At 31.7% G+C, this 130,899-nt stretch overlaps 4 protein-coding genes across 15 annotated transcripts in view; 2 read left to right on the top strand and 2 right to left on the bottom strand.

Annotated features, from left to right (window-relative positions):
- The first annotated feature begins 12,894 nt into the window (after positions 1 to 12,894).
- On the top strand, positions 12,895 to 65,797 carry LOC134711825 (phospholipid-transporting ATPase IF-like). 11 transcript variants are annotated; one of them, XM_063572734.1, is made up of 29 exons: positions 12,895 to 13,060; positions 15,286 to 15,414; positions 20,257 to 20,346; positions 21,030 to 21,110; positions 22,949 to 23,056; positions 26,345 to 26,473; positions 27,446 to 27,662; positions 29,196 to 29,277; positions 29,749 to 29,896; positions 31,160 to 31,241; positions 32,121 to 32,236; positions 33,698 to 33,856; positions 35,269 to 35,438; positions 36,558 to 36,700; positions 37,798 to 37,901; positions 38,480 to 38,716; positions 40,019 to 40,167; positions 41,217 to 41,376; positions 42,349 to 42,451; positions 43,403 to 43,548; positions 44,761 to 44,820; positions 45,670 to 45,797; positions 46,474 to 46,532; positions 51,633 to 51,712; positions 52,141 to 52,206; positions 52,774 to 52,880; positions 53,509 to 53,674; positions 55,984 to 56,014; positions 62,535 to 65,797. In XM_063572734.1, exons 1-29 carry the CDS (start codon positions 13,046 to 13,048, stop codon positions 62,603 to 62,605), a joined length of 3,336 nt encoding a protein of 1,111 aa, XP_063428804.1. In that variant the 5' UTR covers positions 12,895 to 13,045; the 3' UTR covers positions 62,606 to 65,797. The 11 variants fall into 11 exon arrangements, with proteins under 11 accessions (XP_063428804.1, XP_063428805.1, XP_063428810.1 ...); XM_063572735.1 differs by lacking the exon at positions 55,984 to 56,014 and adding an exon at positions 56,243 to 56,341; XM_063572740.1 differs by lacking the exon at positions 55,984 to 56,014 and adding an exon at positions 54,325 to 54,369 and having other exon boundaries at positions 62,535 to 62,648.
- Positions 65,798 to 71,451: 5,654 nt separating this feature from the next.
- On the bottom strand, positions 71,452 to 78,122 carry LOC134711826 (protein toll-like). Its single transcript, XM_063572745.1, has 2 exons — positions 78,002 to 78,122; positions 71,452 to 75,704 (listed from the first exon to the last, which is right to left on the bottom strand). Exon 2 carries the CDS (start codon positions 75,663 to 75,665, stop codon positions 71,517 to 71,519), a length of 4,149 nt encoding a protein of 1,382 aa, XP_063428815.1. The 5' UTR covers positions 75,666 to 75,704; positions 78,002 to 78,122; the 3' UTR covers positions 71,452 to 71,516.
- Positions 78,123 to 103,726: 25,604 nt separating this feature from the next.
- On the bottom strand, positions 103,727 to 107,692 carry LOC134711827 (uncharacterized). The gene is made up of 2 exons (XM_063572746.1): positions 107,393 to 107,692; positions 103,727 to 106,141 (listed from the first exon to the last, which is right to left on the bottom strand). Exons 1-2 carry the CDS (start codon positions 107,466 to 107,468, stop codon positions 104,295 to 104,297), a joined length of 1,923 nt encoding a protein of 640 aa, XP_063428816.1. The 5' UTR covers positions 107,469 to 107,692; the 3' UTR covers positions 103,727 to 104,294.
- Positions 107,693 to 117,189: 9,497 nt separating this feature from the next.
- Positions 117,190 to 130,899, top strand: part of LOC134711828 (uncharacterized) — a 17,104-nt gene continuing 3,394 nt past the window's right edge. The window contains exons 1-2 of one of the 2 annotated variants that reach the window (XM_063572748.1): positions 117,190 to 117,218; positions 120,913 to 121,096. In XM_063572748.1, the coding sequence (XP_063428818.1) occupies positions 120,931 to 121,096 (166 nt within the window). In that variant the 5' untranslated portion in view covers positions 117,190 to 117,218; positions 120,913 to 120,930. Of the gene's footprint in view, positions 117,219 to 117,311; positions 117,407 to 120,912; positions 121,097 to 130,899 lie in introns of those variants that run through there. The other variant, XM_063572747.1, reaches the window with a different exon arrangement.

The following is a 130,899-nucleotide window of genomic DNA, read 5'->3' on the forward strand; positions in this document are numbered from 1 at the left end:
GATACGGAATAATATTAAGAGCTGAACAGAGTGATATAGACGGACAAACTCCGGACAGTGATCGTTTCCGTTCCGGAACTTTTTTCCCTTACTCCATTAGTGTAGAGTAGTATTCGGGCCCGTATGCGGATCGGAACTGGAACTGCCGGGGAGTTTGATAGACGGAGGGACGACCGATAAGACGTCTTAAATGTGTCTTGTACAAGTTATATTTGTCTGATATGAAGTCTTGAATGTGTCTTGTACAAGTTATATTTGTCTGATATGAAGTCTTGAATGTGTCTTGTACAAGTTATATTTGTCTGATATGAAGTCTTGAATGTGTCTTGTACAATTTATATTTGTGGTCTCTTGTTGTTGAATCTTCTCTAGTTCTTAACATAACTTGGATAAGTCTTCCTTATACTTACCGGTAGGGATGGAGCTCAATTGTATATCCTTTTGATTTTCTCAGTGTATGCTTAAGCTGTAGTTTTAACACATATGACCTCGGGCGATATTTTCTTTTTTCGGTTTGATAACTTTATATTTTCAATTTAATTTTTTTACTTTTCACTTATTTTGCTATTTTTTATTTTCTATTTTCTGATTTACAGTAAATATTAATGTTCCGCCTGTGTCACTTTCAAAATCAAATGAAAATATCAGCATAAAAACGGTACTGAGAAAAAGCGTAAGTAATAAGAATGCGATGTCATGAGATTTTAGGTAAACTTGGTACTTTTATTATTCGTTATTGCTGTTCATATGTTATATGTGAAATCTCTAAGTATTTGTTTACTTCTTAGTTTTGATTTTTTTTCATGATAAAATGATTATATAGATATAGGGAGATGTATTCGACTTGAATACAGTTTTTGTCGTCTATTTCCGTTAGACACTTCATCGAAGCTCAGAATTCTATATTTCATAACTGGAATTTAATTGCATCTTTATAAAAAAAAAAAAGCGCTTACCTCAGAAAAAAAAATACTAAGCCAAACTTTTGCAATACGATTATATCACATTTAGAAGAAGTTAGCTACATGTATATCCTTTAACTTTACTTCCCTCTATATAGTTGATATTCTCTCACTAAATAATTCAAAATTTGGTGATTATGTTGAATGCATCTATCCAATCGAACTAGTCTAAGAGATAAAGGATACAACAGATACAATTAAGTCGGCCTCATATCTTGACTTACATATAGAAATTGAAAATGAGGGTCAGTTGAAAACAAAACTTTACGACAAATGAGATGATTTCAGCTTTCAAATTGTGAACTTTCCATTTCTAAGTAGTAACACACTAGCAGCGTCTGCAAACAGGCTTTATATCTTTCAATTGATACGATATTCCCGTTCTTGAATTTCTTATCATGATTTTCTTGATAGAGAGTTGCTGCTCACAAGGATGCTATTAAACTAAGAGTTCCAAAAGGTGAAGTTGAAATCATCCCTTCGTAAAATTTACGGACGCCATCACGAGTTGGTTGACCGTTATGTAATAACCGTTTTACAGATGATATCGGATATGTTCCTTATACGTCATTTATAAATACAATCCCCTTCACTTTCATTAATGTGACCTACCGAATAAGACTTTTTACCGGATTAGTTGTAACATGAGCAACACGACGGTTGCCACATGTGAAGCAGGATCTGCTTACCCTTCCGGAGCACCTGAGATCATGATCCCCAGTTTTTGGTAGGGGTCGTGATGCTTATTCTTTAGTTTTCTATGTTGTCTCATGTGTGACTATTGTTTGTCTTTTTTATTTTTAGCCATGGCGTTGTCAGTTTATTTTCGATTTATGAGTTTGACTGTCCCTCTGATATCTTTCGTCCCTCTTCTAGTTTATGCTTATATACACATGCAGAAAAAAACTAGTTTAAATTGAAAATTTGTATGACAAGTTTCCAGACTACAGACAATTTGAGAGCATTTTTGTTACTTTTTAAAAATTAACGAGATTGCACATGATCATCTCATCTACATTTTGCGTGTATTAATTTTTCTGATGATCAGAAAACATAATTACGTATATATCAAAGCCTCGAAACCTAAATTTTGTATTAGAAAATTTATATTTTCTAAAGATAATTCATGAAATCATAATATTACAGGAAACTTTTGAACCAAATTGTGTGTGTATGCTAAACTACATATATGCATTTTATATACTGAGTGCCAATGAAAACGCAACACTTTTGTTTTTCAAAAAAATCTTATAATTTTTATTTCATTTATATGAGAACTTTGTACAGTTGGTTTAAAATGACTTTTAAGACAATTGACGACAACTTTACGGTTGAGTGATTTTTGGAAAAAATGCGAAGTAAGGATTATTTTGAACGGACATAAACCGAGTTCACCGCTTTTCAACATACGCACCATTTTCACGATTTTGTCATTTAAAGCTTGGCTAATGTCATGAATTTTCCCGCCCTTATTTTAAGGAAACTGCAATCAACATCTGAGTAAATCCCAGGACTGTCTGACAACCAGCGACATGCAGTTTTGGGCATGATCCAATGAAGCCTTTCACTGCATACAATTACGAGAGGACTGAAGTTGTAGCCTCTACAATAACCCAAATCATCCACAAATTCAACCAAAATGGATCATTTATTGATAAGCGACATCCCGGGTACAAAAAGCAAGAAACGCTCAGCCAGACCGATACATTTGGTCTTAAACATATTCGATATTGACTCTGATGGGTGTACAAAGGTCACGAGAGTTCAATGGTGGTCACAGTAGATCCTTTCGAGCAATTTCAGTAAAGCACCATTTGCGTAGAAATTGTTAAAGAGCACCAAAGTCTTTCCTTGGTGACATCTAAACGGCTGTAAGACGTAAATATCGAATTCTGTAGACCAAAAATCATTCAATGTGTACCAAAAACCGTCGGTGGCGGTAACATAGACATTTGGCACCCATCTTGGCCAAAAGTCATGTGTTTCGCCCGATTTTGGTCCGACCGAGCAAATTTCGCATCAGGTTGGACATGGTTTAGACGATGAAAACCACCACCAATATCATAAAGTCAGATTGAGTTTGATATGCGGGACAAGTGGAACAAAATTCCTCGAGATCACATTAAACGTCCGGGATGATTAATTCCACGGCGCTGTCGAGATTGCGAGCGCTGACGTTACGCTCGATGTTGGTGTCACTTTTGGTAACGTCGTATGTTAACGTCAAAATCATATTATATAGACGTTTTGTAATATTGACGTCCAGTATATTCGTTAAACACTTGGTTTTCTGCAAATGAAAGGAGATATGGATGTGTGCCAGGTGACCTCTAGACAAAGGAAATATAAGATAAATGCGTATGGTGATTTGTGAAAAGGACTGAAATTGTGGGATTTACGCTACATTCAAATCCACGCGAATGCATTCATGCACAATTTGTTTTAAAATAATGCTTACCGGTTGAAAAAAACAAGATTTTTGTTTATTATGAAAATCGTACTGAAGGAGAGAAACGCTTTACAATTTAAGATTTTTTAAATACTTAAGATCTTTTTGTTTTAACTTTAAATATGGTTGGAGGGAGGCCCGGTATTTTTTATTTTTATATCAACCTTATTAGTAGTTTAACAAATTTTAAACTTTTCAATGATTGTAAGACTTTAATGTCTGTCAAAATTCTACGATGACAATATTTGATTGTCAAGTTTGATTTTTCGGGGAATGTATTGGTTATAAAAGGCTCCGGGTGCATTAATTTCTCGCTGCATCGGTGGCCTTCGGCTGCTGTCTGCTCTTTAATTTGGTCGGGCTGTTCTCTCTTTGACATATTCCCCGTTTCCATTCTCAATTTTATATTTTATGTTTTACTTTGTTCTGTATTTGTTTTGCCGTTATTGTGTTTTCTCTCTCATTTACCTGTTTTGGTTGATGGTATCTCAACGAAATGATTTTCTGTTCCTTATATATATAGAATACAATTTAAGAAAAGATGTAGGCTTTAGTGTCATGTGATTTTCTCCAGAGTAAAGTTTTTCAACTTTGCATTTCTCTAAAATATCACAAACAAAGTACTCATTGTTTAATACAAAATTTATCTAACGCGAGAAAAAGATAAATTACGCGTCATACATTTCTAAATCAATTCTTTTAATATCAATTGGAGAAATAAAATAAAATAAAATAAATTCGTCAATGTAATGGATATTATTGCTTTGGACAATATTGTATCAAAATTGAGAAAGTTCTATATGTAGTACTCTCATCCTGTGACGGTCGGTGACACATTACGATGCCGTGACACACTATAAATGTCAAATGAAAATCAATGAAGTAGTTAACATAAATTAACACATTCTAAAATATTTGTATTCTCTTCTTCGGTTAAAACGAGCGTATTTCTTTTCAAAATATTGTCTTGGCATACATACAATACGGAAGCGCTTGGGACAATTGATTTTTGATTTTTCAAAAGACTGTTCTGTAAACCATGATGTTTTTTCTTTATGAAATAATGTCCATTAATTACAGATGTTCCTTCAGGGAAAGTTTGGCCTTCTTTTACTTTAAGGGTCCCTATACTTTAGAGGTAGGGTTCATTCATGGTAATTGTTAGGTTAGAGGATGTTTTAGGTTAGGGTTAGGTTTTATGGTTAGGGGGGTGTTACGATTTGGTATGGGTTAAGGAAAGATTTGGAGTTTAAAATAGTTTAGTAATGCTTTATAAGTGTTGGGACCCCTAAAGTAAAAGAAGGCCTTTAGTTGACCTCCACTCATCAGTTTCTTCTCCTGATGACATAATTATGACTCCCCGATGTAGCTTTAAGGAGGAAGAGACAATTTTCCTCATCATCACACAAAACTGCAGGAATTTGACCGGTCTACTTTGACTTCTAACGAAATGCCAACTAGACTCCGTAAAAAAACAATATAGTCACCCTCAAGGCACCCGTCGCAATAACACGACACGGTTCGAACTAGTACCGTTTGTAGATATTTTGCCAGTTTCTACTCGATGTATGATGTATGCCCTAAATTGGTTTAAACGATTTTCTATCTCTAGGAATTTCTTCTACATATTTAGAAATTCTTCGTTTGCAAGCATATAACCATGGTTTTGTTAATCTTGACTGCGTGAATTGAAACAGTTATATATATACAGCCGAACATATCTGAAATTGTCCGCGTATAACGGCAATATCTGCTTGTTTTTTTCAAAAGTCCACCTGCGGCATACTGTGGACCCTTTCTATGAATACTTTCAAAATAATTCATAATTATTTGTTTATATCTAAATTCAGCCACAGATTACTACTAGGGTACCATTGCAATGACCTATAACTACATTTGTCTTCGTCATTAGAACTTTTAAGTCTTACTAGTGGACAGATGTCTCATTGGAAACCACACTACATCTCCTTATTTATATATTTCTAGTAGTATTTTGTTCTACTATTATATTAAGTATATGGCGTTAAAGAGCTTGCGTGTTGAGGTGAATAATTGACATGCCAACCTAAATATCCAACATGTTGATTTTATGTCCAAAACTTTCTTCGTCTATATCTATGTAAGGCAATATAAAGTATCGATGATTTTTATTTGATACATATATGCTATTAAAATATTAATCATATTAAAAACGGAAAAATTTCCACCTATGTATGGAAATATTAATATCCAATTAGCTGTATGTAAAACATATCTCCGTATTTGATTGTTTACATATCGATATGTGTCCGTGTGTCCGTAATCGTATACATGTATGTAATAACACAATGATGTATACGAATATCCATTGTGTACGATATGCTAGTTATATTTGAGGCGATAATAATGTTCTCCACTGAAGATATTAATTTTGTATATACATGTATAATTTTTGTTCCTGTTGGGTTTCTGTTTCATTAGTTTTAACAAAAAACTACATGAAAAAAAACTTTTTAAAGAAAAAGTATATTGAATTCCGAATTTAAAAGTTTTAGATGTTTTTATAACAAAATAAATACGTTTCAAAAACGCCATAACGCAAAAAACGGGTACATGTAATGGTGAACGTCAAAAACGTCAAATAAGCGACGCTGTGACATTTTGGTAGACCACCATGTGACCACTGTATTTTGATAATTTGTACATTAATCTTTATCCTATTTATATCGAAATTTTCTTTCGGTTTGAGAATTTCCGATTATCACTTAAATTTTCTTCTTAATTATGCAGTTTTCACTTATTTTTTAAAGATTTGTAACAGCTTGTTTTTAGTATTTTAGAAAAAAATGAAGATGCCATTTTTGTGACATTTTGGTAGACACCCTTCCAACGCATAAGTAATCGAAATAAATTGACAGAAATATAAACGAATGCATACTACCGTTTCTCTTTTATTAGGAATTTATCATATTGGCTTCATTTCTCCGTTTTAAAATGCACAAACCTTTTTTTTTCTTCGTTTTCTTTAAAAACCATCGAAATTACTAACGTTAAACGTTACTTTAAAGTTTTGTGACAGGAGCCCATGCGGGAACTCATATACAAAATATGATTTTATGTAATGCTAAAAAAGAGACTGTGATATGAATAAATGCCGCTCAGATGTTCTAGATTACCGGACATGTAGTATTTTCTGACTATAGATAACATGCTTTACATATTTTTACTCGGTATTGATAATGTCAAGAAGGGCATATTTGTTCAAACGTTGTTGTGACAGTGTATTTCGGGGCTTTATTTTTGATTACGATGTCGAAGTTCTCATTGAATTCGTTCTTTTAAATTGGGAATGAAGGTTTTTAAAGCATTTTCGAAGTTTGTTTTACATAATGATATTTGATATAAAGAGTTTGATGACAAATAATCTCGCTATTGATCGATTCTCACTTGTTATGCCGCAAAGGGCTTATATTTTTTCTTAAGTGTCTACAAGCTGAAATGGTTTTTCCAAGGTCTACTCGATTCGAAAATGGCGTCGATTGCGTCATACAAATATGACATAACAAAGCCCTAACGTTCCTCTTCCAAATGGTATACAACTTTTATATTTTATTTACTTGTGGGTATACGAATTTGGAGGAACCCTCAAAAACAATATTAGTATGTTACCCGTCTACACGCAAAAACATATGATTTGTCTCGTTTGTGTTTGGAAATCTTATTGACAAAAGTTAATAAAAACTAATAAGCCACCGTAAAAATAATGTTTTAAGTGCTCCGAAGATTTTAACACAAAAAAACATTTGATATTCCCGGTATTTTTCTTATTTTAAGCCGATTATTGGTCAGTGGTGCATGAAATCAGAAAACGTCACCAACATCGAGCGTAACGTCGCTGCACAACGGTGTTGTAACTTGTTTTGTTAGCACTGTAAGTTGATGATTCGACATTGAATGTTTCGTTTACCTATGGCGTCAAAAAGATGACAATGCAACATTTTTGTTTGATATCGATCTATTGTTAGGATAGTTAATTTTCAAAAACAATTTATTTTGAAAGATTATCATTACTAATATAAATTTTATTTTTGAAAAACCAAGTGTTGCGTTTTCATTGGCACTCAGTATATATTACAACTCGTCTAAACATCAACCCAACAATGTTAGATCTGTAAATTTGCTTTCGCAAATTTTTTGTTGTTCCCTCGCCGGGATTGGAACCCATTCTACTGAGATATCGAGACACAAAATAGGTTGCAATTCAGCCGCGTCCCGCTAGACCACACGACCGCCTGGGCTTCACAAAAGTAAAGCTTTCGGTGGCCGTGTGATACCTTTCCTCGTCAGTTTTTATCTAGCGGCGTACTACAGTACATGATATATAAGGCATGGAGATGTTATTGGTACAGATCCGAGCTCAATTATCTATAGTAAAGGATCTTACAAATTAATGTAAGATACAGTCACAGAAAATAATTAAATTTATAAGTACGTCTGAGTCGGTGACAACTCTACAACAGATTTATCCATCGGATCGCCATCAATGATGGTGATACATGGCTGTGTACATTATGTATATACAACTAGTCTAAACATCAACCCAACAATGTTAGATTTGTAAATATATATATATGTTCCGGACCATATGAGTATTTGGACCATACGCGTATGGTCAAGACCATATGCGTATACTCATATGGTCCGACCATACGCGTATGGTCCGACCGTACGCGTATGGTCGGACCATATGCGTATAATACTCGTTTGGTTATTAACGGGCCGGCGATATGAGTATTTGGACCATATAGGTATTTTTCTTCAAATTACATTATAAACGTATCAATACAAACACTATCTAAAAAGCAAGATGGTTACATGATAATGTATTAATTTTATAATTCAAAGACTACGTAAAAATTAAATATTGATGTGACAGTTACTTCCACACCGTATCATAGCTTTTTTTTGCATTTACTAGTCCGTGCTGTGCACGATCCTTTTCATTTACATCTTTTGTTTGCGAATGAAAAGTTAGCCTTTTTGCAGCTGCGTACAGTGATACCGAGGTCTTGGGCCATGCCGATATATCTACGATGTTTTAAGAAGCTCTAGATCTCAAATATCGTAACACGACTGCAATACACCATATTCACAAGACAACTTAAATAAAATGTGTTACTTTCAATTGACTTCTTGTATAACAGTTCATTAAGACATTTGTTGAAATATTTTTTTAAGTCGACATATTGCCATTCACTCGTTGTAACAAATCGGTAAATTAACCATCGGTAATGACAATCGGCAATGACCATTGGTATAAAATGTGTTTATGATAGTTTTGACAAGTAAATAAAATTAACTATTTGAAACTTCTAAATTATTTTAGTTAATCTTTTTGTTATGATTATATAAATTAATATAAAATCACCTATATGATAGCGTCTTTTTATTGAACAGTCATACCATATGAAGAGTTGAGACGTATTTAAAGTAAACTGTAACATAGTGTTAATTACCCGGACCATACGCGTACGGTCGGACCATACGCGTATGGTCGGACCATATGAGTATATACCAATATGGTCATGACCATACGCGTATGGTCCAAATACTCATATGGTCCGGAACATATATATATATAAATATTGTTGTAGAGTTGTCACCGACTCAGACGTACTTATGTAACGGAGGGGGTCGGTGACGACACCTCCCGGGACGTGTAGCGGCCAGTACTTCGCCCCTATTCGACCACTGGGATACCTGATATCAGATTATGGCTGAACAACAGACAATGAATCAAACGAAACTATATTTTATTCACAAAAGTACAATAATTGCATGTATTAAACAAAATCGGATCTAAACAGGAGTCAGAAAACTTTCTAAACTGAAGTTCAAAAATAGAGTAATTTCAAACGTAAAATAAAAATGATGTGTTCCCAGAGTTAGTCTTAAAAGTAGAGTAAATTTGCTTCGCGTTGTGTTTTAAAGTAGTGAAATTTGCACCATAAAGGGGTGACTAACTCTGGCGAACTGCACCGAAGTGGTGGCTAACTCTAACTCAAGTGAACTGATACAGTCCGGCGAGTATTTGGAGGCCTGTGCAAGGCCGACTCCGACTGAATATCAAATGATATCCTAAACTTGTCATTAAACAGGAGAACTTTAACATAAAAGGTACTGAAGAAAAGTTAAATAAATGAATATTCTTAAAACATTATAAAAACATCAAAAGTTAAATACTAAAACAGTTAAATTAACATTCATTACTTTTATCCTACTATATTTAAATCAAATTTAACTTAAAATAAACATTTAAATACTAAATAATTAATCTGTCCAAATTAAGGGGAATTAACCTAGGCAAATCAAGGCACATCTATTACATTCCTCCCCCCTTAGGACAAATATTAAAGAAATTAATATTTGGGAAAAAAAATATTTAAAATAGATGTGTTGAAAACAATAAACAATATAAAACAATACAAACAAAATGTCAATTAATGTCACAAAAATGTCAAATTAACACACGGCCCAACCATCGGGAAAGTTCCAAACGGTATAAACGTCCAGGAATAGGCGGTAAACACAGTTTATAAAGTACAATAATCCATAGCATATATATCCAACGGTAAATGGCCACAGCATATGTACAGCATTCCACAAATAGTCTTTCAAATGGAAACGGAATGTAAATACGGCTAATCTGCATGGTTCAAGTTGTACCAGGTGTAGTCCACCAATTGTTGATCTCACAAAAAACACTCTTAACATGTGTTTTCGGGTTCTTTAAGTCCATCGTTGTACCAGGTTTAGTCCACCATTGTAGATCTCACAGAATCACGTTAAACATGTGATTCCGGGTTCAAGATGATCAAACGTTGTACCAAAAGTAAGAAAGGTGTTCTCGATACAAGAACGGCTTACTATATCAGCTGGTTGTCTTCGCACATAAACTAACTGCCACTCAATAGATTTCTGCCATGACTTTAAAAAGTCACAAAAGGAATACCATAACCCAATGAAACAAATTTAAAACAATAAAACTTGTTCAGAGAGGTTAAAAATCCAAATAAATGAGCAAACTCATAAATAAAACTATTCCAACAAGAAACTAAGCTACAATCTAAACAAACCAACATCTAAAGAAAACACAATCTAATCAAACAACGTTTTTGAGGGTGGTTTCGATAACAAAACCGGCTCATTAACGTGACCAAGAAAAACAACAAATCCAAAAACTTTGAAACCATACCTTCTAAACAATAATATAAACTGACAAAATAAGTAAAATACTAAATATACAAATTAAAACAAATAAAACATATTATATGAAAACTTTAACTGGCTTATCCTTCCAACAAGAAAAATCATCCATGCTAGAAATCAAATAATCAGATAAAGAACTATGCAAATCAGTTGGAAATAAACTTTGAACTCTTTTGACAACTCTACATGATTTTTTCACATTCTTATTACATGTATTAACTGAAGTAGAAACTGTTTTTTCTGGTTCAACAACATGAACAGAATTGACACTTTTACAAACTTTATTGGGACACTTAGCTCTGATATGTCCAACTACCGAACAATTAAAACATTTTCTAACTTTAAACTTCCTACAAACCAGCTTCTTAAGAACTTTGACAATTTGATCAAAACCAGACTTCAAACAACTTAAATCTAAACTTTCTTCCCTTTCCTCAATTTCACATTCAACAGGTTCAACTGTCAACTTAAAAGACTCAAACTCTGTAGCCAAAAATATAGCATCATCAAAAGTTGCAGGATGCTTAAAACGAACAAACTCTCCCATTTCCTTCTCTAATTTGTCAATGAAAATGTCCATACCATAAGGTTCCATACTATGGAAATTATCTGGATATGCACGATGGCATAAAAGTTTTAATCTATGTCCAAAACCAAACACAGATTCATCTGGCAAAATTGTACAATTTTTCAGTTGAAATTTATAAAAAAGTATCCTTTCCTTAGGATTAAAACGTTGCATTAACAACCTTTTCAAAAAACTGTAGCTTTGCAACTGAACAGGAGTAAGAAGACGTAAAATAGTTCGTGCTTCTTCTCTTAAATTTATTACTAACTGAAGAGCCATTTCAGAAAAATTCCAGTTATTCCAAAAACTAACTGCTTCAAATTGAATAAAATAATCTTGTACATCAGCACTAACACCGTCAAAAGTACAAGGTTTCTGTTCAAACTTTATCATTTTGAAAATCAAAAAATTACATAATTTGAAAATCAAAAGAAATTATATTCAAAATAATGTTCAAACCAAAACCTGAGGGATCAGATATCCTGGTCACGGCACCATTTGTAACGGAGGGGGTCGGTGACGACACCTCCCGGGACGTGTAGCGGCCAGTACTTCGCCCCTATTCGACCACTGGGATACCTGATATCAGATTATGGCTGAACAACAGACAATGAATCAAACGAAACTATATTTTATTCACAAAAGTACAATAATTGCATGTATTAAACAAAATCGGATCTAAACAGGAGTCAGAAAACTTTCTAAACTGAAGTTCAAAAATAGAGTAATTTCAAACGTAAAATAAAAATGATGTGTTCCCAGAGTTAGTCTTAAAAGTAGAGTAAATTTGCTTCGCGTTGTGTTTTAAAGTAGTGAAATTTGCACCATAAAGGGGTGACTAACTCTGGCGAACTGCACCGAAGTGGTGGCTAACTCTAACTCAAGTGAACTGATACAGTCCGGCGAGTATTTGGAGGCCTGTGCAAGGCCGACTCCGACTGAATATCAAATGATATCCTAAACTTGTCATTAAACAGGAGAACTTTAACATAAAAGGTACTGAAGAAAAGTTAAATAAATGAATATTCTTAAAACATTATAAAAACATCAAAAGTTAAATACTAAAACAGTTAAATTAACATTCATTACTTTTATCCTACTATATTTAAATCAAATTTAACTTAAAATAAACATTTAAATACTAAATAATTAATCTGTCCAAATTAAGGGGAATTAACCTAGGCAAATCAAGGCACATCTATTACACTTATAAATATAATTGTAGAAAAGTAAATGCATAACAATACGCACATTAAAATTCAGTTCAAGAGAAGTCCGAGTCCAATGTCCGAAGATGTAACATGTCTGCTGACTAACCGTCCTTTCAAACTTATTTTAAAGATCATCCTTTGTCATATCTAATAATGAGGGATGGATGGTTTTGATTTCTCTCCCTATGATATTTTCCTCTTTCATATAATGTCTATAATGGTATCTGGTAGGTTTTTTTTTGTTTTTTTTGTGTGTGTAATCATGCATCTCAGTATTCAGTCCTTTTTTCTTTTTTTTTATACTGAATACTGATTTTGAGTATAATTATAATATGATAATATAAAAGGAATTGTATATCTAAATGTGCAATTCCTGGATAGGATACTGCACACTAGGTGTTTTGAAACGGTCCCTAATGCAGACGTCTCTGTTCGTTCGGAAGTTCTCTAGATACTTCTAATTAATTGTACACGAAGTGAAAGCAAAACAGGACGTAACACAAATGTGTTGTTTACCTTTAGAAGAGGAAAGCCCAAAGTAGGCTTGAGGTGTATTTGAAATTTGAACAGTGAAGTATTTACATGGGTGCGGGTGTTACGTGAAAGAATGAATGATTGCTTTGTAAGTATCACACTATTTATATTAATGAACATTTATCTGCTTATAGTAATGTGGAACAGTTGGAAAAATCACAAAAATATGACTAACTGAAAAAGTCCACCTGATAAGTTACATTTTGTACTGCCGGTATCTCTTTCAGTGTAATATTTTGATTCATATGTTTTGATTTTGAAGCAATAGATAATATTGCTAGTTGTGAATCAGGTCTAGTTTACATTTCGCAATACCATATAATCAGTTGTTTTGCAAGGATTCCAATTTTCCCTGGTGTTCCATGAGAAGATTGACTATCGATACATAATAAAACTTCCCATCATGGCCATGACTAGAAACAAGTGCCTGTGAAATTACAAATGTATATGATGAGCAATTGGAACATGTATGTGTGTCACTGTGTATGACATGTTACAATGTACGGTATATATTAAGGCATGTTTTGTTACCAAGACATAATTAAAATATATGCTGTTGCTGTGGTACTGCTAACTTATCAACATGCATCAATAGATGAGTTAATTATAGTTATCCTGTACCAAAATTTCAAACTTGCACCAATGTCAACTCATACCACTGAAAGCAAACTCATACCTCTTTAAACTTGTACCGCAGTAAATTCATATCATTCGATTCATTGCAAGCTTGTATCAACTTATTTACTACACTGAAAATCCTCATCAGTGATGTCAAAGGATGAATATATATATATTTTGATTTAACTGAATTTATTAAAATGATTAAAAGTACACTTATGATTTGAAAGTCACAATAACCAATTTATGGATGATTGTTCCGGCTTGACTTATAATCAGATGACGAAGAGAAAATTTGATTTGATTTTTTTTTTTTTTTTTTTGTGTTTTGTGTAAGGCACTGGCTTTGATAACCCACCAAAAGATTAATTGTACATGTATCTCAACTAGTTAGGCTTTTAATAATATCTTTACAAAGTCAAAGAATGAGTTTAATATTGCCGCAATTTCATCAACATACATGTTTAAAAATCAACAAAATTTGTACATATATATATCATGCATATAACTGTAATTTTTTACAACACATGTACATACAAAGGATATTTATTTATCAATTTCATCAACATTTAATTTAATTTTGGATGTTACTAAAGATACATTTAACACACAGGTCAATTTACTCTATTCTGTAAATTGTTTATAAAGCTTTGCAAAAAACTGTTCATTAAAAATTTGTATGTTGTACATGTATATATTTTTAAGAAAAAGGAATCAGTAATATAAATTATGTTTTGTAAAGATTTGCAAAAACAAGTCATAAAACACATTTATATTGTATATTTTTAATGGTACAAGTTTGCAGCGGTATAAGTTAACGTTTGTACAATTTGACTTTCAGTGATCTATGTGCATGTGTCATCATGGTCATGCCATGGTGATCCAGTTTTGTATGGACCTCTGATTTATAATTTCCATCTTCACCTTAAAGAATTTGAGTAAGCTTCAACAAAAAAAACTTTTTTGAAGTCTTTTATCAGAATAAAATTAGAATTTGAGAAATAAAATCATGAACATGATGGATAAACACCCAAAACTGATTTTGAAAAAAATTGAATAAACTGAACGCAAGTGGTCTTTTGCTTTGCTTTCTGAAAGCATTGAAGAAACTGGTTTTAAAGATGAAAAGCGATGAAATTGTTTTCCTTTAGATATGATACTTGATTTTTCATTGCATGAATAATATTCATTGATGTTAATGAATATGAAGAAAGAGATTGATACCAAACCTCAGTCCTGTAAGAAAGTCAAGGTTGTGTTTAACTCACTTTTTTGTACAAGTGAGCATGATGAAGAAAAAAAAGTTTTCATACCTGCCAACTGTCACTATTTGCGGGGGGATTTTCCCCATGGAGGCTCCCAAATTGAAATTTTGTCCACAATTTAAACAAAGCAATTAATTTTATAATGACTTTAGGCTTAATAAAGTACAAAGGAGCCAAAAACAAAACAAAAAATATTTGTAGACAACAGTAACCTTGAAGGTTTTTTAAGACTATGACAGCCATCTTGCACGCAAAACCCCCATGGGCATTTTGAAAAGTTGGCAGGTATGAGATTCTATTGAATCATCAGATTGATGTCATAAAAACAGAGATGTTCAAGCAAGTGAAAAGATGTCTAACAAACAAAATCTCATTTTAACATGTTTAGTGATATTTCTGATGTTACAAATTATTCATATTTATTTTGTAGAGTAAATGTAAGAAGAAAGCAATACAAGGTGATAGGACTGTGTACGTAGGAAGCAAACGTCTGCCTGGAGAACATGTTGAAGTAGTTGTTCCTCACAAATATCCTGACAATAGAGTTATATCTTCAAAGGTAACACAATTTATGCTTCATCTACAATATTGTCAATACAGAATATATATTTATTTCAATGAAAAATGTCATAGATGTGCTTCAATATCACAGATGTATTGTTTAAATTTTCAGTCTGATTGATATACAGAACCTGAATCTATGCTTCCTTACAAGTAATTGACAATGACCTTTTTACTTTTTCTTCTGCTAATTGTTACTACTAGCTTGCCTAGTAAGTGCTACCAATGAAATTTCTGAATTCCAATTTTGAAGCTACAGTCATTTCAACTGATTATGAGTATCTGAATAAGGTCTTCAGATCAGACAGCACATAAAATTGTTTTCGCTGGTTTATTAGTAATATAAAATTTGCACAGGATCTATATTTTTCTTTAAAACTTTATCAAAATTCAGTTTTCTATACTAATCTTCTATACACATCATTACATTTTACCTAACTGGTAATCTTAATTAGTGCTAGTTCATGGATCATTGTTTATATTAATCTTGTGGCTGGGACTATATAAGTTAAGGAGAATGTTGGTTTTATCCCTTGAAGACCCAACCAAAAAAAACATGAAACCAAACTTGGCCATAACTTTTAAGGTTCCTAGTTTAAATAAAAATGTCCAATGACCTCACCCATTAAACCAAAATGGCCTTCATGGCTAAAAATAGAACATACTGGTAAATTCCAAGTTAATTAAAAAAAACCAATATAAATAGAGAAAATCTTACATGGCAAAAATATTTAAAATGATGAGCTCTACAGATTTCGCATTTAAGTAAAAACTGTTGGACGACTTCTTGAAGTCTTGGCCTTGAAAAATATTTTGTGTGCATTATATTGAAAAGTATAATAAATAGACATAAACTTTAAAAAGCTAAATTTATCAGTAAGACAAGATTTACATAAAAGTCTCATGACCAAATCATCCAATAAGAGTTGATGATTTTTACCTATTTTTTTTGGTGTTAGATTTATACATTTAGCCAAGTATTAAACTTAAGAAAATTTTAATAGATAGATAGAACAATTTAAAAGCAAACAGGAACGGGATCCTCATATACATATAAGTCAATATTGCCAAATTGTTCTGTTGACTTTTCAGTGTTTTTCCTGTTAAATGACCATTTTTACCAATTCTTTTATTTTGTCTGATATCATGTATATCTTTAAAATTATAATAATTACATGCTTTGATATAGTAAAAATGATCAGCAAGACAAGATCTTCAAATTAGTCAACATAGGATTGAAATTGTTAGTCGACTCCTTATAAACATTATTGCCCTTTAATGACAATTTTCCCGTTTTTGCCTGTTATCTTTGAAACTGTTATACAACACATGTAGATACATGCAGATAGAAACTTTAAATAGCACAAATGATCTACAAATAAGCTGGATAACAGATATCTTCAGTTAACTCTTTATTTTGATAACTATATTAGATAAATAGAAACTTTGAAAAGGAAACAAAAATATCAGCCGAACATCTACAGACATGACAGATATATGTCAACAGCACTGAAATAGCCAGTTTACTCTTTAAATAAAAGAGTTATATATTCTCCTTTAATGGTGTTCTTTCAACAAGAAAAAGTGGCCATTGTCGATGATGCAGGTATACATAACACAGGCTCTTCATAGCTTCTATTTTAAACCTGTAATTAGATAGCTACTGAGTATTGCCCCTAAACCACAATTTTGGAATCTTGATCTTTATAATTTCCATATATATAGTTCAGTAATTGCTCAAGCCATGAAATTAGTTTGTTTCTTATTTTCATCTTTTCCCTTTCCTTATGAGCTTTCCTGCTTTCATTTACCAATCAGATTTATTTTAACTCTTACCACATCCTGACCTTACATTGTTTTTTTATCCTTGAGTTTCCATATTTACTTTCCTGTTTTATTCATTTTTCAATTGTATTTGACAAAACTTTAAAACATCTTGAAAGATAATGATAAAAAAGAAGATGTGGTATGATTGCCAAGAGCTTGTTTCCTTTTTATAACAATGCTTTAAATAGCAAATTTCGGTTTCAAGTTTTTACTATGTATATACATGCTTTTGAAAATATAATTTAATAAATATGTTTTGTTTTCATTTGTGAAACTTTTGTCCTATTTTAGTTACTTGCAATTTATGATTGGAAATGGAAATGTTAGGCAAATACTTTACCAAATCAAATAATTCAGCACCCATTTACAGTCATTGTTCTCCAGGTTAAAGAAATTATTGTTGTGAGCAGAGCATAAAAGCTGGATTATTCATGTTATTGGTTTTCTAGTTTACTTGTATCACATTTTGTCATGTTGGGTAGAGCCTTTTATGGCAGACAATGCATATGGGTTTTGTTCATTGTTGAAGGATGTATAGTGACCTATATGTAGATGACAAAATGCTCCTTATTATGGCTATGGTTGATAGTGGTATAATATTTGCAATCATACATGTACCACATCTTATTATTATTATAGACAAGAAATGCTGAATTAAAAAAAATATGTAATTCAGCATTTCTTGCCTATAATAATAATAAGATGTGGTACATGTATCATTGCAAATATTATATACATGTATTGAATGAATGAAAGAAAGAAAGTTAATTGATCTAATGTCAGAAATACTTGATAAACTTTCTTGATTACAGTAGTTTTGCCTGACAAGTCAAAAACTGTGAATATTTCTAACTTTGTACATACTTTGTGTCAGCTGTTAATATTTACAAAAAAAATAACACACAGCATGGAACTTCTTTGTTTTTAAGTTCTTTGAATATCTCCTCAACATTATCTTAATTATGTTTCTTATAAATCTTTCAACAAAAGTTTGTTTCATTCAAATGTAGAACTATTTGATAATGCTCCAATGAAAGTAGTCATATACTATTGAAAGAAAGTTTTGCAAAAATTACATTGATATTAATGGTGGTCTTAATGAAAGGGCTCATATCTAATTCTTTATAGAAAATTTAAAGCAATCCTGTTTTAAAGGATTTTGAATTGACTAATAAGAAAATTGAAATAAATATTAAAATTTGGGGTAGGAAAGAAGTGCCTTTCCCAATTTTTTTCTCTCCTTTTTTTTTTTTAGTTGTACATGTTGTAATGTCAGCTTCTGTTCATATATAATCAATTATGCCATCAAGTTTACTATATTGACAATTTTATGCTATATGTATGCATTTTCAACTAGACCATGTGTAAATTTGTTAAAGTTGTGATGTTCTCAATTTTGACCCATTCCTCCAAAGTTTGAGAATGAAGTAGCTGTCTAAAAAGAGTAGGTCCGGTAAGACCCCTATTTGGCCCCAAAATATAGTAGTTTTACAAAATTGTTAAACAGTTAACTCTAAGTTATTTATTGGACAGTAGAATGCTTCTGCTATATAAATATGGGCTGTTTTTGACAATACAATGCACATATATCGGGTACTAGCACCATTAAGTCATGCTAAATCGATGAAATCTTCACATTTTTCTAGCATTTTAGTTAAATTTTGGACGGTATTCATATAAAGCGAGAGTGGCCGCATTCGTGTTCATCCTTTATATTAAAATGTAAGTTGTATTTGATGATAATACATAACATATATAAAGTTTGAGGATGAACACGGATTCGACCACTTTCATTTTTGACAAAAAACATCTGAAAAGTGACATTTTTCGGCATATTTTGTAGATTTTCTATATTTGAGCTTGAAACGGATCGTTTTTAATGACAAAATCAGTTAAAATGTTTAAAATAAACTAATAGAAGCAAATAAAATAGACACTTACGTGTTTAAAAAGTGGTCAAAATCTTTCGTCAGATGAACCTGAAATTTGAGGCCAAAATCGGTCCTTACCGGACTTACTCCTTTCACCAACATAACTTAGTACTTCAGAAGATTAAGAAAACACCATCTTGAAAGATCAATCAAGATTTTGTTTTACTTTTTTCTGATTTTCAGTCAGAAGGTGTGTTGCTAAATGTTAGGTATTACAATGAAATACCACGTCCCAGTTGCCAATGGTTGCTTTAATGAGAGTAGAGGTTATCAGTGAGAGAAAAATTGTGCCTCCTCTCTGACCAATCAAATTAATCATGGATTAGTGATTTAAAGATGTTGCTTATTGCTGAACGAACTGAACGAAAAAAATTGACTGGAAAAAAGTTGTATTTTAATCTGTAGTAATCTTTGTTCAAAAAGTTATGTTATTCTTGCGATGGATTACTCTTTCAGTGATGTTTATTCAATGTAGGTTGAATTAGTTCATTATATAATAAAAGTAGTAAGAACCACTGTGTTATGTTTATAAACAAGATCTAATACATTTAAGATTATTTGAATGAAGTTCTTAAGTGAAATAATGATTTTGATTAGATTCTGATTCTTTGTTATTTATATTTTATTGGCTGATAAACAAAATGTTTACAAGTGGTTCTCTTGATTGCATAGTGTGCTTTATACTAAATTGATAGTTAGAAACAAATTGCTTAATTGCAGTTGATGGTTCTGGGACATTTTACTAGTATTGCAATAAAAAAAGTAATCAGAGTTTATTGTTAAAAGGTTTGGCACTGTTGTTTGTTTGAATGTCTAGTTTAAACATACTTTTGTTTGCTAAAATATGCAAAACAGATGAGACACAAGTTAATCAAACTTATAAAGTCTACTCCAAAATCACTAAATGACGGTGGCAATGCTTCAAACACACATATTTTTTTTCATTACAAAAACAATATTTGAATGTTAGAATCTTGGCTCCTTGTAACCCACATCTGATATGTACATGTAGGTAAAATTGATGAGATAAAATTTTCATCTAATAATCATATCAGATAAAAGAAAACAATTTTATTTTACAGTATACATCATGGAATTTCATACCTAAGAATCTGTTTGAACAGTTCAGAAGATTAGCTAATTTCTATTTCCTATGTGTAGGATTCATTCAGGTAATTTATATATATCAGCATTCCCAGTCATTTTAGACACACATGCCAGTCGCATACTTATGGCTATAGACTGATGAAGAAATGACAGAATTTTAATTACCTTACACATCCTTTGCCAGAGGGTTTTCATGATAGATTATTTATATAAAAAAGAAGATGTGGTGTGACTGCTGATAACACAACTCTTTACAAGAGACAAAACAACATAAAAATTAACAACTCTAGGTCACTGTATGGCCTTCAACAATGAGCAAAGCCCATAACGAATAGTCAGCTATAGAAGTCCATGAGAAAAAAAAATGTAAATCAATTTAATATGAGAAAACTAACGGCCAAATTAATGTACAAAAACATGATCTCCCAACAAAAAGTCACTAAGTAACGTCACATGCTTCAGTCAATCTGTGTCAATTTAGCAATGGTACATGTAAAAGTAGTTAATTTTTATACTTACTATTTCATTTAACTTCATATTCTCAAAAAGAAATACATTTAAGAAAAATTGCAGATAAACAGAATCGGGGCCCTAGCAGGCTTGCTCAATATTCTTGCTGATAAAGTCAGTATAAAAAACAAAAATGCCATTATTCTATATGTATTATTTTAATATCCGTAATATAACACGAGGTATATACAGTTGTGGTGTACTTTAAATGACCTTGCATGTACATTGTTTATTACAGTTGATTATTGACAGTCCAGTTAGTCCAGCTACAAGTATTACACCATTGGTATTTGTAGTGGTGGTTACAGCAATTAAACAGGTATAAACTTATACATGTAACTAAAAAATGTACTTCAAGCTAAATAGGAAAAGTGTTAATGGTTCAAGGTAGATTCCTTGAGAAATTAGTAGTTGTAAAAGTAAAAGGGGATTTACTGTTGTATACTGTGGATTCATTATTATTCGTTGGATACTAATTTTCGTGGATTTCGTGGGTACAGCTAAACCACGAAATTTAATGTTCAACGAATGACAACTGTTCTACAGGAGTGTATGCACACCTCGGCAAAACAACTAAATTAAATATCCACGAACATACACCTTTTCCTTTATCCACGAATATTGGTACCAAGGAAAATAAATGAATCCACAGTAGTTGAATCATACTTATTTTGTAAAAATGTTTCACTTTATCCTTTTTCTAGAAGAGACAAATGGATGTCTGCTTTGGCCAATACATCTGTATTATAGGGAATAGAATATTAGGTACTTTTGATATTAAAAGTTTCGTCACACCACAAAACTTTAAATTAATATTTGAATTATGTACATAAAAATATGAATAATAATATATGACAGAGCGACTGAACCCTGACTTATAAGACAGTGTAATTAAAAACAGAATGGTTTAAAATATACCATAATGATTGACACCAGATTCACTTTTTTTTCAAGAAAATGTTTAATCATGTGATTCATTACTTTTAACTAGGTCAGTTTTTACATACATATTTGTCAATAGAGCAACATCATAGTTATGAATATGAAAACATCAGTTTTGAACGTAAAGGTTGCAAAAATATGAAAAGTACCCATTAAATAAATGCCATAAACAGTTCTCTACCAAAATGAAGTTTTCTCGTTACATATTTTTTTTTAAACATATTAAATTAAATGAAATGTACGCTAAATATATATATTATACTTATAAAAACAGTTTGACTTGATCAAGGGTTTTTGTTTGTGCTATTTCTGAAAAGAATACATATATATGGAAAATATTGGCTATGAAATCATCTGATAATTTTCTTATTAAATATTATTATAAAATAGTGTGTGTCAAACAATATTATAAAAAACAATGCATAGCTGAAGGGGTGATAGAGCAGATTGTTACCCTGAGAAATTACATTTTCAAGGGAGTAGAATTCAGGGTTGACAATGTTTTTTAAGGGGAAACAATCTGCTCTATCACCCTCTTTGCTGTGTGTTATCTGATTTATTATACTGAATGTTCTTTGGTTATTGTCATTATCATCTTTTAAAATTTTGAATTGATATATCTTTACTATGACATAATGAACAGAACAAAGTTATAGTTGTTAGAAAAACAACAAAAGTAAAGCAATACTTATTTATCATTTTAACAGTCTAGGAGAGAGTTCTAAGAGCATAATGTAGAACTCTGACATTGTCTTGAAAACTATGGACAATTTGTTATCATTTTCATATATGTCTTCACAATAGTGTGACCTTCAATAAATTGTCTCCGGCTGAACCATGCTAAAGAGTAAATTAGCTCCCGCCTATTAGCCAATCAAAATCTGCCATTTTAAAGTGAAACACACAAAATATTAATATAATCTTCAAATTAAAGAAATTTCTATGAGAGGTCATTGAAATTTCTGTTAGATTTTGTTTAACAATTTCTATATGTTACTTAAATGTTTTGAAGCTTGAAATAATGTAAAGGTTTTAGTTGATTGTTGAACTCATGATATTGTTTTTTTTTGTCATTGGGTTGCTTCTACATCTTTTATTGAAAGGAATTGTTTCGTAATACCAATGCGTTAAAAAAATATACTGATCAATGAAATGCAGGAAAATCCTTTGAAACATGTCAACCATAAGAGACTTATAAAATTGTATTATTTGTAGGGTTATGAGGATCGGCTGAGACATAAAGCTGACAATGAAGTAAATAACAGAGAGGCATATGTTGTCAGAGATGGCAAGGTGGCACAAGTTAAATCCATGGATATCACGGTAATTTAACTCAATCAATCAATAGAAAAGGAATTATTTTGGTTGCAGTCATTTAATCCTTGTCTTAGGATAAAACATGTATTTTTAGGAGATTTGTTGTTTTGAAATGCCTGGTTACAAAATATTTCTTGAAAAGGGTATAATCACTGAGTAAAAGCTTACAGTATACGTCTAGTTTAATTTTAAAACTTGTATCTTTAAATGGGAATATTTCAAATTTTCATTACATTCTTCTCAGCCCCTTCAAAAAGTTTACTTCTAAATGACAGTTATAAAAATTAGTGAGAAATAGCCTGTTGTGTTTGTTTTATTGTTTGACATTGTGTTCAATGGACTATGTAATTGTCTTTTAATTAAATTGGGATGGTTTTAACATGTCATATAAATAAAACACAATTATTTTAAAGTTTATGATTTTATCATTAGGAAATAACCTTAATTTAATCTGATTTTAAAGTCTTCCTTGTAATTTTAAAGTTAAAAACAATATGTAAATAAGGGGAATATTTATTAAACACTTCATTAAACATTTGCTTACTTATAAAAAGATTGGTAGTTTTTAGTTAAGTATGATATCTTGACATTTCATGATGCATTTTATTTTTGTGAGATCATAAAAGTTCATCACCTATATCAGGCCTGCCTATATAATTGTCATACCAACCTTTTTGACAAATCACCTGGTTATTAATCTACCTGTAATCTACCTGTGTGGGTTTTACTTATCATATCTGTTATCTTCATATAATTTCAAAGGTACAAATGTCATCTACATATGATTGCCGACAGTGCAATGGCTGTATAGCCAGTCAAGGTCGTTAAAAATTTCCATTTGTTGTAAATATGATTTCTCTGTCTTAACATATTTATTCAGAGACATGACACCCCATGAGGTTGACAAAGATTGTGTACAATCTAGAGCATAATTACCCATTTGTCTATCACTTACGATAAACTTATCAATTCTATTCAATTCCATCCAATTGATTTATCTTAATATACCTAGAAATGTTTTTTTTTACCAAAAAAGTTGTAATTAACAACCATTGCTTTGATAAAGAGAAGGGAAAAAGAAAACAATTTTCCGTGTTTTCTTCCTTTAATTTTATCTATTTGTATTTGAAAAATTGTTATTCAGATTTATTGGTTGATTGTTCTGATTATTATTAACAAACGTAATCCTGTACCCAAGGCTTCATGCCTGTTCTTACATTTTTTCTGTGCTTAGGAAGAAGTCTCAAACATAATGGCATTTGAAGAGAAAAGTGTGGAGAGACCCTGTCTTATATTTACTTAAATATCAATAGTTTTAATGATAAAAATATAAAATAAGAAACAATTATGTAAATCTTAATGATTACTGTGTAACATAGCAAACAAATACATTGCACAAACCAACCAGGCAAATAACTTGAATTAATTTGTTTTGAAAAATATGGTAAGATTACAGGGAGGAAAGCTATACGAGTGTTTCAGTGACTTTGAATTAATTAGGAAATTTTAATGTTAGGTTATTTTCATAGGAACTACTCTTGATAGATCAATGAAATTTTGTATGAAGTTGTATTACAATCAGTTCATCTCAGTTTGATGAATATTTCGAGGCTCTGCCCTCTAGGTCATGATACAGTGACTTTGAATTAATTTATATATTTTTTTTAAATAATGGGGAAATACATTTACAGGAGCTGCAAACATACTTTTTGTAATACATGCCCTATTAAGAAATAATAAAGTAGTAAAAACAGCAAATATGCAAATATTTCTTTCTTATAATATCATGTGCAATTATTTATATGTTATACTTTACTTATTTTTCCATAATCCAGAGCCATTAACAGTTAGGACACATCTGTTTTATGATCAATATATATATATATGTATAGAGAGCCATGAAGGGTCATGTTTGTTACTGCTGAGATACATTGTATAGGTCATTAAGACTTTTTAATAACTTTGATATTTGATATCTTCCTTTTTCTTCACTTTAAAATAGACTTTCTTCAAAATTACCAGAAATTTCTGGTGAAATAAAGATTGCTTTTTGTTTTTGTGAGTTGAATTTTCATTTAATGATTCAGAAACTGGATCTAGTGCAGTTTAAAGCGTAAAATTGGTATTTCCAAAATTCTACCTGAACCCGAGTATCACTTAGAAGATTTTTACCATTAATTGCATCAAAGTAGAAAAGTTTTAACAATGTAAGAATATAAGAATGAGCTTAAGGACGCCTTCTTTCTTTATTTTTTACTTATCTAAACTTGTTCAAAATAGATGGGGGTTGTTAATCATTTGTTAACCCCTTAAATCTGTAATAAATCACCTGTTGGAATAATCTGTTTCAGCACAAACCACCTGTTGCTGTAGATTACTATAGACAGGTGTAAATAGTTGCCAAGTACTGAACAAATCTGAAATGATCATCAAACATGATATTTATCTTAAACTGTTTGTTTTATCAATCTTCATGATAGACATCAAGTGTATTGGGTAATCAAGAGAATATGTATCCCTGTAATATATCAATGATTAGAAAATTAAATAACATAGAGTAATCCTTTATTTGATTAATTGATTTCATCATAGATCTATAGGTATTGATGACTTGAATCATAGATGTTTGGGACAAGTAAATTAAGTAAGGATCAAGAAATAATTGCTTATAAAATTTGCAAATTGAGGATCTAGAAATGATAAATGGGTTGGGTCTTGAAATTACATTTTTAAAAGTATATTATATAATATTTAACTGTACCTTATAGATGTAGTCATCATCTAGTGACAAAGGTTTGTCTGTTTTTATTGAAATGATATAGGACTGTTCCCTTGTCCCTTGGTATGTTCTTTATCTTTTAAATCCATCTAATTTTTTTAGTAGAATCTAATCTGTAAAGATAGAAAATAGTTTCTAATTTTTTGCAGAATGTTTCAAATTGACTAGGAAATTAATTATACAATAGGCCAAACTGTCTAATTGTGTCCATAGCAGTCAAGAAGTATCGTTGAAATGTTTTTTTACAACTTGTATATTATTTAAAAAAATTAAAGTGGTCACTGATAATAACTTGACCAGTCAACTAGGAACACTAATAAGTTGAATTAGATACATTTAGTTTTAAAAATACACACATTTGATACCTTTAATTGAAAAGTAACTTTTACAATGTATTGATATTTCCTTTGTTATCATCACTGTTCAAAGGGAAGTAATAGAGATTACTGTTCAAAGGGAAGTAAAAGAGATTACTGTTCAAAGGGAAGTAATAGAGATTAAATATTAATTTTTAGGTTGGTGATATAGTTAAAGTCAAGTTGAACCACAGCTTTCCATGTGATCTGGTATTGTTATCATCACATGATCCAGAAGGAAAATGTTATGTTACGACAGCAAATCTGGATGGAGAAACCAATCTAAAGGTAGACAACTCTGGACCTAACTTGATATTACAAATCAATTTCAGGATGATGTCTGAAAAATGTACACCTCAATGAACTCTTTTCCTTTATGTACTAGGCATGCCCATTAACATTCCTAAAACTACATGATAAATGTACCCTAAAGAAACCAGTATAGTTCTACATACAGATGTTGAAGGGTTGTGAATTATTTGCCTACACAACATTATTTCTGACTGTGTCTACATTGCAAAATCATAAGCCTATTGATATATATCCTTAAGGTCGTTAGTTAACTTCTGTTTTATGCAAATCATAAGTCAAGAGCAAAGTTGTGATTATTTAATTGGAATATTAAGGCCAAAGCATATAATGAATGGAAAAAGTAAAAACACAAAAATACTGAACTCTGAGGAAAATTTCAAAAAGGAAAGTCCAAAATCAAAAGGCAAAATCAAAAGTTCAAACAGATCAAACAAATGGATAACAACTGTCATATTCCTGACTTGGTACAGGCATTTTCTAATGTAGAAAATGGTGGATTGAACCTGGTTTTATAGCTAGCTAAACCTCTCACTTGTATGACAGTCGCATTAAATTCCATTACATTGTCAACTATGCATGAACAAAACAAACATACTCAAAGAGTAAAAATGTCAAAAATAAGGGTGCAGCAGTCAATATTGTGTTCTCATCTTAATCACTATAAAAACAACAAATGAAACGAAGAAGTTTTATTGTACCATTCACTTTATAAAAGATGCTGAAATTGCACTGGAGGAAAGATTGTTTATGCCAAAAGAGAATATTTCCTCCACAACCACATGTATTTGAAGATTAACCTCAAGACTCTGAAAGTGAACACTAAATTCTAACTTCTATGAAAGATGTATAGATTTTATAGGTTTAGTAGATAGGTAATGAATTATCTTTGGAATATGAACTATTGATTAAATATTTAAAAATTTAATATTTTATATATTTTGTATTTAGACTCATTTCAGTATACCAGATACCAAACACTACCAGACAGATGCAGATTTTGGTTCTTTACATGCTATGATAGAATGTCAACAGCCAATTCCAGATCTCTACAAGTTTGTAGGCAGAATGACAGTACACAAAAATAATGAAAATGTTATGAAACCACTGGGACCAGAAAATGTTTTACTCAGGGGTGCCAGACTTAAAAATACACCTTATGTTTATGGTGAGAATATTGATGTTTATACTGCAGCTGTTCTATTTAAGCAGTCAAATTGCATTTACTGTATATTTATGGGCATTTGCGCCGATTTTGAAAATATTTATTCTTTCATTTGCGCCAATTTCATTTTTTCATTTGCGCCGATTTTATAATTGCTCCTAATTAGATTTACAGGTAAGTTAATACTTGTAAATGTACTGTACTATACCATTGGTAAAATCTGGTTATAAATGTTGTTCAGTTATGTTAATTCTGATTCATATTGTTCTGGAACTTCGTTATAACACGATGGACATATTGCACACTGAAACGAGCCGAGGAGTCAAGTCTTTAATCATCAAGGGCCATACATATCGGAATGTCAGTGTCCTGAAACATAACAACATATCTTACTAATGTACCAAAAAATCGCGTAAAGCCAGAGTCACCACGGATTCTATTGTCAAAACACAGAACGAGCATAACCATGTGGCAGATGTCCGACAAACCAATGCCAAAGAACTACGGGTACGGCCAAGGAAAAGTCTGGGGATGTATCTTGTGAGCAGGGGACATCATTGTATACATGTTATGATTGATAATTCATTAAATTTGTACAAGTGGCTAACGGAAGAGGTCTATAATGAATGAAAAATAACATGACTTGGATGGAGAGTTGTCTCATTAGCACTCATACCACATCTTGTTATATCTGTTCACCTGTAATTTACCTGTAAAAAAATTGGCGCAAATGAAAATAAAAATCGGCGCAAATGAAAGAAAAAATCGGCGCAAATGAAATGCAGATCGGCGCAAATGCAAAACGCCGATATTTATATGTCATATACAGTCCCTGACCGTATATCACCTTGTTTATGACGTTGACAATGTGTTTCCGTAGAGTTTTATTTATGACGTCAATAAAACATACAGGTTCGCTGAAATTTTACGTCGTTCGCTCCAAATTAAAAAATGATGATTTTTACCCTAAAAACTTCATTTAGAACACTTATAAGAGTTGCAGTATATAAGGTATAACCATACATTGTCTCGAAATATCAATTGGTTATTTGTACTCAGTTCGAAACAGGTAGAAATGCTCAGCACAGCCTTGCTTTCTACCTGTTTCTAAGCCTCGTACAAATATCATTGATATTTCGAGACAATGTATTGTTATTCTATATTTAAAGTACATACAAATGTATTTTAAGACTGAAATAGTTGTATTATGTAGTACATCATTTAAGTTGTATTCATTGGTCTCTTTTAATCAACATTTTGTAATTCAAATTGTCAGTAATGATAATAAACCATTTCAAAAAGGTCATTATGAAACCAAATTTAATTACAATATTATAAATCTAATAAGCCTCTGAAGATATGAAGCAGTTATGTGCAAAAATCTGTTCATCCACAACCAACCCTTAGAAGGCAGTAATGCTGAAAATATATTCTAGTGACATAAACAAGACCAGAGGCCATTTATACTGATTATTACTTCCTGTAAATGTGAAACAGAAGGGGAGAAAAATACAGTTTCTAGAGTTTTATTTTCAGGTTGTGCAGTGTATACGGGTTCACAGACAAAGATGGCCTTAAATTCCAAAGCTAAATCTACCAAGTTCTCTAGAGTTGAAAGGTAAATAAGAATTTAGAGATAACAGAGCAGCATTTGAGTATTTTACTGTGACATGGAACTTTTTCTTTATTGTACCATTCACTTCATAAAAGATGCTGAAATTGCACCGGAGGAAAGATTGTTTATGCCAAATTATTCCATGTGGTACATTGTAAACTAATAAAAAGCAAATTTGACCATTTTTTGTGACTTATATCAAAAACCATCAGATCTAGATGTGCCTTAAAAATTCTAGCAAATTAATTGAACAGAAACTATCATCACTGTTTGTTATTTTTGGAATAAATTAACCTTACATCATGTCATTGTTGAATCCACACCTGATAGGGTGAAATAAATAATTAAAAAAAATGAAGTTGATTTGTTTTGGGTTCAAGACTTACCATGATACTAGTAGAACACTCATTCAAATGATGAGCATGTTGCCTTCTATCCACCCCTTATCTAAATATTGTTTTCTTGCTGTTACAGGGGACTCAACACATTCCTATTAGCTTTCATTGGGATTTTATTAACTGAAGCTTTAATATCAACAATTCTAAAGTATTGGTATGTCAGACAGGACTTCATGCAGAACTCATGGTACCTCCCTTCTGTTAAGGAGGAGAAAAAGTTAACAGTAAGTACAGCCAATACTAAACTCATGCAGAACTCATGCTACCTCCCTACCATACAGGAGGAGAAAAGTTAACACTAAATACTGCCAATAATGATCTCATACTGAACTCATGGTACCTCCCTACTATACAGGAGGAGAAAAAGTTAACAGTAAGTACAGCCAATACTGAACTCATGGTAGCTCCCTACTATACAGGAGGAGAAAAAAATAACAGGAAGTACAGCCAATATAGAATTCATGGTACCTCCCTACTATACAGGAGGGGGAAAAGTTAACAATAAGTACTGCTAATACTGAACTCATGCAGAACTCATGGTAGCTCCCTACTATACAGGAGGAGAAAAAGTTAACAGTTAGTACTGCTAATACTGAACTCATGCAGAACTCATGGTAGCTCCCTACTATACAGGAGGGGAAAAGTTAACAATAAGTACTGCTAATACTGAACTCATGGTACCTCTCTACTATACAGGAGGGGAATAAGTTAACAATAAGTACTGCTAATACTGAACTCATGCAGAACTAATGGTAGCTCCCTACTATACAGGAGGAGAAAAAGTTAACAGTTAGTACTGCTAATACTGAACTCATGCAGAACTCATGGTACCTCCCTACTATACAGGAGGGGGAAAAGTTAACAATAAGTACTGCTAATACAGAACTCATGGTAGCTCCCTACTATACAGGAGGGGGAAAAGTTAACAATAAGTACTGCAAATACAGAACTCATGGTACCTCCCTATTATACAGGAGGAGAAAAAGTTTACAGAAAGTTCAACCAATACTGAGGTCATGGTACCTCAGTTTGGCTCCCTACTATACAGGTCGAGAAAAAGTTAAAAAAAAAAAGAACAACCAATACTAAACTACAGGAATGTATCCAGCTATTTTTTACAGGGTAGGGATTCACAATCCAGAAGAGAGAGGTTCCAACTATATGCCACCATTCAAATGCTTTGATTGTCCCCAAAAGAGGGGTGATTCAAACTGCAGAAACCCCTCCTGAATCTTCCACTGAACCCCTTCTAACTAGGGAACCTGACACTGTAATAATGTTCCATATTAGTTTACGGTTAATTCAAATTTTCATCAAAGTGATAATGGAAAAAACACTGACAAATAAATCTTATTATAAATAAAAACTTGCTTAAATTAACTTGTTGCATTATACATATTTTATAAGCTATTATAACTAAAACTCCATTAAATCAACAATATTTCATATTAGAACAATGTCGTAGCTTCTTTCTTTGTTTATTTCAGGTAAAATCAGCTTTACAAGATTTCCTGGCTTTTATGGTGCTATATAACTATATCATACCTATCTCATTATATGTGACTGTGGGTAAGTTCTGTGTATTGTAGAATACTTACACCATTGGAAAGTGGATATTTTTCTTGACTGTAGCATTCTTTTATCATTGTCCCTTTTGGGATGTAATCTCATTTCACAGCAAAAACATAGTTTTCTAAAATTGAAAATTTAAGTGCAAAGTCTTATACTAATTCTCAAACCAATATTTTTTACACAAATCACTGTTGGTTTTCCCTTTGAAATTGTTTCGCATTTTATAATACCAAAGCATTTTCTACAGTATGATGCTTGCTCATTGTTGAAGTTTGTATAGTGTTCATTATAACTTTACATCCTCATCCATTGGTCTATGGTAGATAATTGTCCTATTGGTAATGATACAGAATTTTGTTATCTTCTTAAAGATTATGGGATGAGATAAAGAGATTTATGTGGCTGTGAAGAATCAGGGTTTAAGTGTTTATTATTCACTTACAACAATTGGTGTTTTGATTAAATAATAGGCTTGTCCACCACATTGTTCATGTACCTACATCAAGTCAAGAGCCAGAAATTCAGGGGTTGTAGTTGGTACAGGTCTATCATGTTTTTTTTGTTGTTGATAAAATGTTTTGTTTGTTAAATTTCAGCTGTGAAAGTTTCTCAATTAAATTGTATCATATTTATTATGTCATGGCCTTTTATAGCAGAGCACACAAAATATCCATCTGTAACACACCTTAAGAAATGAAAAACCATGAATCGCCACTAAAGTAAAATACTGTGGATTCATTTTCAAGGATTTCTTTCAAAGAAGTGCAAATTTATTACAGGTTTCAGAATATTGTATGATTATTTTATGAGATCTTATAAAAATGTGTGATGTAGAGTATATTGATGTTGAAGTATTTTAATTGTTTTTATCAACAGAGGTACAGAAGTTTGTAGGCTCCATGTTTATAGGATGGGACCTTGAGATGTATGACGAGGAGAATGACCAGCCTGCTAAAGCTAATACTTCTGATCTTAATGAAGAACTTGGTCAGGTTAGAATTAAAATATTGAATTGAATTGAATTATTATCACAAAACTCAGATCTATTGTTGTCCGTGCATTTACTCATGAACCGTTCAACCAAAGCTTTTAGAATTTTAATATGTTGTTACTGACAACAAAATGGAGGTCAAGTTCAATAATGACAATTTTGACTTTTACCGTTCAGGTGTAATGGTTCTTGAAAGATTGAAAAATGGTGTTTCCAGTTGTGTCTGTGCATTTACTCATGAACCATTCAACCAAAGGTTTTAAACTTTTAATATGTTGTTACTGATAAAAAAAAATGGAGGTCAAGTTCAATAATGATGATTCTGACTTTTACCATTCAGGACACAAATAAATGTTAATAAATCTGGTTTGCTGTCGCTCTGACAGCCTCTTGAATTTTATCGAATGCATTTTACTATCAGACTTACAGAAAGGTGAGCCATTTCTCTGTATTAACAGTTAAAGAATGATAGACCAAAATGCCATAGTAAGGTTATTACAGAGTTTTTACTTACTGAACATTGAAATGTAATGGTGCAAAATTAACACAGTTGTATGATAAAATTTTGGTTTCAGTTGTTTGCCATGAAGTTTTGCTAGCCTTAACTTTAAACTTAGTACACATAGGAACTTTGAATAAAGGACTCATAAGAACTTAGGAACTTGGTGGGGGAGGGGAGTAGGGAGCTTGACTTTATTTTTATGCCCCACCTACAATAGTAGGGGGGCATTATGTTTTCTGGTCTGTGCGTCCGTTCGTCCGTTCGTCGTCCGTCTGTCCATCTGTCCTGCTTCAGGTTAAAGTTTTTGGTCAAGGTAGTTTTTGATGAAGTTGAAGTCCAATCGACTTCAAACTTGGTACACATGCATGTTCCCTATGATATGATCTTTCTAATTTTAATGCCAAATTAGAGATTTTACCCCAATTTCATGGTCCACTGAACATAGAAAATGATAGTGGGAGTGGGGCATGCGTGTACTTAGGACACATTCTTGTTTTACATTATTGAGCAGAAATATGAGCAAATCTAAACAGATCAGTTTTGAGAATGCAAAATTCAATGCATTGTTTTCGAATTCCTTTAATAATTCATTCAGACAAAAAGACAATAAATAAGTAGTGTCATAAAAAGGCTTTTTAAAGGTTATGAGAATTTGTAATATTGGCAAAATATCGCATGAAAGGCATAATTGTGATTTATCAATTCTTTCTAAACTCTCCTTGTTGGGTCTTCACTTCTCCCTGTTTAGTTGGAAGAAGAAACTACTTCCCTCTTTAATTAAGAAGTGTGGTAACCCCTGTTGACTACCTATGCACATATTTTTATTGGACCCAGTAGTCTTGTCTTTATACATTGACATATAGTACAGCATGTTGCATTGTCATGTTTCTTTTATAGTCACCCATTAAAAAAGGTCATTTTTTGTTAAATTTAAAGAAATGATGTATCTGTCAATTTTAGGTAGAGTATCTGTTTACTGATAAGACTGGTACCTTGACAGAGAATGATATGCAGTTTAGGCAGTGCTCTATACATGGCCAGAAATATGAAGAGGTGGGAGGAATGCTGTGTAAAATGTCCTTGACAGGAGGACAGAGTATGCCTGTACATAAACTAACAGTAAGGACTTAAGTAGTTTAGATTCATTGAAAAAGGTTGATTCAATAGAAGAAAAAAAGTAGTCTTAAAGTTTGTGAGAAAAAAGCTTATTTGGAAAAATATATATAAAAAAACTCATGGTTATGAATATAACAATGAAATTTAAAGAAAATAATTTGCATACAAAATTCTAGATACTGTTGTAGTATGCATTGCACAGTTTGTGAATAAAAGAAGGGTTATAGGTCAAACAGAATGGGTGATAATATTCATACTAAATTTGCTACCATATTAGTAAGACTATTCAGACAGAAGGATTTGACAGCTGATATATGTATAAGAACTTATAAAAATAATGTGTTCTGCATGGTAGGAAAATGGAAGCTGGACGGTAATTATTATCCTTATAGCATCGGCAATCCTAAATAGCTTCAATGCTTTACACATTAAATAATTAAATAAGATAATTCATACAATATTCCAACACACTTCTTTTATTTGTTAGATATCAGTAGGAAGGTAAACAAATGTTGTATTTTGTATTTCAGATCTCTAATACATTTACATTGAGTTTCTCAACAAAATAGATTCAATTATAGATTAATATATAATTTATAAAAACTTCATTTTGATTTCTTATTGAATGCTCTAAGCATGCTTTTTTAACAACATTTGTCTTTGCACATGGTTTTATTGTCTCTTCTTCAGTTTCTAAAAAGTTAACATAGTAAATAGTCAAATTCAGGTATAATTTTGATATGAATATATAAAATTGAGAATGGAAATGTATATTTGAGCCTAAACATTTCATTATGGTCAGTATATTAATGTTTATCATCAGAAAATGATTATGCCTGTGGTTGATATTGTATTTTTTGAGCAATACTCCCATAATTATTGATGATTTGATTTTCATGTTGTAAATTTAAGTTGAATCAGTTTCAGTTTTTGTTTTTTTATTTGTCATTTAATGATATGTTATAAATGAAGTATTGCGATTACATTGAATATCAAGTACCATTGTAAATAAATCAGAAACATAGCATTGTGTTAAAATGTGTCCTCATCTCACCTCAACTTTACTATCACCTTCTCAGTTCTCTCCCTTCACACAGTACAAGTTTACATCTATTCCTACCTCTTTGTTCTGAAAAAGCAGTTAAAACAATAGTGCAGAAATAACAAATTTTCCTATTTTATGATACAACGTTTTATGAGATAAACCAAAAAACAAACTTTTTGAATAATATTAGAAACCTGAATAGGTGTGAGCAATTATATGCTATATCCTATTAATTCAAATATTTTCCAAATTTGATTACTTAATAGAATCCAGAGTTTGAAGATGAAAATGGAAAAGCTATGAATTTTAGAATATTGCTGATAAATCCTAGCTACCATTTAAAATATGAATAAAATGATTTTTTTGACAGCCAGAAATAGAAGAATTTTTTGCGTTACTTGCCTTATGTCATACAGTGCGTGTGGATCACCCTGAGATGCACCAGACAGGAGCAGCCTATGTTTATAGTCACACTGGTATGGAGTATGAGTACCAGTCGTCGTCACCTGATGAAAAGGCTTTTGTAGAGGCTTGTAGAAGGTAAATAGATTTTATTTACCATATGGACTATTTTCTGTGTTGAAAACCGTACTTTGACCTATAATGGTTTACTTTTACAAATTATGACTTGGATGGAGAGTTGTCTCATTATGACATCTTCTTATATTTATTTGAAAACCAGATATATCTTATAATTTAATTGGATTTGAAATATATTTAGGACAATCATGATTTATTGTATTTGAACATGATATTAGTTATTTATTGATAAGGGGAATAGACTTATAGTTTTTTCATTGAAACAAAACTGACACATATTTTGAGATGGAATCTGGTTCATATACCATAAACAGTTGGTACTATTTGAATTGTGCTTATTTTCATGTGTGTCCTTCTTAGGTTACGTAAATTCAAGGTAATGCAACCAGCTGATTCAATGTGAGATGCTTTGTTAAATCTTCTATTGGATCAAATTTACTGTGTAAAGTAAAGGGAAAGAACTGGTTAGAAAAAGTGTTCACATGTTCAGATACTGTGGATTTATATACTGTGGATTCATTTTTTTCGTGGGTATTAATTTATCGTGGATTAAGAAAAACTTGCATGTTCATGGTTTTGTCTATCTTTGCATACAACATGTACAAAGCCTACTTATATTTGTAATTCCAACAAAATCCACCAAAATTGGTATCCAAGGAATATTAATGAACTCATAGTGCAGCTTGTCCTACACAGCTAAACTGATATTAATGATACTGCATACAGTTGTAGAACACTATATGAGGATTGAGGATATGCATATGGAAATGTAATCCTGGTCAGTCATGTTAAAGGGGGGATAATCAAGTTCACTTACTTCAATATGCTTATAACATGCAGTACAGAGGTACCTTTTGGTAAATTCACTCACAGTTCTACTGTGGATTCATTTATTTTCGTGGGTACCAATTTTCGTGGATTATAGAAATTTTACATGTTCGTGGATATTTAATTTTGTGGTGTGGACAATTTGTTATTCATTGAACATTTAGTTTCGTGGTTCGCCTTTACCCACGAAATCCACAAAAATTGGTATCCACGGAATAATACTGAATCCACAGTATTTTTAACTGTTTTGTAACATACTGTACTATAATAATGATTTTGTTTTCAATACAGGTATGCAATAATATTCCATGGTCTGAAGGATGGCATGCTAGAGATTACATTTAAAGGTAAAATGAAGAGATACCAACAGCTACATGTGCTAGAATTTGACCCAACCAGGAAGAGGATGAGTGTCATTATCAAGAATGAAGAAGGTATGTTCAAAATTTTCTTGTCAGTTAAAACTAACCAGACATCCTGGTTAGATCTTTTCACCAATTTTAAGTGCTGGTCCATTAAGAACAGGAATCCTTTATTGATGAAAATGAAGGTGAAAGGTTATAGGTTTATTTATATTTTATGATGTACGGGTAGTGTCATTTGATTACAGATTGTTTATTGATATAACAGACTTGAACTAATGTCAAAATTAAAAGGTGTCCTCTATCATGAGGTGTTAAGGGGGTTTGCGGGTCTAAATCATTTATATAGGATTTCTCTATATTTTTCTATAAATGTACTTCATCTTATAGTTAATAGAAAAATAGAATAAAAGAGTGGGGTCACCGTTCATTTGCGCTCACAATCTGCCTTCGAAAGAAGCATACATTTTTGTAAAAGTGTTTTTTTTCTGTTGAAGTAATAGGAGAAATAAAGTTAATATCGAAATAAAAAAAGAAATTTAGTACAGAAATCGCTCAAATTTTACAATAATTTAGTTTAAGTACAGCTTTTATGGAAATTATATTAAAAAACATAGGTCACCGATGAGTTGAAAAATATATTTCTATTTTAAAGCCAAAAAATGGCATTTTTCTACCAAAGGGAGATAATTTGGAACTGTTTCAATGATGTATACATTTTAAAAGTAATCTGGGGCCAACACGAATTGATTGTTTTGAATGATTTTTGTACCATATTATAAAGTAACAAATACAAAAGGTAACAAATAAAATTTGTAATGAAAAACAAATGTTTATTTTTTTCATAAATTTTTATACCCTCGAGCCTCCTTAAATGATGTTTTAAGGAAATACAATACAGTTATACGGGAGGATGATAAATTTTCGTAAAAAAAACCTACTGTGGATCAAATCTGTATTGTATGCCCTTAAATTTAAGTGTCTCTCACAGTCTCACTTCCAAAGGCATGTTTGTGTTCAGTTAATTGATCATAAAAAAAAAAATACAAATTCAGCAATAAAAGTGCTGAGTATTGATGTATCATTTCTCCAAGACTGAGTTTAACTTTAAACTGCAGTGATTGTTGTCATTTTTGATTTTATGTACATTCCAATATCTTAATTTGTAGGAGAAGTATATCTTTTATGTAAGGGTGCTGAGTCAGCTATATTAGACCGAGTGATTGATGGAGAGAAACAGATAACTTTACAACATGTCAATGAGTTTGCTACAGTAAGTGAAGTATCAAGTTAGGTGTCATCAGAAGAAGATCTAACAAAACAGATGGTGGACAACCCTTTTTTTCATATTTATGTTCCAAGAGTACACAGTTCAGTAAGGGCAGAAGAAAAATAAGGTGTGTTTTTTACCGTCACCTGTCCATTTATCATAGTCCATTATAAGAAAGAAGATGTGTTATGATTGCCAATGAGACAACTCTCCTCAAGAGACCAAGTGACTCAGAAATTTACAACTATAGGTCAATGTGCAGCCTTCAACAATGAGTAAAATGGACACCACATATTTCGCAATAGTCTGTATTTCAATTAGTCCATTAGTCCGTTTGGTAGTCCTATTCTTGTCATCATAACTTCTTTGAAATCTCAACAGAATTTCATGAAACTTTGTAGATGCTTAAGACATACTATTGTGCATATCAATGGGAAATTATGATTCAAATTTTTCTAGAAGTTATGGCTCTTATAAACCAAGATTTTAGACGAAATATACTTCCACAACAGTGACTAAGAGGGGACATGAGGTATGTGATCTTGCTCACAAAGGTTATTTCATTTTTGTATTGCTTACAGTTTGGATTAAGAACACTAGTGCTTGCTCAAAGAAAATTATCTGAGAAAGACATAGCATTGTTCGATGATAAGCTACAGGAGGCAAGAACGTCCCTACAAAATAGAGAGGAGAAGCTAGATGAGGTGTTTGACTTTATGGAGAATGAACTACATGTCCTAGGTGCCACTGCAATAGAAGACAAACTACAGGAAGACGTTCCTAAGACTATTGAGTCCTTAAGGATGGCTGGTATTAAGGTTAGTTCAAGGTGATTTGTTGCTTCAAAAGTAGTTCAGACAAATTACAGTAAGATATTCCTATGACTATAGATACCTTAAGAATGGCTGGTATTAAGGTTAGTTCAAGGGGGTTTGTCTGTCCGTCAGTCTGTCCGTCCGTCAGTCAGTCCGTCCCATGAAACTTTCGTCACATTTTTCTCAGGAACTACACATCCACCCTTTCTGTAATTTGGTATCAACATTTATATATGTCAGCCATACCGTGTGATGCGTTTTCAGATTCATCATTCATCGACTTCCTGTTTACCGAACACTTAAATGATTTTACACATGATAGCCAAGTTGAAAATTTTCGTCACATTTTTCTCAGGAACTACAATACAAGGATTTCTAAAATTTGGATTCAGGGTTTATCTAAGTCAGCTATACAGTGTGATGGGTTTTCAGATTGATCACTTGACAACTTCCTGTTTACCGAACACTTGTATGATTTTACACTTGATAGCCAAGTTGAAAATTTGCGTCACATTTTTCTCAGGAACTACAATACAAGGATTTCTGAAATTTGGTTTCAGGGTTTATCTAAGTCAGCTATACCGTGTGATGTGTTTTCAGATTGATCACTTGACAACTTCATGTTTACCGAACACTTGTATGATGTTACACATGATAGCCAAGTTGAAAATTTTCGTCACATTTTTCTCAGGAACTACAATACAAGGATTTCTGAAATTTGGTTTCAGGATTTATATAAGTCAGCTATACCGTGTGATGTGTTTTCAGATTCATCACTCGACAACTTCCTGTTTAACGAACACTTGCATATTTTTACACTATTAATATTATCCACTTGCGGCGGGGGTATCATCAGTGAGCAGAAGCTCACAGTTTCACTTGTTTTAGACTAAAATGAGATTTTAATTTTAATGATTTTGAGAAAAATCCTGATTTTAAATTCTTATAAAATATTTCAAAATGCGAGTTTAAATTATTGCATTTACAACTCAGTCGCATTTTTCGCAATAATTAAAACCTCGCATTAATTTCTGAATTTACAGTAGTTCAGGCATACTCCAGGAAGACATTCCTAAGAGTATAGATACCTTAAGAATTGCTGGTATTATATTTGTATGATGATGAAGCATTGCGTATAATAATAAATAGTTGTTGAATCATTAGTGTTTCCAGTCATGTATATAAATATTGACCAGAAAGCATTTCATATGATTGCAAGGTCTAAAAAGACTAAATTTAAGAAATTCAAATTAACAGAGAACATTATGTTATCCCCTAGAAGTATGAAACTCGATTTTTTTTCAGGTCTGGGTGTTAACAGGAGACAAAGAAGAAACAGCAGTGAATATAAGTCACTCTGCTGGTCATTTTAAACAAGGAATGACCAAGCTAAAGCTGACTAGAATAACTGATTCAATAGAATGTGCCGAAGCTGTCAGGAAACACATGATAAGGTAAGAACATATATTTTGAACTTTTTTTCTGAAAATTAATAAGGAATGAAGCAAGTGCGCTTATGTGCTTCATGCAAACTGTGATGTTCACTTATATCATTATCTATATATAGAAAAAAACAAAAACATAAAGTTCTTTAGTAAACTTTAAAGAATGCCAAACTAAGATTTTAATTGAGATATTGTACTTTATTCAACCTTTTTATTCAGAAATCAGTAAATTCTAAGTTTTAGTTTCATGTAGTTTATTACAAAGTCGTGACAATTTTGACTTGAAACTTACAACATGTGCTCATCAGGATTTGAATTTTCTTATGTATATTCCAAATGAAGGTTTTGATACAGAGCAAATCATGGTGTCAAATGGACACATATGACATAGTCTTGTTTTTTTCTTCACTTTGCTTTAGTGTGATCTTGTCAATGAGAAAGGACTATATGCAAGTAAAGAAATTCAAAATTAATTATAATTGCTTATTTGTTATTAACTTCTTACAGTTTTTAAAAGCTGCTTATTTTTATTATTCCTTTGAAAAATGTATTAGATGCTCGTTGATAATAATCCTAAAACTTAAGTAACTTAAAATACAAAATGTTCTCCTGACAAAGATAAAAGTCTGTAACTTTAGATGCATACAGGTATGGGGAGGGTTGAGATCTCATTAACATGTTTAACCCCACCACAATTTTGTGCCTGTCCCAAGTCAGGAGCCTCTGGCCTTTGTTAGTCTTGTATGATTTTTAATTTTAGTTTGTTGTGTATAATTCGGAGTTTAGTATGACATCCTTTATCATTGTACTAGTATACATTTTTTAAGGGGCCAGCTGAAGGACGCTTCCAGTTGTGGGAGTTTCTCTTTACATTGAAGACCCATTGTTGGCCTTCAGCTGTTGTCTGCTCTATGGTCGGTTTGTTGTTGCATCGACACATTCCCCATTTTCTTTCTCAATTTTATACAGACACTGTTACTCAATATAACTTGTTGTCAGTACCAGTATGACTTATCATTATTAATAGAAATGCCAGGATATATTATTCTATTTTTCAGTGCAGAGAACAATTTCTCTCAAGGAAAACAGAATGCATTGATCATAGATGGCACCACTTTATCACATGCTCTATATGACCATGGTGATATCCTACGAGATCTTTGTCATTTATGTGTAGCTGTGTTGTGTTGTAGAATGTCTCCATTACAGAAAGCTGAGGTAGGTAGACATTTATATTATATCCATTAAGCTCTCATAATATGTAATAACCAAAAAAATCCAAGATCTGTACCGCCATGGGGATGTTTCTTTCTTGTCTTGTAGGATGTCTTCATTACTTAAAGTATATGTATGGCATGTTGATGAGCCATACATCATGTATCACCATAGTGAGAATTTTACTCTTTTTATTAATTTGTATACAAAGTTAACATCTTTTACAGAATGATAGGTACTTTATGTTTTACAAATACTTAGATTGATTAATTGATCAAAACCACCTGTCATGAATGTCAATTTATTTTCCTTCCCCTTAAAAAAGTTTGTTCCTCAGGAAACTTTGATGTAAACAATGCTGTATAATATGTTTATAGAACACATATTCTATATCTTTATTATTTCTATCAGGAACAAATACTGAAGTATTTTTTCCCTGAGGGGTTCATCATTTCAAGCTTTGATACATTAAATTTTATGCCCCACCTAGAAGCATCATGATTATTGATCTGTGCGTCTGTTGTTCTCCTTCTGTCCCTCTTCAGGTCAAAATTTTCAGTCAAGATAGATTTTGATTCCAATCAACTTGAAACTATGTTCACATGTTCCCTATTATATGATCTTTCTAATTTTGAATCAAAATTAGTGTTTTGACCCCCAATTTCACAGTCCACTAAACATAAAAAAACTGTAATGCAAGTTGGACATCTATGTACTATGAAAACATTCTTGTTGTACATAGAATATGTGAAATGTATGTGAATTGTAAATATGAACATTGCCAAGCAAATAAAATACCCCGATCTTGATATATATCACAAGGAAATTGCAAAACAGCAAAAATGTGTCCACAGCAAAGATGGGTCCACAGCAAAGATGTATTATCTTGTATTACAATTTTGTTGACGTAGGAACAAATCTTGAGCTGAAATATTTTTATAGTATAAATTGTTATCTGGACACTATATATTACAGGTTGTGAAACTGATAAAGACAGGTAAAGATGCTCCTGTAACAGCTGCAATAGGGGATGGAGCTAATGATGTCAGTATGATACAAGAGGCCCATGTTGGCTTAGGTTAGTATTTAAAATGCTGTTTTTTATGCCCCTTTTATGGGCATTATGTTTTCTGCTCTGTGCCTCCGTTTGTTCATCCGTCCATCCATTCGCTCGTTTGTTTGTCCTTCTGTCTGTCCGTCCCTTCCTTCATTCCTTCGTCCATCCCCCTTCAGGTTAAAGTTCATGGTCCAGGTAGTTTTTGATGAAGTTGAAGTCCAATCAACTTGAAAGTTATTAAACATGTTCCTTATACAACAAATGGAAGTGTTTAACAACCTTGACTGGCTATACAGCCCTCACACGGTTAGCTCGGTGCCCAAAGGCGATTGGTGAGTGTTTAGATAATTTTTGCTGGCATCAGTCAGGAACATGTGGTCGCCATTTTGTAGGTTGCCATCTTGGTTTTGTGAGCTGTTTTGATTTTGTATGTTGACTATTTTGATGTTATATTATTCACAACAGATTCTTTCAGGGCCAGTTTGGTCAGCTTGGCAGCCCACTAACCTCGATGTTCCTTATGATATGATCTTTCTAATTTTAATGCCAAATTAGAGATTTTATTCCATTTTCACGGTCCACTAAACATAAAAAATGAAAGTGGGGATGAGGCATCCTTGTACTTGGGACACACTTTTGTTTTTATCAGAATTATTTTCAACAAATCAAACTTGAATTAAATATTGTCATTTACATATCTGAATAAAATAAAGAAAATCCTTGCTAGAAAAAAGGAGTTTTATAATATCCCTTGTTTCAAAATAGAATAGTTCAAAATGATAATGGGAATGATTTTTACAGTTCTCAATAAAACAGGAGTTAATAGGAGAAAAATAATTTTAAACAAAAAAGAAATTTGCACTGCTTATATAAAAACCCCACCTACAAATGTAACACAATTTGATTTTATACTTACATTGAAACTGACTATCTTCATAAAACTGTAAAGATTTAAATGAATTTATTTTCTAGGTATAATGGGGAAGGAGGGTCGACAAGCAGTGAGGAACAGTGACTATGCATTCTCTAAGTTTAAATTTCTTAATAGAATGTTATTGTTACATGGTCATTTCTTTTACCACAGAATATCTACTCTAGTCAACTACTTCTTTTATAAGGTAGGTTATATTACGGTCATTTATAAGGTATGTTATATTACGGTTGTTTATAAGGTATGTTATATTACGGTTGTTTATAAGGTAGGTTATATTACGGTTGTTTATAAGGTATGTTATATTACGGTTGTTTATAAGGTATGTTATATTACGGTTGTTTATAAGGTAGGTTATATTACGGTTGTTTATAAGGTAGGTTATATTACGGTTGTTTATAAGGTAGGTTATATTACGGTTGTTTATAAGGTAGGTTATATTACGGTTGTTTATAAGGTATGTTATATTACGGTTGTTTATAAGGTATGTTATATTACGGTTGTTTATAAGGTAGGTTATATTACGGTTGTTTATAAGGTAGGTTATATTACGGTTGTTTATAAGGTATGTTATATTACGGTTGTTTATAAGGTATGTTATATTATGATAATTTTTTATACATCAGAACATCTACTCTTGTTTAGTATTTTGTTACTGTAAACTCAGAAGTTTTTTTTTTTTTTTTTTTTTATTATTGTGAATAGTGTAACAAAGTGAGTATTGCAATAGTAAGAACTCGCTTTCAGATATCTGATATGTCGTTTTTGTTTTGATATAAATTAGGCTGTAAGGAAATTTTCTAATTTGAAGTATTTTACAAATATTATGTCTGTACATTGTATAGCTGGCCATTTGGTATGGGTTTTTCACATTGTTGAAGCTGGTACAGTTGCCTGTAATTGCTTACATTCACTTCATTTGAAATGAAGTAGATATATGTTTCACTGGCAATCGGACATCATCTCCTTATTTTGATATTACAAGGCTTTATTGATTCAAAGTTTTGAACTAACTATTTAAAAAAGAAATTACATTTTTAAAAATAACGAATCATGATATTGCATTAAAATAAGCATGAATAATCAGTGCGATAGTAAATTTTCATATATATATTTTACAAAAGTCCCCTGAGTCTAAAGGCTTCTAGTTGATTCAGGACTTTGAAACAATTTAAATCCAATGCTTACATACATGTCCTTTTCAAGAATTCAGTGTGTAAATGTAGATAATATTTGTATGGTAAAGAAAATGTAACAGCAAAAATTATACTAATGCTATTTGTCATAAATGCAAGCTTGTTAATAGTTAAAATTGTAAAATTCTATCTAACCAATACTATATCATTGAAAGTAAGTTTTCAGATGGTGTAACTCCCAATTTTTTTTCCTTATTTTTCAGAATGTGGCTTTTATCACCGCTCAATTTTTTTACATGTTTTTCTCTGCATTTTCACAACAGGTAAGTTAATCTTTTTTGTTAAAAAATAAATAAACATAATCTCTTGTTAAGAAAAGTATAAAAACTGCTTGAATGAACTATGAGATGTTTTTTATGTACATATTGCCACATATTGGTAATTGTGTTAAAATTCTAATTCTGAATATCAAACAATAAACACAAGACCAAGCAGTTAGTTCTATAATTACATTAGATGTATGTTTCATTATAATACTTTATTTTAATTGGCTGAATGGACATCACATGTTATTCCGTAAGCAATTGCATCACTCAATAAAACTTTTCATTCATGATAACATGTGGTCCCACAATAAAGTGCACAGGTGAATAAAATACAAAAATTATAAAATTCGTGTTTTCATGATCATAGCTAAAAAATGCAATTATAAGTATTGAATGCTTTTTTGTATATATATGAGTTCTGCTCTGCATTTAAGAATTGAATGCTTCTTTTTGTAAATTTATTGGGGTGTAAAACCGTTGACTGTGCGCACATTTTTAGTATGAAGCGCTTCCACGCTTCATACAAAATGTACTTCGGTCAATGCTTTTACACCCCAATAAATTTACAAAAAGAAGCATTCAATTCTTAAATGCAGAGCAGAACTCATATATATACTTTAGCACTCCATAGACCTTTGGAAACAGTAAAAGATATCAGTACCAAATGTTTGATAAACACATATTACAAAGAACATTAAAATTCATCATATATTTTGTGAAGATGAAAAAAATACTGTTAGGAAATGATTTCACAGAAATTAATAAACAATAAAATTAATGTAAAATGTATTTATAGAAAAAATTATCTATTATTATTAATTATTTTAAAAATATTATCCTTTTCAGTCGATATTTGATTCATTCTACCTGATGTTTTACAACATAACATTCACATCATTACCCATATTTCTGTATAGTTTGTTTGAGCAGCATACAAAACAGTCAACATTATTAGAACAACCGCAGCTTTACAAGTAGGTCACATTTTACTAGATTTATGTTTTCATGTTTTTGTTTGTGTGCAGTTGTGTTCTGTCCATCTCATTGTTACCCAAATGTGGTGTTGTATCTGTAGTAAATGTGCCCTAAATGTTGATTAAGTTTTATGATACAATTTTCATGTGTCGCTTCTTCATGTTAGGGCTGTTATGGATTTAAATGCATGGGGGGAATGAGAGACACTATTAAAGAACCCACCACCATATAATAAAATTCTTACACAATTCATAAGAATATGAAGCCTCCCACGAACTACTAATGTGAGTGCCTACCATCCCATCACTGCATTTTACTCTGGAACAACTCTAAATTGAAATGCTTTTGGATCAATACAAGTAAAACTTATGTAAAAAAAATCTGCTTTAAAATAGATTTCATGTGAATGTAGTCAACAGTTTTAAGGCAGCTTTATACATCTAAATAATTAAATTATTTTATGTGAAAAAATGCAAATTTATTTAAAATAATGTTAGTGTCAATTGCTCATTAGCAATGTAAAGATTTAAAACTGATAATGAACTGTTTCTAGTTCATTCTATACTCAGAATTTTAGAGAAAACTTATATATTTACAGTTTATCAACAGTCATTTCAGTTAATTTCTTGTTGTTGTACTTAGCCTTTAGAATTGCATGATCCTTTTATCTTTCAGAAAAATAACAAGAAATTGCAAATTAAGTAAAAAATATTTCATACAGTGGAATGCCTTAGGTAAGAAGATCATTCATGTAATATTAGTCATTCCATTCATCAAAATCTGGATCAGATATATAAGAAATGTTACTTTATGTTAACATGTTAAATGCAAGATTCTTTGGTTTTGTATAACCTGAAACAACATTTAAGGGATAACAATCCTCCAGGCTGCAGTTGCGAAAGGAGCTTTTATATTTTTAAAGGTTGAATGCTTCATACCTGTTTATATATTTCTCATGTTATTATGTTTGCATCTATCATATGTCCATGTCCTAGACCTCAATTTCATGGTTCAGTGACTGCTTTAAAAGAGCAACAATATTTTTTTGTTTAGTGAAATACTCATATATTAGTAAAAGGATAACTTTATTTTGATGGATCCCTGGTTACATACACAACTTTCTCAGCTAGAGTTCATTTAAGTTATGTGGTCAATTCCCTGTCTCAGGAAATATAAGCATTTACAGGTCAAGTATATTTGGTGTATGGAATGATTGTAAGGTGTACATGTCCGCCTGGCAGGTTTCATCTTTCCTTGACCTCAATTTCATTGTTCATTAGACAATGCTTAGGTTTTGTTGTTTGGTCTATGTCTTAGATAATATTAGCAAATTGGTGTATAGAGTGCTTGTAAGGTGTACAGGTCTGTCCTGTAGGTTCATATAACCTTAACATGATTTTTATGGTTCATATTTCAATGTAACAATTTTTAGGTTCGATCTGTTTCTCAGGTACTATAAGCAATAGGTCAACTGTATTTAGTGTTTGGAATGATTGTTAGGTGTACATGTCTATCTGACATTGTTCATCTGACTGTGACCTCATTTTCATATAACATTTATAATGTTTAGTTTATGTGAAAATTGTAATAAAATATCAATATTTTCAACTTACATTTGTAAACTCAACCCCATAAGTAAAGCAGGCAACCCAAATCAGCACGAGCACTCGGTATTAGTATTTTTGAAGGAGTTATTACCCTTGAAAAAACAAATTTTATTGAAATTGCATCGTCAGCCGATATTTTTTGTAAGATTGTTAGGAAATTTATATTGCAACATCTTTTGTGAGTCTGAAAATCAGTGTGCACTGATATTTTATTTTAACTGGAGTTATGACCTTATGAAATGTAATTTATATTGAACATTACATATATGGACCATAATTTGGTATTCGGCCTTTGGTTTCTTTTTGTATCCTTTTTTATAAGTTCTAAAATTTTAACTTTTATTTTGTGGGTTGTGTTGGTGTTAGAATAGTATGAATGGAACAATTGAGTTTTTCGAGAAAAAATTAATACATTTTGATTCACCGTTTACGTGACATGAAACCAAACAGGAAACCAATCTTTATTTTCTTTATTTTGCAGAATATAATTCAAAAGGCATAAATAAACACCATTACTAGTGTTACTTGCTTCATGTTAATATTTAAAATCTATTTTCAATGTTATATTAAAGTTTTTTTTAAACCTGACAGGAAACCAAAAGAAACCGAAAGCATTTTTTTAGTTTTATTTTATTGCAAAATCTGCTTAAAATAATCTGAACAGTATACTTTTTCTTAAAATCCATCTTAAATGTAACAGTATTATAAAACTCCTAAATATGTGCTTGTTTTGAAAACAATTAGTACAATTTATTCAGAATTTTCCATATTTTCTCCATTGATACAGGATACCATAATCGTTGTATCTTGATGTTTAAGCAAAAAAAATGTATTTATATTTGGTTTTGATATTCCAGTTATATACAATTTATTCCAAATCATTGGCAATGTAACATTCTTTAAATCGAGTAAAGAAAAAAACTTTTAACTTGGAATTAAAATCTTTAAAATAGTCACAATGTGATACTTTTGACCTGTACACCATCTACATGGTTTCCACATTTTAACCTACTTTAGTGGGCTAAAATCAATAAAGTACTTCCTTTCAAGTCATGCATGGTAAAAGTTTACTTCTCCTTTGACAAGTTTATTGCATTTCTGATAAGTGTTTGCAGAACATGAAAAAAAAATATTAATTAAAAACTGTGACAGGATTCCAACTTTGTACATTCTAAGTGTAACGGTATATAAACATGTATTTGTTATTAAATTATATTTATTCACCTAAAATATCCAGTAATATTTACTGCTGAAGTTAAATCAATCCAACGAGCATTGGTACAATGATAAGAGACGTAATTTCGATTGATTTTTCCAAGGACTCTTCACGTCATTTCTCGGGAAACGAAGTGTGTTCTAACGCCTGTCAAATATGAAATCGATTTTGTCAAGTCATTGGGCTTTTTTTTTCACACAGGATTGTATGTAACATTATGCACATAGGAAAAATAACAGACCACCGGCGCAATCTCTTTGACAATTGTATTTTTAGCTCACCTGGCCTGAAGGGCCAAGTGAGCTTTTCTCATCACTTGGCGTCCGTCATCTGTCGTCGTCAGTCGTCGTCGTCCTGCGTCCGGCGTTAACTTTTACAAAAATCTTCTCCACTGAAACTACTGGGCCAAATTTAACCAAACTTGGCCACAATCATCATTGAGGTATCTAGTTTGAAAATTGTGTCCGGTGACCTTGCCAACCAACCAAGATGGCCGCCATGGCTAAAAATAGAACATAGGGGTAAAATGCAGTTTTTGGCTTATAACTCAAAAACCAAAGCATTTAGAGCAAATCTGACATGGGGTAAAATTGTTTATCAGGTTAAGATCTATCTGCTTTGAAATTTTCAGATGAATCTGACATTCCGTTGTTAGGTTGCTGCCCCTGAATCAGTAATTTTAAGGAAATTTTGCTGTTTTTGGTTATTATCTTGAATATTATTATAGATAGAGATAAACTGTAAATAGCAATAATGTTTAGCAAAGTAGGATTTACAAATAAGTCAACATGACCGAAATGGTCAGTTGACCCCTTTAGGAGTTATTGCCCTTTATAGTCAATTTTTAACCATTTTTCGTAAATCTTAGTTATCTTTTACAAAAATCTTCTCCTATGAAACTACTAGGCCAAATTAATCAAGACTTGGCAACAATCATCTTTGGGGTATCTAGTTTTAAAAATGTGTCTGGTGACCCGACTATCAAATCAAGATGGCCGCCACAGCTAAAAATAGAACATAGGGGTAAAATGCAGTTTTTGGCTTATAACTCAAAAACCCAAGCATTTAGAGCAAATTCGACAGGGGTAAAATTGTTTATCAGATGAAGATCTATCTGCCCCTATAATTTTCAGATAAATCTGACAACCCATTGTTGGGTTGCTGCCCCTTTTAAGGTAGTTTTAAGGAAATTTTGCTGTTTTTGGTTATTATCTTGAATATTATTATAGAAAGAGATAAACTGTAAACAGCAATTATGTTCAGCAAAGTAAGATTTACAATTAAGTCAACATGACCGAAATGGTCAATTGACCCCCTAAGGAGTTATTGTCCTTTATAGTCAATTTTTAACAATTTTCATAAAATTTGTAAATTTTTATTAACATTTTCCACTGAAACTACTGGGCCAAGTTCATTATAGATAGAGATAAATGTTAGCAGCAAGACTGTTTAGTAAAGTAAGATTTACAAACACATCACCATCACCAAAACACAATTTTGTCATGAATCCATCTGCTTCCTTTGTTTAATATTCACATAGACCAAGGTGAGCGACACAGGCTCTTTGGAGCCTCTAGTTTTGTTATTATCTTGAATATTATTATAGATAGAGATAAACTGTAAACAGCAATAATGTACAGTAAAGTAAGAACTAAAAATGAGTCAACATGACCAAAATAGTCAATTGACCCCCTGAGGAGTTATTGCCCTTCATAGTCATTTTTTAACAATTTTCACAAAATTTGTAGATTTTCACTAACATTTTCCACAGAAACTACTGTTATAGATAGAGATAATTGTAAGCAGCAAAAATGTTTAGTAAAGTAAGATCTTCAAACACATCACCATCACCAAAACACAATTTTGTCATGAATTCATTTGTGTACAATGTTTAATATTAACATAGACCAAGGTGAGCGACACAGGCTCTTTAGAGCCTCTAGTTCTCTTTTAAACAAGACGAAACAAGTCTACAGATTATGTTTGCTAACATCCCGTTGGAAACAAAAACAATGTTTAGACCTAGTATTTCGTACATCCGGCCGTAATGGCGTTATCACATGTTAGTCACGTGTTTCACGTATGACCGGAAATGGTTAGAACTTAAGGACAAAAACAATTTTAATAAATAACTGGACTTCTGTTTCGTGTGAAATGTAACGCATAACGACAACGTAATTTTCTTACTTAATTATTACAAAGATCAAAACAAGAATGTAAATCATCTCGGATTTACCTGTTTGAACATCTCGCGAGAGTTCATATTTGCATATTGTTTAAAAGAATTCTATTACAACAAAGCAGATTACATCATCTAAAAATTGCATTACGAAATCGGACACAAAAATCACGCCACTGTTCTTATATCTGCTACATAAATACTTATAGTTCTAGGCATTTTCTTCTCACTATTTTTATTGGTCGATGTTCTTTGTTATTTGAAAGCAAAAGTTACGAATTTGCCGGTGACGATTATCTATAAATCAGTCAGCGTTATGCTCTTCGGAAGCAATAAGTAACGCGAGAAACGACCCAAAAATACGGTTGTAGAATCTTTGAAATTCGTATATTTTAAAAAAATTTCTAGGGAGGAGTAGCATACACTTGTATGTTGATAAAAATAATGGCATCTTTAGATGTAGTTGCAACTTTTCTTACAGTAATTCACATTTTATCACTTTTCTATAGTTATAGGAAACGGAGCCCAATAGCAAATTATGGTCCATATAGTAAGCATCATTGCACCAACTCTTCTTGTCAAATTTTTGAAAAGTTTTTTTTATCAAAGGCTGATATCAGAAATGTCTTGGAACCGGGCAGACAGAATATTTAACAAGATTTTTGCCCCTTGAAAATAAAAACATTGTTATCGATTTTCTTGTCTACAATTGGATGGTACTGTTTGAAATATGAAAAGGAAACTTAAATTGGAATTAAAATAAGACATCTTTTACAATTGAATTCACTGGATCATACTTATAGTACATTCTATATTCGTTTTTATCTTTCAGGTTTATGGCACGCTGTCATATTTTTCTTTGGTGTGTTTCTGATGTTTGACGGCGACATTACATTTTATAAAAATGGAAAGGTAGGACTATGCATATGAATGTATATAAAACAGAGATTGAATATGAATGTTGTTAGCATTATTACCTATTGTTATTGGTTTTTTTCATCTATGTAGTTATATTGCAAAAGGTTTTGCCTTTCAGTTTTAGGAATTATTAGCATTTTTCAGGATTTAATACATCTACTTTGTTGTACCATTCAATGAGTTTTTAACAATTGATTATATTTATTGATCAAACAGTTCTTTAAAGACTAGAGGAAATGTGATAATAATACCTTATTTTAATGAAAATTAATATTCACTGAGAATTTATCAAAGAGTAGCTTATGTAACAGAGGTTTAAAAAGAAGTTGAGCAACAGAATTTTAACCATGGTAATGTTACCAGTGGTTAAATAATTTTTTTGAATTATAAAATTGATTTGAAAAATTATAAACTATTTTCAGATGATGGACAATTGGATGCTTGGCTCAGTAGTGTATATTACATGTGTATTAGCTGTGAATATAAAGGTAATGAATGCTCATCTTCTGAAAAAGAAATACATGAACATACAATGAGCATAATCAAACAGACTTTTTTTGTAGGTCAACAATATGTAGTGTATTGCAGGCTGGTGTACATGTATTTCTTGTTTGGTTTATATGACCTTGACCTCATTTTCTTGGATCATGTTAAGTTAATGTGATAGTTATAGTAAGGCATTATATTTAGGACTATCAATTTTTAGTAAAGAAGACTAGACATTTCAGTGTGTGCAGTCACTGTGCACTCTTGGTTATTGAAATAGACCTTTATGTGTGATAGTGGATAATGCATGTGCTCATTAACAGCATCTCTTTTTTCCCTTGAAACTGATATTATGAATCTGTAAACTGCAAATATTAAGCTATTAAAAAATTGTTATAAAATATAAGAATCGAATTTAACTTTTTTTTAGATGTGAAGGAATTGTTTTACTTGAACTAAATAAAAATAGTGTCTAATGGGAAATAAATATTATACAGACAACTTTATCATAAATGGAACATTTCATATTTTAGAAATATAAATGACTACTTTTCATTTTATCTTTTCAGCTTGGATTAGAAACATATTACTGGAGTGCACCAATTTTCTTCTCTTATATTTTTGCCTTTGTGGGGAATGTTGCAATGACATCACTTTATACTGGCTTGTTATGGCCGTAAGTAGTCTTGTTACACTAGATTCAGCTTTATCTCTCATTTCTAGATGTATTTTGACACTAATAGGTAGTTGTTTTGGATTATTAAAACCACATATCAAGTTATTCATTTCCTAAAAATACTGATGCTGAATATTGATTTGTTTCTAGTTACAAATGTATTGTGTCAAAATTTTGAAAGCTTAATTAGAAAAACAGTTACTGAAGTCTCAGTTTGTCAACCACTGTATCACTCAATGATTTTTAATCAATCAAAAAGTTTTTTAACAAAAATATTGAAAATTCAAAACAAAAATCCCTATCAAATTGCAAAATCAAAAACTCCGACACCTCAAAGGAATGGATAACAACTGTCATATTCCTGACTTATTGCAGGCATTTCCTTGTGTAGAAAACAGTGGATTAAACCTGGTTTTATAGCTACCTAATCTCACTTGTGTGACAGTTGCATACAATCAATCAATACAGTAGGATTTCTTAAAACAAAAGGGAGGTAAACACCATCATAACATTGGAATGGTGATATAATTGATGATAAAATATCTACTTTAACCCATTCTTATTATAAGAAGGTTGATGTCTAGTACTTTGGATAAAAAAATGATTGAAACTATTATTATTTTTTCAGAGACTTGATCATCACCCATCAAGACTTTTATCATTTATTTTTTGTACATGTGTCGTGTGGACCAATATGGTTGTGTATGATCATATTGATTGTGATTGCCTTGTTACCTGATATTCTAATACGTTGTATTACTGATATACAGAGGGCAAAAAATGACAGCAGAAGGGTAGGTACCTAAACATATTCATGTAAAGATTTTGTCTTGTGCATCCAAAAATTAATTAGATATCTTATATGGGTACATATATATTACTAAGTTTCTAAAAGGACTCCTTTGCCATTCAAGCAGTTTCCACTTTAATATTTTGCTCATTACTTGTACATTTTTGTGGTTGTTAAAGTTACATGCAATTGTACTACATGGTATTCAATAGCCAAGACAGTAACTCACAACTCCAATCCTTTTAAATGAAATTAATTTGACCATTTTTAATAATGGGTATCCAAATGGGTTCATACCTTCCTTTTCTTAAATTACAGGATATCACTTCCTGAATGGCAAAGGATTCTGGATGCATTTTGTACTGAATGAAATGTAAAAGGTAATTTTCAATTTGATTACAAGGGTTAACCCTTTCAATTTTCAACACGATAGTTTTTTTTTCATTCGTCTTGAGATATTTTTGGAATTGACACTTTAAATTTATATAAACTTATGCATATATCAATTTTAAAATAATATGTCTTGTGGAACGGTGTTTTCTTGTGGCAAAAATAGTGCAATTTTAGAAGCGCCAAGATTAATATAAATGATAGGCAGTATGAAAAAGTATTCTAATTGTTTTTCAATGGTATTTTTAAAAGTTTGAATTTTAGGCAGATGGTTTTAACAGACTGATATGATTGTCTATAGAATCATATGTAAGTGCTTTTTCTTAAAAAAAGTTTTGCCCTCAACTGCTTTAATAATGCTTTTCAGCAGCAAAATGCATTTTCCCCCAACTCCTGGGATAATAGTTTTAAAAAAAGTTCTGCTAAGTATTTAAAACTTTTGTCAAACAATACGTCTGACAGAAGGTTTAATATTAGACACATGAAATATTTGGTTAACCTTTAAAAAAAATTATTAGTAAAAAATTGACTCATTGTGTCTGTTCTTTTTATTAAGATAAGCCAGGAACTGACAGGTTTTAACATTAACTGAATGAAGCATCAGAAATCTATCAAAACATATAAGCCTCCATCCCATATGTAAATCTACCTACCAACATATACTGAAATAACAGACCTTAATGACAACCACTTACTTCCCCCTACACTTGATAAAGGCAGACATTTTTTATTTAAGGACAGAAAGTTCAAATTATTTTCCCTCCAAATCTTCAGTGAATTATCTCAGCCTTGTTCTTCAATATTGTATTTTAATCTATTCAGTTATTGATGGCAGTTCAAACAGTAATTTTTTTTTATAACATGTTGCTAGAATGCTGAGAAGTTCTATATATGATCAGACAACTATAAACAGCAGCCCCCCCCCCCCCTTTTTTTCGTGGGAAAAATTTGGTTGATTATATAGGGAATCATTGAAGCATGACTGGAGTCAGTCCCCCCTTTTTTTTAGGAAAAGTTCTGGATCTGCCACTGATTGAATCCTTGCCATATCAAATTACAAAGTGTTTTTGACAAATTTATTTGGAAGATAAGTTACATGGACAGGGTAAACAATTGCTTCTTAACCAGCATAGACAGGGTTTCCTTATCTAATAGACATAAATATTTCTGTGGGTCAGGTAATTAAAGGTAACAGCTTTCAAACTTCTAGTTTAGTTATTATGCAATTAGAATAATTGCTTGATAGAGAACATTTGGCTCCAATGTTTTGAATTGTTTTTGACAGGAATCTCTAATGCATAATGAAAGCTTATTTTTTTTAAAGTTTTATTCATTCCCTTTACTTGTAAAGAATATTTGCAAAGCATAGAAGTGTATGCAGCACAATAAACAATTAGCTTTTGAGTATATATTTAGCACATTAAATAACTTAAATTTTGAACTTTAATGGACAGGTATGTTTTGCCCTAAAATTGCACTATTTGCTTTTCACTATTTTGTACTGATAATTTCTGATTAAATCATATAGACAAGACAAATGCAAGTAAAACCCCAACACAGAGAATAGTAAGTCAACATCATATTGTTATTAGTTGATCTGTTTTTATTAGGGATGTTTGTTTCTCGTTTTAAAGTTATTTTTACTTAATATTCATGAAGTTAAACCAATTATGTTGAGTGAAGGAGGATTTTAAAAAAAGTAGAATATGCATTTTATCCACATAGTTGTATTCAAAATTTGATGTTGCATATAATAGCAAAAGCTTTTAAAATCTAAACTCAATTAGTTTATTTTCTTAAAAAAAATGTAATATTACTATCTTCTGTATAGTTTAAATATGGCCAGCAAAAAACTAATTAATTGGCTTATTGTGTTCCAGTTTTATTTTCAGATTTTTTTTACAAATATTTTACATTTCATAGATTGATTGCCAAGTATATTGCTATGAAAATGGTAAAGCATTGAATGATTTGAGAGACAACAATTCAGGGTATTAATTCTAAGATGAAATACAAAATCTGTAAATTATTACCTAAAGAATGAAAAATTGCAGCATGGATTAAGCCTTCATGTGTAATGTGATGCATTGTTTTCCAGCATGGAATTGTACCCTGATTTGTTACCTCTGAAATGTTAATGTATTTTGTGTATTTTGTTATTTGTGTCCTGTTTTGCTTGAAGGCTTACCAATCTAATGAAGATAAATATTCGGTTTCATTTACGAAGCGTGCAGGGAAACTTACATTGTCTACCGTTAACATTATGGATAATGAATATTAGGTAACGTGTGTCACTTGTTTGGTTACTAACACTAATAACACTGTAGTTCCTCTAGGTTTGTTTGTCATTTACAGTTTTCACACAAGTGTTTATATTTATCTCAATCACATCAACTGGGAAACAAGTTTGCAGGTTGTTGGCAGTAAACTGTTTAATTCCTAAATTGACATAAAATAGTGATCTTTAACTCTTTTAATATTTTTTGCTTCCAATATTAATGTTTTGTCAGTTTCTAAATTGGAATTGGGCATATGATCATCAGATACAAAAAAAAAAAAAAAAAAATCTGTTCTTTACATTCAATTAGCAATCACAAAAGATGCTCCTAACTTTGAAACGATTGATTAATTGCTGGTGTTTAACACACTTTCAGCAATCTTGTCAGCCAGTTTTTTATTGGTGGAGGAAGTCTATGTTCATGGTTCAGAACCACCTATGTTTGACAAGAAAACAAGTTTATATGTAAAGATTAGATTCAACACATCATTCAATTTGTGGGATTCAAACTCAGTGTTGACAGACTAGGGATAATGAAGGTGAAATATGTTGTCCACTGGACCACCAAGGCCCTGAATATTTCAATTTATTAAATGTATAATATTGAAATATTATTTGATAAAATAGGACATCCATTCTCTTCTCGATTTGTTTTGTTTTTTAGGCTAAGTCATATCTTTAAGAATTTTTGGAGTATTTATTTCATAGATGGGAGGTTGTCTTCCTATTTTCTTATATGAAGTTAAATGTGGACACGAACCTGGATTGGGTCAGTTTTTATACGCCCGGGACGGGACGTATTATGGTATACCGTTGTCCGTCCGTCTGTCCGTCCGTTCATCGTCCACACTTCGGACAATAACTCAAAAACGCTTTCACCAATTTCCATGCAACTTAAGTGAATTGTTTATATCTATTGACGTAAGCTCCCTTTCGTTTTTTTTTAATTTTAGATTTTAAGTTTTGGATTTATGGGCCTTTCTTCATAAAAAGGGGGGGATTTTCAACACTTCGGACAATAACTCAAAAAGGCTTTGACCAATGTCCCTGAAACTTTGGTAAATTGTTTATATCTATTGACGTAAGCTCCCTTTCGTTTTTTTTAAATTTCAGATTTTAAGTTTGGATTTATGGGGCTTTATTCATAAAAAAGGGGGGATTTTCAACACTTCGGACAATAACTCAAAAAGGCTTCCACCAATGTCCATGAAACTTTGGTGAATTGTTTATATCTATTGACGTAAGCTCCCTTTCGTTTTTTTTTAATTTCAGATTTTAAGTTTTGGATTTATGGGGCTTTATTCATAAAAAAGGGGGGATTTTCAACACTTCGGACAATAACTCAAAAAGGCTTCCACCAATGTCCATTAAACTTTGGTGAATTGTTTATATCTATTGATGTAAACTCCCTTTAAATTTTTATAAATTTCAGATTTTAAGTTTTGGATTTATGGGGCTTTTTTCATAAAAAAAGGGGGATTTTTAACACTTCGGACAATAACTCAAAAAGGCTTTCACCAATGTCCATGAAACTTTGGTGAATTGTTTATATCTATTGATGTAAACTCCCTTTCAATTTTTATAAATTTCAGATTTCACATTTTCTTGTTATGAATTTTTATGCTTAAAAAAGGGGGAATTTTCCAATAAAAGACAAGTTAAAAGAGCAACGGGCGTATTATGCACTAAAGCGCAGCCCTTTATTCTCAATATATGATTATCAATTAGGTGTAAGATTAAATAACAATGGGTAGAAATTGATATGGAAATGGGTCATAAATGTTCCTTTAGATCTCCTGCTTTGATATTTGTTCAAACTTTGTACTGATCTTTGTATGTAATTAAGATGTAAAATGATAGCTCCTGTTTGAATAATCTCTAATTAAGGTGTCACTAACTAGTTGAAAACTGGGAAATATATAATATGTTCGTGAACATCATTATTTGAATGAAGTTTGTACTAAACTTCAGCTTGAATCTGTTCCCAAATTTGTTTGTTGTGACCCCCTTCCTCCCTCTCATGTAAGGGAATACTGCTGGTTCTGGCTGATTCTTAAGTGTTTTTATTATGTTATTCTAATATCTAAGAGTGACTTCAGTAACACTTAAGATTGTAAACATCTGTCATTCTACTCCTCAATGTGTCATATAAATTTTCAAATCTTTTAAACTCAATACAATAAAAAAACATTGAATAAGATTCTATATAACACTGTGAAAACTGAACTTGACATTTCCTTTTGTTCATATGGAAACAGAGTTGCTTTACATTTCCAAAAAGATTGCTTTAGGGTTCAGCTTTTTCTGTAGTCAGTTTTTTTTTCATGTTGTCTGTGTTGAATGTTGTACTTTTTTTTTTACATGTTAGAATTATATAATTTCAGTATTTCATGTTGAAGTTATGAAATTTTTGTCTTTCATGTTGAAGATATTACATTTCTGTATTTCATGTTCTGTAGTACATTTTGACGTTTTCAAACATATAGATTTTGTGCTATTGCAAATACAAAGTGTTCAATAGATCGGGATTATGAGACCAGTGAAGGGTGGTAGCGTAGTTAATATATAAGAGTGTTTTATTACTTTATATTATAGATAGTAAGAACTGATAGTAGAGTATCGTATATAAGGTTGATCAGTTGATTCAAGGATTTGTGTAGTAAGGATCTGACTGGTTGATTCAATTTTGGAAGCTGTTTCTATTCTTGAAATCTTTTTTTCTGTTCAAAGACAACTAATTTTTTGTTGTTGTTAAATGCTCCCACAACTACAATTCATAAGAGAAATAATATTTCCAATATCCTTTTTTTATTAATTTTCTTTTCTAATTGTTAACTTTCCCATCTTTTGAGGGCTGACACCTACCTTAATAAACCATTTATAAACATGTAGCTTTTAAACTTACATAAAATTATGAATTTATATATACATGTAGCTTTTGAACTAACATAAAGTTATGAATCTATATATACAGGTAGCTTTTGAACTAACATAAAATTATGACTATATATATTTCTCATTAACATGATAAACAGGATAAAAGGTAAATTTTTAGTGATTTATATCCTGTGTATGTTAACCATTTCATATTTTACCTAATTAACATGCACATGTTCTAGTTATGTAGTATTATATGTATGTTTATATACATGACATATTTATTGTTTGTAATTGGCATGTTTGAATGTCATTTCGTTATTAATTCTGTTTACATGTATTCGTGATGAAGATGTCTTTCTGTATTTTTTTTCGTATGTAGATGATTTTTAAAGAGTAAAAAAGATCCAATGTTATCAATGTTTTTTTTTATTATAATTTTATGGATGTTTACTGTCATTTTAAATCAAAGTGGAAGGGCAATATATATTAAGCTAAGTTGCAACAAACTCTTTTAATATGTATTACAGGTCATCCTATTCAAAGGCGGATTTAGGGGGAGGGTGGCCAAGGAAACCTTGTACCCCCTTTTTTAGAAATCACTGAAGCATGACTAGAGCAGGCCCCCTCTTAGGAAGTCAGTTGGCCCTCACTTATGATATTTTTGGATCCACCACTGCCACTGTCTATATCACCCTGCTTAGGTCTTAATAAAATTGCATTTATTGGCTTTGTGACTTTTAATATGCTGAAAACACTTCCAAAATACCCAAATACATCCTAATAAATTTATTATCAGTTAATCAAAATATCAATATGCATCAATATGTCTGGGAGTCAAGATTCAGTTTCTATGCAAATTCTTATGTGCCATCAAATTTGGTTTGATTATTTTCTTTGGAATTAGGAAAACCCTTATAAAATACATTTTGGGATCATTAGGTCTAAGGTTAAGGTCACAGCAGTTTTTAATAGACTAAAATTGTGGTCAAATTTGGTTTTCCAAATGTTATCTTTTGAAACATACATGTATTTCCAACATTTACCAAACTTTATGTGATAGTGCCTTATTAAATAAGGGAAGACATATATTTATTTTGAGGTCAATTACTTAAAAGTCAAGGTCATATAATTAATAAATAGACAGAATTGGGACAAATTTTGGTTTCTTGGTTATATCTTTTTAACAATTTGTCTAAAATTTATCTCAGTTTGAGGATGCCCAGTGTCAATTTCTTTAAAAATAAAAAATGTTATTTTGATTTTACTTATCATTAACAGTTTATAAATTTGAAAATTTTCAGCATTTCAAAATGTATTACATAATCTACATTGAATGATATGCATGTTTAAACACCTGACTGCAATTGAATTTGATTCATAATATATACAGCCAATCACTGATCTTACCACAAGTTCCAATACACAGATATATATCAACATTTATGCATTTTAGATGTTTACATATCAATGCAAGAGTACAATACTATATGTTAGATATCATGGTTTGTTACAAATTCATAGGGGATGAGGCAGAAGTCTGAATCTCTTATGGTTTTCACTAATATTCTATGAATCTGTAAGGAGTCGGTAGAAAACCAAATAACTAATGAGGGGCCTGATGGGTAACTTTTGTTTTTCGTGATCGGTACATTTTTGCTATTGAGATCATGAAAATTTATTTTCTGTGAATCATGATTGACAAAAAAATCAACTCGTGAATCGTGAAGAGACATCCCCCCCCCCCCCCCCCCCTCCCCATCATCATGCCCTTCACTAAAAATGATGATGGAGGATTTTACATGCAAGATAGCTCTTATAGTCCTACAAAATAGTTATCAAATGCACCAGATTAAATTTAATACGCCAGATGCGGGTTTCGTCTACATAAGACTCAAGTTTTCAAGGGGGACCTGCACGTTCACTTTAATGTTGTTTTAATGCTTCTTCATACTTTTACGAGCCTATAGCCATTGTAAAATTAATTGTTTTGTTTAAAATTGTGGACAACATTGCTCTTTCAAAATTTTTATTTGGGAGCCTCCATGTGGGAAATTTCCCACAAATAGTGACAGTTGGCAGGTATGCAAGCTATGAACTACAATAACATTATTAAAAATTAAAAATTCCATAGAGTAAATGTGGACTCTAAAATTTAAAAAAAAAACCAACAGCCATCAAAATTCAAAAACTAATGAAGCAGATTGGTAAAGGTTAACTATGATCTAATAAAAAAGTATTTCCTCATTACAAATATTGGTTTTTCAATATACTATTTTTAGCACTACAAAAAAATTCTTTACATGGTTTATATTAAGGTATAAGATTTGTAATCTATGTAATATATAGTTGATTGTTACTATATGATTAATGATACATGTGTTTAGTTTAATAAACTTAATTTGCATAAACACAAATTTAAACTTTTGAGGTCTTCATTTAACATATTTTAAAACACAATGTATAAGAGCATACATACATTACATAGTATTTAACATTTGTATAAATTAGACAGAAGATTAAAGTGGTACAAAATAAGAATAAAAAGAAATAGAACACAAAAACAACTTTGAAATAAATAATAAAAAAAGAGTAACAGCCCAACTTAAGTTATGATGTGTGTGTAGTCATGTATTAATATGTAAAAAATAGGAAATCTATTTGACCTTCCATAAAACTCAAACTCATTTTTGAAGATATTTTCCTTTTGCTCCTTAGTTTGTAGACAACCACCCAAGGTTAATTGTTCTGTAGCTAACAGACAGTACATTGTGAGCCAGATGGTGAGCACGCTGAGATCTCTTTGTTTTTTTCTGAATATGATATACATTTAAAAAAGGAAGTGATGTAAATCTTTGTGATACATGTGTTAATGTCAATATACATATAAACAGTCGATTTTTCTGATGAAGAATTGAAGTCACAATAATAGAATTACCTGTCTAGAAAATGTACAGATTTATACAGACACTTTGAATAACGACTATTTAAACAGAACTCAAACAGGATAAGTGATACAAACAATCTATACAACTGTTTTAGGGATAGCATGGACTTTCCTGGAATATTAGTTCTCGTATGTCAGCATTGTAGTGTGATGTTTTGGTTTCTGTGTTCTCACCAGAATACTTGGAAATTGAGATCAAAAGCTTATACATTTAACTTGTAGAATGTTTGATTTGAAGTGTACAATTGCATTCAAATTTTTAGCTTTGTATCACGATCACATGAGGGACTTTCGATAAAATTCTTTATATTTTTCAAGGCATTCAGTAGTTTGTGTTGTTCATTATGATGATAGCTTTATTTTCTTTTTCAGCCACATTCGGAATCGATGATTCCATTGAAGGAGTTATCTCCCCTAGAGACAGAGAAATTTGTCACAAATAGTGGTGATGCTCTACAGTTGAAATCCTTTGTACAGAAAACAAACTTGTGATATATCTTTTATTGTTGTTGATAATCATATCATTTCATTTGTTAATTCAGTTTTATTTATAAAAGATTGCAAAATATTGCATTGTCCTATGTAAAGGAATGTACTTATATATTTGATATATTTTTGTTGGAGAACTAAACCTTAAATATCTAAAGTATATCATTTTCACTGGAGTTGATTGTTTTATTATCACTTCAATTTTCTAAACAAAGAAAAAGGGATCAATAAGTGATTTGGACCATTTAATAAATTACTGATGCTAATTATTAAAAATGGCAGGTTGACTTTAGTTTGTTTTTTCTGTCATATTGATATTTACCTTACCTACCTTATAGGAAATAGTATAAATAATATTTTTTTCATTAAGATCCTTTTTTCCTACCCAATTGTCATATCAATTTTTCTATATCCTGAATTACCTCATATCTGATGTCTGTTGTCATAATTTTAAAAAACTTTTATGGAAACAAATCTTAAGAAATTTTAAGAACCATGAATACCAAATTTGTATGAAATCATACAATGCTTTGCCACAAAATGAGCTTTAAACCAATGAAATAGGTTCAGGGTTAGAATGTCAAATTAGAGTTGTAAGCTTTAAGGCACTGTAGAACTATAGTAACCATCTATCAAACAATACACTAATAACACACACACACAAAATAAATACAGATTTACTTTTATTGCCATAGGGTCAGGGTCTTTATAAAAATAGGCTTTCAATTTATGAGTTATTGATGACTGGATAACTTCTTGAATTTTCATTATAAAGTTACCTTTTAGCAAATTATATGAACTATTTTTCTGACGGTTTAAATTGAAAATAGGAAAACAAATTTGAAATTTACCAGAAATAAAAAATCTTACATATGTATGAGAAAAGGAGGTTTCCAGGTTTAACATATAAAAACATGAGATGTTGAAAACAAAGAAGTCTAAAATAAGATCAATAGATTTTTTTTAAATCAAAATATAAAACTTAGTTTAAAGTTGATAGAGTTATCTTTCTTCCAAGGCAGCAAGCATTGGAGTAAATTAGTTGACATGTATATGCCTCATTAGATTGTTAAGTTGTAATCTTCTGCTTACCTCAGTTTATGTGACAAGATGGAAGTATCATGACAAAAAAATTGTTACAAGCTTTGCCTCTATGTATATATGAACATATGTTTTGTTGATTCATTTATTGTTATGTTATATTTTGATAAATGTGTTGTTAAATTGTGATGTAAGAAGGTCAGGGATTGTTACATATTTAACTATATTGTTTTTAGTACTTATACCCCCTATGGTGGAGGTGTATAATATTTTGCTTATTAAATTTTTTCATCTCTCTGCCTTTGATAATGATTACTACTTCAAATCCATAGACGGGGTAATGAATCCTTTTACACCTACAATAAACTTTTTTTTATCAAATAATATTTTTATTTATCAATATTTCAAAACATAGAAATGGTCATATCTTTGAAAAAATGAAATCTTTTTTGACAATAATTCATCTTGACTACCAGTATATTTCAACAAAATTTTGATTGAATCTTTAGATGATAAATTCAGTCTCACTTTGTCTATCCATGTGGCATATACGAGATTGACATACCCTCAAGTCTGGTAATTTCATTTGTCTGATAAACCTGTTCATTTTAAAACATGGGGAGGAATGAAAGCAAATGACAGACAAACAAATTTACTGACCAGCATAATATAATTTGTAAATTAGGACACTTTTCTATTGTAAATATTGTAAACTGACTTCTAAATGTCTTTTAATTTTATGTTTTATGTTAAGGGATTTCTGTCTGGTTGATTTATAATGCATATTTTATTTTGGTAGGTATCACCCTATAGACAAACAAACGAATTTTACATATCTATTTAATTATGGTAAAACGAGGTATAAACTTTTGAACTTTGAGCAAATGATTTTCTCTGGTGACATGTTGTGAAGAAGCCAGCAATAGAAATACTTTTCTAACAGCAGTATACTACTGTTGCCTTTATTTTTCTAAATGTTTAGAGCAGAGATACCAGTAGTCTTAATACCTGAAGTTATGTCTGTTGATGAAAACTATTTCATAATAAGTACTTTAAATGATGCATATTTGACATTTGATAGATTTTTGTATACATTAATTTAGCTTTATGTATCTTAACTAAAACTAAATATGAGGTCTTGTCCCTCAGTTCAGATGTTGAGTATTGCAATGATAATAAATCACATTCTGATATCTGATACATATATCTGTATGCAGAATAAATGCACACATTAAGTAATTTCTTAATTAAAAGTAGTACTGTTTGACAAAGCAGGGAAGACATATCATTGTGTTGACAGTTTTACAATATATTCAGAAGTTGTAAATACATATGGATCCATTTATTTTTGTTAAACTAAAAGAGAGAAATATATGTTCATGAAAGTTATCTTTGCATTTGTGTTTAATGCAGATAATCAAAGTGCCATATCAATGTGAATACTTCCTTTTGTTTTAGTACTTTTTTCTTACTTTTGTTTATAACATTAACTGCATTTATTTTACTGCAATATATCATCCAAATTAATGTCTCTTTAGTGAAGTTTGAGGCCAAAATTAAAAAAAATACAAGACTTAATACACATATTGAAGAGCTGAAAAGATAACTAATAAATATAAAATAATAGGTAGTTGAGGTTTTGATACTGACTATATCATGTGGAATATCTAGACGAGCCCGTTAGGGTGAGTTAAGATGTTCCACATGATATAGTCAGTATCAAAAACGAAACTACCTATTATTCTGTTTATCGGTAATTATGACGTCACACAATGTCATGACGTCACACAATGTATTGCCTAATATTTTCAGTGATGCAGCCAGTACGTTGATACTTGAAAATATTAGGCAGTAAGATCAAAGGAAAAATATACGAATTACCGATAAATGAGTAATCTAAAGCAGATAAAACGTCTTTAAATTTGATATTGTAAGTGATATTTTTAGTTGTTGAAGTATCTTATTATATTTGTATATTTTGATTGCATTTTAATTTTTCATGATTTTGATTATGATTTATTTTCTATTAATATATAATATGTTTATTTTTGTACTAATTGAAACAGCAATGCAACTGAATCTTAACTATGCAAATAAAAAATGAATTATACAATCTTCATAATTGACCATTAAAATTAAATCCATGTTAATATATAAATAAGAAGTATATATAGTATGATTGCCAATGAGACAAATTTCCACCACAGTTCAAATTATATAGACAAAAGCAACTATATGTAACTGTACAACCTTCAACAACAAAAAGAACTCGAAACACAAGCTATGATTTGCATCAACATGACAAATGTGTTTATTCCTAGATAATATTTGTCCTGATTGATGAAAAATCCAATAAAATCAAACAAAATATACAGCAATGAACGACAACCATTTAATAAAAGGATCTGACTTGTGATCAGCACATACAGAATGCGGCTTGGTTTAATATGTTTGCTGTCTCCCCCCTTCCACAAACCTGGGACACGTGTTTAACAGCATACTACAGGAACGAACTTCAACGATCAGTTGAAAAATGCTTGACTCATCAGATTAAAGCACACAGAAAACCAATCGAATGGATACAAAGCACATAAAGTAAAAGTCTGAGGGTGTTCACAGTTACTGAAAGCTTGTTCAAAGTCAATAACAACTATTAAAAAAGTGTATATATTGAAGACTATAAACATATCAATCATTTCACAATTAATTTTTCATCATATTAAAGCAGTCGAGAAAATCATGATTTTGATCATTTCCAAAAGGCACCAACTATGTTGAAAAGTAACATCAAAGAAACATTATTGTTTTGTTTATATGCTTAAATACAAGATGGGGTGAGGGTTTTTGTTTTTGAGGTTCTGATTGGTTGGTTGATTATAATTGGTGTAATTACTACCACAATTTGATATTAATAATTATTGTAATTTTCATAGTTATTGATAAAAGTTTTATCAGTCGTACACATCTTGAATTCTATCCTAATTCTGTGTTATTTTTTGGAAATCTTTTTAGAAATTCAAATGTGACGTCACAAAGTGCGTTGATGACCTTGGCTAACTCGGCTGATGTGCTGTTTTAACTTGTTTCATGTAATATATCTGTTTTTATTCTGTAGTTAGTCACCACTTCAGTTTTATCATGTGTATCTATAGTATAGTCTTTGTATAAAATTTACTGTTTGTAAAAGTATAATTTATTCCAAATAACAAGGATTTTCTTATCCAAGGTAGAAAATCTTAGCCGTATAGGTCACAACTTTTTGGTCTCCAGTGCTCTTCAACTTTTTATTTGTTTTGGTTTTCGAACTTTTTTCATCTGAGCGTCACTGGTTAGTCTTGTGTGGACGAAACGCACGTCTGGCGTATTAAAAATTTAAACCTGATACCTGTTGTTGTCTGTTATTCCTGTGTTTCTCTGTCTTATATTTTCTCCCATTTATTTGTATTGTAATCCTGTCATTCATGTAATGTAATCATTTTAATGTTATTATATTTAACATAACCATTGAAGCGGGAGGTTTGGCATGCCACAAATAATTATCAAAAGTACCAGGATTATAATTAAGTACGCCAGACGCGCCTTTCGTCTACATAAGACTCATCAGTGACGCTCATATAAAAATATTTATAAAGCCAAACAAGTAAAAGTTGAAGAGCATTAAGGATCCAAAATTCCAAACAGTTCTGCCAAATACGGATAAGGTAATCTATTCCTGGGACATGAAAATCCTTATTTTTTTGAAAATTTAAAGTTTGGTAAACGGGAAATTTATAAAAATGACCACATAATTGATATTCATGTCAACACCGAAGTGCTGACTACTATGCTGGTGATTCATAATTGATATCACAAAACCAGGTTCAACCAAACATTTTTTATACGACCGCAAATTTTGAAAAAATTTTCGTCGTATATTGCTATCACGTTGGTGTCATCGTCTGCGTCGTCGTCGTCGTCGTCGTCCGAATACTTTTAGTTTTCGCACTCTAACTTTAGTAAAAGTGAATAGAAATCTATGAAATTTTAACACAAGGTTTATGACCATAAAAGGAAGGTTGGTAATGATTTTGGGAGTTTTGGTCCCAACATTTTAGGAATTAGGGGCCAAAAAGGGCCCAAATAAGCTTTTTCTAGGTTTTCGCACTATAACTTTAGTTTAAGTTAATAGAAATCTATGAAATGTTGACACAAGGTTTATGACCACAAAAGAAAGGTTGGGATCGATTTTGGGAGTTTTGGTTTCAACAGTTAAGGAATTAGGGGCCAAAAAAGGGCCCAAATAAGCATTATTCTTGGTTTTCGCACAATAACTTTAGTTTAAGTAAATAGAAATCAATGAAATTTAAACACAATGTTTATGACCACAAAAGGGAAGGTTGGTATTGATTTTGGGAGTTTAGGTCCCAACAGTTTAGGGATAAGGGGCCAAAAAGGGACCCAAATAAGCATTTTTTTTGGTTTTCGCACCATAACGTTAGTATAAGTAAATAGAAATCTATGAAATTTAAACACAAGGTTTATGACCATAAAAGGAAGGTTGGTATTGATTTTGGGAGTTTTAGTCCCAACAGTTTAGGAAAAAGGGGCCCAAAGGGTCCAAAATTAAACTTTGTTTGATTTTATCAAAATTGAATAATTGGGGTTCTTTGATATGCCGAATCTAACTGTGTATGTAGATTCTTAACTTTTGGTCCCGTTTTCAAATTGGTCTACATTAAGGTCCAAAGAGTCCAAAATTAAACTTATTTTGATTTTGACAAAAAATGAATTGGTTGGGTTCTTTGATATGTTGAATCTAAAAATGTACTTAGATTCTTGATTATTGGCCCAGTTTTCAAGTTGGTCCAAATCGGGGTCCAAAATTAAACTTTGTTTGATTTCATCAAAAATTGAATAAATGGGGTTCTTTGATATGCCAAATCTAACTGTGTATGTAGATTCTTCATTTTTGGTCCTGTTTTCAAATTGGTTTACATTAAAGTCCAAAGGGTCCAAAATTAAACTAAGTTTGATTTTAACAAAAATTGAATTCTTGGGCCTCTTTGATATGCTGAATCTTAACATGTACTTAGATTTTTGATTATGGGCCCAGTTTTCAAGTTGGTCCAAATTAGGATCTAAAATTATTTTATTAAGTATTGGGCAATAGCAAGTCTTTTCAATTGCACAGTATTGCGCAATGGCAAGAAATATCTAATTGCAAAATATTGTGAAATAGAAAGATTTTTTTTTAATTGGAGTTATCTTTCTTTGTCCAGAATCAACTTAAATCTTTGTTATATACAATATACAATGTATATTCACTTTTTACTACCAACTGATAAATTTAAATAATCTTAACCATTCAGTGATAACAAGCTGTTTTTTTACATCTTAATATTTTATAATGTACTTAAATGAGTAGTTATTGTTGCAAACTCCATTAGAATATTTTAATTGAGATTAGTTTTGGAATAAGGGAAAGGGGGATGTGATTAAAAAATTGGGTTCAATTTTTCTCATTTGAAATTTCATAAATAAAAAGAAAATTTCTTCAAACATTTTTTTGAGAGGATTAATATTCAACAGCATAGTGAATTGCTCTAAGAGAAAACAAAAATTTTAAGTTCATTAGAACACATTCATTCTGTGTCAGAAACCTATGCTGTGTCAACTATTTAATCACAATCCAAATTTAGAGCTGAATCCAGCTTCAATGTTGTGTCCATACTTGCCCCTACCGTTCAGGGTTCAACCTCTGCGGTCGTATAAAGCTACGCCCTGCGGAGCATCTGGTTTTTCTTAAAATGTTCTGTACCAAGTCAGGAAAATGGCCATTGTTGTATTATAGTTCTATTCTGTGTGTGTTACATTTTAACGTTGTGTTTCTGTTGTGTCGTAGTTTCCTCTTATATTTGATTCGTTTCCCTCAGTTTTATTTTGTTACCCAGATTTGGTTTTTTTTCAATCGATTATGAATTTCGAACAGCGGTATACTACTGTTTGTATATGCCTTTATGTATGCCCTTTGAAATGCATATCATTTAGTGAAAGTTATACTTGTCATTGTAGTTAGTAAAATATATGTCAAAGTTAACCGTGAGTAGTAATATCTCAGATGGTTTCAGAAAGAAGCTCAAATGGAAACATCTTTGTGTAGACCCTACCCCTCCAAACAAATAAATAAAATAACACTCTAAGCCAAGACCAAAAGAGAATACAGGTTGATTTTTTGTTTAGACATTCCAACTTAATGTAGTTATTGATACTTGAAAGGGATCTGGTCGCGCAATATTTCTGTTAGAAACCCGTCGATATAAGTGAACATATTTGTTAAATAAGAGTAAAATGACAAATTTCAAATTTGGCATTTATGTGAGGTTCGTGAGGCTATTTAATTGATTTTTTAAACTCATTGCTCTTATTATACTTTCTCTTGTATTCAGTTCTCTCCTTCAACAAATGCATAAACGAAATTTTCTCTATTTACAAAACGAGAAAGAGCTAATTGTGTCCTTCTACATTTAATCTGTTGCAGGTAAACTGTTTAAGATTATGGTATGGATAACATGATTTATTTATGAGTTGAAATTGAGCTTTGGGAAGTAGTAAACAGGGTACATAAAGGCATAAGTACCACTCATACATTAAAATCAGTAAGAGTTGCATAGTTTCCATCCTTATGGAAATAGAAGTAAACGTTTTCTTTTTGCATATTCATCAGCTTGATAAACAGCTTCGTCCTAGAAGCTTATAAAAGTGTACGCGACCGACCATTGCGATCGTTTGAGGTTTTTTATTCTTGTGCATGAAATCTTATGAAACATCTCTCATTAAAAGTGAGATAAATAATGTAAATTTTAATCAAATCTGTAGACGAATTAGGTTTTTGGTATGTTCATTACACAATAAACAACTATTTTTTTCCAAAATTTGTTGATATAAGTTCTCCCAATTTTTTATCCTTTTAATTAGTTCTTATACCTCACATAAGGTTTTGTCTATATGGGTTACATTTGATATCGTTTTCCGGATATATCTGCAGTACAGAATGTTTTACATGCCGGCTTGAATAGTTTAGACACATTTACATGTAAAACGTGTCTCAATTATGTCCGATACGTCTATCTTACTTATTATAAGTTCAATAATTACAATTCAGAAAACTTGTACTTTTGTAGTTTAAACTTCGTTAGAATCTTTCTTTGTATTATTAATCGTTCATTAATTCTCTGTTAACCATTGTGTGTTTGCATTGCCTGTGTTTCTTATCATGATTCAAATTTCAGTCATTATTAATGATGAACATGATTCTAGATGGAAGAGTTTGGTTCAAAACAGTGTGTCGTCTAAGAATCTAATGTAACTAATCCGATGATTTTGTCAAATTAGCTGAAATACATGTGAATCATTGTATAAAATTGAGAATGGAAATGGGGAATGTGTCAAAGAGACAACCTTATTTGATTAAACATAGGAACAATATATCCAGTCAATATATATGTTGCTGTATGTGTATATATATATCATTTGAAAATTATCTAATGAAATATTAGTCAATATAGTATATCGTTATCAAACCATTGCAAGTGCATGTTGCTTGAAAAAACTTATTTTGATTGTGATAGTGTGAATTCAGTCAACATGTTATTGAAATAAGAAATTTACACTTTGGCCAAGTTTGAGCGTTAAAATATGATCAATAACGGGAACACATATCTGCAATATTTTTTTTATAAATTTACAACAGTGTAAAAAAAATACCATAAAACATCTTGACATCACGAATGTTTCTATACAATAAAGTGTGTCTACAATGTTCATATGAACGTGACATGTTTATGACTAACACCTTGTTTCTAAGGCGCCATCCTCTTGTTTGTTTTCATTGTTATTTTCTTGGATTTCATTTATATTTTGAATAGGGAGACAATTCATTATTATATTTCTTCCATTTTCTTCCAATTGTCTATTATCAAAAGAGTTTTGTCGGATTATATTTCTTCCATTTTCTTCCAATTGTCTATTATCTAAAGAGTTTTGTCGGATTATATTTATTCCATTCTCTTCCAATTGTCTATTATCTAAAGAGTTTTGTCGGATTATATTTCTTCCATTCTCTTCCAATTGTCTATTATCTAAAGAGTTTTGTCGGTTTATATTTCTTCCATTCTCTTCCAATTGTCTATTATCTAAAGAGTTTTGTCGGTTTATATTTCTTCCATTCTCTTCCAATTGTCTATTATCTAAAGAGTTTTGTCGGTTTATATTTCTTCCATTCTCTTCCAATTGTCTATTATCTAAAGAGTTTTGTCGGTTTATATTTCTTCCATTCTCTTCCAATTGTCTATTATCTAAAGAGTTTTGTCGGTTTATATTTCTTCCATTCTCTTCCAATTGTCTATTATCTAAAGAGTTTTGTCGGTTTATATTTCTTCCATTCTCTTCCAATTGTCTATTATCTAAAGAGTTTTGTCGGTATATATTTCTTCCATTTTCTTCTAAAGGTCTATCATCGACCGAGTTTTGTCGGTAAATTTGATCATTTATTCGGTTATTTAAATTTTCTAGCTGAACTTTATTGTCCTGATTGCTTGGCAATGCTTTTGTCAATTTCTCCCAAAACCAGGGATCAGTAACATGAAGCGTCACATGTGTTTTTATATAATACTTAACTTCTTCGTCCATATATACATCTTCTTGGACATCAATTATTATTACGATCATGTGATTACATTTCTGTCTGATCGACTTTTCGGACGCAGTTCGAAACGTAAATAATGACCATTCATCTTCTAAATAAGGTCCTGATAAAAGGAAAATTGTATGTCTACATATATCGATAGCGTTTAAAATATTCTCTTCTTTAGAAGCACCAGGAATAAAATCTCGATCAGGAATATGAAGAATATATCTTTGTTCCTGTAAAATAGGTGTAAGCGTCTTTACTGCAATATTAATATCTCTGTCTGAATAAGACAAAAAAGCATGCACTTCTTCAGTATCTAAACCATCTTCATTCTCGTAAGTTTCAAGAACAATTTTTCTTAGATTTGGAAACCTTCTTTGAATAATGTTAGTGTACTGGGGCATTAGATAAAGAATTTTTTCAAAAAATAATTTGTCGCTTGTATTTATATATCTTCCCCTTTTTATATATCTTTTAAGGTCTTTGTTATCTATTGATTTCATCGATATTTCATGACAAACTATAATAGCATAATTTGTTCGCATATCTTTTATCTTATCCTGTGCTTCATTCCATGCTATTTTGACAATATCAGAATCGACCAAGAAGTCTTCCGATAGCACTAAAATCATTCTTTTACTTCGCCTTACAATGCTACAGATATTTTCTTGGTATGAAAAACCGACTACAAAATCACGTGATATTTCACAAACCATGTAAGCTTTGTCTTCTGATTCTAACGGAGCAACCACATGTTCCATTACCCAGTCCGTTAACGGTTTAGAATGTATAATAATACAATCTATATCTTCATCTTCATCTTTTTCATCTTTGTCAAAGGGATGAAGACCGAAGTATATGAAAATTAAAACTTTCAGTTCTAATCTGAAGACGAAACCACATGCTAACATAACTATAAACAGAAGAACACACAGCGATGACGAAACACTCGGGGCAATTACATGCTTTATAGTATCAAAGGCTTCAAGACATATGAACTTGTCATCCTCCACGGATATCAACTGATGTCCTCCTTCATTACCATAAGCACATGCGACATCCATCCAATCGGACACCATATGATGATGTTTTAAGATCCACGATTTCATCCACAGTGTGTTACAATCACATACAAAAGGATTATCTTTTATGTGAAATTGAACTCCTGATAGTCGTTGTATCAACTTTGGCAAATGTATCAAATAATTAGAATCTAAATAAAGTTTCCTTACAGCGTCTCCCAAATTATTGATAATGTCATCACTTACATCGCTTATAGAATTATGACTTAAAATGACATCTCTAGCGCGAGCAAAATAATTCATTGTTTTAATATGTGAAATGTTATTATTTTGAAACCATAAATCTAAGGTTCCTGCAGGTAGTTTTTCTGGGAAATTTGTTAGACTTTTATTTCGACAGTCAACTATTATAATATCACTAACAGACCACCGGAAACATTTGCATTCGGATGGACAGAATTCTACATCGACCTCGCAGTATGTTTCCTCTTCTGTCACACTAAGCAAAGGTCTCTCGTTTAACCCGATTGGTCGTTTACATTTCCAGTCAGAAAAGAAATATTCCTCTCCACTAAATGCACCCATCTGAACTTGAGATTTTATCCATTTCGAAAAAGGAATTATTCTGCAGTCACACAATATGTCGTTCTTGTCTAAGATAATGTTAAAATTTTGCAGAATCACTCTAAAGTATGTGTCCTTGTCTTTCATATCATATCCTGATCTGGTAACATTACTACCCATGTCCATTTCATTTGGTATATCGTATCCTATTCCAGTAACATTACTACCAGTAAGGTCTATGATTCTTTTCCTGGTTTTAGTGAGTCTGTGATTAATGTCGACATTGTTTGTTGCTGTTGATTCAACAGTACTTTCTAATAAAAATGTATAATCGACATTCTCAAGAAGAGCTCTGACATTATCAAAGTTAATATAGGTGTACCCTAAATTTACTCTCCTCAGTTGCCGTAAATAAAAAACGACTACAGGAAATTCAGAAATTGGATTATACTGTAAACCAATCTCTTCAAGATGTAAACTTAGAACAGGAAATGATTCTGTTGGAACAGACGTCAGCTTGTTGAATTCAAGATGTAAACTCTTCAGCTTTTCAAGTCTTGAAAATAAATCGTGAGGAAGTGATGTAAGAGCATTCGAAGACAAATCCAAATTAATGAGGTTCCTCTGATCACGGAATGTGTCCTTGTCCAGATTTGATAATGAACAGTTCCTCAAATTCAAATTCCTTAAATCGTTTAATCCGTAGAAAGAACTAGCCGGAATTTTTTCTAATAAATTTTCACTTAAATCTAAACTTTGTAAACCAATGAGTTTTGTAAATGTAAATTCGTTTATATATCTTAGGTTGTTATGTTTAATTGATATCATATCTAATCTTCCTGAAAATTCGAAGGTTCGTAAGTCGATGATTTCATTAAAGTTAAGGTTTAAATAGCGTCTGAAAACATTACTAGGAACTTGTAAATGATAAGGTACTGTGTAATGATTATCTTGGTAAACTGATCGCGATAAATTGTAACCTATGATTTCTGGTTCATCATTCCATGGAAATTCTGGAGGAATTGATAATTTGTTCTTTTCCAATTCTAATGTTTGGATATTCGGAAATTTTCTTTTGAATTCGTTTGGAAATACTGTTAAACCTTGAGATGATAATGATAATTCTGAAATTCTTGGAAAAACATTAGTGCAGTTGAATATTTCAATCATATTAGATGTTGTGGAATTAGGTGGCGTAGTTAATGCTATAGCTTTTACACGTTCCAGACCCGCACAGCTTGACATATTTCTAGAATAAGATAAACATGCTTCCTTCCTAGGATCATACTTATTTTGATGCATGGTAATGACCAACAAAGTTGTAGCACTGGTAAATTGTTGAATGTCATATTGCCCTATAGTACACCTTGTAACCTGTATATAAGCAAGAATATTTGAATATTTTTTGCCCTCATATTCTGTCAGAAATATCGGATGAACTTGACCACATCGAAAGATGAAAACGACTATATTTTCCGTGTCTTCGCTTAAGTTGAACTCATTGAAGTATTCTGTTGTGTTAACATAACAACCTTCAAGAAGATTGTCTGGAACTTTGATATGATACAGTATTGCTGTCGTAGATAAACTTTTGCCTTTTCTATTTAATATATTCATTGGAGGTAGTTGCTTTTTCCGAATGAAGCATTTTGGTTTCTGACAAGCAAATCCTGTTGTTACAATTGTCATTAACAGCATGCAATGGATGATATAGTTCATCTTTTTTCAAATACGCCGTTCCATGTTGCAGTTAGAAATCTGTAATTAAAATCAATGTTTTTATATACAGTATAATGTGATAATAATAATAATAATAATAATAATAATAATAATAATAATAATAATAATAATAATAATAATAATAATAATAATAATAATAATAATAATAATAATAATAATAATAATAATAATAATAATAATAATAATAATAAATCTTCAAAGGGGTCTCTTCGTATAATGTTAACAATATGAATAAAACATAATTGATCTACTATTACAGACATGTAAACAACAGAAGTATATAAAGTAATAAAACAACAACAACAAAAACAAAAACACCCATGGTATACATTGGGGCTTAACTTATAAACTTCACACTTTTAAAAATATAATGTGATGATCAACTTAGACAAAGTAAACGTACCAATTTCCCTACAATGTTTTGTAAACCTTGACTATAAATAAAATCATAATAGATACCAGGACTAAATTTGGTATATACGCCAAACGCCCGTTTCGTCTTCAATCTTATTTGTTTGCCTTTCATATTTACTAATAATCATAGTTAACCAATTTCTCTGTTTTCTGAGGTTATATAAACATTATTTATATGTTATATGTAAAAATAATCCTTAATGCACATTATGTCAGCTGTAGTGCTTTTAAAAAAACGTATTCGATATTATCATATATATACTTCGTCTAATATTAATCCACAAAATGATAGAGTGGAACCCTTGTAACAACATGCAGTGGCAGCTCTTCAAGGATTGTGTCTAGAGAAATATAACTATGAGTACATGTCGTAAATACTCACCTGAATCAATATCAAATAATGAATTGAATTTACATTTATTCGTGTAATGAGGGACTATTTTATATATTTCTATCATATTCAAATGTATTGTGACATTTCTGTTAATGACATCTATCATTTACATGTCAAATAAAAACATAATAAGTGTAGGACGATCCAATGTGCTTTAAGTATCCGTCTATAAGAAATTGAATTGATACGGAAGTCTTAAAATAATCACGATTATAGTTCTACACTATATAGATTACAACAAGATAAATGTGAATGATAAACGAACTACAAATTAGGGGCTTTTTGTAAACATATAAAAGAGAAATTAAGTAAAACTCGTGCATATTTGTTTATTTATTGATTTTATAAAATGAAGTATGAGCATTGTTAACGCATTTTTTTGTTTAATATTCAACATTTTTATATTTTTGATGTATGCCTGTAATTAATACTTCAAATGATATACAAACATTTCAGTTTAGACTTGTTTTTCTTATTTATGTTATTAAACATAAACATTTAAATGTTTTTGAAACAACATTATTAGCAGAAAATAGATCTAAAGCGTTGTTTATAAAAGAAAAACATCTGACATGAAACTTACAACTCATTGTGTATATGAATGGAAAAAAACGATCGGGAAATAAAAAAAAAAACAATCGGGAAATAAAACTTTGACAGATTATAAAAACAAACCTAATACGATTAGGCGTCAATCTGTTATACTTAATCACTACAAAGACAGTGAGTTATGTTGCTTTCGTCGTGTTTTGGTAATTAATATCTTTGTCACAAGAATTGTACATTATAGCGTGGTTGTTGTTTTAACAAAGAAACATCTCCCTACAAAGATTTTTGTCGTCTCCTAACTATCGACATTCGATGTAAATATAAGTTAATATAAGAATATAACATTGCAAGGTCATGTTATAAAATCATTTGTTTTAGTGTAATCATATCTTATTGTAGAATTCATTATGCATAGCTACAAGTGTAAAGAAATACGATAAAAACTAGTAAGTCAAAATGAGGAAGCGAGATTTATTCCGTCAAAAACTGTATATACAACTGCAAGACACACAAATGAACAGCATAATGCAGTCATTCTAATAGAAAGTGTCGTATATTTGTATTTTATTCTGATATGAAGGTAATTAAACAAATGTTTGTTAACAATAAAATTATCCTAAAGAAAATCCTTTCAAACAACACCTTCAAATAATATAAAACCGAGTAAACCAGTTGGTATTCTTCCCGTTAAAGTCTAACACTATGGGTTTAAATCATTTGCATCATTCCTCTAATACGTCAGCTCACTTATTTTTAAAGATACTTTTGATTTATTAAGTTATTACATTGCAATTTTGACAGCTTTTATTTATTTAATGCCTTGAATTGTTTTTAAAAAGAAATACGAAAAATACGACAAGGATGTCCATTACTTCGTTTGGTTTAAAATATATTTGTTATGGCAATCTATTTGAATGCATTGTGTTATTTGTCTCTGTTTAATTCAGTGTTTACATACCTCTTATTGAATATCGCTATTGATTTCCTATCTTTTTATATTTGAATCAGGTTTTACGAGTCGCATTTCCTGTGTTAACCTCACAATTTATTGTATACATGAAAGTATAGCTACCTCATCTCTTGTCATATAAGTTCATGATAAATTGTTTTATGCTTGTATACATGTATATATACAATGTGGGTTATGTACAATAATATGTTATATAAGTTTTTCTAGCACTTCTTAGTTGTAAAAGTTTGTCAGTATTAAAATAAAATAATTTTTGTATGTTTGATTAATTAAATTGTCCTTCGAATTTTTTCTTCTTCTTTAATACCGTGTTATTGAATTAGTATTTTAGCTGTTAGCAATTTTTAAAGTGGAGACTGTTTCGAGATTACACCAACGAGCTGAACCCATATTACAAATTGTTTTTGACAAATTGTTTTTCTATTTTTAGTGAAGAATAAATTTCATAAGATGTGATACATACTTAAATGATGTATTTTCACTTGTTCAAATCGACTAGATTAGCACACAATTCAAGATTCGTGTGAAAGAAAGGAAAATAATTATGGTTATGTCCAGTCAGTAATATTTATATAGATATGACTACGAGACATACCCACTACCTTCCACCAAACAAGGTCGAGGCTTCATATGTATACATATGATGTTTAGACGAGTTGCATATGTATATGATATATACTATTATATTTGAGAAAACTGAAAAATAGTCACATAAAGACGTAGCAAATATCAATTACTTTATAAAGGCATTTTAATTGTCCCTCCACTACTGTGATCTCATATCGGCAAACTATGATTTAATATCGACCAACAAAAGTAGCTCATAGCTTTATGGTTAACGCCAAAATACTATTTTGATTTATAAATTAAGGAAATTAGATAAGTCGTTACAATATCGTTTTTAGCATATCTCTAGAGTCCAATATTGATTTAAAGTTCTAAGAAGGTCAAAAAGTGTTGTTTTTTTCAGGCGAAAGTAATACTGGCATATGTTCTGTATGGTATATGTAATATTTCCAAATGGAAAGATCATTAGCAAGAACCATGAATATCTGACCTTGCAATTAACAAACAATTAAAATATTTGCACCTGATGTCAACCACATTCTAAATAGTACTCCCTGTTACGTTTTCGGAAACTTTTTTTCAATGAAACAGGTGTTTTTAAAAGTCCACAATACAGCTATTAATATCTTCAATATAATAAAGAAAAAGGTCCATATTTGTAAACATATATCCTGTAACATATTCTTAAGGCTGAAAGATAAATTAGATACTTACCTTATTATCTTCACCTTTAATTATGTATGATATTATAAGTAGATAAATCATCTGCGGTCTACTTACTTAAGGTGCTGTGTCAAATGTGAAGTCATTAAGCGTAACATCTTTCATATACATATATACATATAAGCGAAACGTTTCTAGAGAGAGAAAAAAAATGTTTTTATCTTCTACCAGTATGTTATACAATACTTTTTTTTCTTTAATGTATTTTATGTTTTGGTTGCTCATCTCAATTTGTAAATATAACAACAAGATCCTGACTTAGGACAGGTGCATACATTTTTTGTACTTTTATATATATATTATTTTTACATTTTGTAATTGATGTTGCTACTGCACAGGCATTATAGAGTTTTTAGTATTGTTCGTACTTTTTTTTTATATCAACTGTCTTGTTTAATGTGTTGTCAAGATCTTACAACTTCCTCTTAGTTTCGTGTCTCTAAAATTGCATTTTCAAGATGTTTTATCAACTTTTTTTGAAGAAAGTTGCACTCATCCTAGACTACTTTGAAACACACGGAGGACAATAAACTACAATAAAAATCAATTGACACTATCTTTTGAATTGCATTACAATTCAATGTAGAGCCTAGGTTGTCGAAAGGTCTAGCGCGGCGGGCAAAGTGCAAGGTGAGTTAGAGCCACAATATCTCAGTAGCATGAGTTCTAATTCCAGCAAAGGAAGAACAAAAATTTGCTTCTGCAAATTTACAGATCTTACATTGTTGGGCTGATATTTAGACAAATTGTATATTAATATCTAACTTCATTGATTTTCAGATAGTTGATCCAATATGTTCTTTGTATCCGGTTCTTCAGTCTGACGACAACCATGATGGAGACTATGAAAAAAGTAAAATCACAAACATACTGAACTCAAAGGAAAACCAATTCGGAAAGTCCATAATCACATGGCAAAATCAAATAACAAAACACATAAAAAACGAATGGACAAGAACTGTCATATTCCTTATTTGGTACAGGCATTTTCAAATGTAGAAAATGGTGAATTAAACCTGGTTTTATAGCTCTAACCCTCTCACTTTGATGACAGTCTCACCAAATTCCGATTTATTTACAATGAAATAGAGGTTGAAGATACCAAGATAAAAAATAAATCAAAAGAAACTGGCAGTTCATTGCAAAATACAAAAGGTAATGAAAAAAGAAGAAAAAAAAAGTAAAAATACTAAACGATCTTTACCAAATAATGGCTTGATATCATGTGTTCTGGAAAGGTAAGCAGGTCTTCTTTACTAGAGACACCGTAAAACTTCTGAACGGACGGTTTCTAAACAAAAATCAGAGGTATAATTTAAACTACTAGTATATGTATAGAAATAATTGTCGAATGACAGTCCTAGTTATTCAATTTTGGCTAAAAATGGTGGGTTGAACCAAGTTGTTTTGGAACGGTTGTATGCCCTAACACTGTTGGAGCTAATGTTGACCTTATAATAATATCACAATTGATTGAGAATTAGATTTAGGGGGGGGGGGACATCGCCTTTTTATATACATTATATAAAAAATTATAACAAAACCTGACCAAAACTAATACAAAGCAATACATACTACTGACAAATTTTCAACTAATATAAATCTTTACAAATGTTTAAATTCGATCTTGTGAGAGCGAAGTTCCCGTCTGGTAACTAAATCATTATACTGTTATCTATGCTTTGGTTAATTTTAAATTATTGTCTTTTACTTTTGCTTATTAACTTTGTCTATATGCCATTTTGTGTTTTTTGTTGAAACAGTCACTTTTTCATATTGATTTAGAACATATTACGATTATGACTGTTGTACCCATTTTGTTACGTTTTTACATACTATGACTGTTTGGTATGTTCACACACTTTTGTCAATATAATCAAATTCAATGTGACTGTTTTACCGGTGAGAGGTTAAGCTACATAAAATCAGGTTTAGTTCATAATTGTCAGCATAAGGCTATACCTGTACTAAGTCAGGCAGAAATCCTTGATATAGAGAGAAAAAAGAAGAGACCATCAAAAACAGAGGCAAAACAGATCAGATTCGTTAGAGAGGGAGATACTGGACATGCAACAAAGTCTCAACAGAACTTCATCTTGGACAAGGGCAGTGAATGGAACATGAGAGCTGACATTGGAAAGAAGCTTGTGTTTCCAGAATGCGTACAGACAACCCTACGCCCAGACATTGTAGTGTGGTCACAGCCGTCAAAGATGATAGTTGCAATAGAACTGACAGTTCCTTGGGAAGAGAGATGTGAAGAGGCATACCAGCGGAAGAAGGAAAAGTATACAGAGCTGATGACAACATGTAGAGAGAGAGGTTGGAAAGCATGGCTGTTCCCAGTAGAAGTAGGCTGCAGAGGTTTTCCTGCACAGTCAGTATGAAGGATGCTACAGGCAATGGGAATAGTTGGAAAGGCAAGAAAGACAACAGTAAGACAGCTAGGGGAAGCAGCAGAGCGTTCATCTTGATGGTTATGGCATCGCCGAGATGATCTGAGCTGGAAGCCGAGTGCTGATGAGTAGAGGTTTGGCCACCTCTACTGACCCGCCAACCGGAGGATGTAATGGTACAGGGTCGAAACATCTGGTGAAGGTTGGAACCATCTGAAGACATCAAAGCACCCGGCAGAGAGCGACAGGGATTCAAATATGAAGAAAGATGAGCAGTCAAGAGAATATGACAGCAGAAAAGCAGAATACCACCATCTGTAAGTAATAATCAATGATAGTTGTTTCGATTCGTCAGATATGTTTGAGGTTTTGATTTTGTCATTTTACAAAGGAATTTCCCTCGGAGTTCTGTATTTGTTATTTTACTTTTTAAATGTACATGACTTGGGACAGGTACATACAGATTGGAACAGATATGATGCTTTAGTTATTGAATATTGGAATTTAAAAAAGGAACATGTGGTACAAATGCGTATGAGACAATTTTCCATTACAGACCAAAGAACATAGAATTTACCAACCATAACACCGTAGGACATACACCAATTAGCAACATCTATTGCACATTGCAAGTTGTATCAGACCCATTTAAACGTTCAGACAAGAAAACTAACAACCAGATTTATGTAAATAAACAACAAAACCCCCAGTCCTCCCTTTAACCTGGGACATTGAGGTAACAGCACAACAAGCTATAAAATCAGTTGAACTTATTTATAGATTGACACAAAGCACACAACTGGACTTAATTGTTACAAAACACCGATCTGAGAGTAATTGAAGTTACAAAAAGCTAGTAGAAAGTCAATAACAACTACTAGTAACAGTATAATCATGTACCGAAGACTAGTTTGTCCACCATTACGCATCGAACGGATTTTGTGCGATGACGCCATAAACAGTCAGAAAAAAACACGATCTTGCGCAATGCCAGAATAAGCAGGTAAAGATTATTTCTGTTGTCTGTTATCTAGTTTGTAGTCCTTGTTAAAATAATATGTATTACAGTGTACTCATGGTTATCGGACAACGGTTTAAAGGAATTATAACTTTCACTTGATAATATTCGACCCGAACTGAACGATACTTGAATCTTTGCAATTGAAAAAGTTATCCGACCTATTACTTGATCAGTCTGAAACAGTATTAACATATTCGCGACCTATTTTTTTTTTCTCTCAGTCAGAACCATACTCTTCCAAAAGTCTAAATCAAACGCGATCAAAGTCTGAACAATACTCGATCAATCTGAGCAATACTTTAACAAATAACCTCTGCTTTTTTGTTACATTGAACTGTTTACTAATATAAATTCTAAAATACTGCAACTATTTTTAATTTCCGTTATTAAAAAACTCAATTTATTTCACTTGACTGGGCGGAGTTTAACCGGTTCGCTCATAATAAACCAGTCCATCTGTAGATAGGTATTTTAGTATAAACTCATCAATGAAGTGTCCAGTCATTCTTTTGTAAATTCCTTTGATGACACTGATAGGTGATTAGAAATCAGTCATAGTTATAACGGTAATCATCCTTATCACACACATCTTCAAATAGACTGTCCTTATGCAAATTAAAACGTAAGCTCCGCCCGATCAGTTGAAATAACATTGGTAATACTTTCCTATTCATCAAATATGTTACATCTTCAACTGAGATTATAATTATAGACAAAACATTTAATTGTACATTAGACATTAGACATTATTAGACATTAGACATTATTTTATTTTTCCAATCATGGGCCCTTGTCAGGCAAGATACAGAAACATCATAATACAATGATTATATAAACATTAGTGAAATACACAATAAGTAATACACAAATAATAAATTAATAATATGAGCAATGTAGGATATGATTATAGTAAGAGACATTGAGTGTAATGAGGCCGATTTAATATTAAAAGGATATGATATTAAGTTTATTTAAAAATACGGAAACTAAAAAATAGTAAAAATAGAACCGGGAATATAGTATCTCAATCTGCAGTAGTTCTCCTCATGACCAGTGCACAGTAGTGAGGGACTGTTACATCACAACAATGCAAAGGTCATCAAGGGGAGATCCTTCAGAACTAGCTACAGATACATGAGATTACTCCAATAGTGATTCTCCTCATGACTAATGCACAACAGCAAGGGTTAACATTGCTACTGGACAATATTCATCAAGGGACGGTGCTCTAGAACTCACTATGGAGAAAATATAAAGTTCAAATTACAAGTAGTAGAGGGAAATAAATCCCATTAAAACTTTTCATATTTCTTAATGAACATGCATAATTCTGATAATAAATTCTCATCTTCATTATTCATTAACCATATCAGTTTTTGGTTAGGGTCAAGATTTTGAAAATTCTTGCAGCAATTATTTATCATTGTTATCATGTTTTTCCTTTGATCTGATAAACTATCACAGTTAAAAAGAAAATGTGTTTCATCTTCGACCTCATTACTACAACATCTGTCACATATTCTATTGTGTCGGGGAGTATTACTATATCTACCCCTCTCTATAAGTAAATGGTGAGCAGATATGCGAAATCTTGTTAGACTTCGTCTATCTTCAAATTTTTTAACAAGATGTACAAGATGTTTCAACAAAAATACATGTACACGTATGTTATACAACAATAAAGATGTCATTTATATTTAGGATTGGATCAAATACAAATTTATACATATATATATATATATGTTTGTTGGTCCCTACTATCCTAAAATTCAAAAAAGTAAAATTTCAGCAGAAACATATTTATTTTAGTTATTCACACATGCCAGTAAATGTCTTTTAAAAATAAAATGAATTCACTCTTATTGATTTTAAATTCATTTGATGTTATAATTTGTAGAAAAGGGAAATAACTGTTGTTAAAATAGTTCATAAATTAATGAAATACAATAGATAGAAACAGAAATACGTCTAGGTTGGTGAAGACTAAGTCGAATATGATTCAGAATAGGTTGAGTATGGTTGAAACAAGGTTAAATGTGGTTCAGACTAGGTCGAGTATGTTTCTTACTTGGGCTAGAATGGTTATTATTTGTTGAGTATGGTTCAAACACATATAAAATTGATCTGGTCGAATAAAGTCGAGTGCAAGTTCAGACTGTTAATCATAGTTCAGAATATAGTCGAGAAGTGTCGAGTTAATTCCAGACCAATTCAGATGTACATAACTTTGTAGGAGTGTAGCATTTAGTTATATTCTTTAATTAAATAGTGAAAAATCGGTTAGCTTATAGAGTTGCATAGAAAAGTACATCTTCTCTAGAGCGGGAGTTGATCGTAACCCATGGCTAGCGAAGATGAGAAAAGTATGGTTTTATCAGAGTGTTATAAAGGAGTATAAGTTTTTTTTTCATATAGATTTATTCAAGTGTAAAATTTGATATCTAACAGCATATAGTTATAGTTATCTCTTCTGTTGAATTATTCATAAGACACTGTTTCGTATTACAATATCAGTTTTACGGTTGCTTCTGTAAAATTCGATACAATTAAATGGTCACAACAATTTATAAATGGAATATGTTCACAGCGCTATGTCTGAATTTACATGCATCAGGAACGCTCAAAGCAACACAAACATGTTATAATAAACGAAACAGTTGCAAAGCTGTATAACCAAAAAGGCCTGAAATGGTAACTAAATCCATTTAATGTTGCCTTTGGTAGTTGAAACTATAATTTCTTAATTCTTTATAATATTATAATCTGACAATTTATCATAGGTTTGTCATATATGATGTTAGAAGCGAAATATTGACTACTGATCTGATGATACAATTGAGGAATTATGATGTAACTGGCTAGAGATTATTATCTCGTGGAATTGACAGAGCCAGTGAGTGTTCGGGGAGTTGGTACTTCAACTCTTTTCGATTTTTATAAATTTCGTTAACGATTCATGGTGTTCCTAGGGAGGGAACAAACCCTTTCAAAATGTCTGGTTCACCACTGCGGTGTGCTTAAGTAAGTTAGTTGTTCAATATCACTATATTTATTCAAATCAAGGAAGTAGTTGTAATTAACTCATGTCTTATATCAAAGTAAGTATAGCAATAAAAAAAAACAGCTTCTCGTCTGATTTTGGTATTTCTCACAAAGCAAAACCTATATGCAATACTGGAGAGATTGTACTGGTCTACCAAATTAAACAATTTAAACTCAATTCATAATGAGCAAGCTCTGTTGATTTTTGTTAAACTGTTACCAATTAAAACTGATATGATAACACAACCTGATACCAAAATTCGTTGACAACATTTTTGGTTGTCCCCAAAATTTACTTTAAAACATTTCAATGTTATGACTAATTTTATTTTCGACTGATTGTCCCCGAGGGTATCACAAAATAAAATATAGTTGGCGATTCGGCACTGATACAATTTTTAACAAAGTTTTTATAATTATTCGTCAATAAATTAGAAATTAATAAAAACTAAGGTTCAAACGTCAAAGTTTATCTTAGATGTATTTGATTATTCTTCTTATACTCCAACATATACTTGGGTTTCATTTTTGTTGTTGCTTTGGACTTTTGAAACATTTCAATCAAAAGGCAGACATTTTGATATTAGGGAGAAAATATAACTTAAAATGCAGAGCAAAATTGTCTGCAGGAGTAAAAGCTAAAACTGAGAATGGAAATAGGTAATGTGTCAAAGAGACAACAACCCGACCATAGAAAAAAACAACAGCAGAAGGTCACCAACAGGTCTTCAATTTAGCGAGAAATTCCTGCACCCTGAGGCGTCCATCAGCTGGCCCCTAAACCAATATATACTAGTTAAGTGATAGTGAACGCCATACTAACTTCCAAATTGTACACAAGAAACTAAAATTTAAATAATACAAGACTAATAAAGGCCACAGGCTCCTGACTTAGGACAGGTGCAAAAATGCGGCAGCGTAAAGCAATATGAGATCCCAACCCTCTCCCTATACCTATAGCCAATGTAGAAAAGTAAATGCATAACAATACGCACCTTTTAAATTCAGTTCAAGAGAAGTCCGAGTCTGATATCAGAAGATGTAACCAAAGAAAATAAACAAAATGACAATAAAACATAAATAACAACAGACTACTAGCAGTTAATTGACATGCCAGCTCCAGGCTTCAATAAAACTCATTGAAAGATTATGATTTCATCATATGAACATCAGGCACAATCCTTCCGGTTAGGGGTTTAGTAGCATACCATCATAACATATATGAGAAGAACATAACCCGTGTCATGCCAACAACTGGTATTTGAATAAATGTGTTTAGTTCCGATGCAAAGACTCTAAAAGTGAATCAATATTAACGCCAAAATATGCAATCTTTAATGACCTGACAACAGTATCGTAACTATATCCCTTCTTAATAAGACTATTTAAAGGTTTTGTTAGTTTCTGAGGTGAATACTGACATTTTTTAGCTTTATAAAGAATATTTCTATAAAAAAATGGATGTGAAATAACTGAACGTATAAGAAGTCTGCACGTTGAGCTATATTTGCGAATGGTGTCCTTGTACCGATGATAAAATTTAGTAAATGTTTTGATTAGTTTGTGATATCGAAAACCCTGGTGTAATAATTTTTCAGTAATACATAAATTTCTCTCGTTAAAATATAAAACATTGTTACATACACGAGCGAATCGTACAAGTTGAGATATATAAACACCGTAAGATGGTGACAAGGCAACGTCACCATCTAAAAATGGATAATTAACGATAGGAAATGAAAAATCATTTCTTTTATCATAAATTTTAGTATTAAGTTTTCCGTTATCGATATAGTAACATTAACGGTACCAATTTTTCTGCACCAGATGCGCATTTCGACAATACATGTCTCTTCAGTGATGCTTGTGGCCAAAATATGTAAAATCCAAAGTTTATATAAAAGTTGAAGAGCTATAATCCAAAAGTTCCAAAAAGTATAGCCAAATCCGTGAAAGGAATCAGAGCTTTGCATGAGGGAGATACATTCCTTAATTAATAATATTTTTTCACATTTTGTAACAGCAAATAAATTTAACAACACATAAAATCCGTATTTTCATGCCAGTACCGGAGTACTGGCTACTGGGCTAGTGATACCCTCGGGGACTAACAGTCCACCAGCAGAGGCATCGACCCAGTGGAAGTAATAACATTAACGGTACCAATTTTTCTGCACCAGATGCGCATTTCGACAATACATGTCTCTTCAGTGATGCTCGTGGCCAAAATATGTAAAATCCAAAGTTTATATAAAAGTTGAAGAGCTATAATCCAAAAGTTCCAAAAAGTCAAAAAGTATAGCCAAATCAAAAACAGTATATCAAGATCGAGGAAAGGGCAGTGGTCATTGTTAGTATTAACTTTATTAAAAGTAAGTTCAACAGGATAAATTTCTTTAGTATACATACTAAAGTCGTCATTATTGAGAGCCAAAATATCATCCAAATATCTAAAAGTATTATATGATTTGTTTATCTCTGCCTTGTTCACTTTTGTACGTTTTATAAAATCCATGCCATAGGGTCGTTCATAATTTGGAAAAACAAACACGATTGTCTCTCTTTATCCAATTCAACTGAATGTTGTTGAAATTACCGTCGTCACAAATAGTGACTAGATATTTATTTCGTGTTTCCATTTCCAATACTAAATGTTGGTATTTATTATTTTTCCTGAGGTTTTACAAACACCAAACATGTTAAAAAGGGAAACATTCAAGCCTTTTTTCCTATCCTCGATATACAATTTTTTTAATTTTGTTAATTTCTAAATCATTGTAATAATAATATAGTAAATTGACGTCAATCTTCCGCATTTCAAAGCTACTTTCTATTTACTAGATTTCGCTTTCATTAGTTTCTGCTTTTGTGAAAATGATGCTGCAATATCAATACTTTTGCACTTTTGTTACCTTTGGGAGTTAACCTTTTGGCTTAAGTTATTTTGGAACCGTTTCCTAATGGCATGTTAACGTTGTTATCAATAGCAGTTCATTCAATTATGTGATTGTCTCCCAAATGAGGACTACGTTTTAACAACTATGTTGCCTTACCGGTCATCTCAACTGGATGTACTACGCCTGCAAATGTTTTCAATGGTTTATCTTAATCATATTTTATGTTGCTTCTGTCATGATTTCTTTCATTATTTGAATATTGTGTTTATCGAATTCATTGTGTTCTACGTAACGGTCAGAGTAAGTTATCCTTTCTGGAAATTTGTTCTCAATTTTTTTTACAACATTATCGAAAATGTTGCCTAGAGAATTTAACACTGAATTCACTTGTCTGTAAGAGTGCTAATGTCATATCAATCAAAGTGTTAAGATCATCATGTCCAATTATTTCGGTTTCAGTTTTTTGTCTTGTTAGTGCTTTGTGTATTTGCGTTTAATTTTTTTGTAATCCATTTTTACATTGGAAACATTTTGCTGACGTTCTCAATTAAACACTAGGAATTATAAAGTCCAGTATAGTGTAATACCATTTTCCAAATCCACGTCAAAAGCGAGACAACTCTGAAATTTATAAATTAAGAAACTATTTAGAAATTAAGGTTTCAACTCCTTCAGGCAAAGTTGACCTTAGATGGTTTGGACTATTTTTATATCCTCTGTAGTCGTATAGATCTTCAACTATTTTGGTTCTTATACATCCTTGGCTTACAAATATTCGGTTTTGAGCCTTCCTGATGAAGGCCGCGCGTCTGGCGTATGTACAAAATTTAGTCCTGGTATCTATGATGAGTTTATTTATGTTATTTCTGTAAATGAATTGAAATAAATATAGTCAGTTATCAATCTTATTGAGAAATAGTTATCCGCATAGTGATTAAATCAAGAATACAAAGATAATTTGCGAGTGAAATGCGTTTCACAAGATTTCACAAATAAAATAAAGAATCCAATTCACTAAAACAATGTAACCATATCCTCCAACAAAAGGAAAAAGAATAAGTCATGTAATTTAAGTCTTAAACTAATACAATGCTAATGATAAATTGCCAAACAATTACAGAACGAATGGAACGCTTGCTTGATGACAGTTCCCGGCCAGCGAACAGTTACCGTCACCGGACATTTTTGTATCAGTTCCATGTTCTTCGTAAATAGTGTATATTACAGTTCAGACACTATTTGTTTTATCATTCGAAAAAAAAATCACCATTTCTTTACATATCTATGCACGAAAATGGCAAGTTTTCTATTTTGTAGACGTGTCCATGAAAGTAAAAAGTGCAGGTACATTGCATTAAGACGCTGTCAATTTTATTAAACTCACGTGTTCATATTTGGAAATATCTAAGTGTGCTTTTACACTAAAACTTTTATTATCAAAATAAACAATCGGCCCCGTAAATGACAACACATCATGCCGTTTACTATTAAAGTCATGTTCATTAATTTAACTCAAAGTATCATATTATATTTATAACATACTAAATGTTTATCCAAATTATAAAAAGGTCTAAACTAGTCAATGTTCAAGGCATGGGCTCGATTATATGTATCATCGTTTCGTGTGTATTTTCGTTTCAAATGAACATGAATTCAATGAGGCCAAATAATTCACTTGCAAGAGAACAATTCCTCATCGATGTTTCTTTTGACAAAATTAAACCATGCTGACTGCTAAAAGTATTATTTCACTATTTCACTTTGATCAATCATTGAACAAAAGAACATCATATTTCATTTTTTTTGTATATCGTAACAAGTGCCCCTTTAAGTGTTTAATCTACTAAATATTCAGTTTGCGAGAAAGGAAAATTGCCAGTGTGGTTGTCCGACAAGCAATTTAACCAATTGTGTCCTATTCCCGATTGTTATATTTTGACTGTGTGTGAATTCGCATTGCGGTTGATATGCGCGTAGCCTGTCTGTCGACGCACTCAATTTTGCTCTTTTTATGAGTTCGTTCGATTTCATGGGGTTTTAAATTTTTCATTGTTTGTCTCTTCTTAGTCTTGACTTTAACATCGGTGAACTTCTGTCGCCTTAATGTATTTTTTTCTCATCTGAAGCACTCCTCTCTGTTTGGTATAGCATAGCAAGATCTGTCATTTAAGATTTATCCAGTAAATATTTATTTTAAGTTATGAGTAGAAGAAAACCTCCCAAGTGACCGTAACTGTTTTTCATATCCATAACATTTATGTAGAACTTTCATTATAAAAAATGACACTATTTAACGGGTTTTCGTTCATACGTTACAAGTTATAATCTTTAAGTATACATTTATTACATTGTATATCATTACTGTTATCACCAAAAAGGACTAATGTGTTGGGAGATCATTTTTGTTTTATATTTATCTATACTTTGTCAAATTCTCAACTCAGAACATGAGTATGTAGCTACTTTTTTGGCGGTACGGTGGTCACTTTTCTGACTATCATTTATTTAGTTTGTCCTACGAACATCGAACTACCCAATAGGTGATGTAATAACAAGTTGCTGTTTGCCGTTACCCATCGTTATAATTATGGATTCGCATTCTTGGTTATGAATGCATAATTATAAGGATACACTTTCTTGTGATGAAGAAGTTTAACCACTTAAAACAAACATTCAAAAGTAATATTGGCATTTGTCTCTTACAACCTTAAGTATTATTTTTTTTACTTTATTAATATCTTTAAAGATTGCCTTTAACAGAGAACCGAGAATGAAAAAGGAATGTGTTAAAGAACAACTACCCGACCAATGAGGAGAAAAGCGCCCAAGGCCAAAAATAGGTTTTCAATACTGCGAGGAAATCCCGCTCCGTGAGGCGGACATCAGCTGGCACCTACACAATACTATATATTAGTTCTGTGAAAAAGACGACACACTAACACCAGAAATATAAAAATTAACCAACATTTGTTTTAAAACCAACACAAAACTTACGAAGACAAATGCAAAAAAAGTGGCCTGATCAACGTGCCTTCGTCACCTTAACTCTCCCCTATATCTCCAGTCAATGCGGAAAAATCAAACGCAAATTGCAAAACGAATAGTTAGACAAAAGAGTCCGATTTCAAAAAAGTAAACTAGAGGAACTCAGCAAAATGACATTGACATACATAAATAAACAAAGGATTGCTGTCAGTTACTGACTTGTCAGCTCCAGACTACAATTGAACTGTTTGATCAAACTTGTCCTTCTCATATGAAAATCAATCACAAATACCTCATGTTAGGTGTTAAACTCTTGTATCATGAACATCACCCGTATCCTGCCAACAACTGGTTTAAGAAGAAAAAAAGGTTTTTTCCTATGAAAAATATCCAATTTGTGAAAAGTAAAAGCACAAATATACTCCGAAGAAAATTCAAAACGGAGAGTCCCTAATAAAATTGAAAAATAAAAAACTCAAACACATTAAAACAAATGGTCAACTATCATAATCCTGACTTGGTACAAACATTTTCTGATGTGAAAAAATGTGGAGCTAGCTAAACCTCTCACTTGTATGACAGTCGCATAAAATTTCATTATATTTATAACAATGTGTGAACAAAACAAAAAGACAAAAAAGGTAAAAATGTAAAATATAGGACTACAGCAGTGAACATTGTGTTATTATCTTAATCACTATAAAAAGAAATTATATATAAACAAACATTAACCATGACACTATACATACTAATTCCCCAAAAGTGCCATCTTAAATGACTTGACTGGCAACAGTATCGATAATGTATCCCTTGTGAATAAATAATTTTAAGATTTTAAAAGCTTTTTAGGTGAATGATGATATGTTTGTTTTTAGTATAGAATATTACCATAACAGATGTGATGTGAAATACCTGAACGTATAAGGTGTCTCTGTGCTGATTTATTATAACGAAAGACGTTCTTGCAGCTATGAACATTTTTTGGAAATAGTTGGTGACATCGAAAACCCTGATATAAGAATTTTGCAGAAGAACAGGGATTTTTTTCATTAAATTCAAATACTTACATAAGCTTTTAATTTGCGTATTGGTGAGTTTGTTTTTCAACATTGGCTAGATGTATTTTGGAGGGTTAATATCTAACAAAACATGTTTAACCCCGCCGCTTGTATGCGCCTGTCCTAAGTCAGGAGCCTTTTGGCCTTTGTTTGTCTTGTAAGATTTATAATTTTAGATTATTTTTATATTTCGGAGGTAAGTATGGCGTACATTATCACTGAACAAATACACATTTTTGTTTGGGGCCAGCTGAAGCACGCCTCTAGGTACGGGATTTCCCCGCAGTGTTGAAGACCTATTGGTGGCCATGGGCTGTTTGTGTTTTTCTCTGTGGTCGAATTGTTGTCTCTTTGACACATTCCCGATTTCTATTCTCAATTTCAATCTAAAAAAATATAAAAATACAAAACGTTGTTGAATCAATTACACAAGCGGATTTATGTGAATTTAGCGAGCGAAACTACTTTATTCTATTATTCATTTTAACTGTAAGTGAGAGAAAACTCTTCCGTCAAGAAAATAAGCCAGCTGCAAACCCAGATTTAATTCAACGTTTTCATTGGAAAATGTGTGTTCCTTGTCAAGAATATGACAGTTGTTTTCCACTCGTTCCGCTAGTTCATAAAGTTGAATTTTGTCAGTTTTTATGGACTACCCTATAGTTTGGTATTTTTCTTGAACTTTTTTAATTCTGACTCTGTATATCTGCTTTGATATAAAAATATATGAGCTAATTAATAACATTTCTTTATTGAATAATATTGAAATTCTACTAGAAAATTTTGCATGACTAGCTTGAAATGCACGTAATAGACATTATTCGAGCTTTGGCATTAAAGATTTTCTCAGTTTTTTTTCGATAAACTCTTAACTCTTCCTTTTATATTAGTACTACTACTCTTTGGAGACATTTGAAGAAAAAAAAAGGAAAAAACTCTAACCACACTGCAATTTTTAAGACGGCCCGTAGCACCTGTTTGAGCGGATTTCTTTGCAAAGATAATATGAATTGACATTGTAAGACGTGGTATCTACTAATCGTACCCGGAAAGTAGTATATATTTAAAACAAAATACTTCCCACGCATAAGGGTTAGTTTATAACTTTGTAGCATATGTGATAAGAAACATGTAAAACAGACCAAAATTTATCTTTTATTTCGTGCTTGAATTTTCAAAATCAATCCAAGTAGTGTACATCATTATACATGAATACGTGCACGGTGTCTTCTCATTTATCCAACTTTTTAAAATAAGGCATTCTCATTTAGCCAACTTCTTATTTTTGTTAATTATTCGGTTGTTTATTTAGTAATAATAAGGTGTCTTTCTCAAGTTTGACAGTAAATTTGTTCCTGTATGTTTTTATATTATCTAAAAAATAATATATAAAAATGGCGATAGTAAACTTGTTACATTTTATTTTTAAGTAAAATTTAGTATATATTAAATAATCAATAGATGTTTCATCAATTCTACAGAAGAAACCCACAAATCAGTAATATTTTTATATTAACACAAACGGAATAATCATAAGAAAGGATGTTAGTGCGACTATATGTGGTACTTTTAAAACGTTTAATAGTATAGATATATATTGTTTGAATTTTGTTCTGTTCAGTCTATTTGGATCATTTGGTCAGAGAAACAGAAAAAAAAGAATAAAGTGGATCTATTACACACAGAAAAACTCCATCTCATTGACAAATCTCTTCATGAATAAAAGTGCAACTGATATTTTTCTATCCAGTTCACATTTTAATTAACGGTTAAAAAACACTTTCATATGATTAAAATTACATTAACTTAATGTCAGTTGCACATTTTAACATGCAATGCTAAATAATACTTCAGAAAAATTAATCCGGGTATAATTTTCAGTCTTATTTTTCACCTGTCATTCAACCCAAACTCTAATTGAAAAACCCTTTGTTCTTCATTGCCTTTGATCTCATCTATCCAACTTTTTTTTTACCTTTACAACCTAAAATTTTAAAAAGTTGGATAAATGAGAATGAACCCAATACACTGGCATTTCTCGTCTTATATCCGACACAGCGCATTTCTTTCTAAAAAAAAACAGCCAATCATAACAACTCAATTAGTTACCCAAAATACCACTATCTGCAAACTGAGTGCTTAAATTTTACCGACCGTGCAAAGGCTGTATAGCCAGTCAATGTCGTTAAACATTTATATTTGTTGTGCTTAATTTTATATTGCGGCGATTGGTTTGTGCTATTTGCATTAGACATCCGGTTTGAAATATGTACACTCCCAATAAATAAATGGAATAGCCGAGCCTTAAAATGTAAATTGAACTAGTAGCTGTATACTAGTATATATGTTTCGGACCATATGAGTATTTGGACCATACGCGTATGGCCATGACCATATGGGTATATACTCATATGGTCCGACCATACGCGTATGGTCGGACCGTACGCGTATGGTCGGGGTAATTAACAGGTACATTTATATGCTTAACTCTTCATATCACCCTTTTAGATGTCACGTCATTAAAAAGACACCACCAAAAGTTATTTTATCATAGATCTATTAAAAATTAATAATAACAAGATTAACAAAATAAAATAAGCAGTTTCACACAGTATTTCATCACTAGTCAAAACTATAGTAAACACATTTTTTTCAATACCGATAATTAATTATGTTTGATATTACGAGTGAATGGCAAAATGTTACGGAGGCCGATAAGGGCCATTCAAAAAAAAAAAATTATGTCGTAATTACGACATAGCATGTCGTAATTTCGACATATTATGTCGTTATAACGACATCGCTATGTCGTAATTTCGACATAACATGTCGTTTTAACGACATCGCTATGTCGTAATTTCGACATAACATGTCGTTATAACGACATAGCTATGTCGTAATTTCGACATAACATGTCGTTATAACGACAAAGCTATGTCGTAATTTCGACATATCATGTCGTAATAACGACATCGCTATATATAAAAGAATATGTATTATGATTGACAAGAGACTAAATGACACAGAAATTAACAACTTTAGGTCATCATAATGCCCCAAAGAATTAGAATTGCCCCCGCATAGTCAGCTATAAAAGAGGGAGGAAAGATACCGGAGGGAGAGTCCTCGAAGTGCTGTGTGGCGGACAGTGTTATTATTTAATTATTAGCTCCCTTGGTTAAACTCCAAATTTCTTATTTAATGTATTTTTTGTTAAATAATTTACATGAAGTTTAATAAGTATATATTTGTTAATTACATAGCTTTTGCTATTTTAATTCATTGGTTAAAGATTTTTATTTATATTGTAAAGTTTGATATTTGCATCGTCGCAAAATTTTTGATTACCCTCTCTGGATACCTTAAGTGAGAAACTTATATATTTTATAGATTCTGTAAAAATTGAAACATGGAGTGAAGCAAAGGGCTACACAGCCAGACAAGATAAAGATTAAAAAAAACACAGCCAGACAAGATTATAATTAACCACAAAATCATAGATAACCTCTACTGCATGCTAAGCATTCCATCTCCCTTTTAATATGCGCAAACTAAATGGCTTTTTGTAATTAGGGTAAATTCGAAATATTGATTGATTTACTTTCAAACGTTGGGCACCATATACCTACAATACGTTACACTTAAAATGCGGTGTCGAAGAGGGTATTACATTGTTGGTTAATTCTGGTTCTGTTCGTTTTGTGATGTCATTTTATCAAAAAATACCTCGAGTTGTGGAAATCGATTTGATAATGTTTACGCTTTACGTTTTTTGAACTAAAAATGCAGTGCTGTCGCAATTAATGCAGGAAGGAAAGATGGGACGGAAGTACATGTGTACGGTTTTCCATATTTTTTTTATCATAGGATGTTTAACTTTCAAGGTGCATAGCATCCAGTGTGATATCATCTGTCATTGTAAATTTTCTATATCTTAATTCAACCCTAATACAAATATATCTGACACTGCAAATAAATCGAACATTTTTACCCTTGGTTAAATTTGAATAGAATTATATTTCCCTGGCACATATGTTGTCTATATACACCCCTTCAATTACTTAAACCTTAGCTTGAGATTTATTTCCCAAGTTAGTCATCTTGACTTCAGATATGATACATTTTAAAATATAGTAATCAACTCTTGGATCGTCCGCGAAAACGGCAAATATAATCCTGGGTTTTTATTAATTTGATGAAACGGTTTTCGTCGCTGTTTTGGATTTGTCTTTCAATTACCTCCATTTCATGCACAAGTTTATATTCGGACGAAAAGTTCCGGCTTGCGCTAGTACAGGAATTGCTTTCTTCACGACAGTTATACCATGAATAGCAGGACAAATCGCGAAGTAAAACATTCCGTTGACTGGTATTAAGTCTTTTAATACTGGTGATTGCACCTTCCTGAAGTGACGAATGTAAATGATCTATTTCGGTGTACTTCCGTAACATAAATTTCCTTTCGCTTTTTACATTTAGAGGACTGTCTTGAAAAGTTGGACGAAGTTCATGTAATGGGATTTTTTCCCAATTTCATTTTTTTTTAATAACTCGTAAAAAGCTTTATAGCTTTTCGATTAATAAAAAATGCAAAATTTAACCTGTGTCTAACCTATGTTCTCGGGCGGAGTCTATAGCAACATGCACTTTTTTTTCCGGCAGCAATCATCAACCTCTTTTTCCAAATTTCATAAACGATTTGTTTTAATTATCATGAACATTTAACTGAAACTTAAGCACATGTAACGTCGGAAATTAGCGTCTTTAGGATCTTAGACGTTTTTAGATGTTTGGACGAATTGGCTACCGTTTAGTAATGTATGGAAGCATTTTATTCCTTTAAGACCCAAACATGCAGTTGATAACCTGGCATTTTTTACTCCTCGTGTATCAAACTATTGTTTTGATCAATTATAAAAAAATACGCGTTATTTGCTTTGAAAAATGAAATATCAACTTGGACAAAATGACTACCGTTTGAAAAACGACTGTGTAGAGAAGATTTTATTGAATCAGCAATATTTGAACTCAAATGAGGCAAATATTTGTACTTTTGTTAGTTATTATTATTGTCTTACTCTTTTTTCATTTTCTGCTATATCTACTTTTAGTCGTTGAGTTAACGAAAAACGTCGGACATTTTTTTTTTATTCCAGCTTAATATGCAGCCAGCGAGTCAAATGAAATTAGGTAAAATAACGACTTTAACGCCAAAAAGAATCGACACATGTCGTTGATCCTGACAAGAATCAAAAAGATCGGAGAATAAGAAATAGGATCACAATACATGCGAGTTAAAACAGTTTTTCATAAATGTACCGTTGGACATCCGGTTTTTTCACAATTTCTTTCTTATTTTAATCCTCAAATATACTAGATATTACTTAGAATATGATCAAGAGCTGTAAAAACATAATTCAAAACATATATTAAATTTGTTTTAATATTGGTTCGTGTTTTCTAACATTTTTATTTTGTTTTTGCGAACGAAATTGCGAAGATTCTGTTTTAAAACCTAGGGGTTGCAGAATCATCGTGCCCTACGTTTGAAAATAGAAATAGAGCAAACAATAGTTCATTTCACCCTCATTACAAGAAGCCATGTAGTTTACGATTTTTTATAAGGAGATAGAAAGAAAGGCTTGCCTTGGAAGGACAAGTCCACTTCTCTATTAAAATTTCAATTTCGACAACTTGGCAATGTTTGTATCTATCATTATTTTTATCTTTATTCAAGTCTTCAACATTTATTCATAACAGATATTTTACATATTACACGGCAGTGTTTTAAGTATAATTACATATATATCTACCTTTATATTTATCCTTATATCTATCATGTCTTGCAGTATATATTTTATACGACCGATACTGGGATCTATAAAATATATATGCTTCTCACTAAAAGAGGGACGAAAGACACCAAAGGGACAGTCAAACTCGTAAATCTAAAACAAACTGACAACGCCATGGCTAAAAATGAAAAAGACAAACAGAAAAACAATAGTACACATGACACAACATAGAAAACTAAAGAATAAACAACACGAACCCCACCAAAAACTAGGGGTGATCTCAGGTGCTCCGGAAGGGTAAGCAGATCCTGCTCCACATGCGGCACCCGTCGTGTTGCTTATGTGATTACAAATCCGGTAAATAGTCTAATTCGGTAGGTCAAATTCATGAAAGGGAAGGGGATTGTAGTTACGACGTAAGGAACATATCCGATATCATTTGTGAAACGGTTATTCCATAACGGTCAACTAACTCGTGATGGCGTCCGTAAATTTTACGAAGGGATGATTTCAACTTCACCATTTGGAACTCTTGGTCTAATAGCTTCCTTGTGAGCAGTAACCCTCTATCAAGAAAATCATGATAGGAAATGCAAGCACGGGAATATCGTATCAATTGGGAGATATATACCACTAAATGTATCCAAAGAAAGTAGGCAAAGATTTTGCGACGATGCAAATATCAAACTTTAAAATATAAATAGAAATATTTAACCAATGAATTCAAATAGCAAAAGCTATACAATTAACAAATATATAATTATTAAGATTCATGTAAATCATTTAACAATAACATACATTAAATATGAAATTTGGAGTTTTACCAAGGGAGCTAATAATTAAATAATAACACTGTCTGCCACACAGCATTTCGGGGACTCTCCCTCTGGTATCCTTCCTCCCTCTTTTATAGCTGACAATGCGGGCTTTTCTAATTATTGGGGGCATTATGATGACCTATAGTTGTTAATTTTTGTGTCATTTAGTTTTTTGCCAATCATAATATATATTCTTTTATATATAGCGATGTCGTTATTACGACAATGCTATGTCGTTAAAACGACATAGGGATGTCGTTATTACGACATGATATGTCGAAATTACGACAAAGCTATGTCGTTATAACGACATGTTATGTCGAAATTACGACATAGCGATGTCGTAATAACGACATAGCATGTCGTAATTACGACATAAAATATTTTTTTTGAATGGCCCTTATCGGCTTCCGTAAAATGTCGACCTGGGTAGATAACTTCCAAAAATATTTTAATGAACTGTTACACAAGAAGTCAACTGTTTTACTATAACCTGACGTAAAAGTCGACAGAATAAAGAGTCTAATAATTTGCTCATTTTTTGCAGTGGCGGATCCAGAGGGGGGTTCCGGGAGTGCGCACCCCCCTTTATTTTTGCCGATCAATGCATTTGTATCGGGACATATGTTTTGCACCCCCCCCCCTCTTTTGCCCTGGGTTAGCACCCCCCCTTTCGAAAATTCCTGCATCCGCCCCTGCTTTTGAAACTTAATATAATAAGCATTAGAAGTGCAATATTCCGAATTTTTATACTTATACGTGTTTTGTTTTTAAAAAAATGAATGTCGTCAACGGCAAGAACACTAGTTTATTTTTTTATGTTGTCTGGTGATATGATGTACTTCAGGCATGTTACGATATTGGAGATCTAGAGATTTGTAGACACATCGGAATGACCCAGGCCCCAAGAAAAGCTATGGTAAATGTACCGTGTGGAAGTAAATGTCACCCTACGCATACATGAAAGAATACAACTTAGCCATGAAAACTAACTTTACATCGATATTTAATGTTATCTGAATTGTAAATAATACAATTGCATGCGTTAATCTTTTTTTTTTTATAAAGTTTTCTAATGCATATTATTGAAAAAAATACCTGTATGGTCCAAATACTCATATGGTCCGGCCCGTTTATAACCAAACGAGTATTTACTCATATGGTCCGACCATACGCGTACGGTCGGACCCGGTTGGACCATACGCGTATGGTCGAACCATATGAGTATACGCATATGGTCATGACCATACGCGTATGGTCCAGATACTCATATGGTCCGGAACATACACTTTTCTTTCCACAACTATCCAATATTAATTTCAACTGACTTGTGCATGAATCTACACACAATTTCATATTTTGAATAAAGGTGTTTTAACATCATTATTATCTTATTATATTCACAGTCAATTATTTCAATTCAAAAGCAAAACAAAAATTCAGCTAAAAATGTTTTGGTGGCCTTGGTGTCAGCTTTTTTTTTTTTAAAGAAATCAACTTGTATTATTGGATTGATGTCTCGTAGATATGTACTTTACACGTATTCACACACAACAAGGAAGTTATAAAGAACTTACACATTTATAAAGAACAATGAGACAAACAAAGAACAATGAGCAATCTTTGACCTTTATTACATGTAACGTTATGTAACTTAAAAGTACCACGATTACGGAAAACTATTGATGATAATACTAAGACATGAACATTCATCACCTCATTATCAGATGACAGAATAACATGTATATTGCATAGATATCATGTCACACTAAAACTGCTTGACCTTCCCGTACTATAACTAGGGAATAATCAGTGTATATGTACAAAGGATTTTTTGACTGGAGTATCATTGAATATTGTTTTATTGGTATTAAAAATTGATTTAATATACAAAATAATCGGCGGCGTTCAGTCGGCAAATAAACGAAACCAATTTCAATGTGTATAAACACATATATATGTGGACTTCAAAACAATTACTAAAGTCGTATATTGTCTTCAGATCTATTCAGTTTTATTTGAGTGTATTGAAAAAAAGGCATGACTTTGGTAGACCATGCTTATCTCTCGACTGTTTACTCTTTAAATATTATTCAATGAAATAACTACAAAATCTGAAATGAAAGATAATCACAAGAAATTTCATAAAATTCATAATGTATTCAATGGAGGATATACTGCGACTTTACGATGTGTACATTATAATACAATCAGATCAGAATGTTGTTGATAAAATATTGCAGGACGTGTATTGTTAAATACGCCACGTGCGCCGACTACATTAATTTCTAGCATGTTGTATAAGGAGTCTTTATTCTAACTAATTTTAAACAACATCCGACTCCTCTGAAAAATGTTTTTAGATCTCCAAACGAACAATAACGAACAAAACCGATTCCAGATAGTCCGGTTTGGTATAATTATGAACATAATAAACCTATTCCGTTGTATATACCCGTTGTATATACCAAGACCAAACACAACGTAGAATTAAATACGCAATTAAAAAGCATGCATATCGATATCACAAACTTGTCAAAACATTCACTAAATTTTATACAAGGACATCATTCATGAAAATTAATCAATTCTACAGGTATTTCACATCCCATTTTTCATAGTAATATTCTATGCAATACACAAAAACGTCCTCATGTGATGTAATATCAAAATTTGAAATTAGCATTGATACACTCATAGGTCCTTTGCATCAGAAATACACACATTTATTCTAGTAGCATCTTCGCTAGCCAAGGGTTACGATACACTCCCGCTCTGTGAAGAGAGCGGGAGTGGATCGTAACCCTTGGCTAGCGAAGATGTTCTAGTAGTTGCTAGTAATTCTTCTTAAATTTATGTTGATCGTTGTCATTTTGCTCAGTGCTATCTTTTACCTAATCTAGCATCGGACTTATATTTCCTTAAGACTAAGTTGTACTATGCGTATTGATGGGAGTTTGATTATTCCAAAGTGGTTAGAGGTATAGCGGGAGGGTAAACAAAACATGTTAAACCCCGCCGCATTTTTTGCGCTTGTCCCAAGTCATGAACCTCTGACTTTTGTTAGTTTTGTAATTTTTTTTTATTATTTTAGTTCATTTGTGTGTTTCGTAGTTGATGGTGACGTCCATTTTCTAGTATACAATAGTGTCAAGGGCCTCGCCGCCATGTGTGGGATGTTCTCACTTTCTAGAATACCCATTGATGGTATCATGCTTTTTTTCTGCTCTCTTTGATCGAGATGTTATCTCTGGGGCCCATTTCACATTTTCATTCTCAATCTATAGACCGAGTTCCAACAGGGTGGCCAGTAACGTGAAAAATGATGTTCATGTATTTGGGAGGATGGATCAAAATATGCACGCTACTACATGAAACTAGCTTGTGTATCCGATACTACACTCGTATCCGGTTTCATGGAGTTTAATCATAAATTTATTAGGAATCGGCTGTATTGGTAGGTATCTAAAATCATGACATCAGACTCTCGGAAGAAAAATCATTTTAACCATTCTTAATAAGTAAGTATTCTAAATAAGTAAATATGTCACGGCTGTAGCCCTTGCTGTGCACAGAAAGGTGCAAGAATATTCCTAAAAAAATCCTTAAATAGTTCCATTTAGAGAAATACATTAATGTCTACAAATGAACAATATTGAATTTTGTCAACAGCCTCCTTACGAAGCTGTATAATATACTCTGGACGATCAACACACATGTACAGTACGGTATCAGCATGAATTTTTAAAAAAAGTATTACGAAATTTGACAGGTTTTTTAAAAACATTATTTTCACTTTTATTTTTCTCTCCATTTTTCCATGACAAAAGATTCATAAAAGTATAAAAAAAAAACATCGGCAAAGAAATACACACTGTTAGAACCCGAACTCCGATAATTTGACTGAAACATTATATATTTGTCATGAAAATATGTTGCTAGTAAAGAAGTTTAAAGTCTTAATCATGCCTGTCCATGTCTATGGGTAATGGATTTTATATCGGTTATGATCAAAGAAAGACACGATATATCACAATATGAAAATATGAAAATGTGTTATGATTACCACCAGAGGACAAAGGCGGCGGACGACTATTCAATTAGTATACTAGGTTCTTACTGATCAGGTTACGTGGAAAATTAGTTATTACAGTAGAACAGTCATAAAATGTCACTGAACAAATATTTTATGATAAAACACGTCAAATGACGAGTAGATTGTGATATGATTGTGCCATCATTTGTTTTATGTTAACACATTATGGTTAAACTCAAACCCGTAAAACAGAACTTCGGTCAATTAAACAAAACTGGCTTGCATGTACATGGATCATCAAGGCATCAAACTACTTTTTATAATTCAGGTTTGAGAAATATTTCAGCATTTTGGATGATAAACAGATATTTTTTTTAAACTCTGAATAACCCAGTCTTGTTTCGACAATAGATGTATAGTGGTGCTCGAGACCAAATTTTTTGAAACCGAACAATTTTAAAGTAATGAAGGACTTTTAATAAAAAAAAAAAAGAAAAGCCGAAGTCGGACACGGAATTGGAGTATTGCATGAGGGAGATATATTCCTTAATTAAAGAAAATTTCCAAAAAACTGTGACAGCAAATTTTAATCTTAAACAAAATTTGTATGCCAGTGAGCCAGTACTAAGCCTGTGATATTCTCGCGGACCACCTTCAGAGGTATCGAATTGGTGGTAATAATAACGTTAATGGTACCAGTTTTTCTGCACCAGATTTTCCCTTTATATGTCTTTATGCTTCATAAAAGTTGAACTCATGACAATTAAACTTATGATTTTACTTGATGGAACTGCTGTTTGTAGAAATCATTTCAATCCTTCTCTGCATATCCCTCTTTTCCTTATTTGGAATTCGTTACTCGACACGTGATGGTCTTTCAACTAGTACACTCAGTGTAAAACACATGTTTATGCTGCTAACTGTAATAATAATAGGTGTCGATTCAACTGAATAAAAAATCATCCGCTTCCGAAATTAGTAAATGTTTACTTGTTGAATATACTTTGTCCTTATCTTTGGCTGAAATATCACTTGTTAATTCGTCCGCTTGTTTAAAATTAATATCCAGTTCTTTTTCTTTACCGTTTTCTTCGCTGCTTGAAAACTCATTTCCAAAATTGTTGTAAAATGAATCATAATAATTAATACGCTTTGCATGTTTGAAAGCTTTTGAAGACTGGTGGATTTCATTATAATCATCCTCACTTGCTATTTCAAAACTGTCAAAATCACTGAAAGAATTCTCGTGTTGGGTACCATCAGTTTGAATTAAATCGTTATTCTTATATTTTAATTTTAATCTATTTATTTCGTTGATTATATTTGTTGGCGACGGAGTTACCAATGGTGGTCTTTTCTTGTAAGTGTTTTTATCGTTACTTATTCTATTACGACTTGAAGGATGATTTTCGTCATTAAAAGGTTTCCTGACAAATTCATTTTTACGATTCAACAAATGCATATCATCAGCTGTATATTGATTGATGCTGATAGGGTGAGGTCCATTGCTACCTAGCATTATTGATACAGATGGCTCCATATGAACTTCTTCATTTTTGTTTGAAATGAACATTTCGCGGTTATCTTTGTACCAGTTTGTTTTCTGTAATGGAGATTTGCCTATAGAAATGTGCGCTGATTTAATTTTCCCCGCCCTTATTGTTTCTGCTGTCACTTTTTTGGCAAACAAATTATTTGTTGTAAGTTGATTTGTCTGTGTATCGTCTGCCCTCAGGATACCATCTGTCTCCTCGTCAGAACGAACATCTGCAAGATCAGAATACTTGGTTAGTTTGCGAGCTTTCAGAACTCGATCAGTTGGCGTAAGAATTGGCTTTTCTTTTCTGAATAGTTTATGCTCAAGCATATTTTTCTTTTGAGTTGGCTTATTTCTTAATTGTATAGACGTGTTACCAAATGGTGATAAACTATTACCTTGAAAGTTCATTGTATTTCTTATCATTGCTGAGTTCTGCAAATCTTTTTGTCCCCCGAGCATGAAATTCTTTTTTCTCCAGTTTTGCCTCATGTTCTTCTTCTTTTGTAGATTCGAAACTACTTCACTACGAAATGTTGTATTAATGGGTCGATCCTTTCTCTTAACAAATGTTGATTTGAGTGGTTTTATTCTAGATAGTTGGTCGTGTTTACTTGATTGGTGTTTTTGTATATACGTATTTTGCAACAGAGAACCCAATGTCGAAGTTGTCTTAATATTATTCATTGCGTTTTGTTTCGTATCAAGATTAGATAATTTTTCCGTTTTATTCACGGGATTTCTAACATATAGACTTTTTTGACTGGCGTATATTTTCGGTCTTAATGTATCCGAGTTAAATCCGTTTATATTAACAGAATCACTATCGTCACGCTTCAGTACGATTGTAACAGAAGTATCTGTTGGATCTATCCCATTTCTGTTTAATACAAATGTCTCCCGATCATCTGACTCCCCCCGAGCTTTCCGGAGAGAGAACGCTTTGCCAATTGAAATGATGATAGTCTTTACATTGTTAGCTTTTACAATATCTGCTGTTACGTGTTTTGAATACAATTTGTTCGTTTTAATTCGTTCTGCCTGTATATTGTTTGCTTCTATGATACCTGATGTGTCCCTTTTTAAACGAACATTGGAACTGTTATCAAACTGAGAATTAATTTGAAAATATAATTTTAAATCGTCATGAAATTCAACAACGGGTTCAAATTCAGTCTTTTTTGTTACAGTAATCCTTTTTAGTGTTTCATTCAGAGCTGTTTTATCCAACCAATTACTTTTCTGTTTCAAATCTAAAAAAGAAATTCTAAAAGGTACTTAATTACGCAACAGTTAAAGTAACTTTTGATATGTAACGACAACTCAGTATGACATTTGTATTCTTTTTTTTTCTTTATCATTTCCGTATTGTGTCTCATGGTACACTATTTAGCACATTTGTTTACATCTGCTAAAATATATATGACGGCAAAATATCTCATAAACTCGAAATATAAAAGCAGGGATATCAAGGATCAGGGAAAGTCCTAGACCGAATTCTTCTGTCCCTATAATGCATATATTTCCCAATTTACATTTGCTTTTTATTGATTTTGCTATTTTCTAAAAAAAAAATTATTGTGCAATATAGATCTATATTGCACAATAAAAAAAAAAAAAATAGTGTATGGATATAGTATTAATCTATGGTGCAATCTTCCTACACGCACTTGAACAGCTGTTATTGATGTTCTGAATCTCTGAATCGTATACTCTAACAGACATATCCCCACACACTGTGCTTAGATTCGATAGTTTCATCATAAAGACAGAGTTTCATGCAGTACTTGATGGGCCTCAAAGTTAACTTTTTTGGCAGAGACAACTATGAATTTTTTTCCCAATCCATTATAAATAAATATATTCAAACTAAGAAATTTTGGTATACAGCAAAGTGAAGGAAAATTTTAAACCTTGATTGCAAATGTAATGAATGAGGACAACAGTTAAAGACGTTAAACAATGTGACCAACTGGATTAAATGTAAATGGTGAGATGATGTACCAAGTTACAAATATGCAAATATGACAGTTGTTATCCATTCTTATGATTTTTTTGATTTGTTTGGGCTTTTGATTTTGCCATTTGTTAAGAAATTTTCCGTGGAGATAGGTATTTTTGTAATTTTTCTTTTTACAGAGCTAAACCATGTACAGTTCGATGCACCAACGAAAAGAATTAAATCAACGAAAAATAAAGAAAAAGGAAACAAGCACTTCCTCCTGTTTTCAACGAAAACCTGAATCCACAATTGATGCTCTTTTTAAAACATTAAAATAGCAGGTGAAAAATTTAATCTTTCAATAATATTTTTTAATATCAATTTATATTATGTAGTAGCTTTTACTTTTCCGTTCAAATTAAAAATAAGGATGAATTTAACATAATAAAGTTAAAAAAAAAAAACAGAATTACAAGACAATAAGTTTAACAGTACAATGACTAGACAAGAGGGTTACAATTAGTCTTAAAAATGAGAAATATCAAACAGACTTTATACTTACGTGAACTTTCACAAACTAGGTGTTGCAGAAACTGTAGGATTAATGAAGCGATACACCATGAGGGATATATTTTCATAATTTAACTGTAAATTAACCGAAACACAATGTATAATTTTCCCACTTTTTGTTTGTTGTGTATCATAATCTGCATTCCAATTGATTCGTTCCCAACGTTCCTTAATCGTATTCACAATGTATATTTTATAGATCCAGCGAAAGGCAATGATTATTATGAATCGTTTTACATGTAGATATGATTTATTCATGGAGTATTTATGATCCTTGACATTTGACAAGATGATATACAATATAAATAGAATAATAATCAGTCTTTTGATAACAGTTATTCTTTTCACACATATATATGTACACCTAAATACAAGAAAATAAATGAATGAATACAGTTTTTATAATTTTTTTTTTAATTCATTTTAATTTCAATAGGTTTATTAATTAGGAACTGTCTTTTGCTAACAGTAATTCCTTTCTCACATATATGTACATCTAAGTACTAGAAATAGATAAATGAATACATCATATATTTAATTTATTATCTATTTTTTATAAGTTCTTACATAAACAGTATGAATTTTAATTTACATATTTTTGTTAAGAGAAATTATATTTTAAATGTGACAAAACTGAGCGGTACAATTGACAAATAGGTAGCACTGAACTGAAAATTTGCGCTTCCGGAATCAGCAAATTTGACTTTCAACGGAAAAGAGATATTGTTAAATTCTTTCGACAACAGAAATGGAATGGATTACGAAAAACAAATGCTATATATATTACACAAAAGATAAAATTAAGTTTTAGATTTTTTGTAAAGTACCTTTTGTTTTATTTTATCATTAAAATTCGTGTATTTATAATAGTTAAGACAACATTCTTTTATCAAAATATTGGTAAATAAAGTGCATACGCATGGCTTGTGTTAGAATGGCGTTCCTTTACTGTAAAAGGGAGGTAAAATGGGAGTATTATTGTAGCAGTTCCTCTTTTTCTTACATTTTCCACCTATTTTGTGCGTTATTGTTTTATATGTTCGCAACGAAAACGATGTATTTCAAGACACGATGAGGTCATGATAGCGGTAGTCACTTCATCCCTATCTAAGCCTTTTATAGAAACATGACCTGTGTAGCTAAGTGGTCGAAATAGACAATTCAATATACACTGGTTCATCTGTTAAAGATATGACATCATCGAAATCGAAATCAGAAACTAGTTATGTCATGTATTCTATTTCGCGACCTAAATACACTTTTCATGATCAAAAGTTACATATGTCTATATGTGGTCTTAAAATCTAATTCGAAAATGCTTTATTTTGCAAATTACGGATATTTTCTGATACATAATCATGTAAAGGGGAACTAGCTACGAGAAATATAAACATATAAAGTATGATATTTGTTTTGTTCAAACATTAATGTAAGTGAAATGGTGAAATATTAATTCGCTTTTGGCAGCCAATATGGTTCAATTTTGTCAAATTAAGCTTAGAAACATTGAGGATGAATAATTCACTTGCATGTGAATAATTCGACCTCTTTGAATCCGTATTCATGTGAACTTCAATTTACCCCTTTAGTCTGAGATGAATAACGCATCGATAGTGGGTGTTTGGTTATTTAAGAATGACAACATTGAAAATAAAACACAGATGAATCATTTTTTTCACTGGTTCGATCCACAAAAACTCATTTCTATAAAGGGTAAAAACAATGATTGAGATATATTTTTAATCTGTAATATGAAATGAAAAAGACTTAGAAAATTCCACTGTACGAGTTAACTTCTTATTTTATCTATATTTATGTTTATATCGCTTATGTATATGACCATTGAAAGTCTTCGGAGTTCAACTCAATAATTATTAAGATGGCGTGAACACTAAAATACACACGAAACGAAGCTACTTATTATCGAGTTCATGCCCTGTAAATGGTTTATTCCATAATTTGGATAAATATTTTACAGGGTTATAAATCAATTTGTGAATATGAGAATTTGAGTCATATCGGTGCCCCTTTAATAGAAATTAAGTACAGTGTAAATGTGCTAATAATACGCACAAGCCACAATATTATTTTGTTTAATAACTTTTGCGAGATTTGAACCTTCTCTATGTTTACAACAAATTCATGTTTTTTGTGAAAGTAAGTTATCAAAAATACCTAACTCCAAGGAAAATTCAAGATGGCAAATCAAAAGCTCAAACATACCAAACGAATGGAAAGCAATTGTCATATTCCTGACATGGTAAAGGCATTTCCTTATGTTGAAAATGGTGGAAATTAATCTTGGTTGTATAGCTAGTTAAATCTCTCACTTGTATTACAGTCGCATGACATTCCATTAATAACAATGTGTGAACAACACAAACAGACATTATAGGTAAAAATATCAAAAAGAGTGCAGCTTTTTATTAACATAATAATGTGGTTATATTGTAATAACTGGCCAAACGGGTGTCTTTTACTTTGCTGCCACCACCTGTGTTTACAGGTACACAGGGAACCTCAATAGACTAGAATAACTAGTCTAAAACAAAGAATGGTTTAAACACGGATGTGTTCTAGACCAACAGGGTTAAAACACTTCTGACACATTAACTTTACTTTATATTTAACAAGAAACTCAAATAGCGAGAACAATAGGGGTAACGAATATTCAAATACGTAAGAGTCTGTGTATCTAAACGCACTTTCTATCGTGTAGTTTATAGAACAGCATTACACTGTAAAATAGAGGCTGCACCTCTATAACCTGGAATCGCATATAAACTAACACTCAAGAAGTGGAAACTTCCAGGACAGTACCATCAGACTATTCCACAAATGAATATTATCTATCTGACAATCGAATAGTCTCTTGTCTCAGTCTAACAGGAAGATCTATTCTCTCATGAGACAGTCTAAGGACAACAACCAGAGACCAGTTGGACAACAATGGCGTATTATGTGTTTTCAGCAAGGAAAAGTAAGATTATTGTGAGCAAATTATGTTTTATCAGTAAATTCACAGATTGTTTAGTAAACAATATTACACATTTTCTATCTAAATTATTTGCTACAGTGTTCAATAAACTATTAAATATGCTATAACATTAACATATATTATATCTATGCTATCTTCTAATAAATTATACATTAAAAATAACCTTAATTTGTTATATTTAATACTATGACTTCAGCCTCCTGGAGTAAGCACAGGAAGACAACTTCAATCGCTGAGATTGAGATTATTTAAGAGAAATCTAATTATTCTAGCTTCTTACAATTCCTAACCTAAAAAATATTCAGGATTTACAAATATTCTCTCTGAATGCTGGAAAACTCAGCAAACAGGATACTTAACAAAATGTCCTTAACACAATGGGAGTGGGAATGGGGAAGGCATGTAACTTTAATCCTATTAACTAAAAGAAACAGGTTAGCAAATCTAGCCTGAATAAATAGACCAGCTATTTATATGTACATGTACAATTATATTAAATCCATTTTTGATTCTGATCTAAGTCTTAGAATACAAAGACTTATAATGAACAGAACAAGTCCAAAACGTTCTAAACTGCAGTAAAACTGCTTAGACTACATGAAAATCATGATAGAAGTAAGATAAACTTCAGCTATCGACTGTATCAACTGACCGAAAATCTGGCAACATCACTGTAGGTCTGACAAAGTAGGAAGAGCCCCTGACAAACAGGTGCAAGCTTTATATACCCCGATGAAGCTATCGGGGCAACGAACGGTTCTTAACGGGGAAACGAACGGGGAACTGTGAACGGGCCTGACAAGAACGAAAATAATCCCCGATTGCTAGAATTAAGTACATAAAAACGTAAACAACATGTTTACGGAACATAAAAATCATCTTAGTATCATTTACAATCACAAACAATATCGTTTTAATACAATAATCCTGGAATAATCAATCTACGGCGCTGTAGTATTCATACACTGTTTTATGCTAGTGGTACATAAAGTTCACTGAGGTTACACACAGGTCACCTCATTTGCATAATCAATACACTAAAATCATTGTGCCGGAAATAGCGACTGAAGTGAAAGTGAAAGTTTACTACAAAAGTTATCTCGTTTATACAACAATAAAAATGGTTTTACACTTGGAAAACGGATTACATAGAACACTGAAAACATAATGAATTGAATTAAAAAGGTGAGAACCGGTGTCAAACTTTAAAATAGCCAAACATCGAATCATAGGCGATAACAGGTGCTCGACATGAAAATACACATGTTTTCCAAGGAATTTCGCTTGGCCAAGTCATTACAATATTAGTTCACCAATATAGTGTGGAAATCTTTATCGTGAAAAGACTATACTTTTTGGCCAGACTAAGAAAAGTATCAAATTTGAAATAAATGTCAAATGGTTTGTTCAATACACTTATTCAGTTTCATAGTATTCTTCTTCTAAAAGAACCTGGACGTTGTATGTAATATGTTATCGTGCAAAGCTAAATAACTCTATCATTATTATAATAACCCAAAATTCGGTATACGTGTTGTGCAAAACAAAATTAAATCATACTCTATCAAATTTAGTTGTTCGTATATTTTACATTCGGATGAATAAATCTGTGAAATATAAATTGGTTATTAAATAAGTTAACTGCCTATTGGAACTATTATTTCCTGTTTCTGTTTCTTTAATTAATGACATTTTCTTAAAATAGACGGTTACAATTTTCATTCGTTTTTATTAAACAGTGTTTTGGAACTGAGGGCGACAGACAGGTTCATGACACTAATGGAGTAGGTGTAATCTTACTATTGTGTATTCAGATAATTGTTTTCTTGTATTTATGTATTTTTATTGTTATTGTTTGTCATTATGGGTGTAATTTTACAATAAAAATTTATGTTAACATATTTTTAAGTCATAACTGGAATGATATCCCTCAAATGCTATTCATTTATGTCCTCTGTTTATTCCGTTGCATGTGCAAATGATACATCATATTGTATGGAACGGTTTAAAAAATGAGCTCTTCTAGCATGTCCCCGAAAGAGAGATATGTAACTATAACAGAAACATTTAGAAATACATTAGCACAGAAGTAATACGAATGAGTAATCTACAATGGTAAACTAGACATTCACGTTTTTTATATATGCATAAATAAAATAAATAATAAAATTTATATATATAGCCCAGGTGGTCGTGTGGTCTAGCGGGACGGCTGCAGTGCAGGCGATTTGGTGTCACGATATCACAGTAGCATGGGTTCGAATCCCGGGGAGGGAAGAACCAAAAATTTGCGAAAGCAAATTTACAGATCTAACATTGTTGGGTTGATGTTTAGACGAGTTATATTACAGATCAGCTATCTGTAACAATAACATCTTCATGCCTCATATATCATGTACTGTAGTACGCCGCTAGATTAAAACTGACGTGGAAAGGTAACATATGGCCACCGAAAGCTCTTTTATGAGAGCCCAGGTGGTCGTGTGGTCTAGCGGGACGGCTGCAGTGCAGGCGATTTGGTGTCACGATATCACAGTAGCATGGGTTCGAATCCCGGCGAGGGAAGAACCAAAAATTTGCGAAAGCAAATTTACAGATCTAACATTGTTGGGTTGATGTTTAGACGAGTTGTATATACATTATGTACACAGCCATGTACACCATCATTGATGGCGATCCGATGGATATATCTGTTGTAGGGTTGTCACTGACTCAGACGTACTTATGTATATATATATATATATATACAACTCGTCTAAACATCAACCCAACAATGTTAGATCTGTAAATTTGCTTTCGCAAATTTTTGGTTCTTCCCTCGCCGGGATTCGAACCCATGCTACTGTGATATCGTGACACCAAATCGCCTGCACTGCAGCCGTCCCGCTAGACCACACGACCACCTGGGCTCTCAAATAAAAGAGCTTTCGGTGGCCATATGTTACCTTTCCACGTCAGTTTTAATCTAGCGGCGTACTACAGTACATGATATATAAGGCATGAAGATGTTATTGTTACAGATCAGCTAAATTATCTATAGTAAAGGATCCTACAAATTAATGTAAGATACAGTCACAGAAAATAATTATATTCATAAGTACGTCTGAGTCAGTGACAACCCTACAACAGATGTATCCATCGGATCGCCATCAATGATGGTGATACATGGCTGTGTACATAATGTATATACAACTCGTCTAAACATCAACCCAACAATGTTAGATCTGTAAATTTGCTTTCGCAAATTTTTGGTTCTTCCCTCGCCGGGATTCGAACCCATGCTACTGTGATATCGTGACACCAAATCGCCTGCACTGCAGCCGTCCCGCTAGACCACACGACCACCTGGGCTCTCAAATAAAAGAGCTTTCGGTGGCCATATGTTACCTTTCCACGTCAGTTTTAATCTAGCGGCGTACTACAGTACATGATATATAAGGCATGAAGATGTTATTGTTACAGATCAGCTAAATTATCTATAGTAAAGGATCCTACAAATTAATGTAAGATACAGTCACAGAAAATAATTATATTCATAAGTACACTGACTCAGACGTACTTATGAATATAATTATTTTCTGTGACTGTATCTTACATTAATTTGTAGGATCCTTTACTATAGATAATTTAGCTGATCTGTAACAATAACATCTTCATGCCTTATATATCATGTACTGTAGTACGCCGCTAGATTAAAACTGACGTGGAAAGGTAACATATGGCCACCGAAAGCTCTTTTATTTGAGAGCCCAGGTGGTCGTGTGGTCTAGCGGGACGGCTGCAGTGCAGGCGATTTGGTGTCACGATATCACAGTAGCATGGGTTCGAATCCCGGCGAGGGAAGAACCAAAAATTTGCGAAAGCAAATTTACAGATCTAACATTGTTGGGTTGATGTTTAGACGAGTTGTATATACATTATGTACACAGCCATGTATCACCATCATTGATGGCGATCCGATGGATACATCTGTTGTAGGGTTGTCACTGACTCAGACGTACTTATGTATATATATATATATATATATACAACTCGTCTAAACATCAACCCAACAATGTTAGATCTGTAAATTTGCTTTCGCAAATTTTTGGTTCTTCCCTCGCCGGGATTCGAACCCATGCTACTGTGATATCGTGACATCAAATCGCCTGCACTGCAGCCGTCCCGCTAGACCACACGACCACCTGGATATATATTTCTTTGAAAATGTAACCTCTTAGAGATAAGCGTTTATTTATCAGTCTGGAGCCTGTAACTCAGTGGTTGTCATTTGTTGCTGTATATATTATTTGTTTATCTTTTATTGTTTTGTACACAAATCTTATTTCTCGTTTGAACTGTTTTAAATTGTCGTTTCGGGATCTTTCATAGCTTGGTATGCTGTATGGGTTTTGTTCATTGTTGAAAACCATACCATGACTTATTGAGTCTGTTGATTATTTTACCGTTATTTTGGTCTCTAGTAGAGAGCTGTCTCATTGTCATTCACACACATCTTCTTATAATTTACACAAATTGATCTATTTTTATGTTGCATAATTATAAACTCATTCTAGCTGTTCTAAATAAATTTTGTGATGGCTATAATTATCTTAGACATCATCTATTTTGCGGATCGTAAATTTTAAGAATAATGCTAGGTTCTTTTCATTCTTCTCAAGAAGCACCTGTACAAAGTATGTCACATATAAAAACAGGAACAAATCAGGATTTTTAAAATGAAATCTCAACTGACGATAAATTGTGCCGTACAGGTGTCGTCTATAATGATATTTCTTGACGGGTACTGGTTGTCAATAGATTTTTTGGATAATGGGTAAAATAAAGATATGTTCCGAAACGGCGCCGAATGGGACTCTTGTGGTTTTGTACTCAAAATTCAATTTTGTACGGACAAAAGTGACTTTTGTTCAACAAAAATGAGTTCAGTTTAACAAAATTTGTATCATACTACAAATTTAAAATTTTGTCATACAAAATTATCTATCAGCGGACAAAAGTCACTTTTGTCATAACAAAATTCAATTTTGTTACACAGACTTGACTTCTGGTTGTACTAATTTGAAAATTGAGCGACAAAAGTCAATTTTGTTTTCAAATTAGTTTAGTTTGGTTTCTGTGAACTAATTTGCATACAAAATCGACTTTTGTTACACAAAATCGACTTTTGTTAAACAAAATCAACTTTTGTTACACAAAATCGACTTTTGTTACACAAAATTGACTTTTGTTACAAAAAAGTGACTTTTGTTACACAAAATTGACTTTTGTGAGACAAAATTGACTTTTGTGAGACAAAATTGACTTTTGTGAGACAAAATTGACAAAATTGACTTTTGTGAGACAAAATTGACAAAATTGACTTTTGTGAGACAAAATTGACCAATGTGAGACAAAATTGACTTTTGTCTCAACAAAATTGACAAAATTGAATTTTGTCTCAACAAAATTGACAAAATTGAATTTTGTCTCAACAAAATTGATTTTTGTCTCACGAAAGTCAATTTTGTCTCACGAAAGTCAATTTTGTCTCACGAAAGTCAATTTTGTCTCACGAAAGTCAATTTTGTCTCATAAAAGTCAATTTGAATTTTGTCGTCACAAAATTGACTTTTGTCTCAACAAAATTGACAAAATTGAATTTTGTCTCAACAAAATTGACAAAATTGACTTTTGTCTCAACAAAATTAACAAAATTGACTTTTGTCTCAACAAAATTGACTTTTGTCTCAACAAAAATGACAAAATTGAATTTTGTCTCAACAAAAATGACAAAATTGAAAAATTGAATTTTGTCTCAACAAAAATGACAAAATTGAATTTTGTCTCAACAAAAATGACAAAATTGAATTTTGTCTCACAAAAGTCAATTTTGTTTCACAAAAGTTAATTTTGTTTCACAAAGGTCAATTTTGTCTCACAAAATTGAATCTTATCTCACACAATTGACTTTTGTGATTTAATTTCCATATCAGGTAACAAAAGTCAATTTTGTATGCAAATATGTTTGTATGCAAATATGTTTATATGCAAATATGTTTATATTTGCATACCTTTTAGACAAATATGAATTTTGTCTACAAAAATGAATTTTGTCTACACAAATGAATTTTGTCATCACAAAATTGAAGTTCTCACAAAGCAAGTATGTAGCACATAGTTTTGTAAGACAAAAATGATTTTGTTATGACAGAATTGAATTTTGTACAAAACCACAAGAGTCCCATTCGGCGCCCCGTACTTTCAACATCTTTTACTTTTTTATTTTAAACTTTGAAAGTTCTTCTTGGAGGGTAATTAAAAACAAGTTTCTATATATGTATACGCATGTTATTTCTAATACTGTTCATTGTTTTTAATTGACTTGCTACATATACTGTTCCTGTACACATCTCACAAGGCAGCTGTTGATAGTTATAATAAAATGGTATTTTTAATATTTACTGGTTAAAACAATATTTTGAATGTAGTCAATGTTTAAAAAAAAAAATTCCATGGAGTTAAATAAAAAGAATACAACCTGGCAGTGTGGGACTTTAAATTATGCTGGCCCCCAGGATCAACAAAATATTTTTAAATTGTAATGTTAAATGAACACCGCAATATTTAATAAGAATAACTGATTTAATACTCAGTAACGAAATTTAAAAAAATGTGGTGTTTAGTTAAATTGGTGAACTAGCGTTTTTTCTAATGAGTTTATATATATACACATATGTTATAATGTATGAATATTTGATAATTAAAAACTAAGCATTTTGATCTTTGGTTAACACTACATATAATATTGAAGAAAAGAAATACAAAATTTTTACCGACTGTACGTATAATTTACCTGTCACAACCAATGTCGATTTACCTGTAAATTGATGAAAGGTCTTCTTCGTGTGTATGTTTTTTTGCTACAAACTTTAATCATCATATTAGAGTTTGTCTTTGTATTTGAATGTTTACGGAAGTGTTATTTAGGTCAAAATTTAGTTCGATTTTGATTTCAAGTTGTCTATCGTAAGTATACGATTTAAAGAAAAGCAATTGCATACATGAAAGAAAGGCTATTTGTCCCATTAGGAAATACAGGTCCGTTGTATATTGACACGAAATATTTAATATAACAAAGAGATAGGGAATGATAAACAAAACAGCTGTCAGCTATTGAAAATTCTCTTATTTAAACTGTTAAACTGTCAACTGTTAAACTACAGATCACTACAGGCTATATATATATATATATGGAACCCAAGTTTAATAAAGTGCTAGAATGTAAAAGAGGGACGTAAGATACCATTGTCAATCTCATAGATTGAATTAAATCTGACAACACCATGGCTAAAAATAAAAAAGAAAAACGGACAAATAATAGTACAGAAGACACAACATAGAAAACTAAAGACTAAGCGACAAAACCCCATCAAAAACTGGGATGATCTTAGGTGAGCAGATCCTGCTCCACATTTAGCACCTGTCGTGTTGCTTATATTATTGCAAATCTGGTAAATGGTCTAATTCGGTAGGTCACATTCGTGAAAAGGGAAGGGTAAAGTAGTTTCGACATAAGGAACACATCTGTGAAACGGATGTTCCATAACAGTCAACTACCTCGTGATGGGCGGCAATCGCACACATACTATCAAACCCGACATACGAGCATGTCAAACTTGTTCACTAGAAAGATTTTTATTCAGATAGCCTCATCCTAATAAGTTGAAATTACACATAACTACAAATTAATGTTTTAAGGGTAGACTGCCGAAATAGTTTATTTAAAAAAACGATATTCACATCATGAATCTTGATAAAATCATTGCTATACACATAAGGCAATCCCTTTGATTTCGCCCGTCTGGAGGTAAATACATTTTGTACCTTGCTTTAGAAAAAATATTTATAAAAAAAATACCGAAATCAAAAAAATACACCATCCGGTTAGAATCTGGGATATTAAATTCGATGCCTCGTGTTGAAAGTGCCTCACTCTCTGCAGACGAAAGAACTATCACATCAACACGGTAACCTACCTTATGATTACACTGATTGTTTAATGTAGATTCCGATCTGCAAATGGTTATTATTGTATTATTCAAAATATTTAAACAAAGATCATTTTTGTTTCTTTTTAGAATAGTTTTGTTTAAATGAACCATTTAAAAGGAGGTAACTCTTTTAGTAAAAAAATATACTGGACTAATAGGGATTTTTTTTCTTTCTTACTTGTAGCAAGAAAACAATTTCGGTGACATCATTTTTCTTCTTATTTTCTTAAAACATATAATATAACCTAGATAACCTATCTTCTCACAATTTTTTTCAAAATTCTATCTCATAGATTATTTTTTATGCACACAAATGGGTTTTTTCATGAACAATCTAACCACATAAAGACAATTTTCAACGACTCATAGCTTGAAAAAAAAGCACGGTGACACATAGTATTTATCATATTTTTGAAAAAAGCATAGTAAAATCTTCATTTTGGCAAATTATAAGAAAATTCTGCCTCAAAAAGTTTATACTCATGATCTACCTGAAACGTTTTCGTACTGAATATGTCTGAAATATTGTTCACTGAACGTAAACATACACTGAAAATCTATCACATACATCATTCTCATTTTTGTAAAACACTGCGCACTTTCCGACAAACCTAGATATTATATTTGATAATTTATTTTCATGTTTTGTGATTGTCTTAGCTCTATTCAATATGTCAAAATTTACGTCAAAATGTACGTCGCAAGATACTGGTATTACTTTAATAACTTACTCCACCAATTTTTAATTTTGAACATTTTTCAGTATAAATTAAAACAATGCACTGTTAATATGTTCTATTCGAATTAGAACATGGCTTTGTACCCAAAGCTAAAGAAGAACGTCATATTCTAATATGACGTTCTTCTTTAGCTTTGTGTACACAGCCATGTTCTAATTCGAATAGAACATGGGCTGCACGTGATTGACGTCACAATTGAAATTGCAACGTGAAAGGAATTTTGAACAACGCCAGAGATCAAAATGGACATTTTTGTTGGTGTTGCTCGCTAGGAAATTAAATAAAAAGCATTCTAAAAGTAAGTTAAATGTTTCTGTTCTTTTTTTATTGATAACCTGTTGAATTATCTATAACGTTTTTGTTCATCAAATCAAAATGGCGACATTTCGAGCGTCTACTATAGGTCCGCTTCGAAGTACAAAAGTTAAAAATATTCCTATTAGAATCGAAATAATTCTATCATGCCATGCTCTATGCTCATTTTAACATGGGTAGGCATTATATTTGTGAACATTTAATACCTCGCTAACGCTCGGTATTAAGATATTAACAAATATAATGCCTACCCATGTTAAAATGAGCATAGAGCATGGCATGAAAGAATTATTTCTTAATTAGAATTGTTCTTCTTTAGCTTTGAGTACAAAGCCATGTTCTAATTCGAATAGAACATGGGCTGCACGTGATTGACGTAACAATTAAAATGACAACGTCAGATGAATTTTGAACAACGCCAGAGATCAAAATGGAAACTTTTGTTGGTGTTGCTCGCTAGAAAATTAAATAAAAACATTCTTAAAGTAAGTTTAAATGTTTGTGTTCTTTTTTTTTTAAACTGTTGATTTTTCTATAACGTTTTTGTTCATCAAATCAAAATGGCGACATTTCGAGCGTCTACCATAGGTCCGCTTCGAAGTACAAAAGTTCAAAATATTCCTATTAGAATCTAAATAATTCTATCATTCCATGCTCTATGCTCATTTTAACATGGGTAGGCGTTATATTTGTAAACATTAACGCTCGATATTAAGATATTAACATTTCATCTTCTCCAGAATTGACGTAAACAATGACATTTTTCTTACCAGAATCACAAACGTGTATCAATAAACATTTGAGGTAGTCTCAATGTTTAATATCATGACTAAAGTCTGTTCAGCATCAACTAAGACTATTACGCTAAACCTTCTTCCACATAATGTAACTCAATCTCTTATACATGAAAACAAATGATAGTTTATGTTGAAAAATGGCAAATAAATAAAGAACATTTTAGTCTTAGATAAAGGATCATTTTGATTAGCTGTTATTGGCTTTGAACTAGCTTTCAGTAATTGCGAGTACTCTCGGAATTGTTCCTGGTGTCTTATTGTTTTAAGTAATGAGGGATGGATAAGTACTCTGCCACGTCCGATCTGTGTTTTTGTTTGATGTTTTTCTTATTTATATCTATCTGATGAGTAAAGCCTTTTACAACTGATTTTTTTAGTTTTTTCTTGTGTTGTGCTGTTACACCACTGGTCCAGGTTATCGGGAGGTGTAAAAGCGCACACACATGTTTAACTCCGCCACATTCTTTATGTGCCTGTCTTAAGAAATGAGCTTAAAGTTCAGTGGTTGTCAATGGTCCATTTTTGTCATATATATTACATCGACATCATTTGCACTTTGGTTGATAGTCGTCTCATTGGCAATCATAACACACAACTCCTTATTTCCTTATTTTTATATCTATCTTCAGGTTAATACAACTGCTGTAATGGCCTTTCCAAAGACGGGTAGTAATTTCATGGAAAATTACGTTGAGCAAAGATTGACCACAATTCACAACACTAGTGAACAATCGGTGAAAAACTACAAACAAAAAGTGGTAACCTTCTTTGTTGGATTTTTTATCATCATCACTCTACCTTACATACATTTAGGTAAGTCTTTCTCTGCCTTACATACATTTAGGCAAGTCTTTTTTCTACCTTACATACATTTTTGTAAGTCTTTATATAATCAATAGTACTAGATTGAAGTTGAAACATCTTTAGATAGTTTTTGTCGATTCTGCAACTTTTGTTGCAGAAAGCTCGACATAAATTATATATCAATATACTAAATAAATAAATGATTGGGAAAACGTTAAAGTAATAAAAAGTCAAGAGAATTTCAGAACGCAATTTGGTTCCGAACAATATCTATCACGCTTTGTGCATGCAGACTCCACGCGGCCTTCACGTGATTTTACTATTTTTAGAATAATTGCATAGTAACCAAATGCACTTGATTCAACCTTTACTAATAATGCAACATTTTTGACCTGGTCGTGATTAATGTCCTATAATAAGAACCCATGCAGCTTTCACCTGATTCTCTATTTATAGAAAAATGTCAGAGTAACCTGTCCATATGAACTTGATTGATTCTTATCATGTTATTTATATGGAGCGCCTAAATAAATATCTTATTAACAGAATTTGTAGTGTCAGAAGTTAATTTATATTTATTTATTTATGGCATCTTAAACTGTAAATGCATACTATACGCTGTTATACCCCAATATAAAAAATAGAACAAAAATAAAGAATACAGACCAATGACATGATAATGGGAAGCATACAGAAATTCGCGACTTCCATCGAAACAGTCTTTAAGCAACAGTTGCTATTAGCTCATTGGTGAAGGTCGAAAACGCTTCATTTTACATATGTTTTAGAGCAACTTCTAAATATAATGCATTTGGTTTCGCTCATTGTTGAAGGCCGTAAATGCCTCACTTTTCATATTTTTAAAACAAATTCGAACTAAATGTAATGCATGTGATTATTCTCATAGTTGAAGGCCGCAAATGCTTCACTTTTCAAATTTTGCTGTGTCCATATCAACGGCAGCCATTTTGACCTTTTTTTCAAAAACGTTTCACTTAAGTCTAATATTCTGTCAGAACATGCTACTTTTACGTTGTTCCCCCAAAGGTTTCACTTTTTTTTGCTGCATGCAAACTCCAAGCAGCCTTCACTTGATTTTCAGAATTTTGAGATTGAAAAATCCCGATGTATCCGAGTATTTAAGAACAATCCCGAAACAACCGAATGAACTTTCGTCAGGCTTTATTATATATCAATATACTAAATAAATAAATGATTGGGAAAACGTTAAAGTAATAAAAAGTCAAGAGAATTTCAGAACGCAATTTGGTTCCGAACAATATCTATCACGCTTTGTGCATGCAGACTCCACGCGGCCTTCACGTGATTTTACTATTTTTAGAATAATTGCATAGTAACCAAATGCACTTGATTCAACCTTTACTAATAATGCAACATTTTTGACCTGGTCGTGATTAATGTCCTATAATAAGAACCCATGCAGCTTTCACCTGATTCTCTATTTATAGAAAAATGTCAGAGTAACCTGTCCATATGAACTTGATTGATTCTTATCATGTTATTTATATGGAGCGCCTAAATAAATATCTTATTAACAGAATTTGTAGTGTCAGAAGTTAATTTATATTTATTTATTTATGGCATCTTAAACTGTAAATGCATACTATACGCTGTTATACCCCAATATAAAAAATAGAACAAAAATAAAGAATACAGACCAATGACATGATAATGGGAAGCATACAGAAATTCGCGACTTCCATCGAAACAGTCTTTAAGCAACAGTTGCTATTAGCTCATTGGTGAAGGTCGAAAACGCTTCATTTTACATATGTTTTAGAGCAACTTCTAAATATAATGCATTTGGTTTCGCTCATTGTTGAAGGCCGTAAATGCTTCACTTTTCATATTTTTAAAACAAATAAATGATTGGGAAAACGTTAAAGTAATAAAAAGTCAAGAGTATTTCAGAACGCAATTTGGTTCCGAACAATATCTATCACGCTTTGTGCATGCAGACTCCACGCGGCCTTCACGTGATTTTACTATTTTTAGAATAATTGCATAGTAACCAAATGCACTTGATTCAACCTTTACTAATAATGCAACATTTTCGAATAATTCTCTAGAAAATATTTCAATAGGTTCTAAAATTTATACACACTGTAGTTATTAATAGATAAATAAAATAATATCTTGTACCCTTTAATACATCCAATCACAGCGTTCTTAAGTTGACTTCCTACGCCCTGTCTTGGGTATACAAAAGGCCAACCTAATGCTGGGAAAATGTAATACTACCGTTTTCCCTATACATCAAACATCATGAAATTGAATATTTTGTCCAGAACTATACGAATGAAAATTATAATAGATCCAACTTTTATTCAGATTGTACTATAAAGAAACCGAAGTTTTTTTTCTCGATTTATTTACATAAACTTATTAAATCAGCTGCAGGATTACTATTATATGTAGACCTTCATTGCATAAAACAATGGAAATAACATTGTATATTGATATAAACGATCAAACTTGTAAATAAATAAATAAATAATCTTTATTTCAAGAGGATGATCCCATCAGTTAAAACTAATCTTCCTGAGAGTCCTCAAAATAATAATAACATAGTTATAAGTACAAACAGAATTATAAAGTTATATTATACACAATATACAATTGTATTGAAATAATAATGAAAAGGCATATTAATTTGCACAATTGATGAAAAATTTGTAACATTTTGTTTTAAAAGATACAAGTGTATCACTCATTTTGATTTCATTTGGTAATTAGTTATCAAAAGTACCAGGATTATAATTTTATACGCCAGACGCGCGTTTCGTCTACATAAGACTCATCAGTGACGCTCAGATCAAAATAGTTAAAAAGCCAAACAAATACAAAGTTGAAGAGCATTGAGGACCCAAAATTCCAAAAAGTTGTGCCAAATACGGCTAAGGTAATCTACTCCTGGGGTAAGAAAATCCGTAGTTTTTCGAATAATTCAAAGTTTTGTAAACAGAAAATTTATAAAAATGACCATATAATTGATATTCATGTCAACACCGAAGTGTTGACTACTGGGCTGGTGATACCCTCGGGGACGAAACGTCCACCAGCAGTGGCATCGACCCAGTGGTGTAAATAGTTATCAAAAGTACCAGAATTATAATTTTATACGCCAGACGCGCGTTTCGTCTACATAAGACTCATCAGTGACGCTCAGATCAAAATAGTTAAAAAGCCAAACAAATACAAAGTTGAAGAGCATTGAGGACCCAAAATTCCAAAAAGTTGTGCCAAATACGGCTAAGGTAATCTACTCCTGGGGTAAGAAAATCCGTAGTTTTTCGAATAATTCAAAGTTTTGTAAACAGAAAATTTATAAAAATGACCATATAATTGATATTCATGTCAACACCGAAGTGTTGACTACTGGGCTGGTGATACCCTCGGGGACGAAACGTCCAACAGCAGTGGCATCGACCCAGTGGTGTAAATAGTTATCAAAAGTACCAGAATTATAATTTTATACGCCAGACGCGCGTTTCGTCTACATAAGACTCATCAGTGACGCTCAGATCAAAATAGTTAAAAAGCCAAACAAATACAAAGTTGAAGAGCATTGAGGACCAAAAATTCCAAAAAGTTGTGCCAAATACGGCTAAGGTAATCTACTCCTGGGGTAAGAAAATCCGTAGTTTTTCGAATAATTCAAAGTTTTGTAAACAGAAAATTTATAAAAATGACCATATAATTGATATTCATGTCAACACCGAAGTGTTGACTACTGGGCTGGTGATACCCTCGGAGACGAAACGTCCACCAGCAGTGGCATCGACCCAGTGGTGTAAATAGTTATCAAAAGTACCAGGATTGTAATTTTATACGCCAGACGCGCGTTTCGTCTACATAAGACTCATCAGTGACGCTCAGATCAAAATAGTTAAAAAGCCAAACAAATACAAAGTTGAAGAGCATTGAGGACCCAAAAATCCAAAAAAATGTGCCAAATACGGCTAAGGTAATCTACTCCTGGGGTAAGAAAATCCGTAGTTTTTCGAATAATTCAAAGTTTTGTAAACAGAAAATTTATAAAAATGACCATATAATTGATATGCATGTCAACACCGAAGTGTTGACTACTGGGCTGGTGATACCCTCGGGGACGAAACGTCCACCAGCAGTGGCATCGACCCAGTGGTGTAAATAGTTATCAAAAGTACCAGGATTATAATTTTATACGCCAGACGCGCGTTTCGTTTACATAAGACTCATCAGTGACGCTCAGATCAAAATAGTTGAAAAGCCAAACAAATACAAAGTTGAAGAGCATTGAGGACCCAAAATTCCAAAAAGTTGTGCCAAATACGGCTAAGGTAATCTACTCCTGGGGTAAGAAAATCCGTAGTTTTTCGAATAATTCAAAGTTTTGTAAACAGAAAATTTATAAAAATGACCATATAATTGATATGCATGTCAACACCGAAGTGTTGACTACTGGGCTGGTGATACCCTCGGGGACGAAACGTCCACCAGCAGTGGCATCGACCCAGTGGTGTAAATAGTTATCAAAAGTACCAGGATTATAATTTTATACGCCAGACGCGCGTTTCGTTTACATAAGACTCATCAGTGACGCTCAGATCAAAATAGTTGAAAAGCCAAACAAATACAAAGTTGAAGAGCATTGAGGACCCAAAATTCCAAAAAGTTGTGCCAAATACGGCTAAGGTAATCTACTCCTGGGGTAAGAAAATCCGTAGTTTTTCGAATAATTCAAAGTTTTGTAAACAGAAAATTTATAAAAATGACCATATAATTGATATTCATGTCAACACCGAAGTGTTGACTACTGGGCTGGTGATACCCTCGGGGACGAAACGTCCACCAGCAGTGGCATCGACCCAGTGGTGTAAATAGTTATCAAAAGTACCAGGATTATAATTTTATACGCCAGACGCGCGTTTCGTCTACATAAGACTCATCAGTGACGCTCAGATCAAAATAGTTAAAAAGCCAAACAAATACAAAGTTGAAGAGCATTGAGGACCCAAAATTCCAAAAAGTTGTGCCAAATACGGCTAAGGTAATCTACTCCTGGGGTAAGAAAATCCGTAGTTTTTCGAATAATTCAAAGTTTTGTAAACAGAAAATTTATAAAAATGACCATATAATTGATATTCATGTCAACACCGAAGTGTTGACTACTGGGCTGGTGATACCCTCGGGGACGAAACGTCCACCAGCAGTGGCATCGACCCAGTGGTGTAAATAGTTATCAAAAGTACCAGGAATATAATTTTATACGCCAGACGCGCGTTCCGTCTACATAAGACTCATCAGTGACGCTCAGGTCAAAATAGTTAAAAAGCCAAACAAATACAAAGTTGAAGAGCATTGAGGACCCAAAATTCCAAAAAGTTGTGCCAAATACGGCTAAGGTAATCTACTCCTGGGGTAAGAAAATCCGTAGTTTTTCGAATAATTCAAAGTTTTGTAAACAGAAAATTTATAAAAATGACCATATAATTGATATTCATGTCAACACCGAAGTGTTGACTACTGGGCTGGTGATACCCTCGGGGACGAAACGTCCACCAGCAGTGGCATCGACCCAGTGGTGTAAATAGTTATCAAAAGTACCAGGATTATAATTTTATATAGTAAACTGTTCCATATTTGAGAACCTGAATATGTAAATGTTTTCTTTAAAGAAAATGTTTTTGGTTTTGGAAGATTTAATAGTTTTTCATCAGCTGAACGTAAGTTATAGTTTTGATTATTAGTAAAATGAAAATTTTCTTCTAAATAGTTAGGAACCATGCCATTAACTGATTTAAATACAAGTATTGCCTTTTGGTATTGAATTCGTTTTTCCACATTTAACCAGTGTAAACTTTTAAACAATAAACTGGATGATGTCATTATGTCAGCTTCTACTATAACCCTAGCAGATTTCTTTAATAACTTATTAAGTTTATTTATTCCACTTTCACAACAACTTCCCAATATATTGCAACAATAATCAAATAATGTCAGAATATAAGCATTAAAAAAGATAATACGTATATGCATAGGTAAATATTTTCTTATCTTTTGTAATAAATTGATTCTATTTGATATAGTAATTGACATTTTATCTATTTGCTGATTCCAATTTAAGTTTTTGTCAATATATAAACCAAGTAGTTTTTCACAATCTACATTTTCTATTTGTTCATTTGAAATATTTATATCTAAACTGTTTCCAGCTAGACAAAGCCTTTGTTTTGAACCAATAATCATTGATTTACACTTTTTGGCATTTAATTTCATACAATTTTGCAAACACCAGTTTTCAATAACATGAATATCATTTTGAAGGTTAGAAGCTAACTGAATTACATCATTACCTCTACAATGTAATGTAGAATCATCTGCATATAAATCTATTAATGAATGTTCTATATTAAGGGGTATATCATTGATATATAAAATAAATAACAGAGGGCCCAGGATAGAACCTTGTGGTACACCAGTTTTTATGCATTTAGTATTAGACATGACGTTATTGACCTTAACTTGTTGGCTTCGTTCAAACAAGTATGACTTAAACCAGTCGAGTGTACTATTTGAAACATTATAATATTCAAGTTTTTTCAATAAAATTATATGATTAACCAGATCAAAAGCTTTCTTTAAATCTAAAAATATAACTCGGTTTATCTCTCCATTATCTTTATTTGCTAAACATAGGGATAGTGATCCGGCGGTGTCGGCGGCTACGGCGGCGGCGTTAGCTAACTTCTTAAAAGCTTTATATTTTAGAAGGTTGAAGACCTGGATGCTTCATACTTTGTATATAGATGCCTCATGTTACAAAGTTTCGGTCAGTCACATGTCCAATGTCCTTGACCTCATTTTCATGGTTCAGTGACCACTCGAAAAAAAAAGTTGAGGTTTTTGTAATGTTGAATTCTCTCTTATTATAAGTAATAGGATAACTATATTTGATATGTGTGCGTACCGTGCAAGGTTCTCATGTCTGTCGGACAGTTTTCACTTGACCTAGACCTCATTTCATGGACCAGTGAACAAGGTTACGTTTTGGTGGTCAATTCCATATCTCAGATAATATAAGCAATAGGTCTACTATATTTGGTGTATGAAATAATTGTAAGGTGTACATGTCTAGCGGGCAGATGTCATGTGACCTTGACCTCATTTTCATGGTTCAGTGGTCAAAGTTAAGTTTTTGAGTTTTGGTCTTTTTATCTAATACTATATGCCGTAGGTCAACTATATTTGGTGTATGGAAATTTTTCATGATCTTTATGTCAGTCGCGCGTGTTTTATTTGACCGTGACCTCATTTTCACGGCTCATTGCACAGTGTTAAGTTTTTGTGTTTTGGTCTATTTTTCTGAAACTATAAGAAATGAGGTCAAGTATATATGTTGTATAGAAGCATTGTTAGCTGTACATGTCTGCCTGGCATGGTTCATCTGACCTTGACCTCATTTTCAAGATTCATTGTTCTTTGTTTAGTTATCTTGGTTAATGTTAAGTTTATGTGACAGTTATAATAAAGCTTTATACTTAGGACTATCAACATAATATCAATGATTAGTATAGAAGGCGAGACATTTCAGTGTGTGCACACTTGTTATATTTCTTTGTGGTTTTCTTACTATATTTTGTATCTCATTGACGTATACCCACACCCCCTTGTACATATCAATGTTAATTATCGGACTTTTAGAATATGAACATCTGGGTGCAATGCAGGTTACTACATATATGAACAAAGGAACATTGATATTTTAATTCGGTATTTGTCTCCCTGTTTTTTAAAGAAATTAAAATGACCCCCTTAAATTCGATCTAAAAATATGGGGAATAGATATTCAAAAAGTCGTTATAATTTCCATTAGTTCTAAAACTAATCCAAATCATATTTCTTTTATTCGGATATTCTTAGATACATTTCTTTTTTGGCAGAAATTACCAAAAAATGTTTTAACCATCTTTCTGAATTTAAAACACTGATCTAAATTTTATGTTGTAAACAAAATATAATAAAAGTTTTTATGTTCAAGCTAAAATGAAAAATAAGGAATAAGAAACCTTTCATTTTTCCTATTTTGAAACTACGATGTTTGTACAAAGTTTAACTTTTTCGTAATTTCAAGGCAGATGAATGATTCGGGGTATGGGGGCTAACATGTCGTCACGCTAGTATTGGACACAGTATCGTGTTTTAGCTTAAAATAGTCAGTGTGGTATGGGCTTTGCTCATTGTTGAAGGCCGTACGGTGACCTATAATTGTTAATGTTTGTGTCTTTTTGGTCTCATTGGCAATTATACCACATCTTCTTTTTTATAATATTGTTTTTAGTCTCGCTACACTCGGCGATATATTTTTTAATTTGATAGAATAACGCCCCTTTAAAATATAGGAACCGCCCCTAAAGGTAAAAATAGATTTGAACTGTGCAGATTATCTGAGGTAATCCGGATTATAGCACAGTAAGAACAAAGAGATTTTCCTCATGTAATGTGTTAATGATATTTTAATTCGGTATTTGTATCACCTGAATGTTAGCCCATAGAGAATAAAAGAATATATCATAAACTTGGGGATAACTATATTCTCCATATTCAAACTCTTGAATGAAGAGGAGCACCATTGGTTTCCATTGGTAAGCAGATTGTCTCCGCAACCACGTCCTCCTACCGTTACACGTATGTTATCAATGAATAAAACCATTAATTTGATGATCAGTACCAGGAAATTTTTTGTTTGGATCAGACACCTTGTTTTGTTTTTACAAAATACGATTTATCCCTTCCTAAAACAAGATGGTGTTGGTCATTTTTTAAGAAAGCCTGACCAATTCATCCAGTCTGTCTATAAGTTTATCCAGTCTGTATATAAGTTTTAAAACGAGGAATATAAGGGTAAATAGTAGAGAAGTTAACTGTTGTCTTTCTATTACACGAACGAGGAAAGAGCCTTAGAATATAAATACTTTAGCAGGTCTCTTTGAGGTTTCGGTATCAACACATCGTATTCACACCGCGCATTGCTCGGAGTAAGTAGTAAAGTACTTTAACCGGAAAGCCCAGATTCAAAATCAATGATAAAGTCAAAAGTTTAGGAAAATATTTCTTTGAATTAATTGATGCATGGACATTGAGGGACTTTGATAAATCTCAAATCAGGCCATTGATTTTTATATTTCTCATTTCCTGTTACTTTGACATTTTATAGCATATTATGGTTTTCTCATTGTCGAAGGTCGTACAGTGCTTAAATAGTTGTGAACATCATATTCCTTTGGTTTCTGGTGAATAGTGGATACATTGGCAATCATACCTCATCTCATTTTATAATTCTCATATTCTTAACATTATATGTGGTGTTTTCCATGATCATTGAGATTGTACAATTTGAAGATTGGTTCTATTTTAATTCAAGATTATTTGTTTTCTTTAACGATTTATTGTTTCATGATGCATACCAATTCTTAAAACAATTGATACTTTAGTGTTTGTTTTCAAAAAAAGAATAGTAGTGAAGTCACGACACCTAATAAACAGCAGCTTCAGAGAGAAATTAATTCCGTATAAAACCTGCTTTCACTAAAATTAGATATTTAAAATGTCATACAGCATAAAATCAAATTGTGCAGATTGTTTTTGAATTAAACCAATTGCTGCATTTCAAATTTCTTAAACTATTAAGAATATGACATTTTCAATTTCAATATTTTTGTTGTTTCATCTTTCAATAATTTGTTTTTATTTGTAGTTGTATTTATAGAGAGACACACGTGTCTCAAGCACATTGTCTCAAGTTGAAG

Source organism: Mytilus trossulus, chromosome 3, assembly GCF_036588685.1.
Source record: "Mytilus trossulus isolate FHL-02 chromosome 3, PNRI_Mtr1.1.1.hap1, whole genome shotgun sequence".
Taxonomy (NCBI): Eukaryota; Metazoa; Mollusca; class Bivalvia; order Mytilida; family Mytilidae; genus Mytilus; species Mytilus trossulus.

Bases quoted from the DNA above. Each gene is read 5' to 3' on its own strand.
- LOC134711825 (XM_063572733.1), top strand. The intron at 31,242-32,120 runs GTAAGTTCTGTG...TTTTATCAACAG, and splicing joins CTCATTATATGTGACTGTGG to AGGTACAGAAGTTTGTAGGC. The intron at 40,168-41,216 runs GTAAGAACATAT...TCTATTTTTCAG, and splicing joins GTCAGGAAACACATGATAAG to TGCAGAGAACAATTTCTCTC.
- LOC134711827 (XM_063572746.1), bottom strand. From the start codon at position 107,468: ATGAAAATATATCCCTCATGGTGTATCGCTTCATTAATCCTACAGTTT. The intron at 106,142-107,392 runs GTAAGTATAAAG...TTTCTTTTTTAG, and splicing joins CCTAGTTTGTGAAAGTTCAC to ATTTGAAACAGAAAAGTAAT.
- LOC134711826 (XM_063572745.1), bottom strand. From the start codon at position 75,665: ATGAACTATATCATCCATTGCATGCTGTTAATGACAATTGTAACAACA.